This window comes from Phragmites australis, chromosome 8 (assembly GCF_958298935.1).
Source record: "Phragmites australis chromosome 8, lpPhrAust1.1, whole genome shotgun sequence".
Taxonomy (NCBI): domain Eukaryota; kingdom Viridiplantae; phylum Streptophyta; class Magnoliopsida; order Poales; family Poaceae; genus Phragmites; species Phragmites australis.
Genome location: NC_084928.1, coordinates 21809356 through 21953534, shown reverse-complemented (window position 1 = coordinate 21953534; position 144179 = coordinate 21809356). Strand labels below are relative to the sequence as shown.

Here is a 144179-nt window from a genome sequence, read left to right as displayed (position 1 = left end):
TCCATATTCAAACTGATTTTCTCTACAAACTCGCAAACAAGAGTGGTTCACTGAACGGAAATGAGAGCAGCGACGGCATTGCGTAGATGGAAAGTTGAGGCCTGCGGGAGATTCGGCTAAATCTCTCATGCTCGGAATGTAGTTGTTTCCTAACGAAAACACAAATCAGAAGTCCAGAGCCGCATTGTATAAAGTCTCTCATGCTCGGGATGTAGTTGTTAAAAAAACATGACAAATCAGAACTGCATTGCATAAAGTGAAGTTACAATTTGCAGATATATACAGTGATATGGCCTCAAATCCAATACGTTACATGAAAATTCTCAGGAAAAAAAATAGTTTTCATGGTGTAGAGTATATCAATATCCTAAATCCCTTCTGCAGGCCTTATAAAAGCATATTGCTTCCATGAAGTGCATTTGTGACACCAAAGTAGTCCAATATGCACTCAAGCAACGACCACCTTCGTGAAGCAAACTAAGTAAAAGAGGGGTTTATTAAACACAACACATTGCATTCAAGGAAGTGTTCCGTCAAGTTATTCAAATGAATGTATAAATACATTTATAGAAACTTGAATTCCAATTTTAGCAGAAGTTCTATTTACAACCTCTAGACAAGAACGCAAGCTCACCATCTCCTGTCAATGTTACACATCTGAGTACTAATTATGTTTGATTCTTCCAAGCATTTTGTAAACTTGTTCAATTACAACAAACTTCACATAATCAATAATAATAGAGGTAAACAAAGCCAAGCAAAACCATGCCTAACTTGAGAAAGGGAAAAAATAACAATAATTTCACACTGCATTGCACTCGCAGTACATCAAGCCTTGTGGGCACAAGGATCTCTTTGCATAGAAAAATGAAATAAGGAGACAATGTAACTGTACATACCATAGATGAGATTCCGCAACAAAGTAACTCTACCGTTTTTTACAAGAGGTCAAGCCATTATATTTATAGCATCATAACTTTCTGGGGGAACAGACAAAAAAAGAACTACTGTGATCTGCATATATTGAAATATATAAATTAGCTGTATGTAACCCTTATGGCCTTACCATGTTGCTGGGGATGTTTTTGTCCCATCCAATTCCTACAGCTTGTTGTGGTATTATGTGTTGTAACTCCTGCACACAGTGAAGGAAATACTATTTATTAAGTAAAACTGAGTAAAAGGATAAAACACATAACTAACATAATAACATGTAAGACCTTTAGTTTTGGGGTAGACATGCAACGATCACAATCCTAAGAGCAATACAGAAGTAGTGGAGACCATGGACTTCGAAGCAATCACAAAATGGTTGATACATTGTGGATAAAGTGAATCAAATCAAATCACACAGCTAGCTATATTGTGGGTGATATGTAGCAGACCAAGGCCTGCTGGGAACAGAAAAGAGTAGATAAAGGACTGGAGCCGTTGTAGGAACAAAGTTAAAACAAAACAGAGCAGCTATTAAATTTTGGTCCGGTACTGAAACGGTAATATGCAAGTTACCTTGTATGCCCGTCCATATTCATGTCCAAGTGTTCTGTAGACCTAAGGGAAAAGAGGCAGATACAGATAGAATCAATTTCCTGAAATTGGTACCTGATTCTACAAATCTTAAATGAGTTATAAGAAAGGTTCAACATACAAGGTAAATACACATAAAATTGGCACAGTTTGAATCAAACATTGTTATGATACTAGGATCATTAGGGGGATAAACATCACTGAGAGGATAGCCAAATGGTGTCAACTACTAGGGAAGGGATCAGACTAGTGGGGAGACTTAGATTAATTCTTTTTTTTGCTTAATTCAAAGGATGTGCCGGCTACCCCTTTATATAGGCAGGTCACAGCTCTAATAAACCAAATCAAATCCTATCTCTAATTGATAACAAATCTAATCTTACCTTCTAAATGACCCCTAACAAATCTGATCTAATCTTACCTCTAAATGTTATCAATCTTTCCAAATAACTAACTAAACGATAAAGTAAATGTAGTGGTACAGTGACATCCCTAATGGGCTGGACATGACATTTGACCCCTCCTTTTGAGTAGCTCGTCCTCAAGCTATAGGGTGGCGGCCATGGTTATAGCCCCTAAAATCCCCATGTCGACGAACTGTTGTAGTGTTGGCATCCCGTCATGTGGGAGCACCAAGTTGTCCAGAGTGCCTTGCTCGTTCTGTTGCTTGTGGTCATCCATCTATCTACTGTACCAGAATGTTGTAGCACCACGGCTCTGGTACCGTCTCCCATGAGGGTAGCAACAGCGAAGCCGCTGTCGGCGCTAGTGGCGAGATTGACGACGGGGGGGGGGGGGGGGCAGTCGTCCCAAGGATGGCCTCGGTGGCATCGCCCTTAGGGTTAGGGGCGGTGAAACCATCGGTGGCGCCAACGACAAGGGCAAGTAACGATGAGGTGATGTAGCTGCACCAAAGCTGACCTTGATGCCGCCGCCTAATAGGATAGCGACAGAGATATTAGCGGAGGTGCGACCAAGATGGATGGTGTGGTAGGCAGCGGCATGGTTGGCTTTAGCGGCGTTGCCCATGGGGATGGGAATGGCGAAACCAATGGTGACACAGTTTGATTGGCAGCAGAAGCCATGGGAAGGGATTCCTAACAAATATGATACCAAATGGTATGATCCTAGGATCATTTGGGGGTAAACATCGCCGAGAGAATAGCCAAGTGGCGTTGGCTACTGGGGAAGGGATTAGACTATTAGGGAGACTTAGATTAATTCTTCTTTTTGCATAATTCAAAGGATGTGCTGGCTTTTATATAGGTACGTCACGGTTCTAACAAACCAAATCAAATCGTATCTCTAATTGATAACAAATCAAAACATACCTTCTAAATAACCCCTAACAAATTTGATCTAATCTTATCTCTAAATGCTATCTAATCTTTCCAAATAACTAACTAAAAGATAAAGTATACGTGGTGCTACAGTAACATCCCTAATGGGCTGGACATGATAACATGAACTGAACACCCATATAATTATAAGACGAAGGGAAAGTCCTATCAAATTATTGTGCATCAAACATTCTAAATTGAGCACACAAATAAAATACACTTAAGCATGCGTCTTTCATTAGAGACTAACCAAAATATTTAAGCATGTGAAGGAAAAAGACTTGCAAGCCAGTACTGTGATGTCCTTAGCTAGCATTATCTGTGTTGTCACTCTGAAAGGAGCATAGAATAAACAAATCTAATAGTTCTGTAGCTCTGAAGTTTTGGTGAATACTTGGTGGGCATGGTCCATAGCAATGCCAGGCAAATGAGAAGGAAAGAGAAAACCACAACACCTATGAATTTAATCACCATTCCATATCTGGCTGGCTCTGGCCGGCAACAACTGGTAATTGCAGAACTTGTATTGTGCGTGTTGCCCTAGCTTATTTCCATGTTAACAAGAAAGGAAGAAAAATTAGCACATATGAAATCAGAGAGAGAGAGAGAGAGGTAGGGCAACGGAACAGATATGCATAAATAACATATGATGATATTCTACCACATATGAAAGAGACAGTTTTTTTTTAAGACATGTCACATTCTTTGTTACTCCTTAGCCTTCACAATAAACCATCCTAGCATGCACTATTCACAGAACAACACATATAAAGTATACCATGCTAGAACAGCTTGTAAAACCACCACTCGCCATGAAATCCAATAGCCGGGGAAACACAGCAACACATTCGTAACATACACACAGGTGACTTTAAATCTTACAGTGAATAATAAGTTACCATGAATAAATATCATCACAAACAAAGCCTACAGAGAAGTAGTAGCCAAACCGGCTACCGTATTACCATTCTCTGATATATTATGATGGTCAATAGGAGAAGAAAACCATCTTGGATTGAGTACCACTAAGTCAGTGGTTAAATAAAATGACGAAAAACTAAACATGATATGACACAGTAGCCAAGTGACCAGGTACCAAATATCTAATATGAATTATTCCTCAGGGCGGACAGCACAAAGGTTCAACAGATATATGACCAAATAGTTCTTAGACGCATACCTCAAGGAAAGTTGCCAACCAGCAACATGGGTCAAGCAACACTTCTTTCTTTTCCCTCATCACTTTGTTCACCTTCAATGGCCCAGTGGGTTGGATCAGGTGTGGGCTGCTGTTCGTGTCCTCTTCCATGCAAGCTTGGCTGTTGTGAGGTACAATGCCAGTCCTGCATATGGTTGCTGGGGTTGCTATTATACTAGGAAAGTGATTGCCAGTGCTTGCACTTGTATTTCATTTTCCTGCGGTTCATATCTCCATGAAACCTCACGTGGTGGTTCAACTTCTTCAGTTAGGCTGCCACATAACAACTGCAACCTACAACAATGGTCTCTGCACCAAACACGCAAATTTAATCAAGAATAGTTGACAGAATATCTGCAACAAACATGGATTCCTTATATGCCACTGCAAACTTTCCAAATCCCTCATATGCCATCAAATGTGTCAATGACAAATGGACCCTGGTCCCATGTGTCAGTGAGACATTCAGGGGTTTCTTCAGAATTGCGGTGGCATGAGGAATTAACCCAAGAGAACATTGACAAGGAAATGGAAATTCTAACCAATGAGATAAGCTAGAAGAAAATAATTGAAAATAAAAATTTGGAACCACGATTAGTCGATTAGATTTTTTGCTGCACGCTTAGGGAAAAATAAAATAAATGAAGGTCAAGGCTTACCAACGAATATCCAAAGGTCTTAATGGGGCTCCAGGTGAGATCATCGATGGAGGAAAGTTAGGAACAAAACAGGTGATACTGCAGAGGGGGCTAGGAGGCTCTTCAAGGCAATGCCCTTTTTCTGAGTGTTCATAGTATCTGGTACTCCGAACTTCCATATTGTTGACGGCAAGGTAACTTGTTAGGTAGCTCATTGAGTGTAATCAAAGAACAGCTGGAGACAAGTTAATCCTTCACTCTTCTTGGTCTCTGAATAGCTAGGAGCATATTTATGATCCAATATGTCCCAAAGTAGAAGATCCAACACCTCATATGTAGCTCCTCTTCCATGATGCAATAGTTGATCAGATGTAAACACATGGATATGGTTCTTAATACACAGCCAGCTGCATGGCTGAACCTTAATTGTGCATTGATCTTCCATTGACCTCCACACTCTGGCCATTTTCTCCCACTTACATCTGGCACCATATGTTTGAGCCAAAACAATGTATGGCAACGATGATACAGATTTTAGTGTTACCATCTTTTCTGCAATGAGCTCTGCCATGTGAAAGTTCCCTTCAATTATGCAGGCCTCAAGAATCTTAGAGAACGCAGAAGCTCCACACTTATGCAACCTGTTCTCTGCATAATTTACTGCCTTTCTGAACATTCCTGCACGACTTAATATGTCTACCACACAAGCATGGTGCTCCAGGCTAAGCATAACATCATATTTATCTTTAAATAGGGAGATTATATCCATTCCTTCATTCACCAGACCTTTTAAGCTGCAGGCTGATAATGCTCCAAGAAGAGTAATTCTGTCAGGTCGGATACCATGCTTGAGCATCCTTCGGAATATTCCAAGAGCTTCTTTACCTCTTCCATTTTGCAATAGGCCAAGTAGCATTGTGTTCCATAAGACCAAATCCTTGGCACCAACTGCATTGAACATTTTCCTGGCATGCTTCACCAAGCCCAACTTACAGTACATGTCAGTGAGGGCGGTGGCAACAATTACGTCATCCCCAAATCCAAGTTTACAAACTAGGCAATGGATTTGAGTGCCCTGCTCCATCAAACCAAAACATGAACTCCATCTCAGCACACTGGAAAAAGTGAACTCGGTTGGAACAACACCATTCCGCAGAGATGTTGCAAAGAGGCTGAGAGCTTCTTCCATTAGGCCACTCCTTGCATAGCCCGATATCAGTGCATTGCAAGGTTCTGAGTCCCATGCTGCCATTCCTCTGAAAAGCCGAACAGCATCAGACAGTCTGTCAGACACACAGAGGAAGTCAATAACAGTGCTGCAAACGATGGAGTTTGAAAGGAAGCTCGTTTTGAGGCAAAGGGCCAAGATCTGGTCACCTTTGGCGAAGTCTTCAACGTCTGTGCAGACACTGAGAATCGTGGACACACTGCACTCATCAACTGAAACGCCATTGCTCCTCATGGACTGTAAACACTCAAAAACCATACTGCTGAGAGATTGATCCTTGTAAACTGACATGACAGAGTTCCATGAAGTGACATCCGGTTCCTGCATGCATGCGAAGACACGGACGGCATACTTCATGAGGCCGATCCGGCGATGCATGTTGATGAGCGCATTGCCGACTACAGCATCACGGTGTGCCAGACCGTGGCGGACAGCAGCAGCATGAAGCTGCAGGCCGTGGCGGGCAGAGTGAACCGCCAACGAAATGATGGAGAAGGTGAAGCCGGTGGGGCTGACACCATGCTCCCTCATGGTGTAAACGAGCTGGAATGCCTCGTCCGGACGCGCACCTTCGATGTAGCCGGTGATGATGGAGTTGTAGGTGACAGCATCCCTCTGGGGCATTCCGTCGAACACCGTTCGCGCGTCCTCCACGAGGCCAGAGCTGAGGAGCGCCGACAGAAGAATGTTGTGGGTGAAGACGTTGGGCTTGGAGGTGGGGGGCGCGTGACGCAGGAGCGCAACGGCGGACGAGGCAGCGCCGAGGCGGGAGTAGGCGGCGGCGAGGCAGTTGGCGAGGTAGGGGGAGCGGAAGAAGGCGCGGGAGCAGCGGAGGAGGCGGGCATGGAGGCTGGCCGCGGCGGCGCGGGAGGCGCAGCGAGCGAGGAGCGCGGCGGCGACCCTTGGAGTGAGGAGTGGGGCTTCGGACGAGGAGGAGGGCATCAGCGGCACGGCGGCGACGACGCTCGCCGCTCGGCTGCTTTTGCCATGGGATGCGCGTTCGTCCTAATCAGCCTGTCCGATAGCTAGCTTATAGCCATCTCCACCGCAGGCTTCCTGCTTCAACGCTTTTGATTTAATCTGGAGAGAACACGAGTGCGATTTAGACATGAGAAGATAAGCGAAAGTCTTTTTTTTCCGTCCTATAATTATTATTGCTCGATTAACATTTAGATTAACTGTCATGTGCACAGGTTGTGTTTATTTGTGAACCTCGAGTGATATAATTGGGTTGCGCACAAACCTCGAGTCACTGCAATCTATTGTAATGAATGAGTTTAATAGGGCCAACCTAACTTAATCACATACGCGTGTCAACCATAAGATGAATTGTGATATCAAATGGATCAACTTTTGTAAAAGGCATAAGGCATTATTCCATAGAGAGACAATGTAAACCCGATCGGCGGGTAATGGAAGAAGACATCGAATATATAGAAGTCCAACGACATATTCTCTATCACTACGACTTACTTCCATATCTATATATGGTTTCTCCATTCTACAATTGTATCACCCTTAGTTCTTTTAGTCCATCTATAGATTGCATTGACTCATTGTACCCAAACATCATGGAGAGCGAAATATCAACAATATTTTCGTTACTGATATCCTTTGTTGACTTGAAAAGTTATCACGCTAAACACATTGAGCTCATCATGTGCAAATTGAACTGAAGTTTCCCTAGAAAAACTGGAAGTTCCAACCTCCCGATCGAAAGTTTCGGTCTTAGTGCTTAGCGGCTAGCACCGTCGCCATAGCATCGCACCATTGAGTTTTCGTCGTCACACATGCTCGAGAGGGACCGCGTCAAAGCATAGATGGCCGGTGGCTTGTTCTTAGCCGTAGAGATCAAGAATGAGAAGCAAAGTAGGTTGGAAAAGCAAACTAGGGTAAAAGGATAAAAGAGAGATAAAAGTAAATTGAATTGGTTCTATTGGATGTTGGTAATCTTCAATCGGTCGTGACCCTTCATATTTATAGGTAGGAATAGTTTTGCCCCGTCCTGAGTCGAAAACTATCAAAACCTCCCATTCAAATCCGACTCTATCTCTTTCTAAAATCTCGAATCCAACTCGAACTGGAAGTTCCGGTTCCTGATCCCCCCCCCCCCAATGAGGTTCTCGGTTTGAACTAAAATGATTAATTCAGAAGTTCCGGCCCAAAATCAGATGTTTTGATATAAACTCCATTGAGAATAATTTTCTAAACACCAAACTATCTAGTGCTCACAAAACCGGATGCTCCGATATTAAGACCGGATGTTTCGACTTGTTGAATTTTTTAGCTCCGAAATTCTTCACACTATGTCAATTTCAGTCATCAATATATGCTTTCTTGTTTTTCAGTAAAGCTTGCATACTTAAAAAAAACACTTTGTAATCTTTCTTAGGGCGATGATAAAGACATCGGCCATGAATGCCCTTAGGATGATGGTGGCTAATATATCGACAATTCATATGTCTTCTTCACCCATCAAGCATTCGATTTTCTGAAGGTAATGTGAAAACTAAATTATATTCATACATTCGGTTTGAGAAGCATCGTTATCATGCACCGACAAATCACCATAATAAATTAATTCTTCATTTTCCTTATCATCTTGCATTGACACCGATGTTGTTGTTGGTGAGGGGCTGCTATAGGAGTTGCTATGGCATCCTCCACACTTGTTTTGCGGGTTGTATTGGTTTAACCTTATTGAAAGTGTCATCCTGCAAATTTTCAGTTTGTTGCTCTATCAATTCTTGCTTGGGTAGCCGCTGTAATCTTCTCTTCTTTGTGTAAGATAAGCCTGAGGGATACCATCTCAGCTGTAGATACTTAGAAAGTGGCTCGCTACTACTTGCTCCATGATCATTAGTGTCGGTGTATAGAATAAGGGGTCTGTCGGTGTATCAGGAACCGAGGGTCCCTGAGTCCCGAGGCCAGGCCAGCCGTCCGCCACGCGTCACCATCCCGCGAGATCCCTCCTACAGGATGAGGAAAATCTAAGTTCCAGGAGAAGGTGCTCGGGGCCACAGCCTCTGGTCCCCGAGCACCCCAGTTCCCCGATGACCCGCAGAGTCCAAGTACCGGGAAGAAAGTGCTCGGGGAGGTGCCCAGTCGCCCCCGAGCACCCTAGTCCCCCGACGATCAAAAGAGCTAAGTTCCGGGAGAGAGTGTTCGGGGTGGCACGTGGCAGCCCCCGAGCACTCGATTCCCCGAGGGGTCAGTGCAAAAGTGCTCGGGAGAGAGTGCTCGGGGTTGCACGTGGCGGCCCCCGAGCACTCGGTTCCCCAAAGGTTCGTGCGAGAGTGCTCGGGAGAGAGTGCTCGGGGAGGTGAACAGTACCCCCGAGCACTCGGTGCCCCGACGACCCAGAAGGGCCCCCGAGGGGCCCGCCGATGAGGTGTCAACCATTCAGAGGTCCGAGGCCGCATTTAATGGGCGTGCGCGGCCTGACATCCCCAACTGCTCCCGCCACAGTGTCAGTCCCTGCCATGCTTTGGCAGAGAGGCGTGGGGCCATTAATTGCACGGGTCCCGTCCCGTATCATCCGGTGTATCTCGGGATAACGTTGCCAGGATCAAGGCGTTCCTCCTGCCGCCCTGCCGTGGCAGAGGAACAAGACAGGGCGGGCACGCCGGGTGCCTCTGTGGCTGTCTGATGGGCCCTCTCAACGGCGCCCGTCACCAGGGCGTCCACAGTGACGAGTGACCGGACGCGCGCCGCGTTTTTCCACCGCCCCTGTCACTTCGCCCAGAGGAAATAATGACGCCTTTCTCAGTCGTGGCGTCTTGGAACTTGTGCCCCTTCCTTCCTGTTCGGGGTATGTCGCGGCCGGCGAGTGCATAAAAGGATCGGCATACAGAGAGATTGAGACATGGAAAAATTGGAGGAGAGAACAATTGGAAAAAAGACAAGCCCAAGCAGTCGACCGTGCCACACTCAGACGAAAACATTGCAAGCAAGCCTGAGCAGAGCTAGAACAAGGAGCCTCAAGCTCTTAGTTAGACAATATATCCTTGTAACCAGATATATCCCTGAGGGGGATCCCTCAGGGTAAGTTATTGCATCCATATAGGACTAGGGTATTACGCCCCCGTGCGGCCCAAACTTGTCTAAACTCCGGTGCATTTACTTCCCTTTGCACTAGGTCGATCATCCCCCACCACCGGCCGTTGCATTTACTTCCACTTCCATTTATTTCTCCGACGAACTTATTTAGGATCATCCCCCCGGCCGAATCTTTAAAAAGGGGTCTCTCGGGATCCCTGCGACAGGAGTTAATCCTCCGACAGGGTCCCTTGAGGATTTTTCTTGCACCCGCCAATTCAAATTGGCAGAAGATTTTTCCTGGACTAGGGTCCTACGGTGCGACCAGCCTACGCTCGCACGACTAGTTTGTGTCTTCGCGACCAGGATCCTTACCACATAAGGAAATCCTACGACCAACCTTCACTAGTCACAGGCAGATACTCACCAAAACAATCTATTCTTATTAAATGCTTTCCAATCAAGTACCTTTCCTTCCCTAGGCACTCCACCCCGACGGACAGATTGTGGTCAGTACAAAAGTGCCATACCCCATCCCGTAGCATTAATGCTACGGGACGGGCTCACAGGTGTGGCAGGCCGCTTCGTAGGTGCACATGTGAGACCGGTGAGGAGATAGGTGAACAGAATCGAGGACGTCCTAAGAGGGAGGGTGAATTAGGACACTTAAAACTATTGGCTCCAAAACTTTCACAAGATAAGTCTATCTCAATTCTAAATGTGCTCTAGGCTTATCTAGTGTGTCTACTTTTACCGCTTATAAGGATTGCAAGATAAATTGCAAGAATGTAAATGCGGAAATGTAAATGAGGTAGAGAGACAAACTCGGCACGAGAGATTTTTATCCTGTGGTATCGGTGGCACAAAAGCCACCCTTAGTCCACGTTGGAGCTCCACAAAGGATATGCTACCAGTCGCCAAGTCTCTTCCAGTCACGGCTCTTGAGATACCAAGTCACCAAGACAAGACATCAAGCACGATGAGCCACCAAGCCACCAAAGCGAGGTCTCACCACTAACCTCTCTTCCGGTCACTTGTACGTCGTCTTCACTTCAGAGTTTTATCACAAAGACAAGGGCCTCTGTTTCCCCGCACAATCCTCTTGCCGCTCCACACCAAGTCAGAGAGTCAACAAGTTACCGAAGAGTCAAAAAAACTCTAAGGCACTGGTATACCTCTTGGTACACTTTTGGATCACTCCTTAATCCACACTCCAGGTTGCAGCACCTAGCAACTCTTCTCTCTAGGCCTATAAGCACTAATCACTCACTAATAGTGTTCTTAATCACCTTGAATGAACACTATGCTTTTGGATGGCTTGGGTGTCTTGGATGTCTTCTTAGGTGTATAAGGGTTTCTTTGAACTCCAGCACCTTCAAATGACTGAGTAGAGGGGTATAAATAGGCTCACCTCCGTGAACTAGTCATTGCTCCAAAAGTCACATTCTTTTTGTACTCCCCGAATGGTCCGGCGAGTGCAACATTATAAGCACCGGACTATTCGATGTGTACTCTATAAAAATGAGCCATTGGAACTCCACTGCCATTTTTGTGAACACCGGAATATTTTTCATTGTGAACACCGAAACATCCGGTGTGCATACGATATCAACCGAGCCATTTTGTAACCTCTCTGGAAAATAGTCCGTGAGATCATTTTTGTGAACACCAGATCATCTGGTGAGGCATATAGACTTTGGTGCAATTTTTTTTAACACCAGACCATTTTTCTCTGTGAGCACCGGACTATCCGGTGTATACACCGGATCATTCGGTAAGGCAAATTTCAGCAGAATAGTATTATGTATTTTGGGCATAACTTTCGCTCCGAACTCCGATTTTGATGATCTTGGGCTCTATGGAAAGCTTGTGAAGTGGTCTACATGATTGTACAGAAATCCATCCTATTTGATCATATCAAAAATTCATGAAACAAGTTCAATTCATTCCTCTCTTTGTTCTGGCTTTAGTGACTTCTCTTTTGTTACATCTATGAGACCTACTAAAGCATATACTTGACAAACATATTAGTCTCATTGACTATGTTGTCATTAATCACCAAAATCATGTACATACCCTAAGAGGGCCATGTTTGCTATAATCTCCCCCTTTTTGGTGATTGATGACAACACAACCAAAGCAAGAGGCAAATGGTAAAAGATAACAACTGTAAAGGAAATGATATCAAAATTTCAAGAGCACAATGCATTACCTCTTTGCTTGGATGCATGGTAAGAAAAAACTATGATACCAATTGTAAGGGCAACCATGTTCTTACCAACATTATGTCCCCCTTTTTGTTGTGGCTACTATGGAGATAGTTCTCCCTCTTTCTCCATTGCCACTATCTCCCTTTATCGACCAATGCAAAAGTTTCTTCTTCTTCTCCTTTATCAACTAAATTCTCCTCCTTTGTCAACCCGAGCATCTTGCATCTTGCTTATCACTCTTGCATTTTGCTTTGGTCATCAAAATTATCCCCCTTTGTCAACAATATCAAAAAAGCTAAAAACACATGTTGAACTCAAGGGAAAATGTTAGAGCACATGGGAGAGAGCTTCATGAATCATGATCCGATAAAAGATGGTACCACTTGTAGGAATGCAATTTAAAGAATTATGTGGATACCAATTTAAGATAATGAGCAATGGATCACAATTTAAGAAACTTACATAATATGATCTAAACTCTCCCTGTATGTGTGCATATATATGATGAGAGTAAAACATATGCACAACTAGACAATATGACAAGTGTTGGAGCAAGAGTTCATCTTGCCCTAGCAAGTACGATGAGAGTTTCTTCTAAGGAGAAGACTCAAGCTTGGAGACAAAGTTTGAGAGGAAGGAACACAATGAATATATTGATGATAGAAAAATGCATCACTCTGGGGGGAGTACCACAACGTTCACCATCTTGCGTGTTCTTTCCAGCTGTGCCCAGCCTTTGCCCAGAGGACCATGGCCTCCTATTTATAGGGCCATGCGTAGCTTGGTATACAAGTTATCATAATGTACAAATATCCGAGATCCGGTCAAATTACTGAGTCTTATCCCGGATAACTACCTTCTATCCTATCGGGAGATAAATATCCACCGTGGTAATTATCGTGGTGCACGCCCCCTGAAGGGGGCGAGCCGGTCGCTAATTGCGGTCCGACACCGCACTGTCAGGGGTGTCAGGATAGCCCTCATCACGCCGGTGTGTCAGAGTGACGTCCATTAGCCTAGGCCTTTAATGTCGGTCACTTCCTTGCAAGCAAAGCACGACCGGCACTTTCCTTTCGGTAGATCTTTTCCAAGGCCTACTGACTCACCCCGCTGCCTTCGGGAAGGTTGCCCAGTTAACTTGAGGCGGGGGCCTCGGGAGGCATAGAACAGGGAGGTGAAGACTTTGGGAAGCGGGACCCCGGAGGGCCGGGGCTTCGAGAGGCCGAAGCTTCGAAGGACCGAGGCTTCGGGAGGTCGTGTTTTGGAAGGCTTCGGGAGGTTGAGCCGGCGGAGCCAAGGGAAGGCTTCGTAGGTGCGAAGGGGTACCGTGAAAGAATCTGATGATATCGGAGATCGAGCTTTTAAAAGAGGGTTCAGAGATCAAGGCTCCGGAGGGACCTGAATGGTGATGTTCAACCGTTATCCTTAGGTTGGTTTATTTCCCCCCCCCAACAGTACCCCCTCATTCTCGGGCCTTGATATTTCGGAGGGGGGAGAGGATGTAGAGGAAAAATCAACCCCAGCCTGGTGTAGTATCAAGGATGCTTGACGATGATTCTCTGTCCTTTGAAGTCGCTAGAGTAGAGGTTTTGTGTGGGTTTGGAGAATCCCACACGTTCGTCTGGCGGGACAAGACGTGCCACTGTCACGTTCTAACTGGATAATGCGAGGGGTCGTTAGGGTCTTGTGCCCGCAATCCTGTCACGCGCCGAAAGGGGTTTGGGTTGTTAATATGACGGGACGTCCGTGTGAGAAAATGAGGTATTCGTCGTGGAGTGCTGCCACATGTTGGAGGGAAACCCGGTATGGCCAGGGCCCCCTCCCCAGTGTTTAATGGGAGGACACCGCGACATTCATCCCGCTTTGTCTTCCGGACCTACGTGGCTGTGTGGCCCGGGTATAAAGCCGAGGTTACCCAGTTGGAGTCTCCACTGCCCCATGAGCAAGTAGTTAACCTTGACTTGAGTATGGCATCGTCTTCCTCCCTCATCCTCCTTGGAGACATCGATGATCTCGATGGCTCCTTCGGGAGCCGAGTTGTTTCGGTAGTCGACAGAGGCACCGGAGGAGAAACTGCTTCAACCTTTGCAGGGGAAGTAGTTGTCCGCCGCTCCAGCCCGACCTTTGGCCGAGGAGGGCATGCCTGTCAAGATCATCAATATCTCCGATGACGACGAGGAGATCGACTGGGGTCTCCTACGAAGGGAGAGTGAGCTGGCGTCTGTGGGCCCGACGGTGAAGTAGGAGGAGGCTGGGAAGGCGAGGGAGAAGGCCTTGCCGGTGACCTCCTCGGACTCCTCAGCGTCCTCCGACAGCTCGGGAGCCTGCTACTGTATCAGCTTCTGCAACGACAGGCCGCAGATGAGGTGCATATGCCATCTCATGCGTGGCCCCTGCCAAGACCCGTAGGAGGTGAAGGTGGTCACCAGGATGATGTACTTGGTGACACCGTGATATATCCATGTCATGGCTAAACTTAGTCACCTTGTACTCTTTCTCGCCTTGTTTTGCTCCGTAGGGATCTATCTTCTTCGTGGCAATTTCTGTATGGTTGTTTTAGTTTGTATCCCCAGGATGTACTGGTTCTTTAATAATATAACGTGGATATTCGAGAACGGTCGTGTCTCCTTCCGTACTTCTTCGTCCCTTTCGAAGGCGATGGCTACTTTTTTCTGACGATCGATGGATACGTAGGGTAACTAACGAGAACCGGGTGGAGTAGTGGCGACCTCGTCGTCCCTGCTTACTACGTACTCCTCGGGCCTGGGGCTGGTAGGGCCTCCTTCCTAATTTGTTCTAGATTTCCAACTCAGCGAAGTCCCTCTGGAACCTTTGGAGATGAACTCCGGAGGTGGTCCTTGACCCTTCGGGTTCTTTAGCGACGGTTCGGGTTAACCGCGATGATGTGTCAGAAACGCAGCAGAATGTTAGGCAATAGAGGTGGTCTGCGACCCTCCTCGGTCCTTAGCCGCTGCCCAGCTCTGGAGGTATTCCGTCTAGAGCCTGGCGATGGCGCGTCAGAGGCAAAGCTAAGGGCCAGGCAGAGGAGGCGGTCCGCGACCCCCTCGGCCCTTAGCTGTTGCCTGGCTCTGAAGGTATTCCGTCTAGAGCCTGGCGACAGTGCATCGGAGGCGAAGCCGAGGGCCAGGCAGAGGAGGCGATCCGCGACCCCCTCGGCCCTTAGGCATTGCCCGGCTCTAGAGGTATTCCGTCCAGAGCCTGGCGACGGCGCGTCGGAGGCGAAGCCGAAGGTTAGGCGAAAGAGGCAGTCAGCGACCCCCTCGGCCCTTAGCCACTGCCCGGTTCTGAAGGTATTCCGTCCAGAGCCTGGCGACGGCGCGTCGGAGGCAAAGCTAAGGGCAAGGCAGATGAGGCAGTCCGCGACCCCCTCGGCCCTTAGCCGCTGCCCGGCTCTGAAGGTATTCCATCCAGAGCCTGGCGATGATGTGTCAGAGGCGAAGTCGAGGGCCAGGCGGAGGAGTTGATCCGCGACCCCCTCAGCCCTTAGCTACTGCCTGGCTCTGGAGGTATTCCGTCCGGAGCTTGGCGATGGTGCGTCGGAGGCGAAGCCGACGGCCAGGAAGAAGAGGCGGTCCATGACCCCCTCGGCCCTTAGCGCTACCCAGCTCCAGAGGTATTCCGTCCGGAGCCTGGCGATGGCGCATCTAAGGCGATGCCGAAGGCCAGGTGGAAGAGGCGGTCCACGACCCACTTAGCCCTTAGCCGCTGCTCGGCTCCGGAGGTATTCCGTTTGGAGCCTGGCGACGGCGCGTTGGAGGCAAAGCCGAAGGCCAGGCGGAAGAGGCGGTCCGCGACCCCCTCGGCCCTTAGCTGCTGCTCGGCTCCAGAGGTATTCCGTTTGGAGCCTGGCGACACTGCGTAGGAGGTGAAGCCGAAGGCCAGGTGGAGGAGGTGGTCCACGTCCCCCTCGGCCCTTAGCCGCTGCTCGACTCTGGAGGTATTCCGTCCAGAGCCTGGCAATGGCGCATCGGAGGCGAAGCCGAAGGCCAGGTGGAAGAGGCAGTCCTTGACCCCCTTGGCCCTTAGCCGCTGCCCGGCTTTGCGGTCTCTGCATTGGATAGTCAGGGGTTCCACTATGTTTCCTGTGCCATGAGGCGCGGGCTTTTATTAATTGTAGTATAACTCTCATAAAATAACATGTAAAAGGTATTTTCAAAGGAGATGGTAGGGTAATGTTGTTACCTTTTACCATACGTGTTTGAGTCACGTGATCATACCTTCCCCTATAGGGAGGGGGATCTTTATACCTCTTTGATATGTGTGCAGTGCTCTTTACCGGAGGTTTGGAAAAGCTCTCCATTTTTATTGGAGGTTTGGTAAAGTTCTCCATTTTTACCGGAGGTTTTTGGTAGAGTTCACCGTTTTTACCGGGGGTTTGGTAAAGTTCTCCATTTTTACCGGAGGTTTTGGTAAAGTTCTCCATTTTTACCGGAGGTTTGGTAAAGTTCTCCATTTTTACTGGAGGTTTGGTAAAGTTCTCCGTTTTTGCCGGAGGTTTCGTAAAGCTCTCTGTTTTTACCAGAGGGTTTTGTAAGGTTTTTCATTTTTGTCGGAGGTTTTTGTAAGACTCTCATTTTTGCCGGAGGTTTTGGTAAGACTCTCTGTTTTTGCCGAAGGTTTGGTAAGACTCTCCGTTTTTGCCGGAGGTTTGGTAAGACTCTCCATTTTTGTCGGAGGTTTTGGTAAGACTCTCCATTTTTATCGGAGGTTTTGGTAAGACTCTTTGTTTTTGTCGGAGGTTTTGGTAAGACTCCCCGTTTTTGTCAGAGGTTTTGGTAAGACTCTCAATTTTTACCAGAGGTTTGGTAAAACTCCTTGGCATGTATTAATGCCGAAGGTCCTACACATTATTGGAGCTACACAATACCTTCCAGGAAACGTAGGCAGTCTTGCCTTCCAGGTGACCTAGGCATGCTACGCCCACGGTGTGTAGGCTTGTCATGCTCCCAAGAAAATACCTGGGGTGTACCGCAACACTGTCCACCAAGGATGTGCCATGGCGCGTGACATTTATATGACCGAAGCTATGCAATTCCTTCCAGGGCACCCTAGGCATAATCTGCCTTGCAGGTGACCTAGGCATAACATGTCGTGCAGAGAGGATTCCTTGCGACAGCATTCCTCAGAGCACCGCATCCTCACATCAGGGCAGTCCCCTGATATGCGGCGTCCACACACTATCGAGGCTATACAATACCTTCCAAGAAACATGGGCAGTCTTACCCCCAGGTGACCTAGGCATGCTACGCCCACGGTGTGTGGGCTCCACTTCCTACCAGGGCAAAGCCTACCCTCCGGGAAACATTTTTAGGTGACCTTGAGTTTAGGCAAGCAATGCTTACTGGTGCGTGGGCTTGTCACGCCTCCGAAGAAATCCCCTGGGGGCGCCGCAACTACACTACTAAGGAAGTCCCTTGATAACCGACATCTACACACTATCGAGGCTACATAATACCTTCCAGAAAACCTAGGCAATCTTGCCTTCCAGGTGACCTAGGCATGCTATGCCCACGGTGTGTAAGCATGTCGTGCAACGAGGATTCCTTACGACAGCATTCCTCGGAGCACCGCAACTCCACCACCGGGGACATCCCCCGAGGCGTGGCTTCAACACTCGAGGATGTGTAAATGCCTTCCAGGGCACCCTGGGCATAATCTGCCTTGTAGGTGACCTACGCATAAGCGGCGCCCGCGGTGTGTAGGCCTCACTGTCTACTGAGACTACGCAATGCCTACCAGGAAATATAGGCATTCTTGCCTTCCAGTTGACCTAGGCATGCTACGTCCGCAGTACATGGGCTTGTCACGCCACCCGAAGATGTCCTACGGGTGGCGCCGCAATACAGTCTATCAAGGAAATCCCTTGATACGTGGCAACTACACTTTCAAGGCCGCACAATGCCTTCCAGGAAACCTGGGCAGACCCACCCCTCAGACGGCCTAGGCACGATGCGTCTGCGGGAGCGTAGGGATTTTGCATGGTTATACTAGCTAAGTTTTGTAGTCTACTGTTGGCAATAAGAAGCTAGTGTGGCATAAAACATAGCTAGGTTATATAACTGTTCATGCTAAGTGAGAATGTAACTTAAGTTCTACTGCTTCTATATAGTTGCTATCTATTGAAAAAAAGACTTCTAGCAGTAAGGTTGGAGGCCTCCAATAGACTCTAACCTTACCGTATGAAAGACAGATCACTAGGTAAACTACTTGGTAGTTAACAGTGGGCATACCTTTGTAGGAGTAAGGCCTCTATTGTGAGGCTTGGTGACCTCGAAGCCTGTGGCTAGGCTAGGAGAGGCGGTGCTTGACCCCCTCAGCTTTTAGCCGTTGCCCGGGCTCAGAGGTAATCCGTCCGGAGCCTGGCGATGGCATGTTGGAGGCGTAGTCGAAGGCTAGTTGGGAGAGACGGTCCTCGATCACCTCAGTCCTTGGCTGCTGTCGGGCTCAGGAGATATTCCGTCTGGAGCCTGGCGACAGCGTGTCCCCGACTCAGTTCTCATTGCTGGATGTGGTACCATTTGTAGTAGGGTCGGTAGTGACGGTGCAGGGTTGAGGGGTCAGGGATTTGCCCGAGAGTTTTCCCCAGGCCTCCGAACCCTGCGTCATCCTTCACCCACTCCTTCTGCGGCCAGGTATTCTACTTGCCTTCCGAGGTAATCCTTCCGGAAGGTCATGAGGGTGCAGCACTTGTTGGTGTTGTGGCCGTGCCCTGGTCCATGCAGGATGCACCCATGTGCCTCCGGGGCGCCAGAGCTTAGAGTTGGCGTCGGGGTCGCTACCGAAGGCGGTGTGTCCCGGAGCCTGTGGTTTCCCCAGGGGATCCTTCCCCTTTGGGAGACCATCGAGGCTGCCCAGTGAACCAGCTTTTAGAGCCGAAGTGGTTCTGACAATGCCTCACCGGACGAGGTGGGCTTGGGGTTCCCTACACGCGGTTGGCGTTGCGAGGGTGACATCAGAGGCGTTGGCGGGGTTCACGCACCCCGGAGTTCTCTGTTTCCTTGGAACCCTCTTTCGCTTGAGGGGCCCAAGGAGGGCGCTGGGTGGATAGAAATTCCGAAGATGTTGGCTCGCTCAGGGTATTCCAAGTGTGGTCGAAGGGGACACCTGGGGACCAAGCTCAGGTAGGAGCACTCCTGAGTTGGACTACCTAGAACCATTAGAAGGCGGCCTGCTTGGCTGTGGTTTTGGCCGTGTCCTCTCCTGAGGCGGTGAGGTATTCGTCGTGCAGAGGCTGGAAGGCCTCTGCGCCGTCTGGAGTTCCTGTACCGACCCAGGGTTCTGAGTTGGCCAAGGTCGGAGGAACGCCGTCCCATACGGCAGTGGGGCTGGAGCATGCATACGATGCGTATGGCTGAGGTAGCCATGCATATGGTTGCATGCTTGCAACGGTGGGTATGGCAATTTTAGCTAATCCTTTGGTGGTTTTCCTAGTGGATTCCTACCTCTCTTAGCACTTCTGTGTTCGAGTCCCCATGGATTGCACACTGTTGGAGCAAGAGTTTGTCTTGTTCCAGCAAGTACGGCGAGAGTTTCTTTTGAGGAGGAGACTCAATCTTGGAGACAAAGTTTGAGAGGAAGGAACACCACAAATATATTGATGATATAAAAATGCATCACTCAGGGGGGAGTATCTCATCGTTCACCATCTTGCGTGTTCTTTCCCGCTGTGCCAGTCCTTTGCCCAGAGGACCATGGCCTCCTATTTATAGGGCAATGCATAGCTTGGCGTACAAGTTATCATAATGTACAAATATCTGGGATCCGACCAAATTACTGAGCCTTATCCTAGATAACTACCTTCTATCCTGTCGGGAGATAAATATCCACTGTGGTAATTATTGTCGTGCCTGCCCCCTGAAGGGGGCGAGTCGGTCGCCAATTGCGGCCTAGCGCCGCACTGTTAGGGGTGTCAAGATAGCTCTCATCACACCAGGGTGTCAGAGTGGCGTCCATTAGCCTAGGCCTTTAATGCCGGTCACTTCCTTGCAGGCAAAGCACGACTGGCGCTCCCCTTTTGGTAGATTTTTCCCAAGACCTGCTGACTCACCCCGCTGCCTTCGGGAAGACGGCCTGATTAACCCAAACCGGGGGCCTCAGGAGGCATAGAATAGGGAGGTGAAGGCTTTTGGAAGCGGAACCCCGGAGGGCCTGGGCTTCGGGAGGCCAAAACTTCAGAGGACTGAGGCTTCAGGAGGTCGTGTTTTGGAAGGCTTCGGGAGGTTGAGCCGGTGGAGCCAAGGGAATCCTTCGTAGGTGCGAAGTGGTACCATGAAAGGATCTGATGATACCAGAGATTGAGCTTTTAACAGAGGGTTCGGAGATCAAGGCTCCGGAGGGACCTGGATGGTGATCTTCAACCGTTATCCTCAGGTTGGTTTATTTTCCCCCCAACAACAAGTTAGGAAGTTTAAGCTGTATTATGCATGGAGGTAGCTTAAATGTACGAATGAATTGACAATGATACAAATTGAAGCGCTTAAGCATTGCATACCTCCGGGGACTTGTTGATCACTTAATGAGACTACAAATGATAACTTGAAATACATGTTTGTCTCCAAATCACAATCCATAAGATATACTCCCCCTAAAAGTGTGCATACAAGTGTTGAATACTTGTAAGAGATATGCACTTGTTATTGATAATAATGGGGAATTTATCCTATGGATTGGTCCATGGCATATAAGGAATACTAATTTAAGAACTAGTGATTACCAATTGAAGGACTAGTTCCATGAAAGAAACATACAACTAATAAACCATGTAGGTTGGTCATTTATAAGAATGAAATACAAGCAACCTACCATATGAGTCTTACATTAGGTATTACAATAAATTAAAATAAACATATACAATCCTAGACAAGGCAATGATACCAATTGAAAATATTTTATATCTAGTACCTTTCACCTTTGGATGGGGATTTAGGTATATGATGATCATGATCTTCATCAATGCACTCAATCTTGTACACTTGGCTTTTTGCTTGAATTTTCTCTTAATCTTGTGTGCCAAGTCTCCAAATCCTCGAAGACCTGTGGACTTTAAGTCTTCTTTGAAACCCAAACCGATTAGGGTCCTTTCATGTTGGTGATGACTTCCTTGAGCACCCAAATAGGTTGGTTCCACCCCCAATCCTTTCTCCCAACCATGTGTGCAGCCATTTTACCATTGTTCTTCTTCTTGAGCTTGTAGTGGTTGCTCTTGATCTTGTTCTTGTAGTTGGGATTGGTGTAGATGTTGGAGGTCTTTTTGGAGAGGTTTATCTTCTTCTTGAGAGGGTGAATCCTCATCGGATTCATCATCACTTATATCGCTTTTCATACATTTGGTCATAAGGCACTTGTGAGATGACTTGCGCGATGACAACTTGCGTGATGATGACTTTGAGGAAGAGCTTCTTTTGGAGGAGTGGCTTTCATCACTTGAACTTGAATCTTCATCTTCACTCACCCATCTTCCCATGTTTGCAAAAGCTTTGTTTCTTCCTCTTGTCTCCCTCTTGTTCTTGGTCTTCTTCTCTTTCTTGACATGATCAATTGTTTTGACCAAGTTTTTCAAGAAGATTGGATGATTAATCTTTGCATTGATCCTCTTGATGTTCTTCTCCACTTGTAGCATGAGCTTTGCCATCTTGGGATCAATCTCTTCATCAATTGAGATGCTTTAATCATCTTCTTCTTCGCTCTTTTCATCTTGATCTTCATCATCTTCACTTGAGCTTGACTCTTGCTCTTGTCTCCTCATCTTCGCCCATGTGTGAACATGATGCTTGCTTGCTTGCGAGGGCAAGTTTCTCGCACCAAGGATATTAGTGCTGCAATAGTAGTAGCACATCTACGGTAACCACACGTATAGGGATGGAACACCGTACACCGGTGCGCTAGCACCGTGCGCCCAACTAGGGTTTTGCAGGGAGTTCGGGAAGAATTGGCTGCCAGGGTTTTGGTGGCGAAATCAACTCTAAGCGCCCACGACTCCTGCCTCTTATTATATAGAGTACGCTAACGAGCCTTTAATCACATTAAAGCTTATCATGACTCTAAACCCTAATGGACCTTTAATCATATTAAATTCCACTTGCAGATCTAATCTGCATATGCGATCGTCTCTAGGGCAAATCACCAACAACCTCATGGGAGCAAGTCCTTAGGGGAGGATTTCTAGTATGAAGATGCTTGCTCAGGCTATGTACGGACCTTGTGTCATCATGCTAAGCCACCCTTGTACAGCCACACTCGATGCATGGGTATGGTTTGGCCTCACACCTTATTAGCTAAGCTCAGTACCCACCTAGGAGGCAGGAGTGTAGCTAATGCAAAGAGAAGACTAGGGGCTATGTGCAATCCGAGGTCCGGCTAGTAATATTGTAAAGGATGCATTCAAGCCATGATCAAATGAGATCTATTCCTTAGGCCCCTAGTAGTCTCATGGGTGGATATCACAACAAATGTTGGATGTGTACATAGCCTCGTTAAGATTTTCTCCTCTGCAAGCTATGATGTGAGTACATACCTTTGTAGAGTGTAAATCTATTTAAACAGTCATGGACATGCAAAATTACGGCCACACATAATTGTTAGACTAGTGTGCATACTCCTTGACGTGTGAGTGGGTAGTGTGCCCATGTTTCTGATAAAGCCGATGGTATGTCATTGAACTGGTTGGGACTAGGTATCAATCAGCACAAATATGGGAACTACGGGAATGGATAGCTTCCCTAGGGCCAACAACTATTTAATATTAATCAAACTTTTTTTTATCAACTGCTTTAAACTGAGTGTCACACCTTAGTTCACTGCATGTAAAATTGGCTTTGCATCCAAACTATAGCCCTATAGCTTTATCCTTGATTACTGCCCTTATGCATCTATTCAACTAATTGAACTAGTGTTATAACTTGCTAAGTACCTTCCATACTCAACCTTATTACTTTCAGATTAGGCGATAGAGTTCAACCTCATCCCAAATGTAGATGAAGAGAATAAGACTATGGCTACGTCCGCACCCAAGTTGCTTATGGAATTCGGTTGTTGTCTTGCTTTGTTCCATTGTAGGCTCTTCTATCTAGATGGTCAGCCATGAATCCTAGTCCACGAGACCATTGCTTGGCTTATTTAGGTAATTAATTTATACAAAGTATATGTTATATATTATTCTATCGAATTATGTGTGTATCATCTACTAATATAGGGACTGGTACAGGAGGCACATGGGAACCCGAGATTGAGGTCTGACACTACAACTAAACTTTTTTAGGCATTTCGTGTATAAGATAGTAAACAAATATGCAGCTAAGGGTAAATAATTCTACTGAGATAATCGTGCTCTAAATACCAAGATGATATGAGGTGCCCAACATTCTTGACGTAGAATCTGGATACACCGTAAAATCCAAAGAAGTCGTTGAACAACACGTTGCCCGTGCAACACACCTTTTATCTCAAATTCATAGAGCCACACACTATGATTGATAAATCCACTCGATCATGCAAAAATAGATGAATTTATCCCTCAATTCCTAGCAGAATAGCAAGAACAATTGATGGTAGCTCCTAATTCCCTATCTAGTTTTTGGTTTGAAGAGGCTAATCCCTATGTGAGAACAAGAGCAATTGCTGCAAGTTTTCTGTATAATAAATGTGGTCTAACTTGAAAGGGCATGTACATGAGTTTATATAGCCCCTAAGATAGTTGTGACCAACTTGCACTCGAATACAAAATAGAAGAGAAAACTTAGGTTACAACCCATACATAGTTTTGATGACTGTGACTGGGTCATGATGAATCTGACAATGGGACCATATGGGTTGGAAAGGTTATGAAATAAGTTTTCCAATAGGTACTTATACACCACCAAACAAACATCTGACATAGGAGATATGATCTTTTTATTACGGGTTTGTTGTGCTAGCCAAATCAAATCCGACTCGACTACAAATCTTCTTATCTTTAATTTCCAAATTTGGGTCGACATAAATCCATGAAGAATGTGGTAACCAAGTCTACCTAGCCCTTGGAAAGCCTTAGAATAGTTGGCCATATTCCTTAGAGGCACTGCAACCACGGACTCATCGTGTAAGGAAGTGTCACACGTCCTCTTGGAAAGACATGCACCTTCTATTGAAACTGGCATAACTCTTTGTAGAATTATACAAATTATGTGCCATTTGTTTTGCTGGTAAGTAGACTTGACCCTCTTGTTTCCCTATTGGAACCGTTCTCCCTCTTTTCCTCATGATTCCATCCTCAATTAGTTGTGTTGTTAGGCACAGCCTGAAATCAACAAGATTCAAGCCTCCTTCCTCGTCCTCCAATTGTGTCAGTCCTTCAAATCTAAGCACAAGAAAAATACCATTAGGTAGTATACTAACACTACAACAGAAACAATCATATGAGCCGCCCCATTAGTGCCGGTTAGGACAAAACCTAACTGAAACTGATGAAGTATCAGTGCCAGTTCATAACTTCCCACGCTCGATCAACAATTGAGCCGGGTTGAACCAAAACTGATACTCAGTATCAGTGCCGGCTCTTGGAACAAATAGGCACTGATATTTTAGTGTCAGTTGGTAACCATGAATCATCACTAATACTGAGTATCAGTGCCGGTTCATATGACAGACTGGCACTAATAACTCTACAGTCTATAAAAGGTGCCTTCTTCTCCCCTAGCATCGGTGCCCCTTTCTACCACCTCACCACCACGCCGTCACCTCTGACCTTCTCCTCTGTGACCAAGCCCGTGGTGAGCTTACTCGAGTCGCTCTCTTCCTTTAGCGCGCATTGATTTCCCATTTGCCCGATGCTGGCACGGGTCTCCACGTTGGCCGAGCCACCGCCACCTGTGTGTGTTCACCGCAAGTTGAGCTGCAGCCGGGCTCGTCGGCCATTAGGCACGCCATTGAGACTACTCGCTCACGTAGATGCTCTAGGTGTTCTCGGCATGCCATTTTTGCCATCGCTCGCCGCTGGCATATTTCTTCCCGCCCATCGAGCCACTACCGCCATTATTCGCCACCGTTGGCCACCTACCAGCCTTCGCTGTTCACCACCTGTGCCTTAGGCTAGTTCACGAGAGTGCGCTGGTGTCGATGGTGCCACTCGCTGGCTGAGCCACACCGTCGATTGCCGCTGGTCAGTGATGGTGGCTAGGCAGGCCCTGTTCAATAGGGGCTGGCTAGCCACCATCACTGACCATGGGGCTTGCTGGTCGTGTGATTCCACCTCAACAACAGAAGCCCCCTATTTCGCCTTTCGGATCCCAAGACTTTCTTCATTCACCGCTCTGCTGCCTGGTCTATACTATGCTAAGAATAAGCAAATTACTTAGTTAGGTCCGTCCCATACTAGGCTTATAGTTGTATTGTAAACATAGAAATGTCACTCCACAAACCGGTCCTTAGGTTTGAGCAAGACTACCACTTTCCCAACCATACATCTCATCATACCACTTGCTTAATCCTTATACCATGTTGCTATAAAAAATTATTCCATCATATTTTATCATTGTTGCATAGGGCCATTATAAAGTTTGTGGAACAATTATCATAATTACCATCCCAAAGCAAGGCTAAGCATCATCTACCCATCTATAACCCAAAACCATACTATAGCGACAAGGATGATAAGTGAAAAACTAGGGTAAAACCTAACTCTCAGGATTCTCAATAAATTATTAGCATGCATATTTATAAAAGAAAACATTTGTAAAACTGAGATAAAAATGATCAAGAATACAACTTGCCTTCACTGAACTCAGTTGCGTCTTCAAAATCCTGATCCTACAGACCTTCTAGCTCCTCCTGAATGTTGGCGTCTACTCGCAACATACGCGGAAAAACAACAACACATAAACACCAAGATCAAAAAAGAACCAAATATCACACAACAAACATCGTCACATACAAGATCACGCTAGTTCGGACAATCCGACGAAAGAATGGATCAAAATGGAACTATGGTTGACAAGTTATGATTTTCTAAAGATTAAAACATGACTAAAAAGATTAACTATAGATGAAATTATGTTTCTAGGGATTTTCTAGAATTTTTCCAAAGCCATCTATGATTTTATAGGATTTTTCTAAAATTTTCTTGCATTTAGTTGAATTATAAAATTATTTAAAACTCTTAAATAGAATTAAATATACCTATGAAACATTATTAAAAAATTTCAAAAATTAATTTCCTAATTATTATTATTTTTATATTTATTTTTATTTCTAAAAAACTATTTATTGTGCAATATATAACAATTAAAACAAATAAAAGAAAAAGAAATGCTGACTGGGCTATTTGGCTAAGGTCGCTTGATAACAGAGCAAACACGTCGGACGCATGCGTTTACGTGGCTGCCATGATTAAAACCGAAGGGGTATGCAGATCTAATCTCGGTTGTTGGTTTTGGATCGGACAGCTCACCTCAGTCTCCTTCGCTCCTAAGGATGATGACGGCGGCTCAGAGGGCTCCCTCGGCGGCACATCACCAGTGAGAGGCAGAAAGCTCTTTGCCGTGCTCCAAATGTTGTGACGAGCGGCAGAACACGACCATGTGCTCACAGTGGACATAGCTGGGCTACGAGTGGTCGTCGGCGATACACAGTTGAGGCTACCGATGGTGGGCGGCGGCTTGCTTTGGTTTCCAATGGCGATGAGCTCTGGCGATGATTTTTTAATGAGAAGATGGGGAAAAGGCTCGGGATGATTCGGGGAGGGTGTAGGGATGCATATATATAGGCGGGTGGCTCTCTTATCTCTAATTCTACTCGAATTTGAATAGGGGTGGCAGTGGCGGTCCAAACTCAATTCTAGCGATTCAAACGTGCTCAAGTCTCATTGTCTTGGGCAAAAATTCATGTATAGCCTCTGGATTCTTCCTTCCTTTCAGCTTGGCTAAACTCCAACGTAATCCCACGAATTGGATCGGAACTTCGTGGGACCGGTGCTTGAACCCTCGTGCAGATCTCATGATTGGCTCGGGCTCTAGCAAAATTGGACTAGGCTTTAGGTTCTAGAGGCTAGTCGATCCTGTCTAGTAGTTTGGCAGTCAATCTCCAACTCGGACACGGCGGCGAGTACACGGGCGGTGGCTAGCTGTTGCTACTCTGTGAGCTAAAGCAGAGATGGAGGGAAGAGTGGAGAGAGCGGTTGGCTGACTCGGTTGGGCCGATTGGCTTGGACTTAAATAGAGAGAGGAGATGGAGGTGAGATGGGCTTTAGTCATTAACACAAAAAGTTTTTCTTTTTCCATTCTATTTCCTCTCATGTATATACACATGAATATTATACTTATACATCGCATATTCTATATATATCCTTATATTGGCTCACAAAATCAATCAAGCAATCAAAAAATATATATATAGAAATAAATATTTATCTATAAATATTCTTTTATAGCCCTCAATATATATATATATATATATGTATTTATACACATAACACATATATCCACATATATGCATATATGTATAAAGCACATATACACACTTAGGGATTTATTTAATTTTGCAAAACTCTTTTTAATTTCTTTTGAAAATGTTTTTATTTTCATGGTTTTAGGAATTTGGGCTATTACAAAACCTACCACCCTTAAAGGGATTCGGGTTGATATCCAAACAGATGAGGAAACTCTACCTTTAGCTCTACTTCTTATTTCTAGGTTGCTTCATCCTTAGTATGGTGACTCCACTGAACTTTGCACATACGTATGACCTTTCTCCGAGTCACTTGCTATGTTGTTTCTAGAATTTTGACTAGGTATTCCGAATAAGTCAAATCCTCTTGTGGTTCTACTTCTTCCAGGGGTAACCGTTCCTCTAGTACTCGCAAACACTTCTTCAGTTGCGATATATGAAACACGTTGTGCGCATCTTCCAGCTTGGGCTGTTGCTCCAACTGGTAGGTCACTTCTCCACATCTAGCACTCACTCTAAATGATCCAATATACCTAGTGCCAACTTGCCTCTAATCTTAAAACGGTGAAGTCCTCTTAAAAACGAGACCTTGAGATACACATAATCTCCAACCTTGAAAGTTAACTCTTGGCATCGGTTGTCTGCATAACTCTTCTGTCTGGATTGGGCTATGTTTAACTTTTCTCGTATTGCCTTGACTTGCCCCTCCGCTTCCTTGAGTATTTTCGGTTCAAACACTTGACCTCCAGTCTCACTCCAATGTAGGGGTGTTCTACACTTCCTTCCATATAATGCCTCAAATGGGGTCATATGTAAACTGGACTGATAACTGTTGTTATACGAAAATTCTGCATATGGTAAGTTCATGTCCCAACTGTTGCGATTTTGAAGAGCACAAGCTCGCAACATATCCTCAAGTATCTGGCTTATTCTTTCTGTCTGTCCATCTGTCTATGGGTGATATGCTGAGCTAAAATTCAACTTCATGTCCAATGATTTATGAAGTTGATGCCAAAATCTTGAGGTAAATTGGGTTCCTCGATCAGACATTATTCTCTTTGGAACTCTATGTAGGCACACAATCCTAGATATATATAACTTTGCTAAACTTATCTCCTTTATAGGTTGTTTTGACGGGGACAAAATGAGCTACCTTCGTGAGACGATCCACAATGACCCATATTGAATCATAGCCTGATTTGGTATGAGGTAAACCGACTATGAAATCCATCCCAATTTCTTCCCACTTTCATTCTAGTATCTTCGAAGGCTGTAGCAATCCTGCTGGTTTCTAATTTTCTGCTTTAACATGCTGACATACATAACACATGGCCACATATTCAGCTATTTCTTGCTTCATACTAGGCCACCAATAGTGGTCCTTTAAATCCTGATACATTTTTGTACTACCTGGGTGAATAGAATAAGCTGACTCATGAGCTTCTCTTAAGATTATCTCCTTAAGCTCTTCTGTTCTAGTACACAGATGCGCTTGGCAAACCATACCATACATTTCTCATCTTCTGAGAACTTTGGGGGTTTTGCCTGCTTTAACATTGTCTTTAATCCCTCTGATATTTTCATCTTTTGCATGTCCCTTCCGGATGTCCTCATCCAGAGTAAGTTCCACTTCCATGGTTACTGCCTCTAAATTAGCAACAAAACCTAGGGTAAGACATCAGAATACTTCACACAAAGTTGGTTGAGCTTCTTGTAACATAGCCATAGTATTGTACACTTTCCAAATTAACGCATCTGCAACCATGTTTGCTTTTCCCAGGTGATAATGGATTCCTACATCATAATTCTTGATCAATTCTAGCCATCTTTGTTGCCTCAAGTTAAGATCCGTCTGGGTGAATATATACTTCAATCTCCTATGATCCATGTATATTTCACATCTTTTTCCTAGAAGATAATGCCTCCATATCTTCAAAGCATGTACCACTATTGCTAACTCTAGGTCATAACTTGGATAATTCTTCTCATGAGTCCTCAACTTTCTCCAAACATATGCTACCATTTGTCCTTCTTGCATCAAAACACATCCAAGACCTTGTCGAGATGCATCGTAGTATATGTCGAAGTTGTTCTGGATATCTGGCAACACTAGCACTGGGGTTGTAGTTAACTTCTTACGCTCATTGAAACTCGCTTCACAAGCGCTTATCCATTCATACCTCTTTTCTTCTTTAGCAACTCTATGAGTCACTTGGCTATCTCCGAGAAACCTTCTATGAAACGACGATAATAGCCTACTAGACCAAGAACACTTCTCACTTCTATAACGCTAGTAGGTGATATCTAGTTCGACATATCTTTCACTTTACTTGGGTCTATTGCAACTCCTCCAGCAAATAGAATTTGACTAACAAATGGCACCTCTGTTAACAAAAAACTCACACTTGCTAAGCTTAGCATAGAATTTCCTAAAACTTTCCTTAGGTGCTCTTCAGATTCTTCTTCACTCTTAGAGTAAACTAGTATGTCATCAATAAACACTACAATAAACTTATCCAAATACTCCATAAAAACTTTATGAGGTCCATGTAGTAAGCGGGGCATTAGTTAAACCGAATGACATAACCGTAAACTCATATAATCCGTACCGAGTGATGAATGTTGTATTGGGTATATCCGATTTACGAATCATTAGCTAATGGTATACTAACCTTAAGTCTATCTTTGAAAACACTCGAGCTCCAGTAAGTTAGTCGAACAGATCTTTGATCCTGGGTAAAGGATACTTATTCTTTATGGTGACACCATTAAGTGCTCGATAATCTATTCACATCCTTTGGCTCCAATCTTCTTCTGCATGAAGAGCACAGGTGCTGCCCATGGCGAGGTACCAGGGCGAACATAACCCTTCTGTAACAACTCTTGTATTTGCTTCTTTAGTCCGGCTAGGTCATTAGCGAGCATCCTATAGGGTCTCTTAGTTATAGGCGCAGTTCCAGGCACAAGATCAATTACAAACTCAATGTCTCGGTTTGGTGGCATACCTGACAATTCATCCGGGAACATATCTGGAAACTCATAGACTATTCATATCTGGTCCACTGTCGATCCTTCAAGATGGTTCAACTTGCATTGCTCTGCTGATAGTGTGTCCACCATGAACTCTACCTTGACGCCTTCTCCGTTTTCCAAGGTGGTTGCTCTTCAAGCACACTCTATCACTCCTTTGAACTTTTCTAACCAATTCATTCCAAGGATGACATCGATCCCATCTAATTCTAGGACGATGTTGTTGGCTAGGAACTCTACCCCCTTAATTTAAGTTTTAATGTAGGGCAGAGGAGACTAGCTCTCATTTCTCCACTAGGTGAGCTGTGAGGAACGGTGAGTTCCTAATTAGGTTTATCTAGTGTGTCTACTCTACCGCTCAAGAGGATTGCAACCTACTCTAGCAAGGTAAATTGCAAGAAAGTAAATACGGAATATAAATAAGATAGAGAGACAAACTCAGCACAAGAAATTTTTATCCTGTGATATCAATGGCATGAATGCCACCCATACTCCATATTGTAGCACCACAAAGGATATACTCTTAGTCGGCACCCTGCCATGACTCTTGAGCCACCAAGGCAAGGCCTCAAGGCAGATGAGCCACCAAGCCACCAACGCAAGGTCTCACCACTAGCCTCTTTTCCAGTTCCTTGCAGCAAGCATGAATTATTAAATTTATAAATTAAATTTTCTTTTTAATTGAACAAAAACCTACAGCCCCTATTTAATTCTAACAAAAAAATTAACTATTGACAAAATTTAAAAGTTAGGGTGTTACATTAAGCTTATCAAGGGCACGAGGCTCTAATACCAATTGTGAGGAATGATGACATCCTAAGAGGGGGTGAATTAGGAAACTTAAAACCTAATTGGCTCTGAAAACTTTAGAAAGAAAACCTACTGAATTTCTATCTAAATATGCTCTAGGTTTATCTAGCGTGTCTACTCTACCGCTCAAGAGGATTACAACCTACTCTAGCAAGATAAATTGCAAGAAAGTAAATGCGGAAACATAAATAAGGTAGAGAGACAAACTCTGTACAATAAATTTTTATCCCATATTATCGATGGCATGAACGCCACAACTAGTCTACGTTGGAGCTCCACCAAAGATATGCTCTCAGTCGGCGCTCGGTCATGACTTTGAGCTACCAAGAAACCAGGCAAGGCCTCAAGTCGGATGAGTCACCAAGCCACCAAGGCAAGGTCTCACCACTAGCCTCTCTTTCGGCCACTTGTTGTCGTGATCACTTTGGAGCTTGAGCCACCAAGGCAAGGGTCTTCGCGCCCCCGTACATGTGTCTTGCTGCCACTCCATACCAAGTCGGAGGGTCAACAAGCTTGAGCCACTGAGGCCAAAAATATTGGTGAGTCACCAAGACTTCAAGGAGTTGGTGTACCTCTCGGTACAAGTTAGAATCACTCCTTGATCCCTTCTTCAAGCTGCAGCACCTAGCTACTACTCACTCTAGCTCACTCTAGGCCTATAAGAACTAAACACTCTCTAATCTTGTGCTTAATCACCTTGGATGATCACTTTAAGCACTTTGGTGGCTTGGATGTCTTCTCAAGTGCCTATGAGATTCCTTGGACTCCAACAGCATGCTGCACATTCAAATAACTGAGTGAAGGGGTATTTATAGTCTCAATCCACCAACTAGCCATTTTCCCAATGGCTCAGAAAAGTTGTTAGCACCGGATGATCTGGTGAGAACAATAGTACTAACACTAGATTATCCGATGAGTACAACCTCAGAAAATAGCTGTTGGAACTCCACTTAATGCCTCTGTGAAAACCGAACACTCTGGTATACCTTCAAATCTTTCACCAGACCTTCCGGTGAGTTATCTCGAGCCATCTGAGCCTTTGCAGCCTCTCTGTGTGAAATGCTCTGGTGCATTCACCCTCAGAGCAGTGGACCTTTCAGTGGGTTGTTCTTCATTTTTCAACACTTGCAGTCGCCTCTGCAATAAATGCTCCGATGCTATAATCCTATGTGCACAAACCAAGCACCAAACCATCCGGTGGGTTGATATTTAGTCTTCTGCACTTGCAATCTTCTCTGTAGGAAATACTCCGGTGTTACCCAATGTAGATCATCAGACCATCCGGTGAGGTCCTCCACCTTCTGCTACTTTTTCAGAAATACTCCAGTGAGTTCAACACATAGAGCATTAGATTATCCGGTGGGTTGATCTTCAGTCTTCTGCACTTGTATTCTTCTTTGCAGGAAATACTCTGTGTTACCTAGTGTAGATCACCGGACTATCCGGTGAGGTCATCAACCTTCTCCAATCTTCCTCTGCATCAGACCATCCGGTGAGGCAAATCTTCCTAGGACTTTTCCAATTCAATCAAACTTTGTTATGGCTGTGGTGGTTTCTTGATGTATGGCATCCATGAGACCTACTAACATATGTTGTTGACAAATATATTAGTCACAATGACTATGTTGTCATTAATCACTAAAATCACAATTATGGCCTAATAGGGCTATTTTCACTACATGAGCTAATTAGCATCTTATGTTTCAAGGTTGTTACTGGCAAACTATGCTTAGCTATATACTCTGAGTGTGAAGCTCCAAAATCAAACAAAATAGATGTGGGGGCTGAGTTGATGAAGAACATACCAAGTACGATGACCGGTGCATCCTGAGCTTCTTATACGGAGACGTGGTTCACATGTCCCTTCACATGGTTCTGCTGAGCTGTGTTGGGTGGTGTAGGTATCTGATACTGATTGCAGTTTTGAGTTAGAGAAGGTGTCTTCATTGGTGTGTTCAAGTTGAATGGAACTGGGGTCTGGTTCTACCTCCTCTTAGAACATCGATTGGCATAGTGTCCAATCTCATGACAGTTGAAACATGCACGTCCAGTTTGAGCCTGTGGATTAGGGTTCTTGGCTAGGGCTGGTGTGTTGTAGCTGGTGTTAGAGTGGGGCTGCTGATTCAAAGAATGAGGTGCTGCTGCTTGAGATCTAAACTAAGTGGATGACTACTACTGCCCCTGGGGCAGCATGGTGCATGTGCGAGAGTTGCTGCCTGAGTGTTGTCCCTGTGAGGCCATTCTTCTCTTACAATCTTAACTGAACATACGGTGTTTGTCTTCAAATACTAGTGTCTTGTTTACCAAATACTAAAAATCCAAGAAGTCATGGATGCTTTAACTGAGCGTGCATTCCATAAACTAACCAATCCAAGAAACGTTCCTGTTTCTTCTCGTTAGAGTTGAAATCCTCCGGTGCATACCTTGAGAGTTGAGTAAACCTGTTGACATACTCATTTACTGACATTGACCCTTGCTCATGGAGTAAACTGGTTGACATTGACCCTTGCGAAACTCCTTCTACATCATAGCGATAGTGCCTAGCAGCACATGATGCTGACGAAAAGCTTCCTTGAATTCTGTCCAAGTGACTAACTCAAAATCCTCATGGGTGTTGTAGAAAGAATCCCACCAGTTAGCGGCAGGACCGGTCAGCTGATGTGCAGCATACAGAACCTTCTCACGATCATTGCTTTGGGCGATCAACAATTTCTTCTCAATTGTCTTAAGCCAATCATTTGCATTGAGCGGCTTAGTGGTGTGAGAGAATGTAGGTGGCTTAGTCCTCATGAATTCCCCCAACTTGGACTGGTTGTGGTAGTGGCGCTATGGTGGCGACTGATTCTATGTAGTCTGTTGCATGTTGGTTATTGCTTGGGTCATCCCTTGTAGAATATGGGTTTGCATAACCATAAGCTTCTCCATAGTCCTTGGAGGTGGTGGAGGAGGGGGGGGGGGGTTGTGCGGTTGCCATTGCTTCCGAGGTTGCCCCTGGTGTTGACCATCTAGCAGAGTAGGGCATAGATAAGAGAAAAATATAAGATTCTAGAAAGAAGTCTATGTTGTTGAGATTGATTTTACTTAAAAAAACTCTTAATATATTTATTACTTATTATCATCAAACCCTACTTCTACGATGCGGATGTAGACAGGGTGCCTAAGGGTAATCCTGCAACTCATATCTGACACTCACAAGCAAAAAGATCCATAAGAACCAAAACTCCCAAATGACCTAAACAACACTACTAATCGATCTCTATTATTCTAACAGCAGATTCCCTATCTGGTAGACATGGTGGGGTTGCAGGTTCTCCATCTGAGTCACTATCTGGGTACTCTGATCCTGAGGTGGAGAGGGATTTGGAGCGAGCTCTCTTGCTTGAGGGCGATAGTGGTGTAGGAGTCAATTCAAACAAGCGGTGTTGAAGTGTCACGTTGTCCTGTTCAGATTCTTTCAAATGATGGTGAACCTCCTTCAATTCTTGTATGGTGCTCTCATAGAGTAGATCCAAGGCGATAGTGAGTTCAACTTGAATTTCGAGTGTGATATTCTCTTCATCGCAGTAGCATCGGACTCCAGTATCTGAGCTTGAGTAATCACAAATGGGGTTGTAGCAGTACAACGTGTCCTTAGTTGTTGCTCAATAGTCCATGCACACGCGGCAGAGGGCTTGACAGGTGACGTCTTGTATGCCTTCTCCAAAGCTCGATCTCCTTGTTTCCTTAGCGTAGGTGCATGCAACTCTAAACTCTCCCTTGTGTGCGCGACGTCCATAGACGAAGACGATGACAGACCATTCCGTGTGGTTGGCTTGCCTTGTTCCTTCGTGCATCGGCTTCCTTTGGTGTCCCATGTCGGTAAGTAAGGCCCATAGCATCCTTGGAAAGATCCCTGGGTGCAACCTGTTGGAATGGCGAACTTCGTTGAGATCCGACTCCATCTGCAGGTTTGAGCACAAGAGGAGGGTAAGTAAACCTTACTAGACGAGAGGAAGGTAAGGGGTCAATAAGCATAACTTTTATTCTCTCAAAAGTTTTCTCTTTTTAGGGTTGACCAGCTATCTAATGTTGCGTTCTAGGCTGATATGGCTTTGATACCACCTCTGTCGAGACCGGTTCAAGAAACAAACCAATCTCGTCTATGTGCTGAGCCCAGGAATCAATCCCAGCATATAGTGACTTCATTGATGATAATCATTACAATATCCATACTTAATCAAATTAACCGTCTTACAAAAATAACCTTCAAGGGTCTAAGAACCAAATAAACTACAGCATAACTAAATGAACTATGAAGACTCTAATCTTTTACGACTCTTCCACATGCATCATCTACGTAGAAAGCATCTTAGAATGATCCACCTCCAGCGTACTCCTTGATACCTTCTCCAACTATGTGTTTGGTGATAGCAAGAGTGAGCACTTGTCATATTCAACAAGTTGTGAAGGAAATGAAGGCTAGACAAGAATAAGGCTAACAGGGATCTTTTGCATAAATCAAAATTTAAGTAAAAATATTTGAAAAGCAATAATAATTAAGTGAATAACAAATCACCTCAAGATTTCATCCATATTGACTTAACCAAATAACCAACACCTTAACCCAAAGTTCCATCCACTAAGGTTGAACCCTTAATTATAGTTCCAACCACTATGATTGACCATCCTCAACTATGATTCCCATTATAACCGTTGACCCAACTATCCAAAACATCAAGTTATAATCATGTTATATTTTCAGTGCCGCTCGTGATCGTGAGCACGACTAAATATTCAGTTTTAACTCTGTAGATGTTGTACTTTATCCACAAGACGTTTCATCTCATTTTGCCGAGCATCTGTTGGCCGACGAAGAACTCCTACACACGACTGAGGTGTGCGCTAGGAATCCACTACAAAGCCTTTAAAATACCCTCTCTCAGCACATGTCTACCCATTAAAGTTTCACTGCCGTGTGATTCCACCTCAACAACAGAAGCCCCCTCTTGCTCCTTTTGCATCCCAAGACATCGTCCATTCCCCACTCTTCTGCATGATCCACACTATGCTGAGAGTAAGTAAATTACTTCGCTAGGCCCATTTCATACCAGGCTTGTGGTTGTATTTACACAGAAAGGTCACCCCACAAATTGGTCCTTAGATTTGAGCAAGACTACCACTTGTCCAACCATACATCTCATCATACCACCTGCTCAAATCCTTATACCATGTTACTACAAAAATTATTCCATCATATTTTATCATTGTTGCATAGGACCATTATCAAGTTCGTGGAATATTTATCATGATTACCATCCCAAAGCAAGGCTAAGCATCATCTACCGATCCATAACCCGAAATCATACTATGTCAACATCGATGATAAGGGAAAAACTAGGGTAAAATCTAACTCTTGGGATTCCTAATAAATTAGTAGCATTCATGTTTGTAAAATAAAATATTTATAAAACTAAGATAAAAATGATCAAAAACACAACTTGACTTCACTGAACTCAGTTGGGTCTTCAAAATCCTGATCATGTAGACCTTCTAGCTCCTTCTGAACATTGGCGTCTACTTGCAACATACGCGGAAAAACAACAACACATGAACACCAAGATCCAAAAAGAACCAAATATCACATAATAAACATCATTACATACAAGATCACGCTAGTCCGGACAATCCGATGAAAGAACGGGTCAAAATGGAGCTACTGTTGACAAGTTATGATTTTTCAAAAATTAAAATAGGACTAAAAAGATTAACTATAGATAAATTATGTTGTTTGGATTTTTCTAGAATTTTTCCAAACCCATCTATGATTTTTGGGATTTTTCTAAAATTTCTAGCATTTATTTGAATTATAAAACTATTAAACAGAATTCAATATACCTATAAAGCATTATTAAACATTTTTAAAAATTAACTTCCTATTATTATTATTTTTAGATTTATTTTATATTAAAAAACTATTTATTGCGCAATATATAACAATTATGATGTCAGCAAAATAATTAAAACAAATAAAATGGAAGAAACGCTTACTAGGCTGTTTGGCTGAGGTGCCTTGATGACAGAGCGGACATGTCGGACACATGCATCTACGTGGCTGCCATGTCATCGGCTGACTGGGATTAAAACCGAAGCGGTATGCAGATCTAATCTCGGTCGTTGGCTTCAGATCAGACGGCTCATCTCGGTCTCCTTCGCTCCCGACGACAATGGCGGTGGCTTAGAGGGCTCCCACGGTGGCGCATCACCGGCTAGAGGCGAAAAGCTCGTTGTCGTGCTCCAAACGCTTCGAGGAGCGGTGAAAAATGTCCACATGTTCATGGCAGACACGATTGGGCTATGAGTGGTCGTCAGTGGTGCACGATTGAGGCTAGTGATGGTGGGTGGCGGTTTGAAGCTTTGGTTCCCGACGGCGATGAGCTCTGGCGACGATTTCTCGATAAGAAGATAGGGAAAAGGCTCGAGATGATCCAAGGAGGGTGTGGGGACACATATTTATAGGCGGGCGGCTCTCTTATCTCTAATTCTACTCGGATTTGAAAAGATGCGGCAGTGGCTATCCGAACTCAATTCTGGCGATTCAAATGTGCTCGGGTCTCTATCTCTTTGGCAAAAGTTTACATGTAGCCTCTGGATTCTTCATTCCTTTGTTGGTTGGCAATGCAATCCCGCAAATTTGATCGGAACTTGGCGCAACTGCTGGTCGAACTCTTGTGCACATCTCGTGATTGGATCAAGCTCTAGCACTTGTTTTGAGAGGGGGCATCTTTCCTTTATGCATATTGTCCATACTTCACTTGTAGTCGGTATAAGTGGTTGAGACGATTATATGTGCAAGCAACTAGTGCTTGCGACAAGATATCCTGTCAGTAGAGATGTTCCCATCATTTTTTTCTCAATAATGAAAGTTTTATTATCCCTTATTATTACAACGAGGTGATACAATTATAAAAAAGTTAACTCTCAATCTGAATAGTTAGGATCACACAATCCAAAGAGATGCCCAGGTATGAATGTAAATAATATTCAGTATCATGTGCCGGCAAACAATATTAGGGCATCAGGTTTAACTGTAAGTGCCAAAGTTGATTGCTAACTTCATGTATTTATACCAGTTGTCTATTCTTAATAAATTAGTGGAATCTGGATTCAAATCATTCAATGTTCAAAAAGCAAGGCATTGCTTAGGGTACGGATGAGATATGCAAACACACCTCTCAGCGTTAGCATGTGCGAGAACTCCACTTTTAGTCAAGCGAACCAAAATTATCAGGGAAAATATCTTCTCAAATATTACGAAGCTAACACTACCGTGTGAAGCTAATCATGGCATGTACAATACACACCTCATACCATAGTAATTAATGATGTGTCATTTTGCTATTGTACCACATACTGTATAGGTAGTTGGGGCACATTGAGAAAACTTAGATATGTTTTTTTTTTCTGAAAGAAAACTATCATGTAACATCAAATTTTTAAAAAAAACTCTTATCACACCTAAGCATAAAAAAGAGCTGAGGGACATATGTTTAAATATTGAGGACCTTTCACTACTGCAGAATGCTCTATCACTGTCGGCTCATAAACACCATTCACTGCTAGTTTTGGAACCGGCAGAGGCAAAACACTGCTGGCACAGAGGACCGATAGTGAAAGATGTTTCCACTACTGGTAGGCATCACTGTCGGCTGTAGCCTTTGGCCGGTAGTGATTCCCAAGGCATCACTACCGGCTAGAGCATTCAGCCAGTAGTATTTTGTCTCTTCGGCCTCCCTCCCCTCTCCTCCTATCCTCCCTCTCTTTGTCCTCTATGTCCTCCCTCTCTCTCCTCGATCTCTCCATCTCTCTCCCTCTTGATACATGCATACAATGAGACATATATTTAATGTGAATCAATAATAAAAGTACCTTCATTAATACATAGTAATAAATTTCATACAATAAAGGTGTTGGGTATCGACAAATACACATATATACATAATAGTTCACATAGGTCACCCCCTGAAAAGTCGGTCGAGTTGAGCCAGTCCAGTATCCCTCTATCTCTCTCGCGATGAGGACCGCGTCTCCGCAGGGACGGTTGATGGCGTGTGTATGTCTGGGGACGCCGGGGGGCCGATGGTGGTGGAGTGGAGGACCCATCCATACCTGATCGATTGTAACGTCGTCTATGCTCCAGGCTCACTGGTGTGCCAAAGACATCAAAGTTGGACACCTGAACGCCACTATAGTTTGAGCCTTCGGCCTCCTCCGTAGCGCACTGATGGGCCACCCTCTCGTGCTCATCCACAGCATACTAACAGGCCACCCTCTCGTACTCCTCCTCATGGGCACGCTTATGAGACACTGCTTCTTGCTTCTTCGCAGTGCACAGCTGATGGGCCAGCCTCTCATCCGCCTCATCCTGGGCACACTTACAGGTCGCTGCTTCTTGCTCCTCCTTCGTATCATCATTGGAAGGCCATTATGTCAAAAAGTCATCCGACGGTACCAACTCCGAAAGCTGGTCGAAGGCCACAACAGGATCCTTCAGATCAGGTCCACTGATAGTAGCTGCACTTCTACCACGACTTCTTTGAGGCGATGGTTGGGGAGGTGGACTTCGAGGAGATGGCTGAGGAGAGGGAGATCTTCGAGCAACAGCGGCTCCGGTGTCATGGAGAGTAAAGGTTCTTGATATTTGTCCCTAGTGGAAACACTATGTAGGCCTTCTCCCACACGATAAATGTGTGCTCGTTCTCTCCTATTGTGTTCGCCCCCCTCCTCTGCGAGGTAGTCCACCTCAACATGATGATACTGGTCAACTGCATCATCTACGTCGACCATGATGTAGCCCTCCGGTATCGGACGTCCGTGAAAATGTTCATGGGAGCCACAGGGATAAGCCACTCTGGAAGCCACCTTGATGGTAATGTTTCTAGCACTAATGTGTAGTTCACATGGTGTCTGTGCTATGATGAGGTCTACAGGATAAGTGATGGTGTCAGCTCCTGGAACTTTCGTGGACACACAGCTATTTCGATGACCACCGGGGCTGGAGCACACAACATTAGGAGATGCTACCAGTCATTTCTGTTCGCTCACAATGGCGCCCTGTTGACGCATGAGGCCTTACTATACTACTTATGCTATCTTTTCCTCTATATGTTCTCTCTCTTTTTGTAGTGCTTGTTCAATAATTTCCATCATCCTAGCTTGTTGTGCTTCTCATTCTGCATCTCGCTCTACTTTGGATCTCTTTCGACTCTTGTAACTGTCGATGTCGCCTGGGAATCCATATTTCTAACCCATCACCCCAACGCCTCGTGCGCGACCACCGTACTCCTTGTTTTCCAGTGCCAAGGTGATCTCGTCCCTATCCCTATCTAGCTTGAAAGAGCCCTGTGCAGACTGCTCGTGGGCTTCCACAATTTTTTTTTGTAAGAGTTTGTGTCACTTCTTGATCTTTGAAGGTCGTATAGCATAAGGTTCCATTAGACGAGTAAGAAGAACCCCTCCCAAGAAGGAAGCGTATCGATCATTCACTCCAGCCCTCTGTCTTATGCGTGACACGACACCTCTCTCTCATAGTTCATCTAGCTGTTGTTGCCACTAGCATTTTTTCCTCATATACCCATGACTACCGACTTTGTAGGGGTAGAGGTTCTTCTTCAAGTTTGCTTTGTTCACCTCACTCAACCTCTGTGCTTCTTCTAACAACTTGTACTCCACAAAGGCTTGCCAATGATCTTCCAGTTGCGACCATTTGCTAAAATCTGACGTTGTACCTTCCTGCACATAGGTTCTATTCAGTGTGTCCTTCCAATTCTTAAATGAAAGGCCCATAATCATTAGCGGCGTATGCTTAACTATTTCCATATATGTCTCTACCGGGAACTCAAACCTCTCTAATATCTTGGGCCTCAGGATGTCATTCTTGATTGAATCAGGAATCACGTGCGGATCACCTCATTCGCTAGTCCACAATTTGTAGCTAATGGGCTTGTGATCCTTAATAGCTATCCCATAGACTGATTTATATGGCCCTAAAACTCTCTCTGGTGTAGTTGGCTCCCCTACTAGTGAGACATCCGTGATCACAAATCATCCTGTAGGCATCTTCGAGGGATCTCGAGCACGATGCTGCTCCTGGGATTGCTCATTGTCGTGACCCTTAGGAGCATCAGGCATATGCGCATAAGCGAAAAAATATTAAGAACCGATACGATAATATGTCGAACAGATGCATTCTTTTACTTATGAATTACCTCATTGCCTCCATAGGCGTCTGTTTTGTCTAGATTGAGGTAGTGGCTTGGGCTACCTTCTTCAATGTTTGATGGCGGCACTACAACTCCTTCTGGCACCTGGGCCGGATAAGTGGTTTGTGGTGTCATCCCTTTCTGGAAGTTCTGCATACGATGACTATGAGCAGTTGAGTATTTTACATATACAGAGCTGAGGAAGGAGGGAGATAGAGATAAAGCCGATGAGGGAGGGAGAGAGGCTGTCGAAGGAGAGATAACCATGAAGAATTCGATAGATAGAATGCATACACATACAATATTATAATTGAGTACATTATGACCACATTTAACAAAAAAGAAGTCACATCTTATGTAGCAAAATAGGCACAAAAATGCACAAAGGTACTGACGAGTGACACATTAATCTTACAAGTCACATCATCTTACATAGCAAAATAATGATTACAACAAGAACTAGGATTACGACATCTTTACATATGAAATTAAATTTCTCTTTATTTTCAAAGGTAGCCAATTTTAGCTTGACCTGGATGTCTTGAGCGTTGTATCATAACCATCCCAGTCGAGCTTTGCATTCATATGTATGGTCTCCAATTTCATCATTTGCAAAAAGAAAAAATAAAACACATAACATGAGTAAAAAATAAATATGACCTCAGTGTACAACAAGAACTAGACAGTAGGTGTATAAAAGTGCTCTCATAAAATGAATAACAATTGGCCCCAGGATAATCAAGGTCCTACCCCCTAAATGTTCTATTGAGTACATCAACGATTGGACAATTTACTAAGTTCTCATCCAGTTATTAGAACTTGAACAAAATTCTCAAAAATCACACAATATCATCATGGACAGTGCTCCTGTACCAAATCAGAGAGCACAAATTCTGAAAAGGACAAGCAATTCCTGCCGAGATGAAAATAGAGATTGAACAGTTGGATTCAAACAAGTAATGACAGAATAAAAAGGGTGGGAAAGGGGGTTCGGGGGGAAACCCCTCAAACTGAGTTAAATTTCATGATTGGGACAATCATGAAATGACACTCAGAAAAAATCAAGGTTTTTTCTGATAAATCAACTTCCTTATCCAAAATCTAATATCCTAATCAATCTCTGAACTTATAGCAGCACACCATCCAGGAATCAAATTATAAAAGGTAGCCTACTACAGAGACAACACAAGAAATATATCTCGGTATACAAGTACAAACTAGCAAGAACCACCAACAAGTCTCACCAGGGGCTACAACAAATATCCAACAACTAGATAATCACAGGTCTAAACTATTATATTCAGTAAATTGCCCAGTCTCAGTGTATCAATTTATCATCGAACAAAGGGAATATGTACTAGTACTGTCCATAACAGAAGAGGGGAAATACTTGCAAGCATCATTTGAACACACAAAAGGGCCAATGCAACATCTGTTCGTATCATTTGAACACACAAAAGGACCACAAACGGAATATATTCTTACCATTTGAACACACAAAAGGACCGAGACATCATATCTGTTCTTCTCATTTGAACACACCAAAGGATCACAGGAAGCATCTGTTCTTATCATTTTAACATACAAAAGGATCAACACACAAGGATTTGTTCTCATCATTTGAACGCACATGCAGCCGGCCATGAATCAGTACAAACTTACGCTGAAACCTTAGGAATCAGAGGGGAGAAGGAGACAAAGGGGGAGCCGAGAGGCCTACCTTGATGTCGGGGTAGTTGTCCATGGCGATGACAGCAGTGGACGAGGGTATAGGGCACGATAGCGCAGGCTCCTCAGCGTCGGGGTGCTCATCGGGGTGGAGGCGATGGGCTCCTCGACGTCAAGGTGGTGATCCTCGGTGACAACAATGGTGGACGAGGGAGTAGCACGGCAGCATGAGCTCCTCGGTATCGGGGAGGAGGTGGCGAGCTCCTCGGTGTTAGGGTGGTGGTCTTTGGCAATGGCTACGGTGGACGATGGTGCAGGGCACAACAGCTCGGGTTCCTCAGCGTCAGGAAGCGATTCAGCGGAGGGCACATGCTACAAATGGGAAAAAAATTCTAAGTGTTAGCGGGTGTAGGCATCGAGCACCATTATAGAGGAGGACTTTCACTACTGGCTCAAGATGAAGACCGACAGTGAAAGTGGATCTTCTCTACCAGCTCAATAGGACAACAAATAGTGAAACATAATTCATTGCCGGTCCAAGAAGTCCATCAGCAATAAAACAACTTTCATAGCCATTCAAATATGTTCACCGACAACGAAACTCCTTTCACTATAGATCCGGGGTGCAAAAAAAACTGTTTTAGCTGCACGCGCGCTCGCCAAGACTCGAACCCACGACCTGCCCCAAGTAAGACTGAACAATTAAACCGCTGCGCTACTCAAGTGTTTTCGAATTAGTTTGTACTATCTACGTTTATTAACATTCCGTTGACCAAAAACCCTAATGAAATAAATTTATTCACTTTTCTAATTCAATAAAAAATTTAAATAAATTTTTATACCTAAGTTTCTATATTAGGGCTTGCTATATATCTTAATTTTATCAATAAATATTTTAAATCATTAAACATTGAAAACAAATATGCTCATAACTATAGCTAGTATAAATCATGTAATATGCAAATAGCAATATGCTAGTGCTATTGCTAATTCATTAAAAATAAAAAATCAATATGCTCATTAAGAAAGTCATCTTCCACCATAAACTACAAATTGAAGCTTTCATAACATAAGTGAGGTATAATTGCATCTAAAATATATTCATACATAATAATTAATATAATTTAGCTACTTTGTCTTAACGATTTGACTTTCATTATAATCACGACGTATATATGGTGGTTTGCCGGTGTCTTTCATGGGACCTAGGTCAACGTCCTCTACGAAAGTAGGTAGCGCGTTGAATTGATTGTAGTGTTACTCGTCAACGACATTCTTCACTCTGATAATCCTTCTTTTTCCTTAAAGAACCACGTGACGCTCCCCCTTGTTAGCCAGCTCCGATGAGTTCTGTTGGTGCATCTCTAGAAATTTTCTTTATTATTCAATCCTTACATGTATGATATACATATAGCGATAACTTATCAAAATTAAACAACACATTCACCCTCGGGATCAACCTCATGATACTCCCCGACGTCGTGCTCTAAAGAGTGATAAAGTGCATCGAAATGAGAATGAATGAAATGTAATGAGATGTGATCCAAACAACATGAAATATGGTAGAGATGTAGTGCATGAGGTTATCAATGCAATAGAGGAAGAATCACATGAATTGGATTTCATTTGCCAACTTAATTAACCAAATTGCATGCTTGCTATTTTTAAATCCAAAATTATATGAGGTAGTTCAAACAAACTCACATGAGAGAAGTACTCAACATGACAAAAGATATTTCTACTGTGTAAGGTATACATAGAGAAACCTAAAAAATTAGTTTCACATTTTATGATTTTTATTAATTTCTATAGAAATTAATCAAGTTTACAAGGCTTAATGAAGATTAACAAAGAATTAGTGCTAAACAAGAATTTCATGTTTAAAATATATTTTTCCTATAGATAGCATGACAACATAAGATTAACAAAATTGGATTGACCAATTTTTGATATTTCAATATTTAATTATCGATTAAAAAGTTACATCATATTTAATGAAATAGAGGTATTTTAGTGGACATTTCATGCATGCATGTATTTTAATCATGTAGATCATGACAAAACAAAACTAACAAACTTGGTTTCGTATTTTTGCTGAGCTCTAGATATTTTTCTACAAATTATAGATTATTTCAGCCGATTTATCAATACAACTAATATTTTTTTTCAGCATTTTCTGGATTTTCTGACTTTGACCGATTGCCAGCGACTAATGGCGGCGGAGCTTGGCCTAAGAGGGGTACCAAAATGCTCAATGCACTGTGGCGAACTCGTTTGTAGGGTTGGCGACGGCATGTACGACGGCAAGCATGGCAGACGGTGACCATAGCGAATGGCGGAGCTAGGCCAACGGTGGTGGCGCGCTGCAAAGGGAGAAAGTGGAAGGGAAGGGAGCGGCGAGGTTCTCTGGACCGCGGTAAAGCTCACCGTGCGTTTGGCTTAGGTAGAGGCGACTCACGACCCGAAGTTCATCAGCAAGGTGGGCGAGCTTGCGGTGGTGGCCAGCGACAGGCTACGATCGAACTAGCGCACAAAAAAGATTGTGTATGGCACTATGAACCTCACCGAGCAATGGAATTGGGTGGAGATGGCTTATAAGCAGTGATGCGTTTGTGAGGGTGACGAAGGTCATCGGGGATGGTGCTGTGCTTAGGCTTGGGGGAGGACCACTGTTTTATACTGTACACATCACTACCAGCTCATCCCACCAGCTGACAGTGATGTCCAGCTATCACTGCTGGTCGGTGGCTTAAGCTGGCAGTGATTAGGCAATTGAACATCACTATCAGCTTAAGCCATCACTGGTAGCGATTCCCCTTATTAGTGTCGGTTCATAAGCCACAATAACTGGTTCTTCTCATATAGCCTACGAACCTGCAGTAATACCCCCATCACTATCGACCTGTAAGGAACCGATAGCGATGGGCTCATTATCGACCTGTAAGGAATCGACAACGATGGGCTGGCATATAAGCCTAATTTAATAATTGTTAGTTTTTACACTATAGTAGTGTTTACACTGCCACATACTACCAGGACGTGGGCAGTAGGACAAATCAAATCTAACCGTTGATGTTCTGGACAATTTAATAATTGTTACATTTTTTAAAATATTCACGGACTTTGCCCTTGAGAGTTAATTTGGAATAGTAATACGTTATGCCATAATTAGCTGCCGCCATAATTAGTTTCCAACACTCAAAACTCACTGTTACATCTGTGAAGAAGTCTGAACAATTTCCAGTCGTACAGGAATTACAACCTCTGAGCATTTTCAGAAATTTAAACATCTACAATCTCTGAACATTACAACTCACTGTAACAATATATGAACATGTACATTCCCTGGGCCATTGCAACCACTGAAAAAATTCCAAAATTTAAACAAGTTACATCTGAACAAATTCACCAATCAGACGCTTGCTTTCAAACTACCGATTCACAGATGGAATAAAGAACGATAACAGACAACGAAAAGAAAGAAAAAACTGATCCATCGGAGAGCTGTCATCGGCGCTCAAAATGCAAATCTGCAACGATCTAGCGTCCATGGAAAGCGTGTCAAAAGAAAAGGGCAGAAGTGACAATCGTACATCACGTTATAGAATTCAAGCACTAGTATACAACACGTCCAAGTCAGGTAGTGCAAATATCAGTTCGGATCTGGTAGAGCATGGGAGAACTCGCAGTGGAAGTCCGGCGGCAGGAGACAGGCAGGCGTCTGCGCCGTGGAGGTGAGCTTCTGCGTGGGCGGAGGGCAGAGGCGTCTGATCTAGTGCATCAGGGAGGCGGCAGGAGACAGGTAGAGGCTTCGGAGACAGGTGATGGTGGCCGGAACACGGAAGCAACCGTAGTGCGCCCCCGAAACCCTAGCCGAATGAAATTAGGCGAGCGTAACAATTACGATTGAACGATTGGGGCCGGGCTGCAGTACATACTAAAACGTATTTGACGCAAGAAACCCACAAAATTACTAAACTGACATGCATCATTTTTCCACAGTTGCCCATATATACTACTCAAACTACTAGTGCAAGACGAGTAGTATTCTCACTAAGCTGAGAAATTGAACCCAAGAAATAGAAGGCCCATATTCGTTTGGGTATACCGTAAAAGTTCTCTAAATGTTACTTAGTGTAAAAACAGTAGTTACATGTTCAATACTACTTTCGATTGTAAATGTAGGTCGTTTTAGACTTATGCATAAGGATTAAGAAAGTAGATCAAATGACCTTATTATCCTTTATTTATTCTGCATTGAAAAGATAACTCATCCATTTATTTGAGTAGTAACATTTATTGAAAAGGGTAAGAAGGGAATGAAAGAGGAAAAAGTGCATAGAAGTTCGAAAATGACTTATATTTGGAGAATAGTTGAGAAAACTAAAACGATCTACATTTGCAATCAGAGAGAGTAGCTATCCACCACTAATTAATGAACTATGATAACTATTTAGAAGTTAATTAGATAGGAAAGGACCCAGGACTGGAACTATTGGAAGTCAATGCATGACACATACATCATGCATGATAAGGGATGGATGTACTCTTAATTTTATCAGATGAAACTAAATTAAATCAATTATAATACTTTGAGCTATATAGCATTCATCCTTTGGTCTTCCACCAAACCCTGGGTGTGTCCCAAATTAAACATGACTGACGTGATAAACAAAAATACTAAGCCTTTACATTACGTGTCCAAAGGTAACCATGTTTCCGTACATACAACTATCTTCCGTACCAACCCATGCATATATAGTTGTCTACGTCTAGCATTACCGGGTTCTTAATTCGAAACTATAACATGTTCAAATGTATATTATGTAACAAAGAAAGTAATAATAATGATCGAGAAACCGACAGCTAGACTACATAATAATCTAACCATCATGCGTCAATTTGGTATCATCAAGATGTTGAAAAATATAGCATCATAAATTTGGACAAGTTGCTTCTATGTTTTTTTTTTCTGAACGGCCTCTATTTTCGTTTCGTTTAAGAGTCACTCCAAGAATATAATTTGGGAGGGTTCTGGACGAAACGTCCAAAAGGAATATATACTTTCTCGATGAAGATGATGACGCCATGCATGTACTTAGGAATTATATTAGTTATAAGGGAGAGATGGGGCGAGGAGATAGGTTGAGAAGTCACATGACTCCTCCAAAATATATGGTCAGTTTCTGACTTAATTTCTTTGAATATCCTTGTTACATCTTATGGCTGCCAAGAGGCTAAGCGTAGAAGAGAAGGACGTCAGACACTCCCTGGTTTCAACGCTAGCAAGCTCTTACGTAACTTTTCCGGGGATAAGAATCCTAGAGGAAAGAAATCAGTGACGTCTTAAAAGAAAATAAATTAAGACACTTAAATTTGATCGTCTTGAAAAACTTCACAAGAGATAAATTTATATTAATTTTTATCTGCAGAAATAGTGCTTCAGGATCCATTGCGCGTCCAAGGCCTTTTGTTCTTCTTCGCTTTAGGTTTATATAGTTTGTCTCACCTATAGCCAGTCCTAGCAAACTACTCTAGTAAGGTAAACACGCAAAGAAAACTTGCAAGTATGTAAATATGAAAATGTAAAGAAGGTAGAGAGAGCAAACTCGGTATAAAAGATTTTTATCCTGTACTATTGATGTCATAAATGTCACCCCTAGTTTACTTTGGAGCAGCCATCTAAGCTATTGCTTTGATCGACCACCGGTCACGACCTTTGAGCCACTTAGACCTCAAGTAGGTTGAGCCACAAAGCCATAAAGACAAGGCTCACCACAAGCCTCTCTTCTGGTCACTTGCTGTCATCTTCACTTTGAAACTTGAGCCACAAAGGTAAGAGTCTCCGTGTCCCCATACAAGCTTCTTGCCTCAACTCCACACGGAACAAGATGGTCGACATGCTTGAGCTATCAAGGCTCACGGTGCAACGAGTCACCAAGACTCCGTCATACCACTTGGTATAAGGTAAGATCACTTCTCAATCCTCTCTCTAGGCAACAATACCTAGCAACAACTCTCTTTAGACCTAATAGCACTAATTACTACTTAATCTTGCTAATTTTCTTGGATGATCACTTTTAGCACCTTGGGGGCTTAGATATCTCCTCAAGTATATGTGAGCTTCTTTGGACTCTAGCGCCTTCAAATGACCGAGTGAGGGGGTATATATAGCCTCAACCTCACGAACTAGCCATTACTCCAACGGTCACATTTTTCATGAATGTCGGACGATCCGGCATGCACAGGCTTCAAACACCAGACCATCTGGTCTGAATCGTCCACCCAGGACTAGCCATTACTAGCAATTACTGCCACTAAATCCTCTGGTGAATTCTCCGATACAAGCATGGGACCATCTGTCATGTATATTTTCATCTTCCAATGAACCGAAAGGAATTCCTCAGGACTTTGCTCCGGTGATGCCTATGATGTATACGCCAGACCATCCGATGTGTACAAGTCCTTTTCCACTCAACATAAAACCTTCTATACTTTACTCTGGTGTGCCTTCGATGTGTACGTCGGCCCATTCGGCGTGTACAACCTTGAACTCCTTCTTCTGAAGATGCTCCGACATGTACAACTGCTTCAGCGTAGGACCATCCGGTGTGTACAACCTTGAACTTCTTCTTTTGAAAACACTCTGGCGTGTTCAACTGCTTTAGTGTCGGACCATCCAGCGTGTACAACCTTGAACTTCTTCTAAAAACATTCTGGTGTGTTTAACTGCTTTCGCGCCGAACCATCTGGTGTGTAGAGCTTTTCCAGAACTCGTCCAATTCAAACTTCTTTGAGTGCTATCTTGCCTTCAACTCATCCATGAAGCATACTAAAGCATATACTTGATAAACATGTTAGTCTCATTGATTATGTTGTCATTGTTCACCAAAATCACATACAAAAGGGCTATGTTTGCTGCAATCTCTCACTTTTTTTGTTGATTGATGACAACACAATCAAAGCAAGTGGCAAATAATAAATTATACCAATTGTAAAGAGCACAAGGCCTTACCTCTTTGCTTTTATGCAAGATAAGAACAACCAATGATTTCAATTGTAAGGAAAAGATCTCATCTTTGTCATACCTCGTTCTTACCTTCATTTTGTCCCACTTTTTTTTTGATGTGACTGCCATGGAGACAATTCTCCCTCTTCATCCATCGACACTACCTCCCTTGATCAACCCATGTAAGAGCTCCTTGCTTTGCATGCTTCTTGCATCATGCTTCTTCCTTTGCCAACAATCTTGCATCTTGCTTTGGTCGTCAAAATTCTTTCTCTTTTTCAATAATATCAAAAAGACTACAAAGACATGTTGAACTTAACACAGAAAACATTAGAGCACTAGGGAGAGAATTTCATAAATTATGATCCATTTGAATAGTATCACTTGTGATGAGAAAGGGTTATATGGATACCATTTTTTTAAAAAAATAAAAAAACAGATTACAATTCATGAAAGTCACATGATATGATTTAAACTCCCTCAATATGTGTGCATATATATGATGAGACCCACTTGTGACTATCACTTGTAGGTGTGTAACAGATGCGCAACTAGACAATATTTCAAGATAGGGAGTTTAAGCCGTATTATGCATGGAGATAGCTTAAAAGATAAAATGATTTGACAAATATACTACTTGAAAACATGTTAGTCTCAAAATCAGAACCCATAGGATATGCTCCCCCTAAATGTGTGCATACAAGTGTCGAATATTTGTGAGAGACATACACTTGTCAATAATAACAATAAGGAAGGGTACCATGTAGGTTGGATTCATGACACATAAAGGATACCGCTTGTAGAAATATTCTATGAAAAAAACCTACAACTAATAAATTATGTAGGTTATCCATGGGTTAGAGTGAAACACAAACAACCTACCATGAAAAACCTACACTAGGCATTACAAGGAAATAAAATATGCACATATAATCCTCGACAAGGCAAAGCTACTAGATGTATAACAAAAAGCATGAGCAAAAATCTAACTATTATTACCTCTTTTACCTTTGGACGGGGGATTTAGGTATATGATGATCAAGGTCTTTATCAATACGCTCAATCTTGTACACTTGGCTTCTTTGCTTGAACCATAACTTCAACTTGTGCGTCAAGTCTCCAAATCCCTAGAGCCAACTTGTGGACTCATGTCTTCCACTCCTGTCCTTTTGCCCAACCATGTGTGTAACTATTTTGCCATTGTTCTTGTTCTTGAGCTTGTAGTGGTTGCTCTTGATCTTGTGATTGATCTTATAGTTGAGCTTGGTGTAGATATTGGAGGTCTTGTTTGAGAGGTTTATCATCTTCTTTTTCTCCTTAGTCTCCTTCTTGACTCGCTTGCGTTGAAAGGACTTGTGACCTTCATGATGACACTTGAAGCATGTCACAGTGGACCTTTTTGCAAGCTTGTTCACCATGTTGTCACGGTTATTTTGAGGAGGTTGGACATGATTCTTGCTCTTTAATCTTGCTAAATCCTTCTTGAGATTTTTCACTTCTTGCTTGAGCTCACCATTCTCTTATGCATTGAGATCATTACATGATTCTATAATAACATTCACAATATATGTCTCATTACAAATAGGTGAGCTAGATAGAACAATCAAATCATCACAAGAAGTAGAAGCATCTACCTTAGGATTAAAATTAAAGAGAAATGTAGATTGCTTTAAGGGGGCCTTAGATTGAGATTCAATGCATTCAAGTTTTGTTTGAAGGTCTTCATGCGCCTTGTTTAGCAATTCAAGTTTGCTCAATAATTGTTTATAATTAGAAACAAAGGTAGTATGAATGTCATTAAAAACATTGAATTTCTTAAGTCATTTTAGCTCGTTTCTTTAATGCCCTTTTGTTGCTCATTTATCAATTCAATAAGTTCTTCTTAAGAGGGTGAATCCTCATCGGATTCATCATCACTTACATCATTTTTCATACCTTTAGTCGTAAGGCACTTGTGTGATGATGACTTGTGTGATGATGACTTGTGATGACGACCTTTAGGAAGAGCTTATCTTTGAGGAGTGGATGGTGAGGCACTTATCACTTGAGCTTGAATCTTCATCTTCACACACTCATCTTCTTATGCATGTAAATACTTTGGCTCTTTCCCTTGTCTCATTCTTATTGTTGGTCTTCTTCTCTTTCTTGATATGATCAATTGTGTTGACCAAATCTTTAATGGAGACTGGATGATCAATCTTGACATTAAACCTCTTGATGTCCTTCTTCAATCTTAAGATGAACTTGGTGATCTTGGGGTTCATTTCTTCGTCACTTGATGTGCTTTACTTATCTTATTCATCGCTCTCTTCATTTTCATCACCATCATCTTCGCTTGATCTTGACTCTTGACCTTGCCTTCTTATCTTCTCTTGGATGTGTGGGCAATGAGCTTGCCTGCTTGTGAGGAAAATATTCTTGGCATCGGATAGAAGGAAGCTTAAATCCCCATATTTATGGTCATCTCATGGGCGGTGATCTTACCAAATACTTGGCTTGGAGTTATCTTGCTAATGTCATTGTTGTCATAGATGATTGTGACAATCAACTTGTACTTTGGAAGAAGATCTTGAAGTATCATTCTTACCACTTAGATTGTCTCCAATTAGCATCAAGCCTAGCTAGCCGATTGATCTCATTGACAAGAATATTCAAACATGAGTATATGTCAGTAGCACTTTTATGAGCAAGTTGTTTAATGCTATTGAGCTCAGAGACTAGCACATGATATTTCTCATTACACACATTCTTTGTGCATTCATGTATTTCAATTAGGTTAGTCCAAATATCATGTGCATTGGTGAGAGAATATACTCTATTGAATGTATCGATGTATAGAGAAGATAAAAAGGATACTCTTCCGCATGGCATCGAATTGTCTCTCCTTATTTGTGAGATGTTCCTTCATCCCCTTCTCGGCGACTCTCTAAACACCTAAACATTTAGCTTGCAGAAAATAAGTCATTAGTATCTTCCACCAGGGGAAGTGAGTACCGTCAAAATGTGGAGCACTTCCAATATCCATCCCTACCTCAGACATCACAACTCACTTGGTGGTGAAGCCTAACCGATCAAAAAGAGACCACAACTCAAATGACACTTGGATTGGCGTATCCTTGTAAAAGGTGTGAGCCCCAGCTCTGATTCCAATTGAAAGGCATCAATGACATCCTAAGAGGGGGATGAGTCAGGACACTTAAAATTTATTGTCTCCAAAAACTTCACAAGATAAACCTATATTAATTTCTATCTAAAAGGTTCTAGGTTTATATAATGTGTCTACTCTATCGCTCAAAAAGGATTTGCAACCTATAGCCAATCCTAGTAAATTATTCTAGGAGGTAAACACACAAAGGAAACTTACAAATATGTAAATTCGGAAACATAAAGAAGATAGAGAGAGCAAACTCGGTATTAAAGATTTTTATCCTATGATATTGATGGCATAAATACCAACATTAGTCCATGTTGGAGCAGCCACATAGGGTATTGCTCCCGGTTGACCACCGGTCACGACCCTTGAGCCTCTTAGGCCTTAAGTAAGTTTAGCCACCAAGCCACAAAGGTAAGGCTCACCACAAGTCTCTCTTTCAGTCACTTGCCGCCATCTTCACTTCAGGGCTTGACCCACAAAGGCAAGAGTCTCCACGTCCCCATACAAACTTCTTGATGTAGCTCCACACAAAGCCAGAGCGTCGACATGCTTAAGCCACCAATGCTTTTGTGCTAACGAGTCACCAAGACTCCAAGGCTCAGTGTACCATTTGGTTCAATGTAGGATCACTCATTGATCCCCTCTCTAGGCAGCAATACCTAGCAACGACTCTCTCTATGCCTAATAGAACTAATCACTCCCTAATCTTGTGCTAATTGCCTTTGATGATCACTTTTAGCACTTTGGTGGCTTGAATGTCTCCTCAGGTGTATGTGGTCTTCTCTAGACTCCAGCACCTTCAAATAACTAAGTGGGGGGGGGGGCATATATATATAGTCTCAACCCCGCGAACTAGCCGTTGCTTCAATGGTCACGTTTTTCCTGAACACCAGATGATCCAACTTGCGCAGGCTTCAAACACTAGACCATCTGGTGTGAACCATCCACCCAGGACTAGTCGCTACTGCCATTGAATCCTCTGGCGAATTCTCTGATACAAGTGCGGGACCATCCGGTTTGTATACTTTCGTCTTTCAATTAACCAAAAGGAATTCCTCTGGACTTTGCTCTGACGATACCTCCGATATATACGCCGGACCATCCAATATGTATAAGTCTTTTTTCCACTCAACAGAAAATCTTCTGGACTTTACTCCGGTGATGCCTCCGATGTGTACACCGGACCATCCGCTTGTACAACCTTGAACTCCTTCTTCTGAATGTACTTCGATGTGTACAACTGCTTCAACATTGGACCATCTGGCATGTACAATCTTGAACTTCTTCTTCTGTAAAAACTCATGAGTGTTCAATTGTTTCAGCGTCAGACCATTTGACGCGTACAACCTTGAACTTCTAAAACACTTCAACGTGTTCAAGTGTTTCAACGTCAGACCATCTGGCGTGTAGAGTTTTTCTATAACTCATCCAATTCAAACTTCTTTGAGTGATATCTTCTTAAACTCATCCATGTGTCTTACTAAAGTATATACCTGATAAACATGTTAATCCTATTGACTATATTATTATTAGCCACCAAAATCGCATACATACCTTAAAAGGAGCATGTTCGCTACACTAGAGACAATACTAAATAGTTCTCCTATTTACTAAAATAGCATTTTTCAATCTGGTTTTGTGTTTGATTAAAAGTTGTTTGCAAACTTATGCTTAGCTTATTACTTAAACTGGATATACCACCAATTTAAATATGTAAACTTAGTTGTCAAAGCGACATGTAAACTAAATTGTAGAGTGACTAGTCTTTTTAGATAATTGTACGGACCCCAGGCCAAAAATGAGTAACATATCCAATGGACATTGCGCGGATGTGAACATGGCGCACCAGGTCTTAGTTGTGCCTGTTTTTTAATTGGCATAGATGCATAGATTAGCTATTCTTATACTTTTCTGTGCAGTATATCATTTATCAATAGGATCAGAAAGAAGGCTCTAATTCTTCCGGTTTGACTGCTTGATGTCTTCAGCTTGTTTTGTACTTTAACAGGGACATAAGATATCCGTTCAACATCGTATAATATTCAAACTTTCTTGTCCTATTAAATCAATGTTATATTGCTTAAAAACCACTTCACTCTTCAAACAGATCAGACTTGTAAATACATTCTGAAGGTACCTGGAACAATAATTTCTTGAAAGAACAGCTTGGACGTGTGATTAGTGTGGTCATGTGAAAAATATTTCTTAGATCCCGCGGACTGGCAGCTAATGCCACTTATCTGCAGCATGGACCAAATGTACCAATTAATAAGTCCCTCTTTTTTATTGCAGTCGAGAACATCAGATTTTAGATTATGGGGATGGGAGAGAGGGTGACTAGATACCACGAAGCTGTATCCTGCAGAGGCAATCGGTTGCCTCGAATGTGTGAAGTTGTTGAAGGACTTAGAGCTCCAAAACATTGTGGTATGAGGCTGATTGTCAGGGTCTAGTAAACCAGTGGAATTCTTGGATGGAGGAGGGTAGATCAGAGATCTATAGCATTTTGCATTGTATATATCCAGAATCTTAGCTTTTCTTCATTGCATTGATCTTGTTCTTTTTAGAAGAAAGGTGTAATGCGCGTCTCATTCATGTGCTAAGAAAGCGTCTCCTGAAAGAGGACAGTATGTATTTGTTAATCAAGCACCATGTTCGATGTATACCTTGTATCTAGTATGATCGAATCCTCGTGATAGTGATTCAAGATCCTGGCTGAGTCTAAAAAAAGGTAAACGATGGAATTAGATTTGGGTACCGCTGGAGCAAGGATATATCTAAATAGATCAAGTTGAACAATAAAAATCATGTGCAGCACTTTAAATGCATCCTACCATACAAAGAATAGGTGGTCGTTTAATTCCACATTCAAAGCTAAACAGAGCATTTCTATATTTCTAGATATGCAAGGTAAAATACAAAGCATAGGCTAAACTGTTAATTCTGGTAGCGTAAAGGATTCAAAGATAGCATAAGAGGGGACCATTAATTGACATATGCTATTGAGAGAACATTATAGACATCTTTTATACTCTTGGTTATATTCTCATGAAAACCTCAAATGGCCTTCTGTAAGTCGGACATAGTTAAATTTAGGACTTGTTTGGCTCACTCTAAATTTGCCACTCCTAATGTTAGTTAGGCTATAGATTTTTATGCAACTGTTTGGTTGACAGTCGCAACTGTAGCAAGCCACATTTTGTTAGCCCACACGTCATACACACTACAGTAGAACACAATATCAGTGGTGGTTCAAAATCGTCATCAGTGACGGGTTTTGAACCGCCACAGATTACTTGACACTGATATTCAGTGAATATCAGTGTCGAGTTTAGAACCGGCACTGAAAACAATCAGTGCCGGTTGGTGACTCCAACGGGCACTGATATAGTTTTCCCCGATTCAAACTTTTTGGGGCCAAAAAAGCAAGAATTTTTTTTCAACCAGAGGCACCCAACTAGTCATGCTGCTCTCCTGACCGCATAAGTCACGCGATTTTTTCTCACATGCAGTAACCAGACTCAAACTCACGACCTCACAGTAGACCCTCACACGTGACCGCTCTAACCATCCCAACTATTGTTCGTTCTCGATTATAATAGCAAAAATCAATCCTTTTGATATCTTTTGATCGAATGTTTGAACGGCTATATAGACATCTAAAAGACCTCAAAGAAAAAACTGATCAACTACAAAGTTGTGGATCTCATCGAGAACTATAATTTTAATATAAAGTTTGTCTCCATCCGACTTCGTATGAAAATGTTATGAATTTTTTAAGATGAGTTGTCATCGAACATAGCTAAAACTTTGTTAAGATTATTAGGCCATTTGCCTCAAATTAAAAAGTTATCAACTAAAAAGTTGCAGATCTCGACAAGATCTACAATTTTCATACATCCGGCTTCGTGTGAAAAGTTATGATTTTTTTAAGATAAGATATAACAGTAGCAATCATTAGTGTTGGTTCGTGGCTAGAACCAACACTGATACTGATTATCAGTGTCTGTTCGCGGCTAGAACTGGCACTGATGTATCAGTGTACATCAATGCCAGTTCCAACCATAAACTAGTACTTGTCGGTGACACAGGAACTAGGGGTCCCTGAGTCCTGAGGCCAGATCAGCAGTTTGCCACGTGGTGCCCTCCCACGGGGATCATCTCCGCGAGGTAAGAGAAGACTAAGTCCTGGGAGAGGGTGCTCGGGGCCATGAACAGTGGTCCCCGAGTACCCGAGTTCCCCGATGATCCGAGAAAACCAAGTGCCGGGAAGAGAGTGCTCCGGGCCGTGAACAGTGGCCCCTGAGCACCAAAGTCCCCCGACGACCAGAAAAGACGAGTACCGGGAAGGGTGTGCTCAGGGCTGCGAACAGTGGCCCCCGAGTACCCGAGTACCCCGAGGACCCAAGGAAGTTAGTTCCGGGAGAGAGTGCTCGGGGCCGTGAACAGTGGCCCCCGAGCACTCGGTTCCCCGAGGACCAAGAAAGGGCATATCCGGGAGAGAGTGCTCGGGGCTATGAACAGTGACCCCCGAGCACTCGGTTCCCCCGACGGCCTAAGAAGTCCTTCGCCGGTGGCCCCCACAGAGGTCCAGCGGTGAGGAGTCAACCAGTGAAAGGCCCGATGCCGCATTTAAGAGGGCGTGTGGCCTGTCACTTCCAACTGCTCCTGCCACACTCAGTGAGTCCCTGCCACGGCCTGGCAGGGAGGCATGGGGACATTTAATGCACGGGTCCCATCCTGCGTCATTCGGCGCGCCTCGGGATAACATCACGAGGCCCAAGGTGCCCCGCCTGCCGCCCTGCTGTGTCAGGCGTACAAGACCGAGCGGGCACGCCGGGCCGTTCAGTGGCTGCCCGGTGGGCTTCGCGCAGCAGCCCATGATGGTAGCTTTCCATTTATGGTGCCTTGGAGGTCGTGCCCCCCCTTTCTGGGCACGCTACCACCGATGAAGTATTTAAGGAAGGGCCGGTCGACACAGAAAGAGGGGAACACTCTTGGACAGGTAACAGAAGTTGGAGGAAGGAAAGCCGAGGAAGAAGACAGAGGTCCAGTACAAGCACAGAAGCTGAGATCACCGAAGAACAAGGAGCCCGAAGCTCTAGGATAGACAAATTCTTGTAACCAGCAACGTCCCTGAGAGACATTCTCAGTGCATTTATAGCATCCACACAGGAGTAAGGTATTACGCTCAGTGCGGCCCGAACCTGTCTAAAAACCTCCAGTGCATTTACTGCATTCCGCATCCGATCATTCCATTCCACCTGCCATCGCATTTACGCCCATTTATTTCTCCCGCAAAACAGATTCAGAATCATCCCCCTAGCCGAATCTCAAAGGGGGTCCCTCCGGATCCCTGCTTTAGAAGTTCACCCTCCGATAGCTGGCGCGCCAGGTAGGGGGGTTGCATCCCTGAATTTGTTTTGTTTTCCTGCAGAAAAAATGGCAGGTGGTCATCATCTCCGACGCACCGACTCCAGCTCCAGTGAGGAAATGGAGCCCCTCGCGCAGGAGGCCCCAGTCGCTGCTGCTCCTCAGCAGCAGCCACGGTCCGCCCGCACGACGCTCCCCTCTCATGGGGACCATGGCGCTAGGCCCAGCAGGGCCGCCGCCACCGTTGCAAGCACACCGCCTAACCCTTAGCAAGCGGCAGAAACTCCTGCTGCGAGGTCCACGTCTGGACAGCGCCGGGCGCCGTTGCGGTGCAGGCTTGCCTTCGGCGATGCCAGTCCTGGGAGCGCGATGCTTGCGGTGCAAGCTCTCCTCAGGCACCCGCCAGTCCAAGCGGCGGGTGAAACCCCAGGAGGTCGCTGGCTCCAGGAGGTGGCCGCTCTGGTGGGCACGGCTCACAGTCAGGTGCTGGCCGAGAGCTCCTATGCTACCCACCACCGTGGCGCAACCAAGGCCGGTCCATCCTCGGGTGGTGGCCGAACCGGCCGGGGGCCTCCAAGCGGAGTGCAGCTCCCCTGGCCACTACCGGAGCTCAGGACCTACACTTGCATCTCAATGAGCAGAGGGCCATCGAAGACGCGTGTGTTACCCTTGAGCGCCAACGGGAGTCCCGGCATGAGGCCGAAGCTGAGGACCAGGCCTCCTCCATGGCGGCCCATGACCGCCGGGGCTCCCTGGCTCGCCGGCGTTCACCGCCCAAGGGCACTCCTCGCGCAGCAGGGTACGGCACAAGCTGCCGCGCCTTCACCAGCGAGCTCCGCCGGGTCAAATGGCCCACCAAGTTCCGGCCAGAACTGTCAGAGAAGTACGACGGGTCCATCGACCCCGTCGAGTTCCTCCAAATCTACACCACCGCTGTCCAAGCGGCTGGCGGTAGTGAAAAGGTGATGGCCAATTATTTCCATGTAGCCTTGAGGGGCTCTGCCCGTTCTTGGCTTATGAACTTACCCCCAGGATCTATTGGCTCCTGCGATGACCTCTGCCACCAGTTCGTGGCAAACTTTCAAGGCACGTTCACGTGCCTCGGCCTGGAGTGCGACCTCCACACCGTTAAACAGCAGGAAGGGGAGACGTTGCGACGCTTCATACAACACTTCAGCCAGGTCCGCAACACCATCCCGTGGATAATCCCCCACGCCATAATTGTCGCATTCCGGCAAGGTGTCCGTGACGAGCGGATGCTCGAGAAGCTGGGCACGCATGAAGTCGAAACCACCGCGGAACTCTTCGCGTTGACCGACAAGTGCGCCAAGGCGGCGGAGGCTCGGGCGTGGCAAGTTCCGCGCCCTGAGCATCCCGCCGCCGATCAACCAGGTCCTTCCCGCTCTGACAAGCGGGAAAAGAAAAAGAGAAGAAGGCGCGAGGTTGTCCCTGTCGTGCCGGCTCAGGGCCTTGCCCATGGGCCAGCCCAGGAGCCTGACCGTCGGCCAGCGCGCCGGGCGGCCGCCGACAGAAGGCCCACACCGGCAAGGGCTCTGGCCCCTCCGAGGGCTCCGGCTCCCATGAGGGCTCCTGCTCTCGCAAGGGCCCCCGCTCCTGCGAGGCCCGAGCCGGGAAAGTGGTGCCAGATCCACCAGACCGAGTGGTATGACCTCATGGAGTGCCGCGCGGTCAAAGGTCTCATCGAGCGGCGCCAGAGGGACCTCGAAGAGCCCCGCAGAGGCGGCGATGATAGAGCCACCCCCGACAACCAAGAGCAAGGCTTTCAGGAGCATGAGCACATCATCGCTTTCATCGATGGAGGCGTGTACATGCCCTCCTCCCGCCGCAGTGTCAAGACCATGCGGCGCGAGGTGTGCTCAGCGACCCCTAGCACGGAGGCCGCAAGGTCCCTGAAATGGTCGGACTCCCCGATCACGTTCAGCCTTGCCGACCACCCCGCAAGTACTACAGGCGTGGGGCGAGTACCCCTGGTAGTGTCCCCCACCATCTGCAACATAAATGTCAGTAGAGTGCTGATCGACGGGGGTGTAGGCCTGAACCTCCTTTCCCGGGAGGCCTTCGAGAAGCTGCAGGTGACTTCCAGATGCCTAAAGCCATCTCTCCCCTTCTACGGGGTGACGCCCGGGCACTCCCTACCCCTCGGGCAGGTCGAGCTGCCCGTGACATTCGGGAGCCGGGATAACTTTCGGACAGAGAACGTCATCTTCGATGTCGTGGAACTCCCCCTCCCCTACAACGCCATCCTCTGGTGCCCGGCGCTCGCTCGGTTCATGGTGGTCACCCACTACGCATACCTCACGGTCAAGATGCCGGGCCCTGCAGGCCCCATCTCTGTGCCCGCCGAGATCGGCAGCGCCGTCTCCTGAGCCGAGTAGCTATACTCGGCCTTGGTCTCAGCTCGGGCTGAGGTCGAGGGTTACCTAGGGGGCCCGGGACCCCCTTCATCCAAACCCCGACTCGCCGTCGACGCCTTTGTTCCTATGAAGGAGGTCGTGGTGGGAGAAGACGCTTCCCAGGTCGTCCGAATCGGCGATGACCTGGGCGGCAAATAGGAAAGCGCACTCATCGCCTTCCTCCGGGCCAACGTCGACGTGTTTGCGTGGCAGCCGTCCGATATGCCCAGGATCCCTAGGGAGGTGATCGAGCACCACCTCACTGTGCGCCCGGATGCACGACCGGTGAAGCAAAAAGTCCGACGGCAGGCGCCCGAGCGCCAGGAGTTCATCCGGGAGCAAGTAAGTAAGCTCCTTGATGCCGGCTTCATCCGAGAAGTCCTCCACCCCGAGTGGCTGGCAAACCCAGTCATCGTCCCGAAGGCCAACGGCAAGCTCCGCATGTGCGTCGACTACACCGACTTAAACAAGGCTTGCCCAAAAGATCATTTTCCTTTATCCTGCATAGATCATATTGTAGATGCAATCGCGAGGTGTGATCTTTTATGTTTTTTAGATGCAAACTCTAGTTATCACCAAATTTGCATGGCCATAGAGGATGACGAAAAAACTTCTTTTACCACTCCGGTGGGGACATTGTTATGTATCAATGCCATTTGGTTTGCGCAATGCTGGGTCGTCTTTCCAGCGCGCTGTGCGCATTACCCTTGATTTGTAGGTTGGCCGCAACGTCGAGGCTTACATCGATGATCTCGTGGTCAAATCCCGAGACCGCGCCACCCTGCTTGAAGATCTGGCTGAGACTTTCAACAGCCTCCGCACTACCCGCTTGAAGCTCAACCCCGAGAAGTGTGTTTTCGGGGTACCCGCGGGCAAGCTCCTTAGTTTCTTGGTCTCTAGCCAAGGAATCGAGGCCAACCCAGAAAAGATCCAGGCCATCGAGCAGATGCGACCCCCGGCTCGACTCAAGGAAGTTCAGCGCCTCGCCGACTGCATGGCGGCCCTCGGGCGCTTCATCTCCAAGCTCGGTCATTTCGACTCCCCCTCTTCAAACTCCTGAAGAAGACCAGTCATTTCGACCGGACGCCGGAGGTTGAGCAGGCCTTCCGCGACTTGAGGAAGTATCTCACCTCGCCGCCCGTACTAGTGGCCCCCTCCGAGGGCGAGCCTCTACTGCTCTATGTCTCAACCACTCCTCAGGTCGTGAGCATGGTACTGGTGGTGGAACGTGATGAGTGCTCGGGGCAAGGTGCTGGGTCCCAGCTCCCGACCGCCCCCGGGCAGTCTCCAGTTCTCACAGCTCCTCCCGAGCAGGGAGTCGAGCCCAAGCACCCGGCTCCTCCCGAGCAGGGAGTCGAGCCCGAGCACTTAGCTCCTCTCGAGCAGGGAGTCGAGGCCCAGCACTTGGCTCCTCCCGACCAGGGAGTCGAGCCCGAGCACTCGGCCAACCCCGACCATGCCACTGAGCTCGAGAGCTGTGATAAGCTCTCAAGTGAAGCCGCAGTCTGGGCCCACCGAGTACAGCAACCGGTATACTTCATCAGCGAAGTCCTCCGAGACGCCAAGACAAGATATCCCCAAGCCCAAAAGCTGCTCTATGCCGTGCTCATTGCTTCCTGAAAGCTGCGCCACTACTTCCAGGCACACAAGGTCTCGGTGGTTACTACGTATCCGTTGGGGCCAATCCTCCGGAACCGAGAAGGCACTGGGCGCATCATCAAGTGGGCGGTGGAGCTGGCGGAGTTTGATCTGCACTTTGTCAGCCACCAGGCGATCAAAAGCCAGGCGCTCTTTGACTTTGTGGCAGAGTGGACGCCCGTCCCCGAGATCGACCAAGAAGAGATTTCCGCATATCCCGGGCATATTGTGCCCGGGTACTGGGTTATGCACTTTGACGGTTCCCTCACGCTGAAAGGTGCGGGGGCCGGAGTGGTTCTCACCTCCCCAACGGGTGAAGAACTCCGGTACGTCGTGCAGCTGCAGTTCCGAGCAACCAATAACATGGCGGAATATGAGGGCTTCATCACTGGCCTCCGGGCCGCGGTGGGCCTCAGGATTCGTCACCTCCTGGTCAAGGGAGACTCCCAGCTAGTGGTCAACCAAGTGTCAAAAGAGTACCAGTGCACGGATCCTCAAATGGCGGCATACGTGGCGGAAATCAAGAGGCTGGAGAGGCACTTCGACGGCCTGGAGTTGCGGTAAATATCTCACCGCGACAACGCTCTGGCCGATGACCTTTCTCGCCTGGCCTCTTCCCGTGCACGCGTCCCTGCCGGAGCTTTTGAAGAAAGGCTCACACGGCCTTCCGTCCTTCCTGCCGACCAGGATGAAGGGGAACCCTCGAGCCCTCAGTGGGGAGCCCCGTCAGGGTTACGCCGCCCGGTGAGTGCGCTGCGCTTGCCGGCGGTTCTCAAGATGCCTCATGGATCAACGAGATCCGAGGGTACTTGAAAGAAAATTTCCTTCCCGGGGATGATACCTCTGCCGAGAGGATTGCACGGCAGTCCAAACGCTATGCTATAGTAGACGGGGGTCTGTACCGGCGTGGCACAGACGGTGTCCTCCTGAAATGCATCACCTGGGCAGAAGGCGGTGAGCTTCTCACTAAGATCCACGAGGGCGAGTGCGGTGGCCATGCATCGTTCCGCACGCTGGTCGGGAAGGCCTTCCGGCAAGGTTTCTACTGGCCTACAGCTCTCCAGGATGTTTCCGAGTTGGTTCGGCACTGCAGGGCGTGCCAGTTCCACGCAAAGCAGATTCACCAGCCAGCTCAGGCTCTTCACACTATCCCCCTGTCATGGCCCTTCACGGTCTGGGGGCTGGACATTCTAGGTCCATTCCCCCGAGCAATCGGGGGCTATGAGTACCTCTACGTCGCCATCGACAAGTTCACCAAGTGGCCAGAGGCGGTTCCAGTCATCAAGGTTACCAAGAACACGGCGCTTTAGTTCATCCACGGTATCACAAGTCGCTTCGGCGTTCCGAACAGAATCATCACCGACAATGGCACTCAGTTCATAAGCGCCCTGTTCGAGGACTACTGCGAGGACCTCGGCATCAAGCTCTGCTTCGCCTCTGTCACTCATCCTCGGAGCAATGGGAAGGTCAAGCGTGCCAATGCTGAGATACTGAAGGGGCTCAAAACCCGGACCTACGACGCACTCACAAAGCACGGAAAAAGGGTGGATCGACGAGCTACCTCCCGCGCCCTGGACCTCTCCTCCGTCGCGGATTCCGCGTCGGACGACTGGCCGCCACAGCCTCATCCTTCGCGCCACCCGCTGACAGCCGCTGCCGTGGAGGCGATGGAGATGACGAGGATGATGGCTGAGGCACGAACGTCCGGGGGCGCTTTCCCATGACCCCGGGGGCCACCACTTCGCTGCCGGCGGCGCCTCTTCTGCCGGCCTGATGGCTGCTGCCTGTGGCAGCCCCACGGCCGGCCTGCCACCTGCCGCCCGCGCCACCCCTACCGCCAGTCTACGTCCGGCCGCCCGTGGCCTCCATGCCGCCCGCCGGAGGCCTGCCACCTGCGGCGTCCCCGCCGCCGGTCCTTCGGGCGCTGTCGGTCCTTCGGGCGCCGCCCGTCTCCTCGTCCACCCCAGGGATCTGGATGGTCCCGGGGTTCCGGCGCCCCGGCCGGTCGACCAAACACTAGGCGTCGAACTCAGGTAGCGTCGCTTGCAACGCCACACGGCCCGGGTCGGCGCAGAGCGCAAACCGCTCCCGGGGAAGCACCACCCCGGGTGAGGTCTTTCATGCTGGTCACCACCCGCAGCAGGCCCGCCAGCGCTCCCTCATCCAAGTCCCCGTCCTCGCCGATCCGGATCCTGGTGATGTCGTGGAGGCCCGTGTACATCTAGCTGGGGCGGACCCGCTCCCACAGGGGCGCCAGGCGGCAGCACAGATAGTCCGCCACCACCATCACCGACGTCAGCCCCGCCTGGCGCAGGTAGTCGATTTGGTTCAGCACTGGCCGCATTCGCTCGTCCTCCACCGGAGCCGCCTCCCAGATCGACCTCTGGGGCTCCGCCACCACCTCCGATAGCATGAGGCGGTCGTGGGGGCTGACGTCGATGTAGACCCAGTCGCGTCGCCAATCATCCCATTTGCTCCGCAGCACCTGGGGGATGTACAGCTCCGCCAAGCTGTCCCGCAGCCGAAAGTTGCAACAACCGGCGACGTTCGCGGTGAAGGAACCCCTCTTCTTCCCGGCCGGCCGCAGCATGAAGAAGTGGCAGAACAGCGCCACCGACGGCGGCACCCCCACGAACATCTCGCAGAAATGCGCGAAGATGGCCAAGATGACCACCGAGTTCGGGTTGAGGTGCGCCAGCTGGATCCCGAACGTGTCCAAGACTTGGAGGAAGAACGTCGAGAATGGCGGCACCAGCCCGGCCGCCACGAAGGAGACGAAGACGACGATGCGCTCCGGCCGGATCGTGACCGGCGGGAAGCTCACCAGCCTCACCACCGAGGCCTCCCACTGGCCTTCAGGCACCATCAACTTGCGGACCTTGTCCACCCCCTCTTCGTTGACAATCCTCGACTCCGGCAGTATGCTGTCGGGCCCCTTGTCACGGCGGCTGGTTCCTGCCCTCGGCATTTTTTCGGGGTGGGGAGTGTGCTGGAGCGGTGGGGGGAAGAGTGTGCGCTGCTGGCCTAAGGGAGGGCGAAAGCTCTGGAGCGCAAGGAAGAAGAAAAAGGCAAGAAGGCTTGATTGCGAAGATGGCGTAAAGGGGCAATGGTTCGCTCCCCTCCTCCTTTTATATCCTAGGGATTTCAAATGATGCCTACTGCGGCGCGCTCAGCGAGACGAATTTCCTCGACCGGCGCGAGCGCCAGGCGAATCTCCCTTGGTCTGCGCGGTTGTCAGCAGTCGTCAGGCGCACTACCCTCGATCTACGCGGTTGCCACGCACGTCGCCTGCCTCGTTATCGCACGCCACCTGCCACGTTATTACGCGCCTCGGGAGTCGGCTCGATGCGCATCCGTTTAGCTCCCCGCTGGGCTGTACCAGAAGCCTGGGCCATAGAGGCCAGCGCCTAAAAACACACCACGTGGCATCGGTGCTGGGATCGGCCTCAATGAAGATGACGGCCCCATCCATAGTCTCTGGGCCATCGCCTGCCAATGGGCCCGGGGGCTGCTGTCGGTGACATAGGAACTAGGGGTGCCTGAGTCCCGAGGCCAGATCAGCAGTTTGCCACGTGGCGCCCTCCCGTGGGGATCATCTCCGCGAGGTACGAGAAGAATAAGTCCCGGGAGAGGGTGCTCGGGGCCATAAACAGTGGTCCCCGAGTACCCGAGTTCCCCGATGATCCGAGAAGACCAAGTGCCGGGAAGAGAGTGCTCGGGAACGTGAACAGTGACCCCCGAGCACCCAAGTCCCCCGACGACCAGAAAAGCCGAGTACCGGGAAGGGTGTGCTCGGGGCTGCGAATAGTGGCCCCCTGAGCACCCGAGTAACCTGAGGACCCAAGGAAGTTAGTTCCGAGAGACAGTGCTCGGGGCCGTGAACAGCGGCCCCCGAGCACTCGGTTTCCCGAGGACCTGAACAGTCAATTCCGGGAGAGAGTGCTCGGGACCGTGAACAGTGGCCCCCAAGCACTCGGTTCCCCGAGGACCAAGAAAGGGCATATCCGGAAGAGAGTGCTCGGGGCTGTGAACAGTGACCCCTGAGCACTAGGTTCCCCAGACGGCCTAAGAAGTCCTTCGCCGGTGGCCCCCACAGAGGTCCAGTGGTGAGGTGTCAACCAGTGAAAGGCCCGATGCCGCATTTAAAAGAGCGCGTGGCCTGTCACTTCCAACTGCTCCTGCCACGCTCGGTGTCAGTCCCTGCCACGGCCTGGTAGGGAGGCGTGGGGATATTTAATGCACGGATCTCATCCCGCATCATCTGACGCGCCTTAGGATAACATCGCGAGGCCCAAGGCGCCCCGCCTGCCGCCCTGCTGTGTCAGGTGTACAAGACCGAGCGGGCCGCTGGGCCATTCAGTGGCTGCCCAGTGGGCCCTCTCCGCGGTGCCCGTTGCAGAACGACATCATGACGAACGAGACTGGACGGGGGCGCGTTTTCAAGGCCCCCCCCCCCCCGTCACTTCGCGCAGCAGCCCATGACGGTTGCTTTCTATTTATGGCGCCTTGGAGCTCGTGCCCTCCCTTTCTAGGCACACTACCACTGGCGAAGTATTTAAGGAAGGACCGGTCGACACAGAAAGAGGGGAACACTCTAGGACAGGTAACAGAAGTTGGAGGAAAGAAAGCTGAGGAAGAAGACAGAGGTCCAGTACAAGCACAGAAGCTGAGATCACCGAAGAACAAGGAGCTCGAAGCTCTAGGATAGACAAATATTCTTGTAACCAGCAACATCCCTGATAGACATTCTCAGTGCATTTATAGCATCCACACAGGAGTAGAGTATTACACTCAGTGCGGCTTGAACCTGTTTAAAAACCTCCAGTGCATTTACTGCATTCCGCATCCGATCATTCCATTCCACCTGCCATCGCATTTATGCCTATTTATTTCTCCCGCAAAACAGATTCAGAATCATCCCCCCGGTCGAATCTCAAAGGGGTCCCTCCGGATCCCTGCTTTAGGAGTTCACCCTCCGACAGTACTGATAAATGGTTTCAGTGCCGATTTTTAGCGGCTCACTCATTGTTGATGCATAAAAGCTTAAGAATCGATACGGATATATCTTCAGTTCTGGTTCCAGTACAACCGGTATTGATATATCGCTACTTTTGATATGTTATGTAGTAGTGACACTTGATTTTTTAACAAACTTTGCCATACTTGTAGTTAAAGATTTGTTAGCTACATTTTTTTTATAATAAGCTATATTTAACTGATCTTAGATGTGGCAAATTTACCTGCAAACTAAATATGCTCTTAGTACTCTAAAAGTTGTTAGTCTTTCTAGTACGGTCCACGGTGATTTAGACTATTTTTTTACGTGGGCTAAGAGCATTCCAGTTTGTCCTTAGTCGTTCTAGTACGGTCCACGGTGAGGTTAGAGCTGAGCATAATGGGTAAGCGAAGATTAGGATGGGCAAGTTTGTTCCAGACTGAATCAAATCGTGATGAAATCATGGGGCCACATGCACCATGTCCATAGAGGAACTAGTCACAACTCACGGCCCCGCGTTAGTTTTAAATAAAAATCATTTGAGTCAGTGAGTTTGGGGCTAGTTGGGGGCAATATCAAACCGTGCTCTGTATTTCTGGGATGTAATAAAGATTTGCATGATGGTAACTTAAGCTCCGACTGACCTGGGGGAACTGCATTTTACAAGCTAAGAGCATGTACAATGTACTATCCCTAAAGTATCAAAATGATTTAGAGACATCATAAAAGATACTATCTAGGATTCTTCTCTAACTTCTCTCTTGGCACACTTTACATTCCACCTTTTTTCCTATTAATTTTACCATATTTTCTTCCTCACTTCTCTATTGAAATGTGAGTCGCAGGCATGGTTCACTACAATGCATTCTTGGTTGTCTTTTCATCCAATGTTCTTGTTCTCAAGGAATATCTTGTACGAGAGACAGTTTGATTTCAGATGCTTCTCATTTGGCAGAAGCGATCTGCACGTGTTGGCCGCCAATTGGAAGGAATGACGAAGCCCGAGCCATAGTGGATGCCGCATATAAGCTTTAAAAAGAGGACAGTAGTTTTCAAACCTAACTGATAAACAATCCCCAAAAGGTGGTAGCTTGTGTTGAGACGCCCAACTATAACAAAGTCTCCATACTCTCTCTCTCTCTAGATCCACCTTGCGAGATAGGTCGCACATCATAGATAAATCTTCAGCTCCGGCTAGCCGTCGTGTGGGTGCAAGCTCTGCTGAACGTGTGTGCCGTCATGGTTCGGGGAAAGACCGTGATCAAGCGGATCGAGGACACGACGAGCCTGCAGGTGACCTTCTCCAAGAGGAGGAGCGGGCTGTTCAAAAAAGCCAATGAGCTCGCCATCCTCTGCGATGCTCAGGTTGGGGTGCTCCTCTTCTCTAGCACCGGCCGCCTCTATGACTTCTGCAGCACCAGGTGATGTTCAGTTTTTCTTGTTCCTGTTGCTCTTGCTCCTTTCCAGGTTGATTTAGCTATCGTTAATTGGCTAGAAGCATGGTTGTCTTGATTAAAATTTCTTTGATAGAACTGCCGTTTCTATGTTGTCCGTGATATGTCTTTTTTCTATATAATTAATATGTCAGTGGTATGGTTCTCATGGCCTCCAAGAATATCTAGACCATCCACTTGATAGACGTGCTCAAATTCCTAATAATTTAAATTGGTCATTTATAACGCCTGCCACTTGGAGTTGCTTGGGTCAAACGATTTTTATCTCAAAACATATTTCGAAATGTTACTTGCATTTTAATTACGCCCTCCGGTGAAGAATACTTTACGCAGGGCCTTTTTGGAATACTTCAAGAATACTTGACATTCTGTATCTTCCACCTTTGTTGCATCCTACATTATCTTAGCAGTCCATGGTGCATCTCATGTGTAGACCATGGGTAATGTAAAATTATCAAGAACTTGTCAGCAGAAAGACATGTGTTACATTACTAATAAAAATACTTTATTGTTTCCCTTCTATGTAAACTAACAGTTTTGCTTTGACATAATGACATGCTCTACCTTGTCGACCAGCATGAAATCTATAATAGAAAGATACAACCAGACGAAGGAGGGTCATCAACTCATGAGTGCGAGCACCGAATCTAAGGTTTGATGTAATACATAGACATGTCAATTTTCTGGAATTTCACTGTTCACTGTTAAAAAAACCATATCACTGCCAGCTCTAAAGTGGCCATCACTGCCGATTTTAGAGCCGGCTCAGACACTAGCAGTGAGGGGGTTATCACTGCCGGCTGAAAGTTTCAACCGATAGTGATACAGCTTGCTCCCGATTGATTTTTTAGGTCAGAAAAACTAAAAAAAAAATTGCACCCGAGGAAACCCCACGCCCGTGCAAGTCACAAGTCATGTGATTATTCGCGCAAAATACACGCGCGTGCGGTTCAGTGGCACTCAAACGTATGACCCCTCAGCTCATGTGATACATCCTTACCATCTCACCATATAAGTACTTGTGATAACAGTAGCATATGCAATCCTTTTGATTTCTTCTGTCTGAAACTTTAAACGATTATTTGAACATCTAAATGACTTCAAATGAAAAGGTTTTCAACTACAAAGTTGTAAATCTCGTCGAGGGCTACAATTTTTATATAAATTTTGTCCTCATCCGACTTCGTATGAAAAAATTATAAATTATTAAAGATAAGTTGTCATCCATTATCACTATCGGCTCGTGTTACGAACTGGCAGTAATACCCCCATCACTGCCGGTTCATCCCCTTCACTCTATCATAAGGCCGCGGTGGATGGTCATGAGAGTCTTTCTTCAAAGATTCCGATTGGAACAGGTTCTCGAGAAGAAGCTAGACAGGCCAGCTCATCGGCTAAGAAGTTGTCCTTACAAGGGACATATTTGACATCAAAACTGACGAAGCGTTGCTCTAATCTTCTCACTTCAGCGAGGCATGCCACCATTCTCGGGTCTGAGCATTGAAACTCCTTTTGCACCTGGTTCACGACTAGTAGCGAGTCCCCTATCACCAGTAGTCATTTAATCCTAAGTGTGGAGGCTGCTCGCATTCCGGACAAGAGGCACTCATACACAACAGTGTTATTAGTGGCTACAAAATATAATTGAACTACGTACCTGAGGATGTCATCAATGGGCGAGCCTAGAACCCCTCCAGCCCCAGCTCCATTTAGTGTTAATGATCCGTCGAAGTGCATGGTCCAATGCTCACCTGCCTGTAGCTGTTGTACCTGCTCGGGCTAGTAGGATGACCATTCGGCCACAAAGTCGGCCACCGCCTGGGACTTGATAGAGGTTTAGGGGATGAACTGCAGATTGAATCCCCTGAGCTCTACTGTCCATTTTGCTGTTCTTCCCGTCGCATCTCTATTATGTAGAATTTCTCTAATTGGGAATGAGGAAATCACCTTAACTCTGTGAGCTTAAAAGTAGTGCCTGAGCTTGCGATAGGCCATTAAGATGGCATATAGCAGTTTCTGAGCCTGTGGGTACCGGGCCTTTGCGTCATGTAGGACCTCAGTGACGTAATATACTGGTCACTGGAGGCCTTCCCTCTAGATGGCCAGTACTACGCTAGTGACCTGTGGCATTGAGGAAATATAGAGCAAAAGCTCCTCGTCGGGTCGAGGCACGGTTAGTATGGGAGGGGAGGAGAGGTACCTTTTGAGCTCTTTAAAAGCTACCTCTGCCTCTGGCGTCCATTGGAAGTAGTCGTTTCTCTTTAGGAGCTTGGAGAATGGCAATCCCTTCTCTCCTAGCCTCGAGATGAACTTGCTCAAAGCAGCAATGCATCCTGTTAGCTTTTGAACCTCTTTTAACCTTGTCGGGGATCTCATTCGGTCGATGGCCCTGATCTTCTCACGGTTCGCTTCTATTCCTCGATGAAATACTAGGAATTGGAGCAACTTCCCTAATGGTACCCCGAATGTACACTTCTATGGGTTTAGCTTCATGCGGTACTTCCGGAGGTTGTCGAAAGTCTCTTGAAGGTCTGCGACCAGGTCTTCCCTTGTCCTTCTTTTGACAACCACATCATCCACGTATGTCTCAACATTTCTTTTGAGTTGTGGTTGGAGAATGAGTTGAATACATCGCTGGTACGTGGCACCACGTTCTTTAAACCAAAAAGCATTTTTACATAGCAAAAGACCCCAAAGGGGGTAACAAAAATAGTCTTTTCTTCATCTTCCCTAAACATGCTAATTTGATGGTACCCCGACCGAGCATCTAAGAAACATGACATATCACTGCCAGTGGTTGAGTCAACTAGCTGGTCAATGCGAGGAAGTGGGAGAAGATCTTTCGAGCACGCCTTATTGAGGTTAGTGAAGTCGATGCACATTCTCCATTTACCATTGTGCTTCCGGACCATGACTAGGTTAGCCATCCACTCTGGGTACTGCACAAATGAATCCTGCTTCCAAGAGCTTGTCGATCTCCTGACAAAGTGCTTCCTTTCGGTCGGCTCCGAACTGACGCGCCTTCTGCTTTACTGATCGTGTGTCTAGTTGCATAGACAACTTATGCTCAATCACATCCCTGGGTACTTCGGGCATATCGAGCGGACTCCATGAGAAAACATTCATGTTTTCCAAAAGGAAGGCGATGAGCGCGAGTTCTTATTTGGTGTCCACTGTGGCCCCAATCTGGACGTCTTGGACGGGCCGGTGCCATCTAGGCTTACCGCCTTGAGCTGATTATCTGGGCTGGCTATTACGTGAACCTTCACTGGTCACTCGCTGGGTTCGGAAGTTACGGGTTGCGACCCGGGAGTTTGCTCGACCATGTAGAGGCTTCTCTTGTCGTAGTTCAGGCCCATTTTTGCATTGCCCACAACGGTGATGGCCCCTGCTGGTCTAGGGAGTTTTATCGCTTAGTACACGTAGTCTGCTCGATTTGCCCTAGCGGTTTAGCCTAGGAGCCCGGGGTGATTCCGAAGAAAGGTGGAGATGGCTTCAACGAGCTCCTTGGAATCTATAGGGCATCGAGCATGTCAGCGAAGAGGAGGTTGATCGAGCTCCCACCGTCGACTAGTACATAGCCCAGCCAGATGCTCTGCACTGTGGGCTCGACCATGATAGGGTAGCGACCAGGGCGTCTGACACACGCGGGGTGGTCAGCCTGGACGAACGTGAGCAGGAACTTCGACCAACTTAAGCGTGGGCTGGGGTCTGATGGGGTCGCCCATACCTCCCGGACCACTGATTTATATTCCATATTAGAGGAATTTGATGCAGCACCTCCGAAAATGAGGTCGACCATGTGATCGACTTGCTAGTAGCCTAGTAACGACTAGTCAGGAGTAGCCCCATACTCATCGTCATTGTCGCGCTTGCACTTGTGCTCCCCGAGCTACTGGTTGATGAAGCCTCACACGACTTTGCACTTGGTCGAGTCGTGGATGTCTGTTCGGTAGATCGGGCAGTAGCCCTGACTATTTTTCCCTTCTTTCTTTTTAAAGCGATAATGCATGGGGCCAGTCTACTCGATCGCCATGACCACATGGGGTCCGGCCTTGCACTTGCTTTTCTTGTCCTTCCGATTTACCCCTTTGGAAGAAGCGGGTTGGTTGGAGGCAGGACGAGGCCTGGCACCGATTTGCCACTCTCGGGCCTCGGTGGTGCTTTGGATTACTCGGGTTGCCATCTTCTCAACCATTTTCTGGTCTTTGACCCCCCGTTTGAATGTTATGATCACGGATTCTCTGGTGATCCTTGGGGATGGTGTTCTGGTGTTCAGTGAAACATCAGATGAAGTCTCGCAGCGACTCCCCTTGTTGTTGTCGGACTTGATAGAAGTCATCCTCGACCCTTGGTCGGGCGTAGGTCCCCTAGAAGTTGGTGACGAACTGGTCGCACGGGTCTTCCCAGGAGCGAACCGACCCGCGGGGGAGGTTCATCAGCTAAGACTGGGCCAAACTGGTTAAGGCAGTAGGGAAGTAGTTGGACATGACCTTCCCATGGTCTCCCACGACCTGCACCATGGTGGTGTAGATCTACAGGAACTCCTCCAGGCTGATCGAGCCATCGTACTTCTCAGCTAGGACTGGTTGGAACTTGTTCGACCAGCGTACCTCTCGTAACCGGGAGGATAGGGCATTACACCCTGTCTCGTAGTAGGGGCCACTCATTGTTGGATGGTGGCTCGCATTCAGGGGGAGAGATGGCGGTCTTGGGATCCTAGCGACAGGGCAAGGGATGTGATAGGGCTGCTTGCCCCTTTCCTGCTCTCGCTGAGCCCGGTCCTCCTGTTTTCTAGTGGCCACCTAGCCACGAATCATGCCATAGAGGTCACGTTGGCACAGGGAGTCACGCAAGTAGGAGGGTTGGCTATCCCAACAAGGAGGTAGTCCTTGATTACTCCCAGTGATTGAGGGAGCATGTGATTTATTCCACCGCGGGCTTTGTCTTGACCCTGGGCGACCATGACACTCACCAACCCTTGCGATGGGTGCGGTGCAAGTTTATGCAGTATGGCATCAGGCGGTCTCAACCAGGAGGGTAAGATCACATAGCCATGGAGGTACCGTTGAGCCCTCCGGTACATGTATCGGTGGGTGGCTGAGGACCACTCGCAGGGTTTGTAGGTTTTGCGCTAGTGTCATGGTCTTGTAATCGAGACGTTAGTCCTGGAGCGGTGATAGGTCAGGGGAGGGGAGCCCCTGACGTCTAGACGACGTGATGGTCTAGGAGATGATGCCACCGTAGACCACATTCTGTGCAGGAGCTCCTCGGGACGGTGTTGGGGATGCGGGGACTATCCTGAGGTGCCTGTTTGTCTGGCGCTGGGTTGGTTTCCCTCTGGGCGTATAGCCGGGGGTTCGCCACCAACGTTTGGGACAGAAGGGCCTCCGGCGTCCCCTACTGCATGTTCCACCATGCATACCTCGCATTGGGTCTTGGAGCTCTCAGATTTTGGCTCAGTGTCCCATGCCTAGACCACACCGGGTTCATCCAAAAGGTACCCCATGAAGAATACCTCGCGATGGCCAGGGTCCTTCGAACAGGACTCCGCGGTTGCCGTGGATTCGGCCATGGGTGGCCTGATTGATTTTCTTTGAATTTGTTGAAATGACGAAACGCACCCCCTACCTGGCACACCAAATGTTGAGGGTTAATCCCTGATAGTGATTCTAAGGTATGTTGGACGGTGGGTGCGTGAATGAAATCTCGAGAACACAGGGAGCTGATGAGCCGGCGTTCGGTGAAGCACAAGATGAATTGCGTGTGTAACAAACTCTGAGACGTGAGAAGTTATACAGGTTTGGGCCTCCGGAGGATAATAACCCTACATCCTGTGTGTTGTGTTTATGGAGGATCTGAATGGATTACAAACGGTGTTCTAGCTAGTTCTTAGCCTTTTTCTCTTACCTTAGAAATGGGGTCCTCGTCCCTTTTTATAGGAGGGAGGAGGAGAATTTACATGTGGGTCCAAACAGAGGACTCTTGCTCATCCTAATATCTAACCCAAGCCATCATTATAGAGGACAAAGCATGCCCACTTGCTCTGAGGGTTTGATACATTCCCTCGACGTGCGTCGTAGATTTTTGACTGTCACGCCGTCTCGTCCGGGTGCTTTGCCTGCCGCATATGTGTGGAGTTATCAACTTGCCTGACCGGCCTGCTAACACCGTCCCATCCGATGTGCGGCATCGTGCTACTCTACACTGCCCCACCTCGTAGCATTTAATTCCACGGGACGAGACACAGCCCTCCTGCATCGTCCATGACTTTGTTTGCAGGGGAAGGCACCTGGGGAAGGAAAAATACTTGAGTAGGTATCAGTAAATGTCATTGGACAGTTTGTGTTAGGTCCGACCCGACGACCAATGGGGATGGATGCGGGTTGAGACGAGGTCCCAATGAGGCTGGTCGCGCAAGCCTCGTACTGGTCGCGGGACTTCCTGCCCTGGCCATGGGACCGACCGGTTTTTAGGAAATACATATCCCCGGTTCTTATATTCCTTAGGGGATCCTTCTGCAAAGGTACCCCTATACTCCATACACCGACAGTTACTATCTGTAACTACAACAATCATTTATATATTCATCACCTAATTCACTACCCTTTCACTTACTTTGTAATAGAAGCACAAACTAACTTGTCACAGTTCATTAGAACCTAACAATTGCACCTCAATATCACAAGGGATTAACTAGATAAATCTAATCACTAGAATATCATCTATTAGATAAGGATTTGGGTCCAGAAGTAGAACAATGGAATAAGCATACTTGCAATAAGAAGAGAATCTATCAGAGAAACAAGATCACTAACAAGCATAAACTATAGATACTTCGATATTCATTAATTACCCAATCACCATTAGCATTTTTATCTGACCACAACCGAGTGGATGCTTCTGAACCTGCCAAGTTAGACATTAGCTAAGTAGGACCTAATTAGAGATGTTGGGGGAATGGTAATATATTAGCCCCCCTTGACTTTGGCTCGCCTCAGCCAATCCCAGAGACAAGATACAATCGGGGATACTAACATTTTGGTTCAGATACTTTTGTTGTAGGTATGGAATCAAAGGGTTAGCTGATGCGAGGCGAGGAGCACGAACGCTAAACCTCCGGGAGGTCGAATATCATGGAAAGAGTTAGTGAGGCCCGAAGGGTCAGCTTATGCGGAGTGAGAAGTCCAAAGGCTAAACATTCGGGAGACCAAAGATAACTAAAGAAGTCAGTGAGGCTCGAAGGGTCAGCCAATGCGGAGCAAGGAACCTAAAGGAACAAAGCCAGAGGAAGGTTTGAAGGTTCGGCTACCTACTGCACGAGAGTAGTCTTGATCACTGTGAGAAGTTCCAATGTGCCAAAGGTTTTACTAATTGAAGATAGTCACTGGGATATAAGTGTAAAACCCTATGTTTATATGACCTATACAGGTATAATAACTAAGGGGACATAAATGTAATGTTGTATGATGGTACAACCTGTACTAGTACAATCACTATAGTACTCCAAAAATATTCTAGGATTGTTCTAATGGACATGGGTACCAATGTAATGTAAAAGTGGGTGGTTGGGGTATGGCTATAAATATGCAACCCCTTCATGTAATGACATAATGAATTCTAGTTCCATCACATACTCATTATTGTGTTGTGATCCTGATTCCCACAATCTCCACATTTTTGTGACGTCCATGGGGATCGAACCCATGACTATGTGGTTGGAGGTCCTAAAGAGCGTGGGTGAGAGAAAGAGAGAAACCACAAGTCATGCCATTGAAGACAAGGAAAGGAAAGGCGAAGGGGGCAAGGGAGTCTGAAGATGGTCCAGCAGGTCAACAGCAGCAGTAGAAGGATGAGGGGGCAGAGGAGATCCACAGAGAGGCTGAAGCCCAAGAAGCCCATGAAGTTGAATACAAGAACCACATGGGTGAGGTGGATAAAGCAAGTATGGGTGCTCCAAAAGGATATTCAGTACCTCCGCCAGTTTGTGGCTTCTCAACAAGGACCGTCGGGGGGGCTCATCAGGGACTTAAATCCAAAGATGATACCTAGACAGTCTTTGGAGGAGTGTGCCCGACTAAAGTTGGAGACCTCAACTCCCCACTGTCTCTGGGCCTACAGGTATGACTGTGGTCTCCAGGCTTTAAGGTGCCACACCTACATCTATACAATGGCGAAACCAACCCTAATGAGTTCATGATGGGCTTCAAAGCCAGAGTTGAGTCGGTTGGAGGGGACAACACCACTATGGCCAAGGCCTTCGTCCTTGCTATCAAAGGGATAGCCCTCTCTTGGTACACTTCACTGCCCCCAGGAAGAATTTATTCCTGGGAGCAGCTTCGCGAAGCATTTTTCTCACACTTCCAAGGCAATTATGATGGACTTGTCACCATGGGGGACTTTTTTGTAGTAAAGCAGAAGGAGGGTGAGAGATTGAAGGAGCATATCCACTATTTCGTGCGAGTGAAATGCTAGGCAAAGGGTTTGAGTGATGACACTATAATTGATGTGGCCCAATAGGGGCTGCGGGTAATATCTAGTCAAAAGTGTGGACAAACTTTTTGCTAAGATGGAGGTGTATTCCAGGGTGAAAGAGATGATCTGCAAAGGTATACCAACCGTCAACCTTCAGAGCCCAAGAGCCACAAGTCTAACGACGAGTCTAAGTCCCGAGGTAGGGAGGGACACCATCGGTCCTCTAAGAAGTAGAGAATGCATTGGAGTTTTTTTTCACTTGAAAGGCCAGAAAAGAAACATGTCCAATAACAATGAGGGCCAAGAGAGGGGTCAACCGAAAAATAGAGGCAGAGCTAGGGTCCAGGGCATGAAGGAGGTCGCACAAGAGCATTCTATTGTGCGCGGCATGACGAAGATGCTGGCCACACAACCAAGATGTGCCCACACATTATGGCATTTAAGGAAGGCCTACATAGGTAGACTGCAAGGTCATCTGGCTCCAGTCGAGCTCTGGATCCTCTAGTAGGATACCACATTGTACCCTTACAAGTCGACAGTGAGTCCGAATAGCGATGAACCTTCGATGCATCTCTCGAGCTCCACCTTCGGCACATCATCCACCTCCACCAACTGCGTTATCATCCGCCTACTGAGTTGCCACCTCTACCACATCTCATGCCCATCGAGGCATCATCTAACGAAACTAGGTCCGCTCTGAGCATCGGGGGGACCCAGAATATGGTGCTAGACATCTTCAGTGTCTCAAGCCAGGACTTCGACTCCAAGAGGTAGCGAAGAGAATATGTGCGAAGTGTGAATAATGTTGGAACCAACCCTCCTTCCATTAAGTCTCAATGGTCTCATGTCCCTATCACTTTCTCCAAAGAAGACATGCGGGCCTTGTCCTATCCGCACACTGACACTTCTTCATCATGGTGAACATTTCGGGATCCAAAGTGCACTGAGTGCTGATAGACTGTGGTAGCTTGGTAGATTTGCTTTTTGTCAAATTGTTTGATAACTTGGGTAGAGCCTGAAGCCACCTCTGGCTTTCCGGGACCCCACTCTTGGGCTTCACGGTCGACTTATCGAAGCCCTTGGGCAGATATCCCTCTTAGTCACCCCTCGAAAAATGGGGAGAAGGTGAACTTGGAAGAGCTAGTGTTTGATGTGGTGGATTTCCCATATCAATACACTGCAATCTTTGGAAGAGGAGTATTGGCATGCTTTAGCGCGATCATACACCATAGCTACTGATGTATGAAAATGCTTTGTTCAGAAGGAATCATCACCATTTGGTAGGATTAAACACCTGCTCGAAGGATCAAAATGGGTATAAGCATGGGGCAATGCAATGTTCATATACTGTCTGAGGTTGACTCGAAAAGCCAATACCACCAAGTACCGAAGGCCAAGCCAGAGGGTTACACAAAGCAAATCCCGCTGCACTTTGGATGTCTAGAGAAGTGCATCCAGATTGGTGGAGAGCTGGCTCTGGGGCTTGAAGCTTATTTATTGTCTACCCTTCTTGCCAATGAGGATGTCTTCGCTTGGTCATCTCAAGACCTACCAGGGGTCAGACATACTTTCATTGAGAACTAACTCAACGTCACACCCAAGGGAGAAGCCCTAAAAGAAAAATCTCTAGAAGATGTCCCTTGGACACTATGAACCCGCAAAGATTGAAGTAAAGAAGCTCGTCGAAGGATGTGAATATGTGAAGTCATGCACCCAGAATGGCTTGCAGACCCTGTGCTAGTGAAGAAAAGCAACATGAAGTGGCACATGTGTGTCGATTTCACGGACCTCAACAAGGCGTGCCCGAAGGACGATTTCCCGTTGGCCCAAATAGACCAACTAGTCGATGCTACTGCAGGATCTGAGATGATGAGCTTTCTCAACACATACTCTAGATACCATCAAGCGTGGATATCCAAAGAAGATGAAGCAAAGATGAGCTTTATCACACCCTCCAGGACCTATTGCTACATACATATTCTCCCATCCTTCACAAAGACGAGGTGACCTTCAAGCATTTGGTCAGTAAAGTTCTGAAGCCCTAGTTGGATTGCAATATCGTTGCCTATGTAGATAATATAGTTGTTCATAGCTGATGCAAAGGAGACGTCATCATCCCAGGCGACACCACTAAAGAAGAATCAAAGAAGAAGCTCGGGGATTCTGAAGAGATGGCTCAGGAGAAGCTGGTACCAGGAACTGAAGGGAGGCAGAGACTTAGAACCCATGGTCTGGAGCGGAAAAAAGAGGGAAAAGAGAGGGGCCAAGGTGGGCTGAAAGGAGGAGAAATAGATTCGGCCCGATATATAAGAAGAAAAAGAAAAGGAGAAATGGACTCTTGGGCTATACCGATTTGGTTAAGCAATGAAGAAGAGGAGGATTTGGCCCCATGGTGTTTGAGGGATTTAGAATTGTTTACATATTTTCTAGCGATAAAGAGTTTCAAATTTGAATAGGATTCAAAACTCTTAAATGTATTATAGTTTAATTTGTGCATGTTTTAAAAATTCAAAAGTTAAATTGATGTATATTGGAGTATTTTCGGGATCTAACTCTTATTTGATTTGATTTGTTGAATTTTTTAAAAAGTTCAATTTTTAGTGAATTTTATTAAATGGCTAAACAATAAAAGAAGTTACAACATCCAAAGATGATAACATCAACAGTTATGGAGTAGATAATAAGTTTCAGGATTACAAAGTACAAAGTCAAGAATAAGCGATGCAACATTCAAGAAACACACTGCCAAAATCTCAAATTATCAATTGCAAAAACAACATTTTGTTTCGAGAAATACTTGCTTCACTGCTCTCTACCTTTACATCGATAGTGGTGCACCCAACGTGAGTTTTTTTATATATTTTTTTAATTAAAAATTTAAATAAATAGATTCTCCGCGGGAGAATTTGCAAAACTAGGCGCCTGCAGCCCTCTCAGGGGGCTGCAGCCCTCTGAGACGGCGGTTAGAGGTCCTAACCGCCCCCTGAGAGAGCGGTAGGCCTAACCGCCCCCTCAGAGGGTGGCAAGGGGGGCTAACCGCCCTCTCAGGGGGCGGTTAGGCCCAGAGAGGGCGGTTAGCCCCCTTGCCGCCCTCTGAGGGGGTGGTTAGGGCATTTTTTTCCTCTAAAAATGTAATTTTTTGTGTAATTGAAGAAATAAAAAGGAAGGGGTGTAAGGAAATTAAGAATTTAAATTTGGAGTAGGTTATGTAATAGTCAAAGAATAAAAAATCAGTAATTAGCAGTCGCAGCATTTTACGTGGGTATGGGGTGCGAACGAGGACAAACATAGTATTAAACATAGGGTGAAAACATTACAATACACTATAACCGCGACGACACGATGAGGAAACAAAGGTGGCATGTACGGTTCGCACTAAGACCTACTTATTAGTGCACCGATCCTAATCATAACATGCCTTAGGGAGGGAAAGTATGTCGGGTTACATTAGGTACTCTCTACTGAGTGCATCTAGGATACTTTCCCTTTCGGAGGGCATCGGGACCTGCCGCCTTAGCACGGCGGGCTCTCTCCCGCTTCCTTTCCCTCTCAGCCTCCTGAGCTTGAGCCACGGTACAGTTGTGCGCCGCCTTCCTCATGCGCTCTTCTTCCTCCCGCTTGAGGCGAAGTTCCTCTTGTTGTTGCTCGTACTCCTGACATGCGTACGCTTCCCTTATCCACCTCATGTTCATGTCGACCCACTACTTCTGTGAGTCATTTTGCTCATTGTCGAGCCACTGAATAAAATCACAGAGCGATGGAGGGGACTGAACAAATGGAACAAGATGAGCGGTTAGTAAAAGAGGGTGCAAAATCGGAAGAGATGAGGCGGATATCTGTTACCGTACCGGTCGATAACCAGTTGTTGCATGTCGAGGCTTGTCATACTCGTAGTTGGCACACATGAAGAAGCGCATCCCATAGGTGTATGAGATGTCCTGTGACTCGCGGAGCTTACAAAAGTCACCACAGAAGCACATTGGTGGTTCGAGACCTTCAGGTATGGTAGTCCCCCAATGTTTCTTTGGTGGGATTGATGGAGCTGAGGAAGACATTGCACTTGAGAGACATGAGAAATGAGTGATGCTTCAACGTAAGGAGGTTTAGCTATTTATAGTTGGGGGAGGCAGGAGCATTGAATTCGCTCGTGAAGAAAGGAGTGAGGGCAGGGGCGTAGCTGGTGGCAGGAGCATCGGATTCCATCTTGAAGAATGGGAAAGTTGTGTGATTGATCATGGTCAGAGATTCCACATTTATTGGTACCCGTGTTGCCATTTATTGTTTGGAAAAATCTGGGTAGTGTTGTCACGTCTTGTTTAAAGCCTGCGCCAGGAGGCATGTGTTGTCAAGTCATGGTTAAAGTTTAGTAGTGTGGTCACTTCTTCATTGAACGTGTCTGAATACGAAATGCATTTACGACATGCTAAGTCGACCATACAAAGTAAACGTGTCTGAATACATAGGAATACATCACGAAGTGAATATGCATATGTAAGTTACATAAAATGAAAAATTCTACTGCTGCCTCCCTCGTTGCCGTTGCCCGTGCACCCCATCATGGTCCGGATGCCGCTGGTTAACCCTCACGTGACCCCTGGAGTAGGTGAGGGGGTCGGGTGGACCGACGTGTCTGGTAGGCCTAGTAGGGACCACCGGTGTCGAGGCCTCGTCCTGCGTGAATTGTGTCCGAAGGGGAGCACTAGAAACCTGGGACCGCTGGAGGATGTCATAGTCAGGTGTGCCCCCAAAGAAGTCACGGACGAGGTCGTATGCGGCATCGGGGCCAGCCTCATCCTTCTGACTAGGGTAGGAGGACTGTGAAGGCTCCGCAGGCGTCCATGTGTACTGGCTGGAGGGGCCTACGAACAAATAATCACGTTAGATACGAACAATATGGTATTGGAAGTAGTAGTAAAAATTGTATAATTGTACCTGCGTGGTACGAAGGTGCAGCAGAAGAAGGCCACGCTGTCGTGCCGTAGTATGGCTCGTACGTTGTGGGCGGGGTCGGGCGTGAGGCCACCGAAGACGGACCGGCCTCGTCACCGAAGTAACCTGAGCACAATATTAACTTATTTTGCTGAAAGTATTACAATCTAGGATGAAGGGTGCCGCCAATATCTGAGGGCGGACGCACAGGGCTCGATCTACGAGGCTGTATCGAGACTTGTGCAGGCGGACCTAATGAATGTTTAATAATAAGTAAAGGATATTGTTCAATATTATTCAAAAGTATATTTTGTACCAAGTTGCTCCGAGCCTCCATGACGTGGTAGAAGGGGTCGTGTGGGTGCCGACACGGATGAACGACAGTTTACGTCTGACGGCCGAGACGACTCGGCGTGGACACCACTGGACCTGGGAAGCGCCCTGCTACATCTGTGGTAGATCGGCAGGAGGTAAGCTTCAAGGCGCGCGTTGTCTTGTCGAAAACCCGCTTAATGAAGCTCGCAACATCCGACGCACTTAGGTGGTGCCCTTGCCGGACGCGGTCTATGGCAGCAGTTGCATCCCTATGTACATCATAAACGATATCTACCTACGGATACAAACAGAAGTAAACAATTACAGTATACGGTTATGTTCGTTCAATATGGACTACTGACTTCAAAAAATAACTTACTGCTAATGCGACGTCCTCGTCCCAATACACCGGGTATGCCTCCGTTGTCGACGCGATGTGGGGCCGGACACCCTCAGGGGTGTAGGTGACACGTGTGCGCGTACGTGGAACGTACCACCGTAGGTACTCGTTGAAGTTCCGCTCGATGTGGGGACGAGCCTCCTCCACGACATCCTGTAGCGCTTAGGCCCATGTTGCCACGTAAGGGGCCAAGCGCTCTACCCAGAGGTTGCCAGCTGGCTGGCCTTTCCGCGTGTACCTGCATTTGAATCACGGTAAATCTAAGTCATAGTGAAACAAAGGTTGCGAAAACTGTAATTTTGCATATGTACCTATGGACTTGCATGGGGACGGTACGAATGTGGACGAGAGGAAATGCCTGGTAACGGCTAAACTGCCGCATGACGCGGTGCGGTGAGTACTCTTCGACGTAGATGTCGAAGACAAGGGGTGCCTTCGTGAGCCAGTACTCCTCATCATGGGTACACAACGGTGAAAAACCCAACCCTGCACGCGCCTGCACGGCCAAGATGCTGTATGGCTCTCATACCACGTCGTCCGGACGTAGCCTGTCGAACTGGGTACAAAAATGCTCGTACGTGCTGCGAGGCTACTCGTGCGCCCAGTGTGGCTGCGTGACAAACATCAATACAAATATTTAGAGAGAAAAAGAATACGAAGGAAATTGTTAATGTAAAATACGTACCCGACGACGACACCACATCGAGGTCATAGTAGGCGCGTCCTCGTCTGGCTCGCCGTACCATTCCTCTGGGTACGGGGAGCGGTCCACCACCGGTTTGCCTATGGAGAAATGCTCGTATGACCACAACTGCAGAAGAAGTGGACACCCGGCGAAAGTGGCTAGTGGCTCTTTCATCGTGCATGCGTCGCAGAGCGCCCGATACGTCGCAGAGCGCCCGATACGTCGCAGCAAGAACAGCGGATGCCCAACTGAACTGCAGTACGTCCTCCACATCAGCGTCCGCTATCGACCAGGCGTACGGCACAAGCGTCCTAGCAACCAGGTGGCCTTGGCCACTAGTGAACATTACCCACCCAAACAACCAAAGCAGGAAGGCCTCCAAATGCCTGGAGACCGCGTATGCGTTAGCATGTGGGTGTATTACGCCAGCTGCACATATGACTAGTGTCAAAAACGAGCATTAGTACATACTATATTAGTATTTGATAGGTTGTATGGTATCGTACCTGGAACTGTAGGATCCACTTCTTCGTTGGCCCTCGTTCATCGGACAAGAACTCAGGCACGTAGGGGGGTGCGTCCGCCTTTTGCTCCACCAGGCCAAAGCGCTGATGCATGTCGTTGATCCAGTCAGCTTGCATATCGATGACCCCAACCGCAGCTCCCGCGCAAGGAAGGCCGAAGACGTAGGCTACGTCCTGCAAGGTCGGAGTCATCTCGCCACAAGGGAGATGGAACGTATGTGTCTCCGGCCTCCATCGATCGACCAGTGCTGCTATCAGCGACCGATCAAAGTAGAAACGACGGGCCGCAACCTCGTGGTTCTCCGTCGATCGGGCCTCGACCAACCGGCAAAGCGGTAGGAGGCCGGCCGCTGCCAACCTATAAGTATTGCAATATATTAATAATATGGAACAACATCAGTGATATGGCAATTTCGTATCAAATTTTCAAAGTACCTGTGCTTCCATCGCTCGTCTATCGTCAGCAACTCTCCAGGGCCCCGTGGTCGAAACACTCCTAGCTCCGTCTGGTGCTCGGCGGATAAGAAGCTGCGATGCTTCTTGTCCACGGCAGGGTCTAAAAGCTCGGGGGTTGCAGGGTCAGCCATATCTGCATTTGAAAGACATGTACATTAATACATTGTTAAATAAATACAGTAACAATATACTTTGAATGCAAATTAACTATATCACTATATGCAACATTAACGAATATTAAAATGGTACAAAACGAGCACAACGCACATAAAACTCACCTAGACAACAGGTGCATCATCGGGTGCATTTTTGGGACAATACTTGTACGTGTGACCTATTTCATTGCACTGACTGCATCGCTTCATCCTAGGGCCAGCCTCGAATTCATCCATATCGTTGCAAATCCGACGAGTTTGTCTTCAGCCCAGTGCGTTCTTCATCTTTTCCAAATCAGGCACATATATTCTTGCAGGCCCTGAATTACTTGTAAAAGTGTCAACAATGCTATAACCATACAGCTCCTGGTTCCAGGTGTTGAGTATTTGATCTTTCATAAAATACTTTGACACATATTGCCTGGGAAGCATATGGTGCTCTGCACACGCAGCTATGACGTGTGTACAAGGTTTGTGGAGTAATTGTGGCTTCTGACAACTACAGATGCATGTCCCACTCCTTAGCACACACTCTTGAACATGCCGCTCACGTCTACCCCCCCCCCCCCCCTCCGACCCTTATCCCGACACAGGACACTGAACCTGTGCTCCGCAGTGCCCTCTTGATTTGCGCGATGCATGTGGGCCTTCTTATTAGCCTTCTCCATATACTCACATAACATCCATCCGTAAAGCATACGATTGTCCTCCATTACAATCTTAGCAGCTGCATACCGATCAATAAAGTACTTACAGGTCCCATGCAAAATACCTTCTACAATTCCAACTAGTGGTAGGGACCTCATTCCTCGCATGACCCAGTTATAAACCTCTGCAAGATTTGTAGTCATTACTCCGTACCTTGCACCACCACTGTCGTACAACAGAGCCCATTTTTCATTTGGCTCATTACGTATCCACTATGAGAAGCTCCTAATAGATAAGCCTAATCTCCTTACAATCTGCGGAGTATCGGTTAGAAGAGGACTGAGAGCTATTGGTTCATTACCGTTAGGTGCAGCCTCCGCAGTTTGTTTTAGAGTTAGTTCATCAAGTCTTGCCCATAATGCATTAAACTTACGTTGCTGGTTTTGACTGCACAACTTCTTGAAAAGCTTCATTAACTCTTTGTTTTTAAACTGTCTGTAGAAGTTCGCACCCATATGTCGCATGCACCACCTGCTTTTGAGATCAGGCCACTGTGCTGCTACACCCCGTCGCACGCTACCATGTTGCATATCCAGCAAAGCCTGCAACAATCCTGCATGTCTATCATGAATGAGACACACATCTGGTCAGTCAAGAACAATTGCATGTTTAACCCGCTCTAGAAATCAATACCAGCTATCCCCGTTCTCACTCTCCACGAAAGCAAACCCTAGTGGCAGGACTTGGTTGTTACCGTCAACCCCAATTGCAGACAAAATCTGCCATTTGTACTTCCCAGTCAGGAATGTTCCATCTAGGCATATGATGGGTCGGCAATATCGAAATGCTTTGATAGTTGCAGCGAATGCAAAGAAAGCACGCTGCAACACTCTTTTTCCGCTGTACTCCACATCAGTAGAGGGGTAATGCTTGATATCATAGTAGCTGCCTGGATTTCTTTCACAAATTGTGGCTAATTGATGAGGTAGATTGTGATATGAATCTTCATATGTTCCGAACCTCATCTCAATAGCCTTTTGTTTCGCCCTCTATGCCTTCGCATAGTTTATTGTGTACTTGAACCTTTGCTCAATAGCACGGATTATTGATCGTGGCTCATACCTTAGGTTGTCCACAATCTCTCCGTACATAACATTTGCAATGAAAGCAGAAGACAGGTTCCGATGGGCGAACTCTATTTCCTCAATGTGACAATTATGTTCCTTAACTATTGAGTATTGCCAGTAGTCTACCCATTTCCCTCTGAATGCGTGCACCCGCCAAGGGCACTGAGGCACCAAGCACTTCACATCGTACTCCCTTTTACTTGATTTAACAACCTTGAATTGCCTACGAAGAGACAACGACCAGAATTTCACTGCATCAATAACTGCCTCTTTTGTAGGGTATATAGCACCCTGTGACACCTCGTTCTCATGGTACTGCCACGGTGTTCGGTCAGCCTCGCTAACTACCAACTTCGAAAATTCATGATCCCGCCACTCTGCAGGAACTGGAGCATTACCCTCCTCATCAGACGAATCCCCATCGGCAAGGCCTTCCTCCAACTCTTCATCCTCCAAATCCATATCTTCAATGATGCTAGGGATGTGCTCCCCTTCATTAGCTACACCCATCGGTTGCAGCTCTGGAACATCACCAACTTCCTCCCTGGACCCGACATTAGCCGCCTCTGATTCATCTTCCACTACTTCACTTGGTCCTGCTACTGCTTCCGCAGAGTTCACCTCATTTTGATCTTTCAGGTATGCCTCAGCTAACAAAACAAGCGGCAGGCCACGTTCATAACATATATCTATATACTGCCTCCAAGTTGATGTGGCTTCGATGGGAACAAGCTCACCAAAGTATCCATGACTAGCACGGCTGAGGACAGCTTTCAACTTCAGCTCATGTTGCTACGGATCCAGTTGGAAAAACCGCATGAGCTATTTGCACACACCCACAATGGTTCTCTCATTAGCTTTACTAAGCCCCTTCATGATATGACAAAATCCAGACAGATCTATACCGTTAGGACCATACCTAATTTCACCCTCACCATAATATATCTGAAAAATTAATTTATTTGCCATCCCTGGAAACACCCGCAAACATAACCAATTTAAGGCAACAAACTATATTTCTACTTATCGGATAAAATAATTTCTAAATGCTATCCTCTTACGTCCACAAGTATAACCCCAATATAGTAAAAATAATATTCTACATTGCACTGCTATCGTACCATTTTCTAAATAAATTTGACAATTTTCTAAACCCTAGATCATAAATGTCTAAAACCTATGTCATATACTACTACTGTACTAATTAACAACAATAAAAAAGAAAAAAAGACTTACCCAAAAATTTTCTTCAAATCCGCGGCCCAAATGCAGCAGGCTTCACCGACCTCTCTTCCTCCCCTCTCCTCTCCTCTCTTGTCCTCCCTCTTCTCAACTTTTTCTTTTTTCGGATTTTAATGAATTTTTGGCCTATTTTTCGGCCTTTTTATAGGAGAGGGCGGCCGGGCAGGCAGCGCAGTGCGGCGGCGGGGAGGCCCCTTACCGCCCCCTGAGGGGGCGGGTAGGGACCGGCTCAGGCGGGCAGGCCGTACCCGCCCTCTAAGGGGGCGGCTAGGCCTACCGTCCTTTCAGGGGGCGGTTAGGATCTCTAACCGCTCACTCAGAGGGCTACAGCCCTCTTGCAGGCGTCTAGTTTTGCAAATTCTCCTGCAGGAAATCTATTTATTTAAATTTTTAATAAAAAAATATAAAAAAAAACTCCACCCAACGTTAGGTACAGAATTGCTTGAGCCTGCTGGCGTGAGCTCCTTGGGCCAGGGTTTGAAGCTGCCCGGCCTGCTCATGACGTGCTCCTCAGCCGGAGTATGCTATAGTAGCATTATCGTTACAAAAAGTCATTGCTGAGCAGAGTCCGCTGTCCACCTAACACTATAAGATCTCGTTTGGAAAGTGGGATTTTTTTTTCAAATCCTACGTTTTTCTTAAGAAATTAAACTAATTCCTATAAATTTTATATATGATTCTTGTGAAATTCCTACGATCCAAAGAGCCCTAAAGGATATCAAAGTTATCAAATTAGATATTCAGTGGTATGAGAACAATATAATGACCAGGATCTTGGACACACCCCAATCTCAATGTGACAGTTTCTGCATCACCGGGCTTCTTGTTAAGAAACACTTTGCCAACAATAGTGCTGTAGATCAAGATTTGATGGTAAACTCTAGCCACCTCTTGCTATGTACAAAGCATTGAATTGTTGAGACCAACTACACTAGCATAAGTTTTACCGCTTTTTTGCCTCGCATTGTTTCTCACAATTTTTAATATGCAATAATTTATCTAGTCTAACACCTGTTTCTCCAGTCCCTTGAAATCCTTTTTTACACCTGATGTATTGCAAAATATGTAAGTAAATACAGATGTGGTGAAAATAATATTGAACTGTTCACGCTGACAGTTTTGGCAAGCGGAGGCAGCACGATTGAAGCAGCAACTACATAACTTGCAAGAAGATCATAGGTACGATCGTCCTTCAAACAATAACAAAACAGCTGAATATCAATGAATAATCTTGTAAAACAAACTATTGAATTTTCAATTGCATGTCTATAATTTACAGTATGCATGGTCGAGAAAAAATGAAGGTAACATAACTTCATCCTAGTAAGAACATATAGAACACAAGGACATGGTGCAACATTGTAACACGGAAGTGATGAGAAAACAATTCCATTTAATTGCATATGCTAATAAAATTTACTCTATACAGTTATATCTATGCTCTAGACACCAATCATCTATGCTGTACTCATTGCCCCGAAGAAAAGAAACTAGATCAGGGCAGCTTGTTTAATAATTTCTCGGTCAGAAATGCTATAGGCCCTTCTGTCATGAAAAGCCGAGAAGGAATGATCTGCTCAGGTTATATAGTGTAACTTAATGAAGTATATAGACTAGTACTTTTGAAAATACAAACTTTTTTCAACTAATGAAATGGCAAGAAGATTGTAAAACAAAGGAAAATGGAAAGAACACAGAAAAAAATAAATAGAAAGTTAAAATCAAAAGTGGAACTACACGATTTCATTTTTAAAAAGATACATAGGAGTCAAAGGCACACAGATATACTGGAAAAAAGATACATAGGAGTCAACAATTTTCTAGCTATGAAAAAATTGCAATGAGAATAAGCTACTGCAGGCAATTGTTGGGACAAAATCTTTCTGGCCTAGGAGTTAAAGACTTAAAGAGTTTAGAGAACCAGATGGAAATGAGCCTCCGTAGCATTCAGCTAAAGAAGGTATGTAACAGAAGTTTTCATGTGTGAAGATCAACTATCAGTAGTGTTTCACTACTATTGGTCTTTTCAGGATCAGCTTATGATTGACCAAATTCAAGAGCTAAACAAGAAGGTTAGTTCATGAAGTCGCATTTGCTATAACCAATTTGTTCAACAGAATATGCGTCACCGTATTTCAACTTCAGAAAAGCGTTTTGCATCAAGAAAACAAGGAACTACGCCATAAATTCAACAGCATTCGCCAGGAAAACATGAATTTGCAGAAAAAGGTGAGCCATTATTACAGACATAGCAAAATTATAAACTATCTTTTGTAAGTCCTCATTTTGTTTATTCTTCTTTGGTACATGGACAGATAAGAGTAGATGGGGGGCAGAATAGTTCTGCCACTGACTACAATATTACGGTCCCAGAGGAGGATGTAACTCCAGTTCATCTTGAACGCCAACCACAGCACGTAGCCAAAGAGAAACCGGAAGCAACATCCTTGGGGTGAACGCTCTATGTTAAACTGGTATACTATTCTGTATTGATCTCAGTGCATAATAAAATAATATGGCCGTTCTCTAAATTTTCAGCAGACTTCGACTGCATTGATTAGAAGAACCACCAGCAGACTTACAAGCAGGGGTTGACATTACTAGAAGCACTATCAGCTGACCTGCTACTGTTCAAGTGTGAATTATGTGTAAACAGTTGCATGAACTGTAGTCCATTTCTCAGTATCTGTATCATTCTTTCACATTATATTATGTATTTCCAGTGAAAGCATGTTATAACTGTCATATCTTGGATGGAAATTGAAAGATGCATTCAAGTAAAATGCACCAAAGGTATTGAGCCCTTTGCCTGAATCAGGTGCTGATTCATATAAGTAAAAGTTTTAAACCCACAATACACATTCCCTAAAAGTCACTGACTTGTGGATTCTTTGCATTGTGTAGAGTTAGTAGATTGCACATGCATAATTGACCCTTTATGACAAATTATGTGGTTCATTAGTGTCTCTTCTGTCTTGTTTCCAATTCTACATGAATTGTGACTGTGTTTCACAACTCTGTAATGTAATGCCAACAAAGTTTTTATCTGCACCGTAAAAGAACGAAAACTCTGGAAAAGAAATTCTTAGTACACAGTTTGGGCAACAACTTTGTGTCCTCCTTTTACTGGGTCTTTTCTCGCTAGGAAGCAAAGACCAATTTCCACTATGCGTATAGCATCGTGCATATATGAATTACCATGTTCTACTAAGGGCTCGTTTGGTAGAGCTCTCACTGATTCAAATTTTCTACGGGGAGTGATTCTCTAGTAATTCTCTAAAATAAAATATATGGATGAAGTGATTCTCTGCGGGAAGTGAATCAGGGAAGCTATTTTTTTAGCTCCCTAACTTTTAGTCCATTTCAGAAAATCACTCTCACGGATTCCACTCAGGGAGCTAAAAGCTGAAAGCTACTGTTTGACAGAGCTCCCCTAATTCCAGCCGAAAAGCTGCTCTGAAAGCTCTACCAAACAGACCCTAAGTCTATGCTCCTGGACCTCGTTTGACCACCTCTGCACTTGAACCGATCGAGCCATTTACCGTTGGCAACATTTCATCTCACTTATCACCTTGTTTCCTTATGTTCCTGTCCACCTTTGTGTAGTGATCGATCACCACTCATGTCATCCTCCTTACAAAACCATTTTGGACATTATCTCTCCTAGCTTAGTCCCGATTTCTTCGCTGTTGACTGTTGTTACTGTTGTAGCACCTTCAAGCTCCATGGACAAATAAATAATTTCTGAGGCCAAGTTACATACAGAGCCGATTAGTCACTCCAGCTTACTTTGATGGAAATGAAATACATGGCGTTGTTTATGTGCTACTGGGTCGGTCTATGCCTTAAGAGCAATAATCTGGGGAAACAAATATATTGTAGATGATACTATAATATAAGTATCTAAAAATTTTCAACTCAAACAATTACTTTTACATTGAGAAACAAAAACACAACTTTTATTGTATATTATTTGTCAGACTGTGTACAATGAAAATTATCTTTTTTTTTCTTATTGTACAAATCATTTGTTTAAAAGATTTTGGAGAACTAGATCATAGTATCATGTACACCATCAAATTTTTTTAAAAGTTTTCATGATAAATTTTATAGTGTTTTGAAATTTGAGAGTAATGGCACGCAATTTTATTTTTATTTTTTAATATGTTGCCCGTTGAAAGTAACAAGTTTATTTTTCAAAAATCTATCGCCTGTTGAATGGGTGATATGTGCCTGTTGCCCTTCCAACGAACTACGATAGCCTATTTTTACAATTTCTTCAAACGGATGCCTGCTTTTATAATTTTTAATTTTCAAAATATGAAATAAAAAAGGCCTCAAAGCTAAAGGGTGATGCGTGGGCGTGTCTTCCGGCCTCATGCCGAAGTGCACCTTGTTGGAATTAGTTTTATGTATATATTTTTTAATATTTGCAAGACTGCACATCCATTTCAAGAAATGGTAGGGATATACTACATCGTCTGTTTATTAGGTGAGAACAAGATATCACCTGATGAATGAGAGAGATCATGTGAACCCCGGTGGTCATGGTATTAAAAAAACTAGATAAAGCAACATGTCGCATGTTCACCTGTCGAGATAAAGTTATCATCCTCTGAATGGGCAACACATTTGTCTCGCCCGGTGAATGGGCAACATCTTTGTCTCGCCCGAGGAACAGACGACATGTTGCTTTGGCCGAATTAATATGATTTGTCGCATAATAGGTAATTTTTTTTGTCAAATCGTCCAGTGCCATTAGATATTTGTGCAATATTTTGGATATCTGAATTTGATAGAAACAGATAGTTGAACATGAATATTGGTATGTACAGAATACAATCATTATAACCTAAATTAGCATCGCGTATAAACCTAACATACTTTAGGGGATGTGTGAACAATAAGATTACAACATTTGGTCTACTGAGTGCAACATGGATAATTTTCCTTCCTCGCCGCTTGCAGTCATGTCTCATGCGCCCGACGTGCCCTCTCGCTCTTCCTCTCCCTCTTTGCCTCACGGGCCTCTGCCATTATGCAGTTATATATGCTCCTCCCTCCTCTTCTGCTTATCCTCCTGAATACGCTTGCGTGTAGCCTCTCTCCTCTTATCAGCTTCCATCTCATGGAAGTATCTCCAAGGGACGCGGTGCTCAGTGTGAAGGAAGAATACATCCACTTCAGACTACTCACTATCTAGCCACTGTAAGAAGTCATATAGTAGTGGTGGCGACTGCAATAAGGAATGGAATGTTAAGTGACAAATCTTTGTTGTTTCTAGAGTAATTTGGCCAAAAGTTATTACTTAGCGGTGGGAACTAACATTGGTGCTTTCCTAGGGTAGATTGTACTCATAGTTGCAGCACATGAAGAACCTCCTTCCGTAGGTGTAGGAGAACTCAGAGAACTTCATCACCCTACAAATATCTCCACACCAGCATATGGACACTTCGACCTCATTAGGCATAGTAGCTGACATGTATTTCTTGAGGAATGAATTGGACACCATTTTCGTCCGAGGTTTAGAGGTTGAGGCTACTGGTGTGGCTCTACATGTGGACAGGAGATCATTTATTTATACAATAGATTCGTCCTAGCTCATGGACTAAGTCCACAGAAATTAGAACTGTAAAGCAGTTGATTGTACAGGAAGATGTAGTCATATCAACTGAAAGTGCTATTTCTAAAAACTAAAAAGCCTACATCTGAGAAGACTACTTCTAAAAAACCTACATCTGAGAAGAGTACGTCTTAAAATACTAGTGCTGAGAAGGTTACTTCTGAAAAGTTTAGGTCTAGAAAGTCTATGTGTGAAAAGGCTACGTCTGAAAAGAGAATGCTGGTTGAACAGAGCAATATACCCGTAGCGGACACAGGCTCAAATTGTTAGGAGAGCACTCTCTCTTTCTCCCAATCCAACTCGTCTCTCTCTCCTTCTCCTCCTTTACCCCTTCTATCCGTTGCTGCAATATACCATGTATGCATGTAATCTTGACATCTAGAGAATAATAAGTACATTAAAAGCTAAAGACTATAACAACGCACATCACATTATAACTGACATACATCAAATTCATAACAAGTTCCTGCTAACAAATACTGTAGGTTCGTGCACAAATCATAGCACAGTCGCATACATCATGAAAAAAAAATAGGCCGGCCATACACAACTATCATAGTACGCATATATTAAGCAACAAAATGGACATGCACATACCAGACGAATCGGCTCATTATCGTAGTTCAAATCATTTAATTCAAGTGATATTAGTTTATGTAGAATATTAAAGTGAACCGAGCAAAGTTTAGTTGGTTAGGGTTCTTCTGGTAGCACATGTCTACTAAGTTCAAGTTTTATACTTGATATAGGTGCTTATATTTATAAAATTGCTATATATCGATTTTTGATGTCTCGACCTCCTGTTGTTACTTAGACCGAAAGTTGTATTGTATTTATTTTAAAAAAAAAAACTAGAAAGCTGAAAACGGTACAACTCTGGAGGCAACTTGGCCCCTTTCATGGACCTGGGCCAGGAAGAAGATTAGCTAGCCCAGAAGAGATCAGTTTCGGCCCAAGAAAAGGTTGTCGTTATATGTAGATTTTTTATTTTAATTAACTCAAGGAGAGAAAAACGTAAGTTAAAAGTATGTGAAGCTTCAAAAAAATTGTACAAAATTCGAAATGTTTCGCTGAGACATTATGGGGTAAAATATCTTTGAAGCACGATTTGTTTAATTAGATTTCAAGATGGATGGAAGAAAACTAAATGAGGATATATTTTTTTCTGGAAAAATCCATAAAATCGAATAAAGATAAATGCATCAGACTCCAAATTGATTTTTTTTTCTCTTCACTCACGTGGTCATTTGTACATTAATACCCTTACCTTACCCCAAAGGTTATAAGGGCATGTCCAACAACACATATCAACCAGCTACAACGCTATCTATGGAGAAAAGAGTAATTATTAGGGATATAAGTTAGACTATTAACGAGTAGATAGCGTTACTCATTTAATATATTGATTTTGCAGTCTATTGAATATGGGCCTATATAATTTTATAAATAGTTTGTTGTTAGTATTATCTATTCATCACATGTACGGCTAGTATCACTACGTGAAAAAGGATATGGGTGACGGATGATAACATTTATGGGTGACGGGTACTGTATCCGTCACTCCGAACGCATCACGGATGACTAGTCATTGTTGACGGTTCCGTACCCATCACCAATGATGAACAAAGGTGACGGGTAATAACTGTTACCCATCACCTATGATCGTCTCCTATGTGCTGGGAAGAAATTTATAGGTGACGGGTGAGCTCTTCACCCGTCACTTATATGTATAATAAATAATGAGTAACTAGGTTACCCGTCACCTATGGATTATTTATAAGTGACAGGTAGCTATGTTACCCGTCACTTATAGCTTTCACCCATGTACTAGGAGAAGGACATAAGTGACGGGTAACCTAGTTACCCATCACTTATAAAGAATATAAGTGACGGGTAGATATTTTACCCGTCACTTATGTTTCGCTTGCTCGTTAGGAATGAGCTATTTCCTGACTGCATCCTGGAATATAGCCAGGAGTTGGTAGTCGTCTTCTCCCTACAAACAATAGCAATGCATCCAAATACATATCTACAAACACACTTGTAGAAGTACTCGCTTCATCAGAGAATTGCAAATATTACAAAGTTCAAATGTATTCATTATAGAATCACAAATGTTACAAAGTTCCGATCAACTCATAATTACTTAAGACTTCACAACTTAAAGCTTCTGTAGTGGAACTCGCCCTGTGGGCTAATAACGTTAGACACCATGAACTCAGCGATTCGGCGTCGAATATCCGGGAGTGCACCAACGTCAAGAAACATACACTTGTATTGCTGCATAATTTAACACGTAACCAATAACTAATTATCGAAATTAGTTATGAGTAATCTTGTTCTGAACTTACATCGGGGGATTTGATATTCTTTGCTCGGAGCGTGAGGAGCATGTTCCACACAACATTGAATCCATAGGTGTTGCCCGGTGGTTGTTGGTGGCACTGCTGAAAAGAAACTTTACTGTTAAATGAAAAGAGAAAAAAAAATAGCAACAAAGAATATTTGGTATTTTATTTGGTAGCACTTACTGCGTACCCGGTCTTGTGTGTCAGCCTACGATCGGCTTTCGCGTCGTAGTTAGGTTGTGCTCGAAGGTACTTGTCGAAAGCCCTGCATAAAGAGGGATCAATTATGGAGCCTTTGAATGTTAGAAAAGTTTAATATGTGAACTAAGATAGACAAAACTTACATGTCAAGGAGTTGTTTTACAACACTGTAATCACGCGATCTAAGTTTACCTTTTGCAGATGTTGGTCTTGACGAGTCAACGTAGAACACCGAGTCCCACTCGAGGCAAATGTTAAATAAGATCCAATGGCCACCGGTGTTGTGGGCGCCCATCAGGTACTTCACTTTTGAGTATTGTTGCATTGCCCTGGCCACATGATTCACAGCGTAGTCGGGGTGAAGTTGGATGACCGATATTGTAATGGCCTCATAGTCAAGAAATGCGATGGGATCATTGTTCTTCCTTGTGTTCATCAAGTGTCTACAGATAAGGACACAATTAGATTCAAGTCTTAATAGTATTAATTAATGAATATCTAGTATCATGGGACTTACAATGTGAAGACCCATAATAACGATACATCCAGGCCATCAAGGTTGAAGAGGTCATATAAGTCATTGAAACCCACAATAAAGTAGCCGTCTTGATCACTTAAGAAGTGTCGTCGTTTGTACTGTACGACTATGGAGTGATTATTGCTGTCTCTACAAGCCTATACGTAATAATTATGCAGTTGATACATGCTTTTCCCGCCCTTGCTAGCTCAACTACAGTCATCAAGGGCTTCCTATATTTGAATTTCGTGTTGGCCTGAGTCCACATTGGTGCAATGTCCGTGGACTTCTTCATCGGTACAATGAACTTTGACTTCACCGGTACAATGGCCTTCGACATCTCTGGCAGGGGCTTCTTAGAGTCTTTCTTCTCGACCTCCTTTTCCTTCTTCTTTTTTAGGCTCTCTGTGGGAGACGATATTAGGTCTAGAAGCGAGGCTGTCGGATGCGGAGGAGAATGCAGTGAAGCCAGCTTCTCTGGGGGAGGAGAAGGCAGTGAAGCTGCCTTCTCAAGAGGTGACCGGCGCGGCGGCGGTGCACTTGGAGCTCGTCCAGACTGGGATGCACTGGAGACCACGATGTCGTCTCTCTTCCACTGGATCCTTTGATGAAGAGCTTCAGTGAGAGTTATGACTTCCTCATGGGGGGGGGACCTCCAACATGTGATCAGTGGCATTGCTATGTATCATATCCACTGTAACCACAGCATAGCCTGCACGTATCGGGACCGTATGTAAGATACAGACGCCTGGAAGCACCTGGCCCCTTGCAACCTCGATGTGATATCTACCAGGCTTGATTACAGGGCCGCAGGATGTGGGCCCTTCTAACAGGTTGATTGTATCCAGCTTAGTCTCGGTAGTAGCTACTTGTTGCTCGACCTCCCTAGAGGCGTAGCTACTCTTCCCTGCAACTCCAAGGCTAAAATCCTGTGGCATGGAAATCTCTATTCCCATCGCTGCAAGCTGCCCCATGATGCTTGAGTGAACTTTCTGGGTGATGTCCCATGCCAATGCATCCACATCCACTCCATCCGACCTCTTCCTCTTCTTGTACATCCCGATGTCTTCGGGAAAGCCATATTTCCAGCCCTAAGAACTTGATACACCTCGCACTCAACCTGGGTGCTTCGGGTTTCCCAGCGCCGTTGTGAGAACATCACTTTCCCTGACCTCGGTGACAGAACCTTGGCTGGCTTCGGCTGCCTTTTCGTTGACTTTTTCTGCGACTACCTGGGTTTCGCTGTTTCTGAATGTGATTTCCCCGCTATCGAACAGCTCACCCCTTGCATGCAAATATGACCATGATCGTCCCGAGAATTGATTCCAAGGATTCTTGCGGCCTTCTCTAGCAAATTTCTCGTCCTCTGCCTGCCATTTCGCCCTTTTCCCAGCGTAACCTGCTGCGGTTGTCCTGTGGTCATGCTTGTTCTTAGCATGAAGCTACTTCTTCTTCTCACTCTCCATCTTGAATTGCTCTGAGCTCTTCATCTGCACAAAAGCTTCCCAATCTTCCGGTTTCAGGTGTTTGTAGCTCTCATAGGGTGCCGCCCCTTTTGCTAAGTAACAATTCACAAGCTTGCTCTTAAAGCTTCGATGAAGTTTCGCGATCGCTTTCATTGCTGCATTGACCGCGGCATTCTTTTGATGCTCACTCATGTTTCTAGGGTACTCCAGATATTCCATGACGACATTATTGAACAAGTCCCTCTTCACTTCGTCACTAAGGTCATTGAACTTAGTCGTTATCAGCACCCTCTCCCGAGCAATGAGCCGTGCAACCCTCCGAAATCTTTTCAGGGCCTCTTCATCCGTAGGCAGCCCATCAGCATCGATTCCTGTGACAGTAACCTTTTTCGTCGGCCACTGTGTTTGTGTCCTTGGCTTTCAGGCGCGTGCAACACTACCAGTTGTCTGGCTTGGAGACTGCGTTGCCGCCATCTAGAGAGAAAAAACGGGAGTTGACATAAACAAAGAATATTCCTCCATTCAACAAGTATAAAATGTATTGACTCGCTCGTATCAATACCTCTTCAGCGGGATTGTATTCTTCGTCACTTGCCCGACGTCAGCTCTCCCGATTTGGTGACGGGTTAGGGCTCGAGTTGTGATACTAGCTTTCGTTGCTACTGGAGAAGGACGTCGGGTGCGGGCTTAGGCTTCTATCCACCCCATCTTGTGCTGGGACGGCCTCTAGTGCTAGCATCCTCTGTGCTTTTGGTTTTTTAGGGGTGACAGTCCTCTTCTTCCCCATAGTTTTTTAGAGGAAAGAAAAGGAATCAAGGTTAACGATTATGATCCAAATTTCACCATTGGCTCCAACTAATACCTAACGAACCTTATCACGCAACTAACATATATAAGTAACCGAAAAGTAACACTAATAGCATATATACTAACGGTCCACCAATATCCCATTTCAAGATATACCTAAAAGCAATTCGAAGATGTCCTTTGGTGGATTAGTTGGGTTTTCTCTATTGGACAATACCATTCATGCAAGAAACGCTTTAACCCTTAATTATCTCATGAAATAACAATATGATTCTCTAAGGGAGAAGGAGAAGGGGGAATTGATGCGTGAAGTACAACGACAACATACCAAGATTATCGGCCTCTACCCATGTTTTCGCTGATGCTTTAACAAGCTGCTATTGCCATGGATGCTTTGCAAGGTGAGCTTGACATATACAGATACTTTCTGAACTATGTTTAGTTGACACTAAGTCATTTGTCAGATTTACTTCCTAAACACTTTTGATTGCATTTAGTCATATACCAATTGCTTTTGTTCTTCCATGTTGAAAACCTTGACTACACCGCGTTCAGGCATTGGTCTTACCAGCATCCATTTCTCATGCATGCCTCAAGTGTTGCCTTGTATTGTTTTAAACTGAAGTCTACCTTCTCTTTTACTTGTCGTCTTAGAAAGTGCACAGTAAACCTTTATAATCCTTTACCACCACTGTGCATGTCAATATTTTGATTTGTTACATGGAAATGATATCGGTACATTCATCTTCACATGTATTTTTAATAAGATTACATTTATTTTCTATAGCATATGATTAGAAAACCAATGCCCAAAGGTTATATTGTGCTGACTAGGAACTAGGCATGATCACTAAGTGCTCGACATGTATTCTCAGTGGCTAAGAACAAATGTAGTGTCCGCAACAGACAAAGGATGTACAACACGGGCAAGAAAGGAAATGCATTGGAATACCCAAGAGGGGCGACGACGCGACAACGACGGGGTTGGGGGGCGACGGCGATGGGGTTGGGGGCGACGGTGACGGGGTCGGGGGGCGACAGCGCGTGGCGACAGGGCGACGGCGACGGGACGATGGCGACGGGTGGACGGCGACGGCTCGTGGCGGCGGGTGGAGGACGACGGCGACAGTGAACCCTAACTTTGTGTGCAGGCAAAAAGACTTAGGCAAAATGAGACTAAGCGCGCGGGGGCTAGCTAGGGTTATATTAAAAAAAGTCATCAGTGACGGGTGATAATATTGCCTGTCACCTTTTATCAGTCATAAGTGACGGGTGATAATATTACCCGTCACCTATAATTATAACCCGTCACTTATTGTAAGTAAAAGGTGACGGGTTATAATATTACCCATCACCTTTTACTTCTACTCGGTCTGTATATGTAAGTGATAGGTGACGGGTGATAAATGTCAACCGTCATTTATTGTGTGTAAAAGGTGACGGATTATTAATATCACCCGTCACCTTTTACTTCGACTCGGCCTGTACATACAAGTGATAGGTGATGGTTTATAAATATCACCTGTCACTTATTTACTGTAAAAGGTGATGGGTTATTATTAATATAACCCGTCACCTATTAGAAGTAAAAATTCAAATTTTAAATTAATATTAAAATTTCAAATTTGACATCAATATTACAAATTCAAATAACTGTGAAACTTAAAATTCAATTTTGACATTAACATTAACAATTCAAATAACTTAAAAGTCAAATTTTCCATTAATATTACAAATTTGACATTAATATTACAAATTTCACACTGAAATTAAAATTCGTCATTTTTGCGCTTTCTTGACATGGATCCCTTCGTTATGGTCGGGCCGGATGTATGGAGTTTCCTCGATCGGTGAAAGGCGTGGCACGACTGCAGTAGCAGAAGGGGGGATTTCATCGAATTGATTGAATCCCTCCTCATCAACGACGTTTGCAACTCCGACGATGCGTCTTTTCCCAGCGAGAACCACATGGAATTTCTTCTTTGTTGTGTCAGTCATATAAAAGACTTGGCGAACATCTTTAGCGAGTACAAAGGGTTTAGACTTGTATCCGACATGTGTGAGATCAACACTAGTGAACCCATATTTGTCATTAGTGACGCCCTTTGCCCCACTTACACAACGACACTGAAACAGGGCTACCTTGAATCCCAAGTAGTTCAGCTCCCAGATCTCCTCTATTTACCATAGTATGTGCCCCTCTGCATGTCGTTATCATAATCTTCTATACGGACACCACTGTTCTGGTATGTTACCGTTATACCACGATCTTTTATATCCGCCAAGGCAGCACTCATGAAATGCTTCACCCCGCTCAGGTACTCTATACAAGTCCGGGTCTCGAGGTACATCCAACTTCTGTCTGTCATCTACAATTAATGTAAAAACATTTATTCTTCATTAATAGTGACATTAATTTTGTGGTTAAGCACGTGATTAAAATCTCCAACAATTACACTAGATCTGTGGCATCTCGTGGTAGATCGACCAAACCTAGTACCAAATGTAACATTAATACAACTCACTTGTACTAAGATTTTGGATAAAGATGCAAAATGACCGATTACAACTTACAGCACAACAAATCTACCAAATAGGGATGAGAGGAGAAGGAAAGGGGGAAATACAAACCTTCAAAGACCTAGCACCAATTCAAACTTCAAATTAACAAAATATTAGAGAGTCTCTAGTAGAACCGAAGAAAATCGCCACAACTATCGTGCGGAACTATTGACTACTATTTAGCACGCATAGTGGCTGGCAGCTAGTTTTATATAACAGATGTAAGTAATAAGTGACGGGTGATAATATAACCCGTCACTTATTACTACTCATAAGTGACGAGTCATATTACGACCCGTCACTTATTACTGGATCAGGGAGACCCGTCACCTATGCCATGTCATAAGTGACGGGTCATGGTACAACCCGTCACTTATGACTGGTGCCGGCAGAACTATCACTTATGATCAGATTATAGGTGACGGTTTTAATTGTCACCCGTCATTTATGACTGATGCTGGCAAAACCATCACTTATGACCAGGTTATAGGTGACAATTTTAATCGTTATCTGTCACTTATATTATAGGTGACAGGTAATATTATTACTCGTCACCTATTCTGTATTATAAGTGATGGGTATACACCCGGTTCTGACCAGAGACGATAGTGACGGGTACTGTGATAATTCGTCACTAAATTATGTCTTTTTTATTCGTTTTTTCTTTATTTATTTTTCACGTTATATTGTTGGTGATCCTTTTAGAGGGCGTGAGAGGGAGCAAATTAATGGTGACATTTAAATTGTAGGTTGTAGTGCCACTGAACTCCTTTAGTCCTAAATTTTCTAGTTCTTATTGTTGCCTCGGGTGCTCAGCTGAAAAACGAAAAAAAAAAAAGAGACCAAAGCTCTGTGTGGATACCGTCAAAGTCACCTGAAATTTCTTTTTCTGAATATGTTTTCGGAAAAGTAATTTTCTTTTTTGAATTTATCTAATGAATGGCAAAAGGGACTTTTCATCGGGTGGCCCATGCATCCATCTTGCAACAGTACTTAGTCCCTACAAGAGGAAACATTATTATCTGCCTACGTCTCGAGACGTCCCTGTCCTCTCGCCATCACGTGTCACCGGTCCGCCACACGGTTTTTTTGTACAGCGGTTCCATTTATGAGAAGTGGCCCTTTTCCCCGCGCGTGGACGTGAAAGGGATGGGTCCGGCGCCTATCTTGTGACCAAGACGGACAGGCCCACTGAAAACTAGCTTGTGGCTGCTGCGCGCGCGTGAAACCCACGAGAATCTCTCGTTAATTCCGCTGCCGTTTGCATGTCTGGGCGGTTGATTCTTGACCTGCGGGTGTAAGTTTTGCTCATGGACTGTTTTCCATTTCCGGGTACGTGTGTGACAGAGATTTGGGTTTACTGGAGGGGGGGATTGTTGTTTATCGATCAGATCTGAAGCATACAAGGAAGCCAATTTATTCTATTATCATGTTAATAAAAAAAATTGAGCAGAGAGATATCTTGAAACTCCGTTGTAAAGATATCTATATGAGTCGTGTTTACTGGATCGGTCTAAAGTACGATACTATAGGTATGGCCTGGCTCGTGGTTAGACGGGTTAGGCCGGCACGATATGAGGTCCTAGGCCGTGTCTGGACCGAGCGCGTGGCACGACAGGTCAGCACGGGCACGGCCTAGCCTAGACAGGCACAAACATGGCCCTAACTGGCTTGGGCACGCGTCGCCCCAGGCGGCCCGGTGCGGCTATAGCTGGCCCAGGCGGCACTGTAGGCCCAGGAGGCATGGCCGGCCCAAGTGGCACGGTCGGCATAGGCGGCACACACGCGACACGGCCCAAGCGACAGAGCTGGCCCGGCGCAGCACAGCCCAACGGGCACGCCTGGGTCGGCTATAGCCATTATGCGTGGGCCTGGCACGTAGAGGCACCTGAGGGCACGGACAGTACGCAGGGGCACGTGGGTTTAACAAGTTAAATAGGCCTGGAACGGTCCGTTTAACCTATTAACCTGATATTTTTGAATTTTATAGCCGTTTTGTGACCGTTTGAGCTTCAAAAATTCAAAAAAAATTACAAAAATTACTATTTTTCACCTATAAATAGAGGATCACCTTGCCCTTCTATTGCACACTAGCAACACCATTTGCTCTCTTGTTTAGTCCTCTCATTTTTATCTCAAATTTCTTGAGAATTAGCGATAATTTGGTAAAATTAGTTTGAATTATTGCCAAAAATCCGAGCAATTCTACAACCGTCATCCTGCTATCTTGACGTTGAAGAAATCTTGGTGATTTTTTGCATTATTGTCCATTCGTGTTTTATTATTAGTTTTATTAATTGATTATTTCTAACTCTGAATTTTTGCATTTTTTTAGTGCCATTCGACATTGATCATGGATGCTGATGATCATAATCATCATACATCCATCAATCATGATTTTTTTCTCTCTAAGAACTCATAGGGAATTACAGCCCCTTTGATATCAGTGCTGCAGGTGATGATGGACCCAATGGTGAACCTCTGGTTGGTTCACATGCAGGTGATGTAGCAGCACCTCTATCATCAGTCTCTACAAGTGGACACGTATCAGCAAGCACTGGCTCTAAAAGATCAAGAGCCGGTACTTCTGAAGTTTAGCATGACTTTGAAAGGTTCTACAGAGAGGAAGATGGGTAAGTGTCAGGTATGTTATGTGTTATATTTGCAAATATGAATTATCTGCAAAGCCCTCAAATGGAACGGGACATTGGAAGAGGCACGCCACAACTTGCAAGCGAAAAGAGTAGAGCGGAGGCGGTGGCAGTTGGGCCGCACGAAATAGAACAAGGGGGCTTCTCGGCGGCTAGGTTGGTGCGGGAGAACCCGAGGTTGCAGAGGTGGGTGAGGAGCTGGAGAGAGGGGGTGAGTGAGCTATCAGAACTGGAGAGAACGCGATGCTCGAGGGGAGAAGAGGAGGATGGCTATGTAGACTGAGACTGAGCTGTGCCGGTCGAAAGGGATAAGAGAAATAGTGAGGGGCAATATCGTCCGTATTCGTGTATGAATGGATATACGCACTGGTATTCAAGCCAAAACGTTTTAAAATGGCCAATATGGCATTTTTCAGTGTATTGCAAAGTTACTGTGGCATTCTTCAAAGTTTCAAAATTTGAGTGTCATTCTTCTGAATAGGCCAAGTTGCAGTGGTATAAATCCACATAACCCAGTCAAGAACCATGTTTACTATGGCAAATAAGGAAAACCTACTCTTTAAAGTGGCAAATCCTCAAATATGTCTTTTAATGAACTTGTTTATGTTCTCAAATGGATACGTTGTTTTATGGTTGCTAGGTAAAATTTTAAAGCTATGTATTGAGATTTCAAATTTGCAATGAATGAGTGGAGTGGACTAGGTTCTGTTAATTAGATACGAGTGCAATCAAGATAGGCATGCCATGTAAATAATCGGTTGTCATCTTGCTCTGTTCGGGATTCTCTAAGAAAAGTTTTAGATTTGGTTTCACCCACGAAACTTTTCTCTAGAATTACTTATGAAATCGTCGTTTGGTTAGCTTGTTGAATTCTGATTTTAAAAAAGAGAGTGCTGGTTGAACGGAGCAATGTACCCGTAGCGGACGCAGGCTCAAATTGTTAGGAGAGCACTCTCTCTCTCTCCATCCAACTCATCTCTCTCTTCTTCTCCTCCTTCACCCCTTCTATCTGTTGCTGCAATATACCATGCATGCATGTAATCTGGACATCTAGAGAATAATAAGTACATTAAAAGCTAAAGACTATAACAACACACATGGTAACTGACATACATCAAATTCATAACAAGTTCCTGTAACAAATACTATAGGTTCGTGCACAAATCATAGCACAGTCGCATACATCACGAAAAAAAATAGGCTGGCCATCCACAACTATCATAGTACACATATATTAAGCAAAAAAATGGACATGCACATACCAGACGAATCGGCTCATTATTATCGTAGTTCAAATCATTTAATCATACACCAGAAGAAACGGAGTTGTAGCAGAACCAACCTTGCTCGGAGAGGATGGAGACGAGCCACTGTGTCGCCTCCTTTTACAATTGCTGCCATGGGATGAGGAGATCCGGTTGCGGATAAAGAGAGTCCTCAGGATCTGTTGCCGGAGCAGGCCTAGCGCCGTCGGAGCACCGGTGAGCGGGTGCCAGGGAGGGCAGCAAGTGCATTCCTAGCCCAGGGCATGCATGAGTCTCGACTAGAGTCACAGAGGGAGGCGAGGAAACGTACAGGCTTGGCCTCCTTTGTGGGTTGGGGATGGAGCGATTTTCCTACGAAATGGCCTTTCAGGCATTTTTCTTGCTCAGTGCAAATAGAAATGCTTCTCGAGCTCTGATCGAGCGATTCTCCCGTTTCGGGCTTGAGAATCCTGCCAAACGGCCCCTTACATAGCACATGATAGAATATCTGGGTTTGGATTTTTTTTTTTAGGGATATCTGGGTCTTGATTTCCTCAGCACATTTGACAGCGGTTGTGCAACATTGTGTTTGACATCCTATTAGACTTGTGAGCACCACCTGGCTGTGGTTTGTCCGGTCCCAAGGAGATTGGCCAGTGACTCGGTTTCGTTTAGAGGAATGAATTAATTCAAGTGATAGTAGTTGATTAGGGTTCTTCTGGTAGCACATGTCTATCTAAGATTAAGTTTTATACTTGATATGTGTGCTCATATTTATAAAATAGCTATATATTGATTCTTGATGTCTTGACGTCATATTGGTACAGAGACCGGAAGTTGTATTGTAATTATTTAAAAAAAACTAGAAAGCTGAAAACGGTACAAGTCTGGAGGCAACTTGGCCCCTTTCAGGGACCTGGGCCAGGAAGAAGATGAGCTAGCCCTGAAGAGATCAGTTTAGGCCCAAGAAAAGGTTGTCGTTAGATGTAGATTTTTTATTTTAATTAACTCAAGGAGAGAAAAAAGTAAGTTAAAAGTATGTGAAGCTTCAAAAAATTTGTACAAGATTCGCAATATTTTGCTGAGACATTATGGGGTAAAATATCTTTGAAGCACGATTTGTTTAATTGGATTTGAAGATGGATGGAAGAAAACTAAATGAGGATATTTTTTTCTGGAAAAATCCATAAAATCGAATAAAGGTAAATGCATCAAACTCCAAATTGAATTTTCTTTTGGCTCTTCACTCACGTGGTCATTTGTACATTAATACCCTTACCTTACCCAAAGGTTTATAAGGGCATGCCGGACAACACATATCAACTAGTTGCAACGCTATCTATGGAGAAAAGAGTAATTATAAGGGATACAAGTTAGATTATTAACTAAGTAGATAGCGTTACTCATTTAATAAATTGATCTTGTAGTCTATTGAACGTGGGCCTATATAATTTTAAAAATAGTTTGTTGTTAGTATTATCTATTAGTCATATGTATGGCTAGTATAGATTATAGTTATCTATATTGTTGGTGATCCTTTTAGAGAGTGTGAGAGGGAGCAAATTAATGGTGACATTTAAATTGCAGGTTGTAGTGCCACTGAACTCCTTTAGTCCTAAATTTTCTAGTTCTTATTGTTGCCTCGGGTGCTCAGCTGAAAAACGATAAAAAAAAAAGAGACCAAAGCTCTGTGTGGATACCGTCAAAGTCACCTGAAATTTCTTTTTCTGAATATGTTTTCGGAAAAGTAATTTTCTTCTTTGAATTTAGCTAATGAATGGCAGAAGGGACTTTTCATCCGGTGGCCCATGCACCCATCTTGCAACTGTACTTAGTCCCTACAGTCATTTGAGGAAACATTATCTGCCTACGTCTCGAGACGTCCTTGTCCTCTCTCTCGCCATCACGTGTCACCGGTCCGCCAGACGGTTTTTTTTGTACAGCGGTTCCATTTATGAGAAGTGGCCCCTGTCCCCGCGCGTGGACGTGAAAGGGATGGCTCCGGCGGCTACCTTGTGACCAAGACGGACAGGCCCGCTGAAAACTAGCTTGTGGCTGCTGCGCGCGCGGTGAAACCCACGAGAATCTCTCGTTAATTCCGCTGCCGTTTGCATGTCTGGGCGGTTGATTCTGGACCTGCGGGTGTAAGTTTTGCTCATGGACCTGTTTTCCATTTCCGGGTACGTGTGTGTGAGAGAGATTGGGGTTTACTGGAGGGGGAGATTGTTGTTATTGATCAGATCTGAAGCATACAAGGAAGTCAATTTATCTTATTATCATGCTAATAAAAAAAATGAGCAGAGAGATATTTTAAAACCCCAGTATAAAGATGTATAAATAGATCGTGCTTACTGGGTCGGCCCAAAGTACGATACTATAAGTACGACCCGGCCCGAGGTTAAACGGGTCAGACTGGCACGGTACGAGGTCCAGGGTCGTGTCTAGGCTGAGCGCGTGGCACGACGGGCTGGCATGAGCATGGCCCAACCCAGGCAGGCACAAGCACGGCCCGAACTAGCCTGAGCACGCATCGCCCCAAGCGGCCCGGTACAGCTACAGCCGGCCCAGGTGGCACGGCAGGCCTAGGAGGCATGGCCGGCCCAGGTGGCACGGTCGGTATAAGCGGCACACGCGCGGCACGGCCCAAGCGACACTGCCGGCCCGGCGCGGCATGGCCCAACGGGCATGCCTAGGTCGGCTGTAGCCGTTGTGCGTGGGCCTGGCATGCAGAGGCACGTGGGGGCACGGACGGTACGTGGGAGCACCCGGATTTAACGAGTTAAATAGACCTGGAACGATCCGTTTAACTTGTTAACCTGGTATTTTTGAATTTTGTAGTCGTTTTGTGACCGTTTGAGCTCCAAAAAAATTTGAATTTTTTTGTAAAAATCACTATTTTTCACCTATAAATAGAGGATCACCTTGCCCTTCCATTGCACACCAGCAACACTATTTACGGTCTTGTTTCCTCCTCTCATTTTTATCTCAAAGTTCTTGAGAATTAACGATAATTTGGTAAAATTAGTTTGAATTATTGCAAAAAATCTGAGTAATTCCAAAACCGTCATCCTACTGCCTTGACGTTGAAGAAATCCTGGTGATTTTTTTCATTGTTGTCCATTTGTGTTTTATTATTAGTTTTATTAATTGATTATTTCTAACTCTGAATATTTGCATTTTCTTACTGCCATTCGACATTGATCATGGATGCCGATGATCATAATCATAATATATCCATCGTCATGATTTTTTCTCTCTAAGAACTCACAGGGAATTACGGCCCCTTTGATACCAGTGCTGCAAGTGATAATAGACCCGATGGTGAACCTCCGGTTGGTTCACATGCAGGTGATGCCGCAGCACCTCCATCATCAGGCTCTACAAGTGCACACGTATCAGCAAGCACTGGCTCTAAAAGATCAAGAGCCGGTACTTCTGAAGTTTAGCATGACTTTGAAAGGTTCTACAGAGAGGAAGATGGGTAAGTGTCAGGTATGTTAGGTGTTATATTTGCAAACATGAATTATCTGCAAAGCCCTCAAGTGGAACGGGACATTTGAAGAGGCACGCCACAACTTGCAAGCGAAAAGAGTAGAGCAGCCATGAAGCAGACGGTGTTGCAGTATAACCCCGATAGCAGACGGTGCTGCATAGACCAGCTATCAGCTGACAATAGAAGCAAGAACAGGCGATACAAGCACAAAAATCGACGGCACAAGTGATTCAAGAGCTAGGATTGTGGTTACTTACATGGAGGGCGATGTGGGATGAGATTTAAGGGGACATTTGGGCCTCCCTGAATTCATAGCTACCCGAGCAGCACGAGCAGCGGAGCAGAGGCGGCGGCAGTTGGGCAGCACGAAATAGAGCAAGGGGGCTTCTCGGCGGCTAGGTCGGTGCAGGAGAACCCAAGGTTGCAGAGGTAGGTGAGGAGCTGGAGAGAGGGGGCGAGTGAGCTGTCAGAACTAGAGAGCCACTTGTCGCCGGCGTGGTTAGGGCGAGAGAACGCGATGCTCAAGGGGAGAAGAGGAGGACGGCTATGTGGACTGAGACTGAGCTGTGTTGGTCGAAAGGGATAAGAGAAATAGTGAGGGACAATATCGTCCGTATTCGTGTATGTGTCAAAAGCCTTGCATAAAGAGTGATCGATTAGGGAACATTTGAATGATAGAAAAGTTAAATATGTAAACTAAGCCATGAGAACTTACACGTCGAGGAGTCCTTCAAGTTTGCCTTTTGGTCCTACTAGTCTTCATGAGTCGAGGTACCACACCAAGTTCTACTTGAGGCAAATGACCAGTAAGATCCAATGACAGTGTATTGTGGGCGCCCAACATGTAGTTTATTTTGGAATAGTGTTACATTGTGCTAGCTACATAGTCCACAACATAGTCGACATGCTTTGATGACAGAGACTGAAATAGCCTTAAGGTCAAGAAATCTGATGGGCTCCTTCTTCTTTGTTTCTTTGATCAAGTGTCTACAGATAAGAAAATTGTTAGATTTAAGACTTAGTGGTTTTAATTAATGAATGTCTAGTTTCAAGGGACTTACAATGTGAAGATCCGTAATAACGATACATTTATGGCATCAAGGTTGAAGAGGTCATATAAGTTATTGAAACACTTATGAAAGAAGCCATCTTCAGTTAACAAGTGATATCATTTGTACTGTATGAATATGGTGAGCCTTGGTGTCTCTAGATGTTTACATTTAGTAACTATACAGGTTGACACATGCTTATCCTACCCTTGTTAGGTCATCTACCGTCATCAAGGGCTTCCCATATTGGAATTTTGTGTGGGCATGAGTCCACGTTTCTCCAATGTCTATGGACTTCTTCACCGATACAATGGCCTTCGACTTCTTCAGTATTTGCTTCTTAGAACCTTTCTTCTCGGCTCTCTTTTCTTCTTCTTTGGGCTCTTTGGGCGAGATGAAATTGGAGCTAGAAGTTAGGCTACCGGATGTGGAGAAGAAGGCAGTGAAGCTAGCTTCTCGGGAGGAGAAGAAGGCAGTGAAGCTATCTTATTTGGAAGTGAGGGGTGTGGCGGCGGTGCACTTGAAGCTCGTCCAGAGTGAGATGCACTGGAGACCACGATGTTGCCCCTCTTCCATTGGATCCTTTGACAAAGAGCTTCACCTAGAGTTGTGACTTCATCATTTGGGGGAGGGGAAGCTCCAACACATGATGGGTAGCATTGTTATGTATGTCCACCATAACCACGTCATAGCCATCATGTATCGAAACCGTATGTAAGATATAAATTTTTGGAAGCACCTGGTCCCTTGCAACCTCCATTTGATACCCACCAGGCCTGACTACAAGGCTGCAGGGCATGGCCCCTTCTAGTAGGTCAATCGTATCTGGCTCAGTCATGTTGGCTACTAGTTGATCGATCTCCTTGGAGGCACAGTTACTCTTCCATGTAGTTCCAGGGCTAGCTGCCTCTGGGATGAAAATCTCTATCCGCCGTGTTGCAAGCGTGTGCATGAAATTTGCATAAAATTTCTGGGTGATGTCCTGTAACAATGCATCCACATCCACTACACCTGACCTCTTCCTCTTCTTATACGATCTGAGGTGTTTAGGAAAACTGTATTTCCAGCTCTGGGAACTAGATACACCTCGTACTCATCCTGAGTGCTCTGAGGTTCCAAGCACTGCTGAGAGAACATCATGTTCTTTGACCCAGTGAAAGAATCTTAGCTAGCTTAGGTTGCCTTTTCTTTTACTTTTTCTATAATTGACTGGATTTCGCTATTTCTAAATGTGATTGACTGGATTTCGCTGTTTCTAAATGTGATTTCTCTGCTATCAGACAACTCACCCCTTGCATGCAAATATGATTGCGATCGTCCTGGGAATTGCAACCAAGGATTATCACAGCCATCTTTAGCTAACTTTTCATTTTTTGCCTGCCATTTTGCCCTTTTCCCCACATACCCGGTTGCGCTGGTCGTGTGGTTGTGTTTGTTCTTAGCCTAAAGCTGCTTCTTCTCCTCACTCTTGTTTTTGAACTACTCTTAGTTCTTCATCAAAAACTTCCCAATCTTCTGCTTTCAAGTGCTTGTAGCTCTCGAAGGGCACCACCCCTTTGGCCAATAACTAATTAATAAGCTTTCTCTTAAAGCTTCGGTGAAGTTTCATGATCGCTTTCATTGCTATCTTGACCGCAACATTCCTTTGATGCTCACTCATGTTTTCAGAGTACTCTAGATACTTATTGACGACATTATCAAACAAGCCCATCTTTGCTTCGTCACTAACACTACTACAAAAAACTCCTTCACTGCCGGCCCTAAAGGGGTTTCATTACCGGTTTTGGAGCCAGCAGTGGGCAAAGGGCAGTGATAGTTCCCGACTATCATCGCAGATCTGGGGACCGTCAGTGAAGGGGTTATCACTATCGGCTGAAGGCTTTCAGCAGGCAGTGATAGTCGACTATCATTGCCGATTGAAGGCTTGAGCAGGTAGTGATAGTCGGACGCTGAATCGATCTTTTTGGGGCTGGAAAATTTGAAAAAAAAATATTTTTTGCACCCGAGGAACCGCTACGCCTGCACCATCGCAAGTCACAAGTCACACAATTTTTTGCATGAAATACACACTCGCGTGTGGTTCGTGGCACTCGAACTTGAAACTACTAAGCTCGCGCGATACTTCATTACCATTCCACCACATAAGTACTAGTGATACCATTAGCATATGCAATCATTTTAACATCTTTTGTCTAAAACTTCAAACGATTATTTGGATATCTAAATGATATCAAATGAAAAAGTTTTCAACTACAAAGTTGTAGATCTCATCAAGAGCTACAATTTTGATATAAAGTTTACCCATATCTGACTTCGTATGAAAAAATTATGAATTTTTAAAATAAGCTGTCATCCACAATCACTACCGGTTCGTGGCTAGAGCTAGCAGTGATAGTGGATTTTCACTGCTGGTTCTTTTTGAATGACCTTTTAGTGCCAGTCTATGATACGAACCGATAGTAATATTCCATCACTACCAGCTCGTAAGAAACTGGCAGTGATGAACCGGCATATAAACCTATTTCTGTAGTAGTGTAAGGTAATCAAACTTAGTCGTTATTGGCACGCTCTGCTCCTTCGATTCGACAGTAACGATTTCATGAGCGACTACCAAGCGATGCCGGCAAGCAGCTCGAATCACTAGGATCCAAGAAAATAGCATCATTCACCAAATTCAAGTGGTAGCACCATGGATCAAGGCTACAACCATGAAACAAGAGTAGCTCCTCCTGAGCCGCCAGGTACTCCATGTAAACCATCCCCTCCGTGTAGGCAAGAAGAAGGTGCAGTTCTTCTTGGAGCAGCCGTTGTCGACGCTAGTGAGGGCGAAGGCGCTTGCAGTGGTCATGTAACCCTGTAGTGCAACTTTTTTTCTTTTTACCCTTCGAAACCACTTGTTTCTACAATAGATTATCATTGATGGTTGGGACAAAAACAGTTTGTAATTACCTCGTTATCACTTATGCTCAATCACTGAGTATTCAAGAACTGCTTTGGGATATGTAGTTTTGAATGGCCTGGAATGACGGTTTTTGTAGTAGTTGATCCTTATGATAGGGAATCATGTTGTGAAATACTCCAACATCACTACAGTAGAACACAATATCAGTGACGGTTCAAAATCGCTATTAGTGGTGGGTTTTGAACCGTCACTGATTACTCGGCATCGATAGTCAATGACTATCAGTGTCTGGTCTGGAACCGGCACTGAATACTATATTAGCTAACTATCAATGCAGGTTGGAGCCACCAACCAACACTGATATGGTTTTCCCCGATTAAAACTTTTTGGGGCCAAGAAAAGCAAGAAATTTTTTCTGCAACAAGAGGCACTCGATCAGTCATGCTGCTCTCCCGATCGCACAAGTCACACGATTTTTGCTCGCATGCGGCAAACAGGACTCGAACTCACGACCTCACAGCAGACTCTCGTGCATGACCGCTCTAACCATCTCAGCTATCATTCGTCTCAATTATAGTAGCAAAATTAATCTTTTTGACATCTTCTAACCGAATGTTTGAATGGCTCTATAGACATATAAATGACCTCAAATTAAAAATTGATCAACTATAAAGTTGTAGATCTCATCGAGAGCTATAATTTTCATATAAAGTTTGTCTCCACCCAACTTCATATGAAAACGTTACAATTTTTTTAAAATGAGTTGTCATTGAACACAACTAAAGATTTGTTAAGATTATTTGGGCATTTAAATTATCTCAAATAAAAAGTTATCAACTATAAAGTTGTAGATCTCGTCGAGATCTACAATTTTCATATAAAGTTTTTTCCCATCCGATTTCATGTGAAAAAGTTATAATTTTTTAAGATAAAAGTTGTGACAGTAGCAATTATTATTGTCGGGCTAGAACCGATACTAATATCGATTACCAGTGCCAGTTTGTGGCTAGAATCAACACTGATGTATCAGTGTACATGAGGGTCGGTTCTTAGCAGCTCACTCATTATTCACGTGTGGAAGCTTAAGAACCGGTACTGATACACTTTCAGTTTCGATTCCAATATAACCAGCACTGATGTTCCGTAACTTTTGACTCGTCTATAGTAGTGGATGTAGTATAGAGGATTATTTCCATGTATCTGGTTTGGATACGTAATAAACATAGATTAGAAAATGTGTCCAGTCAAGCTGCAATCAAAAGTTTTGAAAAGAATAGTAGCAGATTAAACATATTATTATTGTTTTATTATGTTTCATAAATATATTACGATAGAAATTTATGATCAAAGACACATTTTATAGGCTGTACCCATGTCTGGTAAATGTTGTTCTGGAATTGATCAATTTTTTCTATTTTACAGGGAGGAAAACATTATCAGGTTGATCATTTGATCAAAACTATATTTATTCTGCCTACGAGCTCCATTTTACTGTATTTTAGCATATTTAAGCTATAAAACACTGTAAAAACTAGTAGTCTTTTAGCTACGTTTCCAAGACCATAAAAAGTCAATAACATGGAAAAAAAAGAGAAAAGAATGATCACATATGTAACACCAATTCCATTTATAGGTATAATGCAAGAACACGTTACATACAAAAAAAAATGGGCTCATTAATCTTAAGTCCTGGACGAAGCAAGACGGTTTTGCCTGGCGCCTTGCCGGTCGACTCGACACGCAAAACTATTAAGCAGCACTGCAAATCCTGTACCAGCATTTCCAAAAAAAGAAACATGTACAGGCAGCCAGGCACAGGAATTTCTGCTCATGTACAGCGAGGAAATCGTCCACCAAGATTTGGACATGTTTTCGCCGTATCTGAGACTGCAACACGCAGAGTAATTAAAGATTAAAGCAATCGACTGGGAAACGCGAGAAAAGGAACGCCATGCAATTAGAAGGAAAGGAACAACTCTCACCAGTCCTCTCACAGCAAGGAGCCAACTCGATGGTGCCCACCCTGTTTGTGTTATCAGAAAGGACCCCTCACTCACACTATGGTGCACCCCGAGTTGTACACGGAAATGAGTAGATGAAGTGAGACACGCTTAATAGGTCCCTTTCTTAGCAGAACCAAGATAGAGCTGCAATCCCAACAAAAATTGTTTCATTTATTTTGTTCCCATTCTCAAAAGCCAATAATCCTCAATATATGAGTTATGCTCCTATGTTGATTAATTAAAACCTAGAGCTATTTGGACTAATCGCCAATATCATCTAGCAAACCGGTAGTAAAAAAATATTGATAGTTTCATTGGTCAATGCTCACTACTGGTTTATCGGTGTCGTTCCTAATATCATGTGCTAACTAAACAACTACAAGGTAACTACAGTGTGTAGGTAAGGGGTGTTTGATTTGCAGTTTTTCATTTGCTGCTGTCTTTGTCCCCTCGCATATCTATCCTCTATAATTTGAACGCGTTTCTACACTCACAGCCCTTCTCTCTCTCAATTAAAAATGCAACCACGAGCATGCAGCAGGAACAGGATAGTCTCCAGCCGATATACATGCAGCCGCTGTCATCTTTTGTTGGCTTCTGCGTCGCCACTGTCTCACGAGATCGAGCTCTCTCTCTCTCTCTCTCTCTCTCTCTCTGCCCAGGGAGTTGTCAATAACGGAAAAGAGAAACTCGCTCCGAAAAACACTCATCCACACACAGGCACACTGACTGCAAGCCCGCAATAATTCGCAGAAACGACCAATCTGCACTAGCGCTCGCGGACAAGGCCACCCATCAAACGAATCAGAGAAATCTTTGCGAGCTTGTGGTCGACATGCCTCCTCCCTTCTCCCTAATACTCCCCGGAGAGCACAGACTTGCCATCGCACCAACTGCTCAGTACTAGCTAACCTCAACAGCAGCAGCAGCACAGCGCGAAACAACGTTACAACAACCTACCCTAACTCATTATCTCTTCCATTGCACAGCGTATGTGCACTATCTGAGCTCCAAGTGTACGTAGTGGGTACTGGCTAGATATTTGAGATGCTTGCGGTTTCACCAGTGAGGTGCACCAATGTCGAGGAGCACGTCGGAGGTGCCGGCATGGAGATGGAGGCAATTGGGCCTGTGTCGTCGGACCTGGATTTCGATTTCACGGTCGATGACATAGACTTTGGGGACTTCTTCCTCAGGCTAGAGGACGGCGATGCGCTGCCAGACCTTGAGGTCGAACCCGCCGAGATCTTCACCGACTTCGAGGCGATAGCCACCGGCAGCGATGGTGTCACGGACCAGGAGGTGCCCAGTGTCCTGCCCTTTGAGGATGCCGCGCACATAGGTGCCGTGGATCCATGCAGTGGTGTCCTTGCCGAGGAGAATACAACGTTTTTAGATGCGGAAGAAGGGAAAGGAGAGTGCAACCATGACGAGGAGGTGGTAGCAGGGAATGGTGACTTCGGCGCCGGTGAAGCCATGGCGGCTGAGGTAAAGTCGCCATCTTCGACGACATCGTCATCTCACGAGGCTGAGAGCCGGCACAAGTCGTCCAGCAAGAACTCCCAAGGAAAGAAGAAAGCAAAGGTACATGCATGCATGTGAGCAAGCCCTAAAAGCAAAAAAGAAAAAAAGAAAAAAAAGAGAGGATGAGTCTCGTGAGTCGTGACATTATGTTGTGCCACACTGCCATATCTGCAGGTGGATTGGACGCCGGAGCTTCACCGGAGGTTCGTGCAAGCTGTGGAGCAGCTCGGCATCGACAAGGCAGTGCCATCCAGGATACTGGAGATCATGGGCATCGACTCGCTCACGCGGCACAACATAGCCAGCCATTTGCAGGTCCGTGCAGATGCACTGATGCTTAATTCCATCTATTTTCATTTGCACGCTAGCACAGTCTGCTTGTAATCTGATGGATGGCACCTGAATCGTGGGTCTGAACTGAGATTGTTCGTTAATTACATCTATGTATCCTCCAAAAGAAATAGAACTTCTACGTTTTCAAACCTAAACTTTTTGTCATATGTGTATCTAGAAATACAATCGACCAGGAATGACGTAATATAGATGTTCATTGTCATACAGTTAAACTTAAGCAAAAACAACCATTTTCAGAATACTTATGACTTTTAACTCCAGTTCACATTTTTACTGATCAAGATTGTCGTTATTATAATGAGTTCAAAAAATAGGATTGCTATTAAAACAACTGGAACTACTACTCGGCAACAATGCAAATAAAACTATAGTTACCTGCTGCTAACACATGGCTTATACATCTTCATAGATATCAAATGGAAGCATATTGAAAATAAAACTAGAGACATGTAGATTTTATCCCTGTGCATAATACAGTTAAGGAAATAGGCATTTTATAGCAAATAACGTTGAGTATGATTTATAATATGGTAAAAGTAAAATATTTCATGTATAGTTGAATCTACTATATTCATTCAACAAATAAACATATGTTACAATGCTTTACTACTTCTTTTTTCTAAAGTGTAACATTTCCATACATTGTAGTAAGTTTTAATATTTCATTTTATATTCAGCATTTATGGGAACTTGACAATAACTGTTTCAAAATTCATAGTCTAATTGCGTTTTCCCTACACTCAAATATCGAAGTTCCATACTGCTTCATTATTTTTTCCTGAAGTTTACGATGTTGCACTTCCACTATTTTATCTGGCAAAAATATTGATGGGTGTCCGGACTAACGATATGAAAATTCTATGTGCAATTAATGTATCCGGAAAAATGCTTCGATATCCTGCTAGGTTTGATGTGGCAAAAGCTGCCCATGCCAAAACATAAACTTCTCGAGGGCCTATATTCATGTTATTTCTTTCGGGAAACAAAAGTTTGATATTACACCTTTAATTACATCGCACGTTAACTAGTTCAGAGATTCACATATGGATGTTTGGTAGTAGACTAGAAGGAGGTCCCACGTAACAGAAGTGAAGTCCATATAATACTGATTTACAAACTGACAGGGCAACCCGTGAACCTACAGCTCACATATCTGATCAACGCAGTACAATACACATACTGTGAAAGGAGAAAGGTTGAGGATAGGTGTGAAAGTCATCTATGTACAATACACGTAGTATGAAAGGAGAAAGTGTGAGGATAGGTGTGAAAGTTATCTACTCCCTAGTGGCTATTTGGCTTCTTGTAATCGTGCTCTTCAGCAAGCAGATTCAAATATTAACTACCCTAGCTATTATATGGCACATTTAGGTTCTAGGAGAACTATTTTGAAACTATGGAACCAATAGTTCAATAATCTCGTTAACAAAAAGGCACCCCACTTGCGTAATGCATGAAGTCAATCGGTATCAATTTTTAATGAAAATATTATCAAGTTCGATAATGTTTCCAAAACAATTGGCAAGGTTAGAGCAAAGCAAGGCAAGCTTCAAGTGTAGTACCAGATAGATGTCACTAAATTAACATAGATAACTAATATAGCTCCAATATATAGTTTTGGTTACATAAAAGTTACAAGAACAATTTCGTTACAAAAACAATACATTCTTGACATTACATTATCAAATTTATATGAATAAAGTTTTGTGCAAAGGGTCATCTTATTGATTTTTGAAAGTTGAAAATGTTTTGTATTTTTAGGATGCCATAGTTTCTTACATAGGTGTTTTTGGCCATTGTATCTCGTGTATGTCACTAAAGCCATGCAACAAAACTTGAATAGCCAACAAATAAAACTGATGACAATGTAAGTAAGCAAGCACCAAACCTATTTCAAGTTACTGTTTTTGTGTATCTCCAGTTCTTGGTGACTATAATTTATATTCACATATGCTTTGATCAATTGACAAATAGAACATTACATTCACATCGTAAAATTTGTACAAAAACAACCAAGTGATCTATAAGTGATATGACGGTAGTACAATTTATGTAACCTTTTCCTATGATTGGAACATATAATAATTTTTCATACTTGAAAGTGAACATTAGACCTGTGTTACCACCCTTCTAGTGAAACACCAGTTTGCAACACTTTTGGCTAGTAAAAGTAGGAAAAAGTATCTCAAACATTCGTGGGAGTTGAGACTGCATGAATAAATTGAAGTCCCTGGGGTAAAAAATTTGTGCAGTTGATGGGCGCCCTTGGTGAAATTCTGATTCATGAACAGAGGGCAACTGATTGTCAAATTATCTTGATAGAAAGTAAAGCGAGACGAAACCTAGCAGGAACTATAGGTGGTTATTATTAGAAGAAACAGACATCTAAATTGGAGTTAAAAATGATTTGGTTCCTACTAAAAGTAGGATATACAGAAACAGAGGAAAATAATCGCCTTTGGAGATTACAAAATGACAAGAAAGAAAGAATGTAAGAGAAGATCAAGCAGAACACAGTACAAGCTACTTAAGAACTATAGTCATGTGTAGTTGAAAAATTGTCTAATTATATTTTTTATGGCATTTATATCCAAGAAATGTGAAAATGGAATAGCGAAACTGGCAAACTGCTGAATTTTTCTGCAACTTTAGGCGCATGTAGTCCCTTGCACATAGCTACTAGCTAGACTTTGGAGCTCCAAGCATTCAATATATATAGAAAATTGTCGAAGCCGTGGATCATTAAAAAAACTCAGTTTGAGTTGAAGTTTAAGCTTTGACTCTGCCCTTTAAACCACCTAGAATGTCGTTATTGCACATACATAGTACCAAACCAATGAAATATTTATAAGAATGCCAGTAACCTAAACAAAAACATCAAACAATTATAGGCCTTGGCTACTTTCTTCTTATTCGAACTGGGACTTGGCTACTTTGCCAAGTAATTTTTTTTGGGAAAGTTATCTTTTTTTGTGTGTTAACGACGTGCTATGTACGTTTGTGCAGAAGTACCGGTCTCACAGGAGGCACATGCTTGCAAGGGAGGCTGAGGCTGCGAGCTGGACCCAGAGGCGGCAGATGTATGCCGCTGGCGGAGGCGCTGCTGCTGTGAAGACGCCGGACTCAAATGCATGGACCGTGCCAACCATTGGCTTCCCTCCTCCTCCACCACCGCCACCTCCTCACCCTATGCAGCCCTTCGGCCGGACGTTGCACGTCTGGGGTCACCCGACACCGACGGTGGACCCGCCTCGGGTGCCAATGTGGCCGCGACACCTTGTCCCGGGCGCCTCGACTCCGCCGTGGGCTCCCCCTCTGCCGTCGTCTGACCCGGCCTTCTGGCACCACGTTTACATGAGGCCTGCACATATGCCTGGCCATGTGGCTCCTTGCGTGGCAATGCCAATGGCAGCTGCGGTGAGTGTTCACCAACAAGCTCGCATTATGAAAATTGAGAATTTGATTGTTATATAATAGCAACGTTTGATAAGTTTAATGTCTTCGTTTTCAGAGATTTCCTGCTCCACTGGTGCGGGGAGTTTTACCATGTGCAGCTCCAATGTACAGGCCACTCGTTCCTCCAACCCTCGCAAACAAGAATCATCAAGATACGCAGCTCCAGCTACAGGCACAGCCAGTAAGTTAATTATATTTCATGCAAAAATTAATATGAAATGATTATATGCACGAATTTTGCAGCATTCTCAATTTGGTCTATGTCGTTTTTAATTTTTCAGTCAGCCGAGAGCATAGATGCAGCGATTGGTGATGTTTTAACGAAACCGTGGCTGCCACTGCCCCTTGGGTTGAAGCCGCCTTCAGTCGATAGTGTCATGGGCGAGCTGCAGAGGCAAGGTGTAGCAAATGTGCCGCCAGCTTGTGGATGATCTCTGGAAGATGGATGACGACTCCATTGCTGCTCGTCCGATCTGTCCAACCAAAAAATTCGCCGACATGCCCTGTTTTTTTTCCTGAATTTTCGTGAACTTTTAATGGACCACTCCCTTAACTTGTGCAGAGTTAGAAAAAGGAGAGACTACATCCTTGTCTTGGGTTTGAGAGAATTTAACCTGAGTACATCCATGTATGATGTACTGTTTGTCGGAGTAATAATCGTTACCTGTATGCTTGTCCTAAATTATGTTTGCAATAGTCTTACTTCAGAACTTTAAGTTCAGCTAGTGTTTTCAATAACAGAGAACAAAATAAGCAAGGGCTAGAGCCTACGACTAATCATCTGAACAACAAAATATGCAACGAATACAGCAAAATATCCTTGCAAACAAATACTTTTGTGTTTTCATGATCGATAAATCTTTATTGGCCTTTGCATGTAACACAAAAGTTCAGCCATGTATATTCTGTTTGTGAGAAAACTATTGAAACGCATGTCAGAGAACACATAAAACAAGCCATAATGATATCGCTCCCACTGACAATCGGAAAATGCATGACCTGGTAAACTGGAAAGTGCGAGCCTGTACAAGGAGGCAAGACCATAACACAGAAATATGCAGCATGTAGTACACAATCCAAGCCTTAATAGCTTGGTATGGAAAGAGGGCGTCAGGAAATTATAGCACAGGCATGAACATTAAAACATATTTTACTGTGAAAAAGCCTCTGCGAACAGGACGGTTTGAATTTTGGATTCCGGATTTTCCGAAGGTGATCTCGGAGGTGTTTCCCGATCTGCCGCCTGCGTTGGCGCAGCCCCCGCCTGGCCACTGGCCGCCGGCCTTGCAGGGCGCCATAGCCGAGGCCACCTCTCTCCTGTCCGTTTGGGACAATGGACTGAGGGTGCTGCTCCTGATCCGGGGAAGAGCTGACGCCCAGCCGGTGTCTTTCAATGGATGGTGGAACACCGGCCTTGGATTGGTCTGAGAGGGTCCTCGGTATTCTTTCTCCATCAACATCGGAGTTCATCCAAGTGGCACGTTTGGCTGGCTTCTCGGATGATGAGATCATCCGAGCCGAAGAGGGTGTCGATGAAGGTGACTGTTAGGACATGAAAATGTGCCCCAACAAAATACAGCTAGGGCTCTACTCACTAAGGAGAATCTAAGCTTCAAGATGACTCATAGCCTTGAGGAGAGGAAGAAGTTGAAGTTGAAAGAGAGCTGTGTTCATCCGTCAAGAGAGAGAGCCCTTGTGTGTAAAGGAAAAATCTGGAGTTCTCTCCTGACCCTTGAGAGCTTATTTTATAAAGAGAATGAGCAAGTAAAATTACCACCCCACTCTGAAGATATTATGGTACAATCATAGGAGTACGAGGGCATTGTGAGCCTTTCACCTTTTTATATACCGTGTGGTAACTGATATACTATGACTGCTAAAGTAATGCCACAGTATACCATTTAAATATCTTAGGCTAGGGCGTTTCCCCTAATAGTACCCCCTCATCCGCTGGTTCAAAGGTTCTGAGAGGCCAACGGATGCACAATAAATTAGCTCCATTCCCTTTCAGAGGTAGAATACCCTGGACGAGCTTCTATTGCTTTAGCACGAATGTCTTGAGTCGTGAGCAAGGGCCACAAGGTTCACGAGTGGCGTGGATGAGGCTCAACTGAGGCGGCGTTGCTCGGAGTGGTACGACGGGAGGTAGACGTGGGGTAGACGACGAGCAAGCTCGACAGAGGTGACATTGTAGGGGTTACGAAGACTGTGTAGTCCAGAGCCCCACGACTGTGGCCAGAGATGTAGTGGATGTCGAGGCTGAGAGACGGCAAGGCTCCATGGAGACAGCGTGGTTTGGGGTCCCGCGATGGTGGCCGAAGGTGTAGGTGGTGGCGTGGCTGAGGGAGGAAGTCTCCGACCCCCTCAGTGGTAGACGCGACGAGGCTCAACGGAGGTAGGACCATAAGGAGCCTCGCAGCGAAGGCCGGAGATTGAGTCGGCAACAAGGCTTAGGGGGCAGTAGTCCGCGATCCCCTCAGCAATTGACGCAGCGAGGCTCCACGGAGGTAGGACCGTCTGGAGCTCATGATGGAGGCCAGAGATGGAGTCAATGGCGAGGCTCAGGGGGCAATCCGCCACCCCCAGTGGTAGATGCGATGAGGCTAAGGGGGGCAATCTGCAGCCCCCTCAGCGGTTAGCCACGGCGAGGCTCGATGGAGGTAGGACGTCTAGAGTCTCACGATGGAAGCTGAAGATGGAGTCAACGGCGAGGTTAAGTGGGGACAGTTCATAACCCCTTAGCAGTAGATGCGGTGAGGCTCGACAGAGGTAGGATGGCCTGGAGTCTCGCGATCGAGGCAAGAGGTGAAGACGTCGGCGAGGTTGAGGGGGGCAGTCAGTGGTCCCCTCAGCGGTTAGCCACGGTGTGGCTCAACGGAGGTAGGATGTCTCGAATCTCATGATGGATGCCGGAGATGGAGTCAATGGCACGACTGAGTGGGAGCAGTCCATGACCCCCTCAACGGTAGATGCTGTAAGGCTCAACGGAGGTAGGACCATCTAGAGACTCATGGCGGAGGCCGGAGGTGAAGATGCTGGTGAGGTTGAGTGGGGGCAGTCTGCGGCCTTCTCATCGGTTAGCCACGGCGAGGCTCGACGAAAGTAGAAAATCCAAAGTCTCATGGTAGAGGACAGAGGGGAAGGCGACGATGAGGCTGAGAGGGGCAGTCTGCGGCCTCCTCAGCGGTAGATGTTGTGAGGCTCGATAGAGGTAGGACCATTTGGTGTCTCGTGGTGGAGGCTAGAGGGGAAGGTGATAGCGAGGCTGAGGGGGCAGTCTGCGGTCCCCTTAGCGGTTAGCCACGGCGAGGCTCAATGGAGGTAGGACATCCGGAGTCTTGCGGCGGAGGCTGAAGATGGAGTTGACAACGAGGCTAGTTTGGGGTTGTTTATGACCCCCTCAGCTGTAGTTGCCGCGAGGCTCGATGGAGGTTGGACCATTCGGAGTCTCACAGCAGATGCAGGAGGGGAATGCAATGCCGAGGCTAAGGGGGGTAGTCTGCGACCCATTCAGCTGTTGGTCACAGTGAGGCTCGACGGAGGTAGGATACTCGAAGTCTCACGATGAAGGCTAGAGATAGAGTTGATAGCGAGGCTGAGTGGGGGCAGTTCGTGACCCCCTCAGTGGTAGATGCGGTGAGGCTCAAAAAAGTTAGGACCATCCAGAGTCTCACGATGGAGGCCGGAGGTAAAAGCGATGGCGAGGCTAGGGGGCGGTCTGCGGCCCCCTCAATGGTTAGCCATGGCAAGGCTCGATGGAGGCAGGAAGTCCAGAGTCTCACAACGAAGGCTAGAGATGGAGTCGATAGGGAGACTGAGTGGGGGCAGTCCGTGTCCCTCTTAGTGGTAGATGCGGTGAGGCTCGATAGTGGTAGGACTGTCTGAAGTCTCCCAGTAGAGGCTGGAGCTGAAGGCAACAGTGAGGCTAAGGGGGCAGTCTATGCCCCCCTCAGTGGTTAGCCACGATGAGGCTCGATGGAGGAAGGATGTTTAGAGTCTCATGGTACAGAGCGGCGGTGAAGGCCACGGTGAGGCTAAGGGGGGTAGTTTGTGGCCCCCTCAGTGGTTAGCCATGGAGAGGCTCGACTTAGGTAGGACGTCCGGAGTCTCATGACGGAGGCCAGAGATGGAGTCAATGGCACGACTGAGTGGGGGTAGTCCATGACTCCCTCAGCGGTAGATGCGGTGAGGCTCGACGGAGGTAGGAACGTCTGGAGTCTCACGGCGGAGGCCGGAGGTGAAGGATACGACGAGGTTGAGGGGGTCAGTCTGGGGCCCCCTTAGCGGTTAGCCACAGCGAGGCTCATTGGAGGTAGGACTTTCTGAGTTTCATGGTAGTGGTCGGATATAGAGTCAACAGTGAAGCTAAGGGGGTAGTAGTCTGCGACCCCCTCAACGGTTGACCCAGTGAGGCTCCATGGAGCTAGGACTATCCAGATTCTCGCAGTGGATGGAGTCAATGGTGAGGCTAAGTGGGGCAGTCTGTGACCCCCTCAGCGGTAGATGCAGCGAGGCTCAATGGAGGTAGGACCATCTGAGTCTTGCGGTGGAGGCCGAATGTCAAGGCAATGGTGAGGCTGAAGGGGGCAGTCTACGGCACCCTCTACAATTAGCCTTGATGAGGCTTAATGGAGGTAGGTGCTCGGAGTCTCATGGTGGAGGCGAAAGATGGAGTCGATGGCAAGTTGAGTGGTAGTAGTCCATGACCCCCTCAGTGGTAGATGCGGTGAGGGTTGACGGAGGTAGGACTATCCGAAGTTTCATGATAGATGCTAAAGGTGAAGGAAACAACGAGGTTGAGGAGGGTAGTCTGCGGCCCCCTCAGTGGTTATCCTTGGTGAGGCTCGACGAAGGTAGGATGTCCAGAGTCTCACGTGGAAGCCAGAGATGGAATCAATGGTGAGGCTGAGTGGGTTGTGGTCCACGACGCCCTTAGCGGTAGATGCGGTGAGGGTCGATGGAGGTAGGACCATCCAGTGTCTTGTGGTAGAGGTAGGAGGTGAAGGCAATGACGAGGCTCGATGGAGGTAGGACATCCCGAGTCTTGTGGCAGAGGTCGGAGATGGTGTTAACAGAGAGGCTGAGGGGGGTAGTAGTATGCGATCCCCTCAGCAGTTGACGCGGTGAGGCTCCATGGAGGTAGGACCATCCGGAGTCTCATGGTAGAGGCCGGAGATGGAGTCAATAGCGAGGCTAAGTGGGGTAGTCTGTGGCCCCCTCAGTGGTAGACAAGGTGAGGCTCAACAGAGGTAGTACCATTCGGAGTCTCGGAGCGGAGGCTGGAGGTGAAGGCGATGGCAAGGCTGAGGGGCGTAGTCTGCATCCCCTTAAGTGGTTAGCCATGACAAGGCTTGATGGAGGTAGAATGTCTGGAGTTTTGTGGTGGAGGCCGAAGATGGAGTCAATGGTGAGGTTGAGTGAGGGCAGTCCGCGACCCCCTCAACGGCAGATGTGGCAAGGCTTCAACGGAGGCAAGGCCGACCGAAGCGTCGTGGCGTGGCTGGAGGCAGAGTCGACGACGAGTGTTGACGCAAAAACATAGCACGCCAACACACTGAGCACCTCGTGTGTAATATCCGGCGAGCAGTACCCAGGAAACCCTGGTCGTAGCACTATGTCGTTGGACCTCTGTCATCACCCACGCTCGGGAGGGACCCCGTCGGAGTGCGGATGGCCGGTGGCTTGTCCCTGGCCATCGAGATCAAGAATATGAAGCAATATAGATGGAAAAAAGAACAGGATTACAGGAGCTAGGCAAAAGACAAAAGATAATGTAAATTGTGTTTGATCGATTGTTTTTTGTGATTTCAATCGGCCACGACCCTCTCATATTTAAAGGGCAGCAGGTCTTAGCTGTAAGAGATCAGGACTCTTAATTCAAACCAAACAAGACTTATAGATATGATTCGAATATGCCTACCTGATATCCAAACTTTTTATAACAAACAAATATTTCCTATTTGAACACGTAAAAACTCCCATATATCTACCGAATACGCTTTAATGTAGTTTTTATTTCTTAGATTCGACCAACTCTTCCATCTGTCCGGAGACCAACTGCATGAGCAAACCGTGGTCACTGGTCGCCTGGTTATTGGTCGTGACCACCGGTCGGAAGTTACTGTTCACCAGTCGGAAGGTACTGTTCATCTGGTCGAGGTACTGCTCACCAGTCGGAGGTTACTATTGATCAGTCAAAAATTAGTGTTCATCTGGTTGTGGTACTATTTATCAGTCGGAAATGCCAAATCTTGTCATCAACATATGCCCCTCTGTTTTTTTAAGCTTGCTTACTGAAAAACATATCATCTCCTTTCTACTTTTCTTAGGACAATGATTAAGATATCGGCCATGAATAACCCTTAGGACGATGGTAACCAATATATCGGCCATATTTGTCCTAAGCATCTTGCCAAATACTCGGATAAAATTTCTTCAAGTATCGTCCATTAATAGCTTTAGGCAGTTTCTCTTCTTGCAAACTTTCTAGCAAATAAGAATTTACAGAGACGGTACCTGCAATTCTGTATGGACCTTCCCAACTCGGAGACCATTTGCCAAACTTGTTGTCCTTTACAAGGTTCACTAATCTAAAATGACTTTGCTTTTACTTTCCTGTTATAGGCTTTAGCTACCCTCAACTTGTCTTTCTCGATCTCTCTCAATGCCTTCAACCTTTCATCTGTCACTTCATCAATCATATCCATCATTAGATCATAATAATCCACAGCCAACAGGTTATTCTGCTCGATCATAATAATCCACACAAGGTTCACTTCAACAGGTAAAACGTCTTCTTGTTCATAAACAAGTTCATACGGCGTTACTTTAGTTACACCATATCTAGATATACGATGTGCCCACAAAGCCTCCGATAGAACTTCATGCCATCTCCTAGGATGCTCCTCTATTTTATTCTTGATAAGATTAATCAAAATTTTTACTAGACTCGATCTGACCAGTGGCCTGAGCATAATAAGGAGATGAATTAAAAGAGGCTTAATTTTCAATGATTCGGCAAATTCACGTACCTGGTGCGACATGAATGAAGTACCTAGATCCGTAATTAAAGTCTGCGGAATGTCGAATCTTTGAACAATATGCTCCAAAATAAAGTCAATTACCTTCTTTTGTGTCATGTTCTTGAGAGGAACAACTTTAGTCCACTTAGTAAAAATAATCAGTAGTCACCAAAATAAAGCGATGACCTTTAGATGATGGAGGATGTATTTGGCCGATGAAATCCAAACCCCAACCTCGGAACGACCATGGTTTGATAATAGGATGCATCATAGCAGTAGGAACTAATTGGATATCACCAAACTTTTAACATACCTCGTATCCTTTATAATACCTGAAGCAATCATTAAGCATCGTAGGCTAATAAAAACCAGCTCTCTTCAATAACAATTTCATCTTACGCGCTAATTGATGCGTGCCACATATGCCTTCATGCACTTCTCCCATAGCAATCCTAGCTTCATCAGAATTCAAGCATTTGAGAACACACCATCCACTGTATGACGATATAAATCATCATTCAACAATGTATACTTGAAAGCTTGCCGCTGAATCTTTCTTTCGACACTCTTGCTTGGATCTTTCAAGTAATCAATGAGATGCTTTTTCCAGTCTTCAATTCCAGCAACTTCAACATTCTCTCCCAATGAAGAAGATACAACCGAATCCAAAAATTCATGTTCGGCTATACAAAGATCAGCACTTTCAAGAATCGGTTCTTCAATCATAAAGAATTTACCTCTACCAACTTGACAACTGGATGCTTGTTGTGCTAAATCATTAGCTTTGAAATTATTATCTCTAGACACATGATTGATAGTAAAATCATCCAAAACAGCAATAATGTCTAGACACTTATCAAGATAACTATTTAGTGATCCCTTGAAACATTAATAATTACCGAAAACTTGCTGCATAACTAGCAGCGAATCACCAAAAGCCTCTATGTTCTTCACGCCCATGGAGCTCAAAATTTCTAATCCTAACAAGAGAACTTCATATTTGTCTTGGTTATTGGTACAAAAATATTCTAGACGACAAGATATTTTAAAAACAACACCTCTAGGTGACACAAAAACAATACCAACACCTTATCTAACCCCGCAAGCCGAACCATCAAAATAAAACTTCCATGGTTTAACAGATATAAAACTAACATCTAAATTATTCTTATCATCAATCCGATGGTCAACAATAAAATTAGCTATAATTTGACCTTTCATAGATTTCAAAGATTCATAAGACAAATCATATTCTATAAGCGCATAAACCCATTTACCAATTTTACCACCCAAAATTGGCTTTTGCAACAGATACTTAATCACATCGACTTGACATGCTACTACACAAGTACTAGATAGTAAACAATACCTTAACTTTGTACAAGCACAATATAGCGATACGCATAATTTTTCAATAAAGACATACCTTGTCTCTGCTTCCAAAAAAAGTCGGCTCAAGTAAGCGATTGCATGCTCTTTACCATCAACTTCTTGTACCAAAACAACACCAATCACATTATCTCCCGCAGCAATATATAGCCGAAAAGGTAATCCGGCTTTCGGCGCCCGAAGCAACGGAGCAGTAGACAAATATTTCTTAATCTCGTCAAATGCACCCTGCTGTTCTGCCCCTCAAGTAATTTCGGTCTCTTTTTTCAACCGAAGTATAGGTGAAAAAGCATTGATTTTCCTGGACAAGTTTGATATAAATCTTCTCAGGTAATTCACCTTGCCCAGAAATTTTTGCATATCCCTTTTACAAGTAGGCGCCTGAAGCTTTTGTATAGCTTCTATTTTATCAGGATCTATCTTTATTCCTTTCTCATGTATAATAAAGCCTAAAAACTTCACAGCCGACACATCAAAAGCACATTTGAGTGGATTCATTTTCAGACCATACTGACGCATCCTTTCAAAGGCTAAATGTAAATCGGCTAAATGAGAATCATAACCATTTGATTTAAAACTATGTCATCAATATATACTTCTAATATGACACCAAGCAAATCATGAAAATTAAGTTCATAGCCCTTTGATAAGTAGCATCGGCATTTTTTAACCCAAATGTCATAACCACCCACTCAAATAAACCAACAAAACTAGGACAACAAAAAGCCATTTTAGACATATCTTCCTCGGCCATGAAAATTTGATTATACCCAGCATTACCATCAAGAAAATTAATTATTCTATGTCCTGAAGCATCATTGATTAGCATGTCAGCTATAGGCATAGGATATTCATCTTTAGGAGTAGCTTTATTCAAATATCTAAAATCAATGAAAACTTGGAACTTATCGCTACTCTTCTTCTCTACTGGGATGATATTTGAAATCCAATCAGCATATCTGCATAGCCTAATAAACCCCGCTTTCAACAATCGGTCTATTTCTTCCTTGATCCGATCATATATATTAGGATTAAACCTTATAAGGGGATGTTTATAAGTCCTAAATCCCGTTTTGATAGGCAACCGATGTTCTACTAACTCTCGATTAAGTCCCGGCATCTCATGATATTCCCAAGGAAGACAATCTATGTACTCTTTAAGTAACTCGATTACTTTAGGCTTGTAATTGGCTTTCATATTTTTGTTTACAAACGTCGGTCTTGGAATACTACCATCACCTATATCAACTTCTTCTAATGGATTGGCCGATGAAAAACCTTGACCCAACTTATCTAACTCATCTAGATCTTCAATGGCCTCACAAATATCGTTCTTATCTGACCGATATTGCTCCATACGCTTGTGCAACCATTCTAAATTTCTATCTCTACTCATTGATACATCATGCCATTGAGCCGATTATCACAAGTCGGATTTACAACCACGGGTACAAATCTATCTTTGGAGTCACTAAGAAAATCATAATCTGAAAAATCAAGATCCAACAAGCACTCAGCATTGTCGTATCTCCAATCGGCTGAAGCATCAGCCAAAGCAACATAGGCCAAAGTATCCACATGAATTATCTCTACCTCATCATCGACCCATTGAATTAAAAATTGATGCAAGGTGGAAGGCACACGGACCATTTGCATGAATCCAATCACGCCCAAGAATAACACTATAGCTACCTTGCACCTCAACGACGAAGAAGGCGGTGGATAATGTCTTGCTTCCAACAGTGAGCCAATTCACCTTCATCCATAGCACGAAATTCTGAAGGTAACATAAAAACCATATTGACATCCATACCTTCGGTTGGCGAGGCATCATTAGTATTCACCGGTGAATCACCATAATCAATTAATTCCTCATCTTCCTTATCACTTTGAATATGCACCGGTGTTGGTATTGGTGAAGGAGCTACCGCAGGAGCCATCGTTGCATCTAATTTTGGTCTCCACACTTGCTTCACAGGTTGCATATGATTAACTTCATTGAAAGTATCATCCCGTAATTTTCAGCTTGCTGCTCCATTAATTCCTGCTTGCGTAGCTGCTGCAATCTTCTCTTTTTCGTGTGAGATAAACTGGAGGGACACCATGATGAGCAAAGTTGGCCTGATCTTCCGATAGGTAGTGATAAGTCGGTGGGTGGAGAACTCGACGTTGATGATCCAAAGGCTTTGACCCGAACAGATCATCTCCCTTGCAATCACTACACCACAGCTCCGTTGGTTATCAACCGTGTCGCGCGGTTGACCTCGCCAAGAAGGCTCAATCCCTGCAAGCGTACCGAGAACAGCAAGAACGTAGAAGATGCAATCTGAAATATTGCAAATAGAATTCAAGCACTCGAAGTCGGGGTTCCACAAACACTTGCGGCGGCTTAGTCGGTCCGGAACAAGAGCGAAAATCTCACAACTATGTGTAGATCAATATCTAAGCAAAACCCAACCCTAATTAGGGCGGCGGCTACTGTATATAAAAGACTAGAGTCAGACAAGGACCCCTGGACACGTTCCTAATGGACTCCAACACGTTACACGGCCCAACGGCCCAAAAGATGGTGGCGCAGCACCCTGATAGATTCTGGATGTCCACTTGTTTCGATGATTCCCGTTGAGTCAGAAAGAATTTGGATATGGGACCAGTACCGTTGGAAAGCTTATCTCCTTAGCTTTCCAACCATGTGTAGAACGTCAAAAACAGAGTCCGTATGCGTCCTGGGCGACGATTTTAGTGCAGACTGGTCCTGGACTCTGAAACGGACTCGAACTGTATTGGGCCTCCACCTTGGCTTGGGCACCCATGCTGTTCTTCTCCCGTGTTCCTAAGTAGCAATACATCACGATTATTCAGTAGCATCCCATCCTCATCAAAGTATAAAGGAACACTAAGGAACGAGCTCACCTCATGATTTAGTTGACGTGCACGAACTCGTGTCAATGGACCTATTGTTGGAGGAATACTCGGTGTGTGTGTATCCGAAAGAGTGATGTTCTCATCACAAGTGGCTAGTCTAACTCTATGCATTTCAGGAACCATATGAGAACTATACTTTTGATCAACCGTCATTTCCCAATTCAAATAAGCATCAGCATCATATGCACCATCAAAAGGAGGCATTGAAAACTTAATCTTAGAATAAGGATCATCGCGACCGTTGCGATTAACATTATTACCTCTATTACCTTGACGACGTTGTTGTTGGCCACGACGTAATTGTTCAGCATGAGGACGTTGCTCAGCACGCGCATCTTGCCCAACAAAAACCTCACCATCTTCTTGGTCACCATCATTAGTATCATCATCATCATCATGTGAATGGTCATCATCCTGTGGTGGCTGTCGCAACTCAAGGTCGTTGACTCGCGTGACGAGGTTAACAATGCTTGTTCTAATGTCTGTCAATAGCCTAGTATGATCCTGCAAGGCTTTGTTGAGTTCTTCCTTGGACACACAATCCTTAAAATCTGATGGAGAGCCATCACCTGACATGGTTAGTAGAAAACAAAGGACAACAAATATTATCCCTATCAACTATTAGGTTGTAGAATGGTGGAATCACACACACTCAAGCGTCTTACCACGCTCTTACAAATGTTCTTACCAACGCAGCAAGGAGGAACAATCGTGGAAGCGTGGGATGATTGCAAGAGTGAACCTGTTCGGATCAAAGGAGGTGGAGCTTGGAAGGCACAATATGGTAGCAAGGATTAGCAATAATTGTAATCAGAAGAGCAAAGCTAAATAAGTGTCCAAAGTATGAATCACAGTTCCTGGTCTATCACGTGTCCCTAGTCCTAGCACAACAGCTGAAACAAAGCTAAAAAGGATGATCAAAGAAAGACACAACAAACAGCACAATTATCTGGGTGTTCTCTATGTGCTCCTCTTTTTTTGTCTTTTAGCACTAGTAGGAATCACGAATTTTTTTTTCGTATTTTTCTGATATTTTTTTCTGAACTAGGAGCACACAAGCAACAACCACAGAAATTTTCAGCTCAAACGGATGCAAGATGTGGCCTATAGAAAATCAAGCACGTTCTCTGAAAAGCGTGCGGAAACTTCGCGGCTCGAATACTCAATATTCCGAGCCGAATTTGGGAAAAAAATTTCGGCGGAACCCAGCAAAGCAAGGGAGCAACGGATGTAACTTTTTTTGTAGATGTCCGTGAAATTTTTTTTGCCTGATTCCGAGTCCGTATGAGAAAGTTATGGTTGTTTTACTGAACCCCTGTCGAGTTAGGGTTTTTTTTTTCAAGCAACTCTTGCAGAAATTGACCTCTTTAAGGTATTGCAAGCAATAGGATCGCGAGATGAACAAGGATGGCAGCGGTGGCAGGGCAATTGATACAAGGCGGCTTGCGACCTATCTAGGGTTGGCGTGGCGGAAAGTAACACAAGGCGGCTCGCGGTGGCAAATCGAGTAATGTGGTGGCTCGACTTGTTGGTGGGCATGGTGGCGATGGGATAGCGGCGTGATCAAAACAGCACGGAGCGTTGACTAAAAACTAAGAACACGACTCTAAAACCAGCAACAAGACTCGACCATGGACACAAACTCAACAACGCGCAACTGAAAACAAAAATTGCAAAGGCACAAAGGGTTCTAGGGCAGTGGAAATTGACGGATTTTTTTTGGCTTTTTCTGGACTCTAGGTAATGAAAAACATACTAATCTAAAGGGAAAAACGAAATTACCTAACGGGCAACCTGAAAATCTGATACCAGTTGATGAGCAAAGTTGGCTTGATCTTCCAATAGGTAGTGATAAGTCGGTGGGTGGAGAACTCGACGTTGATGATCCAAAGGCTTCGACCCGAACAGATCGTCTCCCTTGCAATCACTACACCACAGCTCTGTTTGGTTATCAACCGTGTCGCGCGGTTGACCTCGCCAAGAAGCCTCAATCCCTGCAAGCGTACCGAGAACACAAGCAAGAACGTAGAAGATGCAATCTGAAATATTGCAAATAGAATTCAAGCACTCGAAGTCGGGGTTCCACAAACACTTGCGGCGGCCTAGTCGGTCCGGAACAAGAGCGAAAATCTCACAACTATGTGTAGATCAATATCTAAGCAAAACCCAACCCTAATTAGGGCGGCGGCTACTGTATATAAAAGACTAGGGTTGGCCAAGGACCCCTGGATGCGTCACTAATGGACTCCAACACGTTACACGGCCCAACGGCCCAAAAGATGGTGGCGCAGCACCCTGACAGATTCTGGACGTCCACTTGTTTCGATGATTCCCGTTGAGTCAGAAAGAATTTAGATATGGGACCAGTACCGTTGGAAAGCTTATCTCCTTAGCTTTCCAACCATGTGTAGAACGTCAAAAACAGAGTCCGTATGCATCCTGGGCGATGATATTAGTGCGGACTGGTCCTGGACTCCGAAACGGACTCGAACTGGATTGGGCCTCCACCTTGGCTTGGGCACCCATGCTGTTCTTCTCCCGTGTTCCTAAGTAGCAATACATCACGATTATTCAGTAGCATCCCATCCTAATCAAAGTATAAAGGAACACTAAGAAACGAGCTCACCTCATGATTTAGTTGACGTGCACGAGCTCGTGTCAATGGACCTATTGTTGGAGGAATACTCGGTGTGTGTATCCGAAAGAGTGATGTCCTGATCACACCACCTCGGCTGTAGATACTTAGAAGACAGCGCTATTATTTGCCTCATGATTATCATCCTCTGGAATAGCATGAACAATAGTAGGTATACTTTCAAATTTGACCGATTTATTGCTAATAACAATCTGTCCTTTACCAAACTCTTCGGCGACCACTTTCATTGACCCTATTTTAATAATATCAAAAGTAGTGGTCCTTATTTCAGCAGTACTAGAATCTGAATTTCGAATAGAAACAACACTTTCCTTGACCCAGTATACCTTCTTCACATTTCCATCATGTTGAACATCACTAGACTGCCATAATCAGTCATGGACAGGACGTGATATTATATCAAATACCAGCCTACGTGGTGTCGGATGAAAATAATTTAATTGCACTGGAGGAGGAGGCATCCACATACCATTATAATTCCACATTGGGCAAGGAGGAAAAGACATCAGAGGAAACATCCATGGCTATGGCGCTGGCCCAAGTGGTGGGTGAGTAGCAGCAACATAATCCTCCGCTAGTCGATGATGATCATGCACTTCTTGCTTCAAAGGCGATCTTGATCGCTTAAGATTATTTGGCTGATTCGTATGAGTTTTGATGGCCTTATCCTTTTCATATTTGGACAGAAGTTGCTTGAAAGTGGGTTTGAATTTCACAACCTTGTCACGTCCTTTTGCTTTATTAATCTTCCACCTGCCAACCTCCAGATTTTTGGGTTTGATCATCGTAGCATTACCATGCACCCCCGAGGGTCGAAGTGTTCAATACAACTTTGATCAATTCCTTGCCTTCGGGAATCTTCTCAAGTAGCACTTCTCTTAGCAAATTCTAGTTCTCTCCCAAAGGTTTTGGCCTATCTTCACCGACGATCACATTTTTTCCTTTAGCTGATTCGACTTGGGTTGGCCGAATTGGAACACTCTTGTCCTGGAGATCAATTATATTAACCGGGAACGGTTGCTTGTCAACTTGCAGCTCTGAGAATTTCAATTGTCCTTTGTTAATGGCCGATTGAATCTTAGGGCTTTAGTCGGCGGGTGATGGAGAATCTTTTTTCTTGAACACACCTTGTCGAGTCTTCACATAGCGCGAGAGCAACTGTTGTCAACGTTGCTCCAAGTTGGCTTTGATTGCCAAACGCACCTCTTCTAGCAACTCGTCGTATGATGCCATAATGATGATGTCTTTGTCAATCTCCGAAGTAGACATGACTAGGGTTTAGAATTCAGCTAAGAGAAAGCCGAAAAACTTCTTCCCCAGAGGAGTCGCCAAAAAGTGTGTTGACACAAAAATGTGGCATGCCAACACACTGAGCACCCCATGTGGAATATCAGGTGAATAGTACCCAGGATACCCTGGTCGTGGCACTGTATCGTCGGATCTTCATCGTCACCGTCGGAGTGCGGATGGCCGAAGGCTTGTCCTTGGCCGTCAAGATCAAGAACAGGAAGCAATATAGATGGAAAAAAGAATGGGACTACGGAAGCTAGGCAAAAGATGAAAGATAATGTAAATTGTGTTTGATCGATTGTTTTTTTGTGATTTCAATCGGCCACGACCCTCTCATATTTAAAGGGCAGTAGGTCTTAGCTGTAAGAGATCAGGACTCCTAATCCAAACCGAATTAGACTTACAGATATGATTCGGGTATACCTACCTGATCTCCAAACTTTCTATAACAAACATATATTTTCTATTTAAACACGTAAAAACTCTCATATATCTACCCGAATACGCTTTAATGTAGTTCGGCTTTCTTAGATTCGACCAACTCTTCAATCTATCCGGAGACCAACTGCATGAACAAACTGTGGTCACTGGTCACTTGGTCATTGGTCGTGACCACCGGTCGGAAGGTACTATTCATCATGCGGAAGTTACTGTTCACGTGGGAGAGGCCTATTCACCAGTCGGAGCTTACTGTTCATCTATCAAAAATTAGTGTCCATCTGGTCAGAGCACTATTCATCTGGTCACAGTACTATTCACCAGTCGGCAATGCCAAATCTTGTTATCAATAGTGAGGCTGAGGTTGTGGGGGGGGGGGGGGGAGCAGTCCACTCTCCCCTCAACATGTAGATGCAGCGAGGCTCGATGGAGGCAAGGCTTTCCGAAGCCTCACAACGATGGCTAGAGCTAGCATATTCTGATTCCCACTCAAACTTCTCAAGATCTAGACCCCTGCATTGTTCCTGTAATTGTCTTGAAAATAATGCATTTTGACATAGTTAGAAAATTTCTACCTCCTGTATAGGATCGCCAAGCCTTTTGACTCAGAGACTTCCGTCCCCCCTTGCGCTTTTTTGGTCGCAAGCGAGCGGAGGGTGCATCTTGCATATTATAAGCCGTATGTGTACTGTGCATAGTATCATCCCCCAACCCCATCACATCTTTCGGCCATGAGTGGGCGGAGGGCATGTTTTATTAGTGATCTTGTAGAGAAAATGGTCCGATTACGCGATGATTTTGATTTTGGTGATTAATGACAATATAGTCATTGAGACTAACATGTTTGTCTAGAATATATGTTAGTAGATCTCATGGATGCAATACATGAAGAAGGCATTGTATTCGGGACAGTTTAATTAACTTACAGAATCCCAAGAAAATTGTTCTCACCGAATAGTTTGGTGCAAAGGAGTTTGCACTCACCAGAGCATTTTGTCCCGAGGCTGTTGAACTCATCGAAGTCTGGTGCTCAGGACTTTGTACACACCGGAGTATTCCTACCGGGTGTATTATAATCAATGGATGGATCCGGTGCTCAAAAGGCTATACACATTAGAGTGTTTTCACTCAGAAGAGGAAAATGAAGACCTTACCAGATGGTCCAGCGATGAAGCAAGTATACATACCGGAGCATTTTACAGAGTGTATGAGAATTCTGAAAAGATGGTGTTGTACACACTGGAAGGTTCGACGACGAAGGAATGACAACACCAGAGTATTTTCTAGAGGTGAAGAGATTGGCTTGGTTGGGCTCAATGTCTACTCATCGGATAGTCCGGTGAGTGAGTTAAAGTTACACCGAAATGTCCGGTGTTCATAGTGGTTCTGGGTGGGTTCTAACGGCTAGTTTCTAAGGTTGTACACACTGGATGGTCGAGCACTTGTACTACTATTATCACTGGATCATCCGGTATTCACAATAAAGTTGAGCCGTTGGAGAAACGGCTAGCTGGCGAGTTTGAGGCAATATACCCACTCACACAGCCATTTGAAGGTGCTGGAGTGCAGAGAATCTCATATACACTTGAGAAGACATCCAAGCCTTCAAAGTGCTAAAAGTGTTCATCCAAGATGATTAAGCACACCATTAGAGAGTGATTAGTGCTTATAGGCCTAGAGAGAAGTGTTGCTAGGTGCTGCAACCTTAAGAGTGGATCAAGGAGTGATCCAAACATGTATCGAGAGGTATACCGGAACCTTAGTGTCTTGGTGACTCGCTAGTAATTTGTTGATCCTCCGACTTGGTGACCAAAAGAGAGGTTAGTGGTGAGACCTCGCCTTGGTGGCTTGGTGGCTCATTGTGCTTGAGGTCTTGTCTTGGTGACTAGGTAGCTTAAGAGCCTTAACAGGAAGAGACTTGGCAACTGGGAGCATATCCTTTGTGGAGCTCCAATGTGGACCAGGGGTGGCTTGTGTACCACTGATACCATAGGATAAAAATCTCTTGTGCCGAGTTTGTCTCTCTACCTTATTTATATTTCTGCATTTACATATTTGCAATTTACTTTCCTAGAGTAGGTTGTAATCCTTTTGAGTGGTAGAGTAGACACACTAGATAACCTAGAGCACATTTAGATAGAAATTGATATAGGTTTATCTTGTAAAGTTTTTGGAGCCATTAGTTTTTAAGTGTCCTAATTCACCCCTCTCTTAGGATGTCACCATTCTCACAGCTCTCGTCACCATACCCCTTAACCCGTGTGACTCGGCCAAGATGGCTGGATAGGGTGTGACCTTAATCCCACATAGAACTCGAGCTCATCACTTTCCTCCAAGCGAACCAAGACGTGTTTGCATGGCAACCCTCTTACATGCTCGGGGTCCCTAGGTAGGTGATTGAGCATCGACTAGCTGTGAAACCCGACGCCAAACCTGTGGTGCAGAAATAGTGAAGGTTTGCAAAGGATAGAAAGCAAGCTATCCAGGAGGACGCCGACAAACTCCTAAAGGCAAGCTTCATTCGAGAGGTTCGTCATCCCACGTGGCTCATAAATCCCGTCCTCGTGAAGAAACCCAATGGCTGGTGGAGAATGTGTGTCAACTTTACCGACTTCAACAAAGCTTGCCCGTAGGATCCTTTCCTCTCCCTTAGATCAACCAGATTGTTGTGAGTTGCTATCTTTTCGGGGTATCACCAAATTAACATGAGAATATAGGATGAGGGAAAGACTGCTTTTATTACTCCGTTTGGTATATTTTGTTATGTAAAGATGCGTTTTAGCTTAAAGAACACTGGTGCTACTTATCAATGATGTGTTCAAAACTGCTTCTAGCCCCAGATTGGGAGCAATGTTGAAGCTTATGTCAACGCTATTGTGGTAAAAATCTAGAACCAAAGGCACATTGATTAACAACCTCAAGGAGGCATTCGACAACATCAGGAAGTATTGTATGATTCTTAACCCTGAGAAGTGCTCGTTTGGTGTTTCGTCTAGTAAGCTTCTCGGCTCCTTGGTGTTAAGTCGAGGCATGAGGCCAATCCACGATAAATCGAGTCTCTCGACCAAATACAATCACCTCGAACACTGAAGGAAGTTCAAAAATTAATAGGATGCATAGCAACCCTTAGTTGATTCATCTCTAGGATAGGCGAGCAAGGGATGCTTTCTTTAAGCTGCTGAAGAAACAAGACCGATTTGAGTAGATAGAAGAAGCGGAGAACACCTTCCAAAATTTAAAAAGGTATTTATCATCTCCATTAATTCTAATATGCCTAATTAATGAGAGGAACTATTTTTTATATTGCAGCAATCTCACAATTTGAAGCACGGTCCTGGTGGTCGAACGGGAATGCCCTGAGAAAAGGGCCAAGGTCCCGAAACTTGTTTACTACATGAGTGAAGTTCTACATGATGCTATGCTATGGAACTCACAAGTGCATAAGTTGCTATATGTAGTCTTGATGTCCTCCCGAAAGCTATGACACTATTTCTAGGCGCACAAGGTCACTGTAGTGACGATATATCCGCTGAAGGATGTCATAAGCAATAGGGAGGTTACTGGACCAATCACACAATGGGTGGTCGAGTTCAATGAGATCGACATACACTATGCACCGCGAACAAGTGTTAAGTCTGGAGTACTAGCGGAATTCATTGCCAAATGGACAAGTGATGAAAAAAAAAGCCAAGTGTGGTCGAGGACCACTAGACGCTCTTCTTAATTGGATCGCTCACACTTCAGGGCTTTGGGGCTGGCATTGTACTCAAATCTTAAAAGGGCGATGAACTTAGGTACGTTATTCAATTAAATTTTAAAGCTTCAAACAATATTGCAGAATATGAAGGACTGTTAAACAGGCTCCGAAGAGCTTCATTACTTGGAATCAGACGATTTCTTGTGAAAGGGGGACTCACAGCTAGTCGTAAACCAAGTACAAAAGGTGTAACAATGCTTGGATGATAACATGGCAGCTGATCTAAACGAGGTGTGAAAGCTCGAAGAAAAGTTCAAAGGGCTATAAGTAACGCATATTAGAAGGAGTGACAACTCTGGTGCGGATGAACTTACTAGACTCACTTCTTCTTGAGCACAGGTGCCCGTGGGAGTCTTCGTTAGGAACTCCTAAAACCATATGTCCTGACATTTCAACGAATGAATGCTGCCCAACTCGATCAGTAGTCTAGTCATGTCAGCAAGGTAGAATTTGCAGACACGATAGCTACACCACTCGAACGCGAGCTGACTTAGATGACCCATACAAAGCCTATCTCGAAGGTCGAGACATCCCCGACGATAATGTGTCTGTAGAGAAAATTGCTTGTAAGCTCAAGCTATACGCCAAGGATTTTATTAGCCGACTTCTCTCCAGAATACTTCCCAGCTGGTAAAAAAGTACAAAAGTTGCCAATTTTTCAGAAGGCAGACCACTCAACCAACCCAAGCTCTACAAAAAATTCATTTTCTATAGGGCTTGGATATCCTAAGACCGTTCCCAAGGGGCCAATATGGTTATATGTTCCTATTCATGGCTATCGACATATTCACTAAGTGGATTGAGGCTGAACCCATGGGGAAAGTAACCGTAGAAGTGGCTAAGACGTTCATGAGGAGCATAATTACTCGATTTAGAATTCTGCATCGAATAATTATTGACAATGGTAGCCAGTTCAAAAGCAGGACTTTTATTGCGTTCTGTGAAGAATTTGGCATTAAAACTTGTTTTGGTTTAGTAGCTCACCCTCAAAGTAATGGTCAAGTGGTACACGGCAATATTATAGTCTTACAGGGTATTAAGACTCGGGTCTTCGACAGGTTCAAAGCCTACTCAAAACGCTAGGTGAAAGAACTTCCCACGGTACTATGGGCTGTTCGCACCTCGACTAATAGGGCCACCTGTGAAACTCCTTTCTTCTTAGTTTACAGAGCAGAAGCTATGCTCCCTTTTGAGTTGAAGCATGGATCGCCTCGAGTGGAAAGTTACTTGGAAGAAGGGCAAGAGCAATTATGAGTAGATGATATCAATTTACTCGAGGAGTATCATGATTGAGCATCCATTCGAGTAAGTATCAATAAGCATTGAGTAGATATCACAGTTAGAGAGTTGAACCTTGGAAACTCGCTGCTAGGGACCCTTTTTCCGAAAGGTGAGGAAACATGCTCAGCGCCATAAGTTATCACCTAAGTGGGAAGGGCCCTATATAGTAGTCGAAGTAACTTGACTTGGATCAGTATGACTATCTACTCCAAACGGTGATATACTCAAAAACTTATGGCACGTCGACCAACTCCGACAGTTTCATTCATAGAGAAGGTAAGTTGATTACATTTTGATCATACTAACTATCCTATTACATATTGTTAACAAAAAAGATTCACCTAGTTCTTGCAAATAGTGAAGATCCACCACCTCCAAGAGTTCAGAAGTATGTGGACCCCTACTTGCCCTCAAACGTGTCAAGGAATCTCTTTTGTTCCTTTGTGGAGTAGCAACTAATCATCTTGGGGATCTTTCGTCGACCAGCATAAGAGCCAGGGAAGGTGGCCAAGGCGATCTGGTGGTTGTCGATGGAGAAGACAACCAAAGTTTCTTCACCACCAGAGGCTCAGGAACTCCATCATCGAAGACCTCATTGTTGATTTGGTCGATGATCTCATCAAGATCACCACCATCCACATCTCCCTCCTACGCTGCTCGCGTCACCGACTCATATGCCGCTCATTCTGCGGCGTCAGTGTTGAGGAAGCGCTAGAGCTGGCGGGTGAAGGGTCGATGACCTCTGATGGACATTCTGTTCCTTCTCCTCTCAGGCCTCTTGATCTATTCCTCCTCATCGGAGGAAATGATGATGACACTAGGTAGAGCCATGGCGTGGGTCCTTGGGGCTAGAGGTCCTACTCCTCTATTTTTGAACATTGCTTAGGAGACGACGATGGAGTGGAAGCCATGGTTTCAAGCTATACGAGTTTCTACTAAGCAATGGGCATGCAGAAAGGAAGCAGACGGGTGAAAATAGTCAGCCCTGGATTTATCTATTTATAGCCATAAAAATGGGTCATACTATAGAAATGGCACCATCAAGATCCGACAGCGTCGGGCGTGATGCCTCGTTCGCCTCGATCGCATGGTGTGGAAGTCGAGATGTTGCGAAGGCATTATGGGCCTATTTGGTAGAACTCTCCCTGATCTAAATTCTCTGGAGAGAGTGATTCTCTGAGAGAAATAATTTTGTGGCTGAAAGTGATTCTATGGCTTAAAGAGGTAATCTCGGCGATAGGTGGTACTGTACCTTTGGTGCAATCCACTCTAGATAGAAGGAATTTTATGAATCTACCTATCTCTTTTGATATATGTTCAAGGGAACAAAGTAGTGGGGATACCACTATTAGGGAATGTGGCAAGGTATCACTGATTTCGTTGCATTCTGAAAAAACTGCCATTGAATGGTGCTTGAAAGTGCTTGATGAGCATGGGTTCTTTCTGCCTGACTACAACTATTTTCAAATAAAAACGCTTGAGGAGGGCGAAGAGGATTTGGCTTCGATAAGTGAGAGGCTTGCTCAGTTCAATAAATATGATATGGTACAGTAATATGTAATCCCATTATTTTGATATACATGACTGTTAGCATGTATTATTTTCATAATTTTATTTCTTTCCTTGTAGGATATTTTTGGTGACACCTTTGTGGCAATTGGCTTTCATGCTATCTTAGATCAAGCCATGGAGCATCTTGGGTTAAGCTTTGACTGCCCCAGAGTGGACTTCAGTACTGAAGGCAACTTCCAGGATGATATAAGGTTTCATTTAAGTGGAAATGAATCAGCTAATAAGACATTGTTTACTATCTATGCTAAAGCATCAGGTTGTCCATGTCAAGCGAAAGAGAGTGCACTAATTCATGCGCTAATGTATATTGATGAAATACTAGGATCCAGTATTGTAGATTTCAACTATGTTAAATATCAGACGTTACATGCTCCGGCAAATGTTCAAGTGTAATGATATATGGATATTTGCATAAATACATAATGTATGCATAAGTATATTGTATGACTGACTTGAGTTAAATTCAAGTTTCTAGATGTATATCTGCGTCCTTGAATGTGAAGATGGCTGCCAAATCCTGACATTGCATTAGGATGTCGTCCATCAAAGTTCAGTTCTGTTATATTGAATAGGATGTTGAAGTACTCTTTGTTTGCATGCATGCCTTTATTCTGAAAGTCGATCTTTTCTTGTAGAAGTCATAAGTGATGGGTCTTAGTTTTCACCCATCATTAATGTGTCATTAGCGACGGGTGTCCTTATCACCCGTCACTAATGTTTTATCAGTAGTGACGTAATAAGAGTGACAGGTGACGTAACTGTCACTAATGATGGTTATCACCCATCACTAATGTGCTATTCTGGCGTAGTGAATGCTCTGTTTTGTGATTCCTCAAGAAGGTTGATATTGTCAGCTCGTCAAGAAGCATGTTCATGTTTTGAGAATACTTCTACTGGTGGGGAACCAAACTCTACTTCCCAAGGGAGGACAACGTCGGCCCTGTAAACCAGGAAGAAAGAGGTATCCTCTGTAGCACTCCTTTTAGTCGTTCTTATAGCCAATAGGACCAAGGGAAGTTCTAGGGCCTAATTTCTCGAATACGACATAGCCTATCAAAAACTCGCCTTTTAATCCCCTGCAAGATTAGATCATTGGCTCGCTCAACTTGGTCGTTGCTTTGTTGATGTCCTAAAGATGAATAACATACTTTTATTCCTTGTTCCTCGCAGTAATCTTGGAAGATACTGCTAGTGACTTGGGTCCCATGATCCATTATTATCCAATTTGGTTCTACAAATTGATTCACCACTCCCTTCATAATAAAACCTTGACACGGTTGTGGATCTGGTTC

The 144179-nt window shown here is 45.0% G+C and overlaps 3 protein-coding genes and 1 long non-coding RNA gene across 23 annotated transcripts; 2 read left to right on the top strand and 2 right to left on the bottom strand.

Moving 5' to 3' along the window:
* Window positions 1-277: 277 nt before the first annotated feature.
* Window positions 278-6982, bottom strand: LOC133926785 (pentatricopeptide repeat-containing protein At1g43980, mitochondrial). Of its 19 annotated transcripts, none has more exons than XM_062372882.1 (6): window positions 4725-6982; window positions 4048-4374; window positions 3323-3411; window positions 1510-1551; window positions 1067-1135; window positions 278-477 (listed from the first exon to the last, which is right to left on the bottom strand). In XM_062372882.1, the coding sequence occupies exon 1, from the start codon at window positions 6871-6873 to the stop codon at window positions 4915-4917; it is 1959 nt and encodes a 652-aa protein (XP_062228866.1). In that variant the 5' UTR covers window positions 6874-6982; the 3' UTR covers window positions 278-477; window positions 1067-1135; window positions 1510-1551; window positions 3323-3411; window positions 4048-4374; window positions 4725-4914. The 19 variants fall into 19 exon arrangements, with proteins under 19 accessions (XP_062228866.1, XP_062228853.1, XP_062228857.1 ...); XM_062372869.1 differs by lacking the exon at window positions 278-477 and adding an exon at window positions 874-980 and having other exon boundaries at window positions 1221-1551; window positions 3262-3411; XM_062372873.1 differs by lacking the exon at window positions 278-477 and adding an exon at window positions 1221-1394 and having other exon boundaries at window positions 874-1135; window positions 3262-3411.
* Window positions 6983-69095: 62113 nt separating this feature from the next.
* LOC133925883 (MADS-box transcription factor 23-like) lies at window positions 69096-91117 on the top strand. Of its 2 annotated transcripts, none has more exons than XM_062371626.1 (8): window positions 69096-69368; window positions 69978-70053; window positions 89475-89536; window positions 90218-90317; window positions 90388-90429; window positions 90503-90586; window positions 90673-90809; window positions 90899-91117. In XM_062371626.1, exons 1-8 carry the CDS (start codon window positions 69187-69189, stop codon window positions 90912-90914), a joined length of 699 nt encoding a protein of 232 aa, XP_062227610.1. In that variant the 5' UTR covers window positions 69096-69186; the 3' UTR covers window positions 90915-91117. The 2 variants fall into 2 exon arrangements, with proteins under 2 accessions (XP_062227610.1, XP_062227608.1); XM_062371624.1 differs by having other exon boundaries at window positions 90896-91117.
* Window positions 91118-101049: 9932 nt separating this feature from the next.
* Window positions 101050-106221, bottom strand: LOC133925882 (uncharacterized). Its single transcript, XR_009911030.1, has 3 exons — window positions 105875-106221; window positions 105448-105547; window positions 101050-101688 (listed from the first exon to the last, which is right to left on the bottom strand). It is a non-coding gene; the product is annotated as an uncharacterized LOC133925882 (long non-coding RNA).
* A 9834-nt stretch (window positions 106222-116055) lies between these two features.
* LOC133926784 (probable transcription factor GLK1) lies at window positions 116056-121278 on the top strand. The gene is made up of 5 exons (XM_062372864.1): window positions 116056-116807; window positions 116922-117062; window positions 120108-120518; window positions 120613-120738; window positions 120839-121278. The coding sequence occupies exons 1-5, from the start codon at window positions 116271-116273 to the stop codon at window positions 120986-120988; spliced, it is 1365 nt and encodes a 454-aa protein (XP_062228848.1). The 5' UTR covers window positions 116056-116270; the 3' UTR covers window positions 120989-121278.
* The last annotated feature ends 22901 nt before the right edge of the window (window positions 121279-144179 follow it).

Excerpts from the sequence above, each read along its gene's own strand:
- LOC133926784 (XM_062372864.1), top strand. The coding sequence starts at position 116,271 with ATGCTTGCGGTTTCACCAGTGAGGTGCACCAATGTCGAGGAGCACGTC. Across the intron at positions 120,519-120,612 it reads CAATGCCAATGGCAGCTGCG|AGATTTCCTGCTCCACTGGT; the intron begins GTGAGTGTTCAC and ends CTTCGTTTTCAG. Across the intron at positions 120,739-120,838 it reads TCCAGCTACAGGCACAGCCA|TCAGCCGAGAGCATAGATGC; the intron begins GTAAGTTAATTA and ends TTAATTTTTCAG.
- LOC133926785 (XM_062372882.1), bottom strand. The coding sequence starts at position 6,873 with ATGCCCTCCTCCTCGTCCGAAGCCCCACTCCTCACTCCAAGGGTCGCC.
- LOC133925883 (XM_062371624.1), top strand. The coding sequence starts at position 69,187 with ATGGTTCGGGGAAAGACCGTGATCAAGCGGATCGAGGACACGACGAGC. Across the intron at positions 69,369-69,977 it reads TATGACTTCTGCAGCACCAG|CATGAAATCTATAATAGAAA; the intron begins GTGATGTTCAGT and ends CTTGTCGACCAG. Across the intron at positions 70,054-89,474 it reads GTGCGAGCACCGAATCTAAG|TTTTGGCAAGCGGAGGCAGC; the intron begins GTTTGATGTAAT and ends TCACGCTGACAG.